The sequence below is a fragment of the Cricetulus griseus genome, chromosome 4, assembly GCF_003668045.3.
Source record: "Cricetulus griseus strain 17A/GY chromosome 4, alternate assembly CriGri-PICRH-1.0, whole genome shotgun sequence".
Taxonomy (NCBI): domain Eukaryota; kingdom Metazoa; phylum Chordata; class Mammalia; order Rodentia; family Cricetidae; genus Cricetulus; species Cricetulus griseus.
The window spans coordinates 188,252,109-188,396,287 of NC_048597.1; the positions used below are offsets into that span (position 1 = coordinate 188,252,109).

At 38.1% G+C, this 144,179-nt stretch overlaps 1 protein-coding gene across 1 annotated transcript; it reads right to left on the bottom strand.

Moving 5' to 3' along the window:
* Nucleotides 1-4,216: 4,216 nt before the first annotated feature.
* On the bottom strand, nucleotides 4,217-105,345 carry Mlip (muscular LMNA interacting protein). Its single transcript, XM_035444225.1, has 13 exons — nucleotides 105,250-105,345; nucleotides 100,743-100,898; nucleotides 98,041-98,433; nucleotides 84,771-86,306; nucleotides 72,081-72,152; nucleotides 49,526-49,591; nucleotides 49,361-49,444; nucleotides 49,178-49,237; nucleotides 43,202-43,246; nucleotides 36,302-36,346; nucleotides 24,373-24,501; nucleotides 6,376-6,576; nucleotides 4,217-4,282 (listed from the first exon to the last, which is right to left on the bottom strand). The coding sequence occupies exons 1-13, from the start codon at nucleotides 105,343-105,345 to the stop codon at nucleotides 4,217-4,219; spliced, it is 2,949 nt and encodes a 982-aa protein (XP_035300116.1).
* Nucleotides 105,346-144,179: the final 38,834 nt, after the last annotated feature.

Below are 144,179 nucleotides of genomic sequence, written 5' to 3' on the forward strand. Positions count from 1 at the left end.
TCATAAAGTTTAGAGGTTGATGATGAGCTGAGCCTGTGAATAAAGGGAGATGCTCGTTTAAAGCCCAGTCACCTGAGTTTGACTCCTGAAAGTTGTATAAAGAAGGAAGGGGAGAAATAATATCACAAAGTTGTCCTCTGACTTCCACTTTCATGTCATAGCCCTCACTCCAACGCACATATGTCATGTATACACAAAATAACATTTGTTTTAATTTTCAAATACAAATGAAGTTTACTTGTGGCTTCTAGTGGCCAAAGCACAGTTACAGAGGAATGAAGGACAGGTGGGGCAAGTATGATGATGGCGCTGAGATAGCCTTAGAGTTTCTTGTTTCTGTATACAGATAACAAGGTGCTCTGGAGCCAGAGAAGTAGCTGACAGAAATCCTATGAGGCTATGTCACACAGGTAAACTGGAAGGACAAGGCAAGTTACCATACCACTTTTGGTCCAATGCCCTAAAAAAAATGGGAAACCTCCTCAGAATATTCCAGAATCTACATACAGCAAGAGAAAATCAAATGGCCACACCACTACTTCTTTGTCTGTGTTTATTCTCGCACTAAGGAATCCCAAGAGCTGGCAAGTAGATGCAGCCTTTAACAAAGGAGTTGTCTTCTGTTTACTAAAATAATCCTAAACATATTGGCAGACTGTAAGTTGATTCAGATTTAGTATTTGCTTAAAACAGAAATAACAGTGGTTATTCTAGCATCTGAGGTTCACAGTGAAGTAAATAGACTATGATGAGATTATTCATCATTAACACACATTTACTTCATGCCTATCCTATGGGAAACAGGTCAAAGTGTATCACATTGTAGATGAACAAGAAACGGTCAAAAAAGACACATGTCAATCTATAATGACACAGGAGGTGCTTTGCACAGACAAGGATTGTAGAGATTGAAAAGGGAAATGATCACTTTAAATGCTGCATGAAGAAACTTCACTGAAAAGAAGGCATAATTGGTCTGACTCAAAATATACAAATGTTCATACCCATAAGGGAAAACCTAGATAATTTTATAAGAGGAGAGCCTGTGTGGAACTGGAATTATAAGGGATGCTGATGGCATGCCTAGAGGAAAATGAGTATATCATTTCAAATAAAGTAGACTGGCAAGGCAGAACAGTGTAAAATAATGCTACTGCACAGCCAAAGAAGATCCCATTCTAAATGGGAAATTACTAGCTACAAAGGCAATGTGAAAGAAAGATGGATTATGATAGATGAATCCAGCTTTCAGTCTGAGGACTTCCAGAATTACGATATTAATGACAGAAGTAAGGAAATCCATACAAACTAGTTTCCAATAAAATACATGAGTGTGAAATGCCAATTTGATTTTCCAAGCTATATTTCTGCTGCTATGATTAAACAAACAAATAAATAAATAATATACAAACCATGACCAAGGAAACTTGTAGAAGGAAGGGTTTATTTGGGTTTATAGTTCCAGAGGGATAGGAGTCCACCACCATCACAGCTGGAAAGAGTGGCACCAGGCAGAAATAGCAACTGGAGCTGCAGGCTGAGAGCCCATACCTTGAACCACATGCAGGAAGCAGAGAGCACACTGGAATGGTAGGAGTCTTTGAATTCCCAAAGCCCACACCAGTGACCTGATTCCTGCAGCAATGCCACACCTCCTAAACCAAACAGTGGCAAAACCTAGGACCAAGTATTCAGGCATCTGCACCTACAGGAGACATTGTCATTCAAACTACCACAGGAGGGGAGTAATAAGCAAGCAGCTAGAGGTGAGAAACTCGATATCAGTGCAGAAGTAAGAATTGGAAATGTGGGTTTCATATCCACCAACACTGTGATAATTACTAAAATCTATGAGTGACCAGATACCTGAATTTCAACAAGTAGACGTTAGACAGTATCGTTGTACATCATGCCTATAGATTATACTCCCAGCTACTCAGGAAGCAGAAAATAGGAGGACCATAAGGTAATACCTAGACTGAGCAACTTAGCAAGACACTCTCTCAAAATAAAGTAAAATAATGGCTTGGGGTGTAGCTAAGGGGTAGAAAAATTCCTAGTATACACAAAATCCTTCACAATGAAGGTTCCATCACAATGAAGAGAAGCAATCACTACAGAGGGATAAAAGGGACAGAGGCCTGGAGAGCTTTCACCACCAACCAAATTGTCTTTGTTAGAACAATTTCAGTTCAGTGGGAGGAGCAAAATCAGAATGTTTACAAGAACAGTTTAGTCATAGCTGGACATGGAGACAATGACTACTGCCCACCATGAGAGCAAAAAATGAAGGAAACGAAGGGAGAGAGGGGAAAGGAGAGACAGAGGGAGGGAGGGAGGAGGGAGGAGGGAGGGAGGGAGAGGAGGGAGGGAGGGAGGGAGGGAAATTGCTAGATTTACAGTATCATGAAGGGAATAGATAGAGAAGTGGACAAGTGTTCCTGTGTTGTTGTGTTGTGTTGTGTTTTTGTTTGAGTTTCCTTTGTACTACAAGGAAACAGCCAGTGAAGAAAAGATGAATGAAGACACAAGAGAGCAAGGAAAATGGTAGTTCAAAGGTCTGGTCATATAACATCTGCATCTGCATGATTCTTTTTGTGTTTCCGCTCCTTTGTTATATATTAATATACTTTAGTCCTGATTCTTACAGGCTCTAATAAACTGGATACTGTTATAATTCTCATGATCTCCTGAGCAAATTGGGAGCAGGGGAAGAGGGGGTAGAGAGCTAGGAGAATGAGAAGGGGAGAAGAGGAGGGATGCAGAGGACATGAGGGAGCAGAAAGGTTGAGTAAGGGGAAAAATAGATGATAACAAGAATGGGGATACCATAATAGAGGGAGACATTTTTGGTTTACAGAGAAATCAGGCACTAGGGAAATGTGTGAAGATCTACAAAGATGATGCCAGCTAGCAATCTAAGCAACAGAGGAGAGGCTACCTTAAATGCACTCCCCTGATAATGAGATTGATGACTAACTTATATGCCATCCTATAGCCTTGATCCAGCAGCTGGTGGAAGTAGAAGCAGACACTCACAGCTAATCACTGAACTGAACTGGAACCCAGATGCAGAGAAGGACGAGTAAAGAGCAAAGGGGTCCAGACCAGGCTGGTGAAACCCACAGAAACAGCTGACCATGCCGAGTTGTTGGTGGCGCATGCCTTTAATCCCAGCACTCAGGAGGCAGAAGCAGGCAGATCTCTGTGAGTTCGAGACCAGCCTGGTCTACAAGAGCTAGTTCCAGGACAGCCTCTAAAGCCACAGAGAAACCCTATCTCGAAAAAACAAGAAAGAAAGAAAGAAAGAGAGAGAGAGAGAGAGAGAGAGAGAGAGAGAGAGAGAGAAAGAAAGAAAGAAAGAAAGAAAGAAAGAAAGAAAGAAAGAAAGAAAGAAAGAGCTGACCTGAACATCAGGGAACTCTTGCTCCCCAGACTGATAACTGGAATACCAGCATGGGACTGATCCAGACCCCAGGAACACGGGTTTCTGTGAGGAAACCTCAGAAATCTACGGGACCTCCTGTAGACGTTCAGTACTTATCCCTAGCATAGGTGTGGACTTTGGGAGCCCATTCCATATAGAGAAACACTCCCTGAGCCAAGACACACGGGGGTGGGCATAGGCCCTATCCCAAAGGATACAATAGACCCTGATGACACCCTATGGAAGGCTTCACCATCCAGGGGGAGCAGAAAGGATATGTGATAGATAGGATTTTAGTTGGGGGGGGGTGGTAGGGGAGGAAAGGAGGGAGAACAGAACTGGGATTGTCATGTAAAACAATCCTGTTTCTAATTCAAATTAAAAAAAAGTTGGAAAAGAAAGAAGAAAAAACAGGGAAAAAAGATGAGGAATCAAGCATGCAGAGGATGAATTACTCACTAAGTATCGCTTTCTGGAATGGGTGGAATCAAGTAATAAATTCAAATAGTCTAAGCAGAAGTAATATGCCCTTACCCACAAGTTTATAGTTTTTCATGATAATGGGAGGAACTGAAAGGTATGACTTTCCTTTTATCAGAGCCAAAAATAAAGGAAGATGGATAAGCAGTTCAAAACAAGATGAAATCATCATATGATGGACTCTAATTAGAAGGCAAAAAAAAAGGGAAGGGACTAGGGTCAGAGTTTAAGATACAGAGTTTGGTGAAAATTTAGAATAATGCACTGCAAGTTCAACAAAAGAAGGACGGCCTGTTGAAGCCTGCAGTCTTAGTAGATGAGAAACTCTGCAATCTGAACAATCAAGTCAAATTCAGCATGCACTTCCAGGTAGTTCTTCAGAAGAAAGAGTGGGAAGATTTGGCTGTAGGCAAAGGTGTAAAGTCAAAGTTGAGAGTAACATTAGCATGTTAGGACAAAGTTCACTTACATGTCAGATTGTGTTTTACAACTCCAGGCAATATTGGTATTAGTGGAATATTAACCCACAACTATGACATATTTCTAAACATATCCATAAAATTTAGTAATTAATACATTTTAATAGGAGAAATGGGAATATATGACAAATCAATTAAATCTTCTTCTGACAAATCCTGTCTTACTACAAGATAAGTTTTATTAGTATTTTGGATATGAGTGGGTTTTGTTCAATATAAATGAATTTTAGACTTTGAAAGACAAAATCTATTCATGAAGATTGTCTAGTTCATAAGCTTTTACCTATCCAATTTCTCTTCTGAAATAGGTCATCATATGTGGCCTGTGCTGATACCAACATCATAGAGTCAAGTGACCCTTCCATTGTTAACTGGCTACTACAGGCAAGTCTACAATACCTGAATTGTTCATTGTTTTTCACAGTCTGGATAAGCAAAGCTAAACTAGGAATGCAACGCTAGATCTTATATTGTTGAACAGTTAGTTCCATAAAGATATCAAAAGATGAAGCTGCTCAATATAATTGATACCTATAAAATATAACCATAACCTATCATGCATGATAATTTATAATAGTAACATATTATATCACAAATAACTTTCATAACAACTTATTTTTTCATAGGCATTTCAAATTTAGGCATTTCAAATTAAATCGTTTTAAGATTCTTCCTTCCATGGTACATACTTCTTTTTATCAAACACCAAGAGTAAGACACATCTAAAATCAATAAAATGTTGTTAGTAGGAAATTGATCCTATGAAAGTTGTTTAAGACTGATTGTTTATTCATCATAGCTGACATAAGATATAAAAAGCTAATTCTTCTTTATACACCCATGCCCACTTTTCAGATGATTATGTTTAATGTATGTTATCAATATTATTTCTTTTTTATTTCTTTTTTTTGAGACAGAGTTTGTCTGTGTAGCTTTGGAGCCTGTCTTGGCACTAGACCTGACTGTCCTGGAACTCACTCTAGTAGACCAGGCTGCCCTTGAACTCACAGAGATCTGCCTGCTTCTGCCTCCCAAGTGCTGGAATTACAGGCTACATTCCAGCTACAGCCACTTCCAGGCTACATTATTTCTTTTAAAAATGAATAAAATCTCAAGGTCCAAGGAATTTTGTCCTGCCATCTCCTCTGAGATGCCTTTGTTTTTATTTTTAATGGCAGGGATGCATCTTATTGGCCATGGGCAAATTTTAGATAAATGCTTTTAAGTAAGATTTTTAAATGTAAATTATTCATTTAATTGAAGGTCAAGTTTTGTTTTAGGGAATTTTGGGGGTCTTGGAGTCTGTATTAGATAACCAGGTGGCTATGAAAACACTCAAATGGGAAAGGGCACCTAATCAAAGGCCACACAGTGGGGCTGTGTATTGCTAACAAGTCACATGAATGCACTCCAATGACAATCATAAACATGTTAAGATACATATAACACATCACATATATACACATACACCCAGCTGCTGAACACTTTGTGATTTACATATATATATATATGCAAATGGGCATATTATATAAGAAAATATCAATATTATTTTACAGATACCTGAAGTAATTTTGAGTATTTCTTTGCTCACTGTCTGCAGCTATGTTTCCTCAACAAGCCATTGCAATTAATTAAACTTTTAAAGATATTGAAACACGATTAGAACATAAATTAATAACATGACCATATAGAGTTCTAGAAACTTCCTTTACATTTCCATATTGGGGTTAGATCATGAAATAATGAGGAACATAGAGCAGGAATAGACTTAAAAGAAAACACATGTCTATCATTTCTCAAAGTTGGTTGTTACCTACTTAAAGTAATACAACTCAATCCTAGTTTTAATAGTCTAATAAACTTAAATGTTAAAAAAATAAGCATTTAGAGCTTTTATCTAGACTTTGCCACTATATATAGGTTTTAGAAGCTAAGTACCCTAATGTTTCATAGCAAAGAACAATTCGAATTTGGGCAAAATATTCTCACCTTATTGTATGTGTCCTGACTAAGGAAAGTGGGGGATTTCTCCTGTTCATCCCTCAGTGAGAAGGAGGACAAATGACTGAAGGGTCCTGGGGTAAGACAGTCAGCATGAGACAGGGTCTGTGGATGCAGCAGGGTCTTAGGGTAGAGTTTAGATTGATATAAAGGATGGAGAGAGACAGGCCTGTGAGGGATGGCCATACCCTAGGAAGAAAAGGCACAGGAGAGGTTAGTGTATGAAAGTCAGGCACACCATGACTTACCTATGAGAGATGTGTTAGAACCTTGCAAAAACAAGAAGAGTAGTCCTTACAAGGCCTCCCTCACAAAATATTTGTTTTCATAGTGAATATGCTGTCTCTTTGAATAATATTTTCTGCCCTGCCCCCAGTCTCTTCCAGCAAGCAAAACAGGGCCTAGCAACATATCTCCTGAAGATGCTGTTTTTCACTCCTGAAAGGACTTAGAGGAGAAATGTATGGGGAAGAAGAGAACTATCCTTAGCTGGCTGCCCAGGTCCAGCAAATAGGAGGCCGCAGTGGAAGTTTTTAACTCAGAAACACAACTGATGAAGTATAGACTTTGCCAGAGCAATGGGAAGGAATTAATTTGTGAGCAGAAGCACAGAAGCTCCAGGTGTATTAGTTTATCCAAATGAGCTGAGCACAAATAAAGGGCCAGTTAGAAGTGTCTAAAATGAATGAAGACCATGACCAATTTGAAGCCTTGTTGTTTTGGATCATCTTGGATTGAGCCTGGCAGTTCAGCAAACTGCTGGCTGTAGAGAAGGCCTCATTAGCATGGATTGTTAATATAGAAGAGGGATGAAGGCAAGAGCTTGAAGGAGTAGGCAGCTAAATGAGAACATGAATGATGCAAATGGAGCAAGCAATCAACAAAGGTTAGAAAGAGCCAACATGTGTATATGACATGTAGTCATACAAACAAAGGACTAATATTTATGGATACATATAAAAGTTTTTATGTTTCTGAAATCTTCTGTGTCAGAAGATAAATTGATTCTCCTACAAGAAAACCCTCTAAGACATTTAGTGTATGACAAGCAACCTATTTTCTCATCTTTCTGACCTCAGACTCAAACAAAGAGAGACGATGGTAAATACTTAATGCATTAATATCGAATCATATAGGAAGATGGTATTTCTTGTAACTTCAATGATATATTTTATACTATGCTTCATAAGTAACGAGCTAGGTTTTTGTGTTTGGAACAAATTTAGTATAAAATAATACATATGGATCAAAATCCCATCTGGCTAGCAGGTAAACCCAAATTGCAACACATTAAAATTAATATTTTATGTTCATTTCCTTCATTTTAAGCAATGTATTTTTAAGTCTTTGATAGATCTTTAAACCAGTAAATGAAATATGTCAATTACAAGAGGAACGTGGCTGTTTATTCGTTCCTGAGTCAATTGAGTCTTTTAGAACATCTAGGAATACTACCTAAAGTGTCAACTCACCCAACAGTAATGAATCTGGCTCCTTTCTTCCAGTTAGTACACATTTTCTTTCTCTCTTTGGTTGGTTAATTTGGCCAGTACTTGTCAAAAGTACTCATGCTTGTAAGCAACTTAAATGAAACATGTATAATTTCTCTACTATAGTATTCTATCATTTAAATTGAAATGTATTCTAATTTTAACTAATTTCTCAGTGACATAGTTATTACTTTGTTAACAAGCAATTGCATTATGTAGTGTCAAAGAGAATTAATGGAAAACTGAGTATCAAGAGCAAACTTATCTGTGTCAGAACAGGGCAATGCCCCTGTAGATAGTTGAGGAAGCTTGGCAAAAGGTGGCCTAGCAGTCTGTTGTCTACAGACTACTAGATTTCTTGGAAGGCAAAGTACCAGTTCTCTGAATGTCAGGAGTCAAGTTGAGATCCATGAGAAGTCATGCAGCCACAAGACTCAGAAATCAAATAGGGTCACTGGTCTGTGTGTTTTCTACATCTGCTTCATTGTGGTCAATCTCTGGCCTAAAGAGTGGGCCAATCTGCTCTGCACACTTCTGTGCTATCAGGTGGTGTCCTCAGCTTGTCTAGATAGCCAAGCAAAAGGAAAAGGCATAATTTGATCACTATGGACAAATCCTGGGAGGCTGACTACTGCCAAGCTGACTTGGGCAATTGGCAATATGGAGGTGAGGGGATGGAAAGATGATTGACAGATTACAATATTTAACACTGAGACACTTCTTCAGGCTCTGAGACTTGTGGTACCAAAACAAACCAGACTGGTAGACCTTGAGACTGTATCATGTATATTATTCTTCATTTAATTGCCAAGACTTCACTCTATTCTCTAAAGAGTCCTTTGTTTTGATTTTATGAAGCTCTTTGTTTCATTGACATCTGGAAATATTAGTGTTTGCAGGGAGTTTTCCTCCTAGACAATAGCTCCTCTAAATTTTTGTTTAATTTCGGGTTTAGTGGTTTTGTTAATTTTGCTGTGCTGTGTTTTGCATTGAAGGTTCTCTTCACATATCTGGGTATCTAATGGCTGTTGATGTCTTTGGAGTCTGGTGCAGAGCTTCTTACAGATCCTGAGCTCACACACTGACATTTTAGTTCACTGCCCAGAATATGAAATTCTCAAAAATATGAAATTCTCAAGAATATGAAAATCTCAAGAATATGAAAATCTCAAGAATTTTTGGGTTCTCTTCTTTGGATTGGTCAGATTGCTCACTGGGAACTTTCCAACTCACCAGGCTAAAGGCCAAAGGAACAATTACAGCAGATAAAACAGGCTGGGCTATAATATTCTGAGAAGCAGTTGGAGAAAAGAAAGATGGGTACCAACCTGAATTACAAGGCTTCAGGCTGTGCCATTCCCTGGAAAACCCAGATACCCTGTGTTGTGCCAGTGGTCCCTTCAGTCTGAAACCCAATCTTCCTCTAAGCCAAGGTAGAATGCCAGCCACTGAGAAACAGGGGCTTAGGGGTAGATAAATAACTGACAGTTTCCTTATGTTAACTGCTGTTCTTTTCTCTCCTGTGGGAGGTTATCATCGGGCACATCTAAATCTTCAGCCTGTTGAGAGCTCTAGGCAGGGATGGAATCAAGGCTTGGATATCTAAGTACCCAGCTCAGAATTTAGTTTCTAACTCTGTTTTATCAGTTTCACAGCATCAAGATGTTATACCTCTAATGTTATGCTCTCCAATGTCCTCTTCTTTTCCTTGCATTTATGAGCTCTATCATAAATATATATATACAGAGTAAATTTTTAAAAGGTATTGGTGGGGAGCAAATTTAGAGGTGGTATTCAATCCTCCATCCTCTTCCAAATCACCTAAGAGGTTTTTGTTTGATGAAAGGAACCCCTAGAAGTCTACAGAGCCAAGTTCTATTTCCTTCTTGCATGTCTAGAATGAGTCCTACCTGTTGGATTGCAGTTTGCTTTCATGTACTACTGAATTCCATATAGGCAAAAGCGAGATGTTTACATGACTGCGCATAACTGCATGTGAATTGTTTCATTTCTGTCCCTGTTGGGTGATGATGACAAGGCCATTCTGCCTACATGAAATTTTAGTCGATATTCTTATGAAGATAGCCCACAGCTGTCTGCAGCATCCCTGCTGACTCCCCTGTGCTTTTAAGAGCACATGGTACCACTTTTCTTGCTTCTCTTTTGGTTGTGGGTTTGGTGGACTATTCCAGGAAATTTTCCATATCTGTTATAAATTGTATGTCTCCCTTGGATTCACCTCTGAATAAGGTGAAGAGTGTTGAATTTCTACTGGCTTCTGTGTTGTTAGCTATTTCCATGTCCTCTTTTTATTTTGTATCTTCTATCTTCTCCCATTTTACCAATCTTCTAGCAAACAGCTTTATATAACTTTCAAAGAATACATTGCATGCTTGTTTTATCCACAGTTTTCCCAGTTTTAGATATCTAATCTCAATTTTAACTCCATTCTCTTGATTTCTATATGCAGCAGATAAGCTAATGATTTTCTTCCTAAGTAATATTTTCTTTAATTTTTTTCCTCTGGTTTTTGCTTTGTTGTTGCTATTGTTGGATTTTCCAAGGTGAATACTCAACTATCTTCTATTCTCTTTCTTTTCTTCATTAAGCATATTGATAGTAATAAAATTTTTCTCAAAAAATTATTTTAACAACCTCTAGAGCAGTCTAATAAAAAACAATTGCTTTAAGATTTCAGTATGTTTTCTTAGCTAGGCATTAAACGTTTTTTACTATATTCTATTTTGTTATTTAAAAACATACTTTGGTATTATTGTAAAGTGACCTATCGTTATTTAAAACATCAAAACACAGAACAATCTGAAAAGACAAAATTAAAAAACTTCTCTCAATCCTATGAACCCAGATATAGTCTTCTAACATCACTTTTAGGATGCCAAAGAGCATATTGCCTGGTTTCAAAATAAACAACAAAGGTATAATAAACAAATACAGTGATAACAGTGTAAAAGGAGATGCACAGGGCAGTGAAATAGAGTAGAAAGCCCAAAGTTAAATCCATCATGACCCTTCATAAAAATGTCAAAGCATAAAGGGAAGAAACCAGATAGCCACATGTTGGAGAATGAAATTGGACCCTTAGATCATCTACAAAAATTAATTCAAATAAATGTTCTGAAAAAAACATAATGAAAATTATTTTGACATTGATTTATGCAATGACTTCTTTGGATATATACCCATCAACTGATAAATAGAAGAAAATGTGGTATGTACATAGCATAAAGCACTATCCATTATTTTAAAATTGGAATCCTGTTATTTGTGACAGAGACGTTTTTTGGCTAGTGAAAAAGTCAGACACTATCAGGTACTGAGTGACCCCACTAATATAATGTGCAATCTGGAAGAGTTAGTTGACTTAGTAAAAACAAAGAGTAGAATGATTATCAACAAAGGAAGGAGAGAAGGTTGGCTGGGCAATGAGAAATGTTGATTGATGGGCACAGTTGGAGAGGAACAAGAAGTTCTGCTGTAATATAGAATGACCGGAGTCAGCAGTTAGATACATGTAAGATGCTGGCCAAACTGTATATAGCCTCACTTAAGCAAATTAAATGAGTTGTGGAGTTCTAACATATACAACATTTCCATAACCGGAAATCCTGCACTATATTTGAAAGTGCTGAGAGGATGAATCCAAAGTATTCTTAAAAAAATAGCAATAATAACAAGTATTAAGGGTTATATATGGAGCAATGGATATGCTACTTTGTATGAGACTATTTTAAAATCTATTAAAATACCAAAACATCAAATTGCATACCTTAAATATATATGATTTTACTTGACTTGTTATTTATAAATCAATAAAAGTGGGTATAAAGAAGAAAATATAAAATTATTTTGAGTTTCCTCCTTAGTTACAAATCCAGTGCAAACAATGTTTTGTCTCCCTTGACTTTGGTTGTGAGATTACAGAATTCAAAATCTACGTATTAGATATAATTGAGAGCATAAGTGTTTGTGTTTACCATTTGCTCTGTCATAAGCTGGAAAATAATTTAAAATGCTTTGCCAGTATTGTTTTCTCTTGTGATCAAACTTTGCATACAGATATCAAATTTAGCATTTAGATACTCTGATTACATTTTCCTTTTAAGTTTTATCCTTTAGCATTAGGAGAAAATATTGGCTTACTTAAGGTAATATTGCCCATTCTGAAGGTGTATGTGCAGGAGCATACAGATGCCAGAGGTGGACTTTATGACATCTTCCTCAATTGAATCTACATCTTGTCTAATTATTATTATTATTATTATTATTATTATTATTATTATTATTATTATTATTATTAAGTACAGGGGTTCTTGCTGAGCCTGGAGCACATCCTATTGGCTAGACTGATTGTGAGCAGCAAATCCCTGAGAGCCATGGGCCCATGCTGCCACAGCTACCTTCCTGCTGGGGATCTGAACTCAAAACCTCAAACTTGGGCAGGAAGTACCATACCCATTGCACCATCTGATTCTTCTATGCCATTGTGGCTTAACAGTGGTTCTTAATATAACTGCACTTTCTTACCACAATCTTCTTTAAGTATATTCAACATGCTTCATATCTTTCCACAAACATTGCTTTTATTATTAAGGTTGTTTACTTTAGCCCGTGTTTTTCACTAGTATTCCCTTAAGGTTCAGGAATGTCACTTTTTGTTATGTTTCAGATTAAGAGCATACATATGATAAGATGAAGATGTTTTAAAATGTATATTCTGATTTAGACCCATAATCAAACTCAGTATAGTTGAATTCCTCATTACTCATTTTCCCCAAAATCTCCAAGGTTGATTCCTATGTGTTTTCTAAGTGTTTGATTACAAAGATTTCCATTATTCATTCCACATTTCTATATTACAATTATTACAGCAAGAAAAATATAGACTTACTCTTTACTAAATTAGATTGTTAACATTTTTTTTCCTTTAAGGAGAATGTTATTTACATTGACAATTCCTTTAAATGTGATACATTTTAAGCATGCTGTCTTCAAACAATACTGACAATTTCATAGGCCTTACATGCCGTGTTCCCAAATCGGTGTCTTATTATGATGCTATATTATTAGTTACAATGCAAGACAAAATTATACACTTAGGGCAAGGTGCACCCACAGAGGATGTAGATAAATGTTTATATTTCAAACGATTCGTATAATTAAAAACTGGCCTACCTGTCAAATTCAATGTGTTAAATTTCTATTTATGGTTAATAAGCTTATATTGCACATAGCTATTTCTAGTTTGTGCTTATATCAGTAGTAGTTTATTTCATCTAGACTATTGGGGAGTTTGTTTTATCTTAAAGAAAGGAATCTATTTTATGAAAATTATTTTAATTAAAATGTTAAAATGGCAAATATAGGAATAACTCATATGGAATATAATTAGCTGCAACAGGATTAAGAAAAAAATACTGTGTCCACCTGGACAGACCTATCATCCCACGAAGCTTCACCTTTGAGTTCCAACCTTTGAGTTCCAACCATTTAGAACTCAGTCTACAAGGAAGAATGAACAAAGCCCAAACCTTTCTACTTTAGGTAGAAGCTGCAGACACATTGTTCAGAAGGGGCAGTGCCTGGATGCTGCAGGCTCTGCACACCTATGTATTCCAAGACTTGACCTTGCCATAATCATGTGAAAGCAACCTTGACAAGACACAGGCAAGTGGGAGCAGCTGGCTTCTAATAAACTTGTTTATGAAGACACCCTTGGGCCAGATTTTGCCCCAGGCCATGGTTTCAAACTCCTTTTCCAGTTTATTATTAGAGTATATTAATAACCTCTCATATCTCCCCCACATCCTGTCTCACGCTAGTGAATTAGCTTGTGCTCAGCATGCCACTGTGGAAATCAGTTTTCTAAATGCTCTGAAGGGATTGCCGTTTCCCTCCACTTCAGTATTCGGCATGTGATTCTTCAAGCTCTAGTTTTTAAAGGACAAAAGTCATACGTGTTCTTATTAGTAAAATAGGAGTGTAGCTCTTTCTGGTAAAATGTTCCAAACCTCTTCTTGCTCTCTTCATAATTGCCCTCTTCAATGCAAAATTACTTTTTAAAATTTCCCCAAACTTTAAGCCTTATTTAAGTTTGATTACTGAAAAGGAGAAAATTATTTTCTTGGTTTTGGTACGGTACACTGCAAAACTTCAAGAAGACATGGGAGTATGAAGCAATAATCTCCTGCTCATCAGATAAAAATTAGCAGACAAATATGTGGTAAGTAAATTGATTTGGCTCGGCCTAATTGACAGAGACATCAGAAAATTAATGTCACAGTCCTGTCTGGGGCACTGGCTACTCTAGAAAAAGGTTACCTTCTCCCCAACCATTAAGCTCTTAACTTCAAAAGCTACTTCCATTGCAATAAAGGGACATTTTAAGGCACTTTGGGCTCTTCTCATTAAAGACTGCAGATCTCAGACTCTTTTGTTCTTTTCCTAGCATTTTAAAAGTTACCTCCTTTCCTGTGGTTTGGAAGTGACTGTGAAAATCCACTGTCTCTGCATTAATGCTGTCCCTTCATGCTGAGTGTTATATATACAGTAGAGGCCAACTGTGTGACCCAGGGCAGTGGGCAGGGTCCTGAAGCCCCAACTCCATGCTCTAGGCATCTGCCAGGCTTTTCTTAAACAGTAAACTGTATTAGCAACTGTTTAAAATCAAATCATAAGATTTAGCTTCTCTTTTAATTTAAGGCAACACCAGCTAAAGTTGAGAACAGCTATATTATATTCTGGAAGAATGAATCTGTTATCCAGAATAAATTTGCTACTTTACAGATAACCATCACAAAACCCTCAATATTATGAAACATATTCTTGCTGGCTGCACAATATGAAGATCAGTATAGTAAACTAGGCTTCCTAACTCTGAATGTGAGGCATTATGTTGGCTTCACAGACCTCAATTTTGATGAAGCCATGTGCATTTTATAAAAAGACATATTTAAACTAACACATCTATTTTGAAAATTGATGTGAACCAAAAAATATATATGAATATGAGAAGCAAGAAAAAAATTAGCATAATCTCTCTCTCTCTCTCTCTCTCTCTCTCTCTCTCTCTCTCTCTCTCTCTCTCTCTCTCTCTCCCTCCATATATATACACTAACTTTCAAGATATACATTGGGTCACAGTATTTAAAGTGCATGGTGTCTGATAGGTAACTTCTTTAGAAAACTTCTGTGATTCCCTCAATATGGAAAGGAGATACACTCAGTGTCTTCTCAACAAGAAGTCAATCTCCTTCTTCCAAAACTACAATGATTTTTAAACAGACAATCTGTTTAAGTTTATACCTCCAAAGGGTCCAGAACCCATTGACCACAGTCATTTCCTTTACTATGGCAACCTTATTCATAAGAACCAAGATATGGAGGCAGCTGAAGAGCCTGTCAGTGAGGAGTAGACACAGAAAATTTGAAATGAAGGCAATGAAATATCATGCATCGTTAACAAAGGAAACCTTGCCATTCTCAACAGCATGGATGAATTTAAAAAAAAACATTATTTCAAGTGAAATAAATCAATCAGAAAAGGATAAATATTGCATAACATACATATAAAATAAAAAACAGCCAAATTCACAGAAAGACAGAGCAGAATAATGTTGTTCAAGGTACGTAGTGGGGAGGGGTTAGGAAGATGATGGACAATTGGTGATGCTGTTTAGGGAAGTTCAGGAGGTGTGGTTTTGCTAGAGGAAAATGTCATGTGCTGTGGCAGTTTTGAGAATTTTCTTAGCTTCACTATGCTTCTGATTAACTCTGTCTTTCTGCTTCATGGTTGCTGTAGACATTATCTCTCTTCTTCCCATGCCCATGCCCAAAGCTGGTTGCCATCCCTCCCCAACGTAACAAACTCTTATCCCTTTGGAACCGTAAGCTAAAATAAATTCTTCCTTAAGTTGCCTTTTGTCATGCTGCTTTGGCACAGCAACAGAAAAGTAACTAGCACAAGTACTGATGGGAAAAGAAGACAGCAATACCACCTATCAGGGACCACAACAGCCCTCAGCTGGGTGGGGCCACTTGCCAGGCAACAGTATTTCCAAGTTTGTTCTAACTGCTACTCAAGGAGGCTGTAGATGAACTTCAACTTAATGCTCAGGTAGTAATAGTAAGGCATACCAGCATATGAAAGAATTAGTCGTTTGTTTGCTTGCTTGCTTGCTTTCACAGTACATTTCGAGAGCCCATAGTAGAGGTAATATTTGAGATACAAAATATTCAGGGTTTCAAATATCTAGGACACTGGACATGAAAATTCTGTAAGAAAACATGATACATCCGAGCATCATTGTGCAGTTCTAGGCCACAAAGCAAGTCTTACCAAACACAAATGAGTTGAAATAATTTCATATAGTTTATAAGATTATAACTATATTAATAAAGTTAAAAATCAATGTCAAGAAAAATTACAGAAGCTACATAAATACACTAAGAATGAACAGAACATTCTTGATCAGAACAGAAACTAATGAGAGTTTAAAAAATATTATATAGGCAACTTTTGGTCATTGCAAACAAAGAAGTGTCAATATTTCACCTTTAGAAGGAGACTTCGCCTTCCTGTAGTGTTGAATCCCCTGTTTATCCAATTCCAATTAATTAGCCCTAGAAACATAGACATCCAGGCAACACCAAACAAACTCAGCAGGTTGTATTTATGTGTTTATTAGTGTGTGTGTGTGTGTGTGTGTGTGTGTGTGTGTGTGTGTACAAAAACAATGGATAAAGAGGCTGTGAATTCGGGTGTGGTGGACATGGGAGGGGTGGGAAAGAGAACAAGGAGAGGTAAGTAATATATTTTGATTAAATAAAAACAATAAATTAAAATATAGATTCAATCAAGTAGTTGATTCTTTGAAAAACCTAAAAGTATTGACAAATTCCTAGCAAAAACTAGTCAAAAGCAAAAGCGAAATGACATAATTAATGAGATTAAAAATATGAGTATTGTGGATTTCAATGTGATACAGTAAATCTACATGAAGTACTTTGAACACTTATAAAAATTTAGACAATCTAGAAGAAATGGAGAAAGTCTCAGACACATATGGCCTACCAGTATCAAATCAAGACATGCAAACAGCTTAAACAAATCCACAGCAATCAATGAGATGGAGGTGAACATGAAAAGCATCCTGAGGTCTTCACTTCCACCTTCTACTGCACCTTTGAAGAAGAGCCAATACCAATGCTCCACAGAGTGGTGCACAAAGTCAGAAGAGAAGGAATATTACCTAATTCATTCTACAAATCAACATTACCCTAATACTAAAATTGGAAAAGAAAATGAGAAAAAAAGATTATAGACCAATTTCTCTGATGTGAAATAAGATTGCTTCTAATTTAAATAAAATTATAAATAAAAAAATTAAAATTAATGGTTCAATATCAAAAAATCTCAATAAAATTTTTACAAACCAAATTTTGAGAATACAAAATATGGTACATTTACACAATGTAGTACTACTCAGTGGTAGAAAACAATGCAAATGGATGGATCTAGAAAAACCATCCTGAGTTGGGTAACCCAGGCATAGAAAGCCAAACCTGGTATGTACTCATTCATAGGTAGATATTAGACATAAAGCAAAGGATAACCAGCCTACAGACCACAACCCCAGAGAAGCCAGGAAACTAGGAGGACCCTAAGTGAGACATACATGGATCCCCCAGGAAGAGGAAATAGAAAAGATCTCCCATGGGAGCATGAAGGTGGCAATAGTATTGTAAAAAATAGCAATAATGCCAAAAGTTATCCAGCTACACATTAAAAGCAAACCCCATCAAAGCCCAAACAAGCTTTACATACTCAGAAACAAAACAATCCTACATTCACACAGAAGTTTAAAAATCCTTGTAAAACCAAGGCAATCCAAGCAGGAAAAGCAATAATCACAGTATCAAACAGCTAATTTCAAATTATATTATTGCCACAGTGGCATAAAACCAATCTATAAACCACCAGAATACAAGAGAGTAGACATAAACCCACACAACTACCTAAGTTTTATGTATATTTCTGTCTGCCTGCCTGCCTGCCTGCCTGTCTGTCTCTATGTGCATATGTATGGTGCACCAGTGTGTATATGCATGCATCATCTTTAAGAGTTGTCCACCTTCTCTACTGAGACAGAGGTTCTCATTGACCAGGAACTCACCCATTAAGTTAGGCTAGCTAACCAGTGATTCCCAGGAAACATGTCTGTCCCCACAGTCCCTGCTGATGGGTGTAGCTTCTGACATTACTAGGAGACACAACTTCAGAGAAAGCTCCCTGATCCTCTGGCACGTCCCACATTTTTAATGGTCATCTGAAAATTCTCCCAGTGAAGTTTTGGACAGGAACGGTGCAGGCAAAAATGGAAATAAGCATAAGCATTATCTTGTCTTAAACCAGGAGGCATAACTATCCCAAAGACTTGTGATCATAACATTCAAAAGTCATTTTCAATCAAGGTGGTTCAGTCTCTTCTGTCATAAGTGACAGTAAAGCATGATGAACCTTTGGCTCTAGTGCTATACATAGGCTACCTTGACTCCAAGTTCAAGGAGACCTTTTGTCATAGAGATTCTTTTGAAGAGACCTGGAAGAATGCATCTTCCCCTACTGACCAGGCAAGTTCTCTACTGCTCTAACTTGTAAACAGCATCCATTTGATACAGCTGTCTTCTGTTTTGAAGTTTTGTAGTTGAATACTTTTAGGAACAAAATGAAAATGTATTTCAACAAGGCCCTTATTTAAAACTAGATTGCACTTTCTATGAGAGATCCTAACTATGGCAATGGACAAGCCATTTGAGTAACGATGCAGGAGCATCTTGGGTTACACAAATTTCAGGACCCATCTTTGTAAAGCTTTCACAAAGATATTCTTCCCCCATTGAATGAGGATTTATCAGTTACTGCATCCTCACCAATTAATTATTCCTTAGTAACTAAGGCCTTGTACTATGACAACAGAAGTCAGACTTCTTAATGCATTTACTTAAAAACAAAACAAAACAAAACAAAAATCTCTTAGAGATTTTTACCCCTGCATACATCAGGTAAAGTGGGACAAAAAAGAAGCAACATAAATGCTGGAAACAAAAACTACAATGCTTCAGTTCTGATTTTACAATTTTGACGTGAAAACAAGATCAAGAGAAATTTAATGTCAAATAAGGAGTAATAAAAGCTTAAATATGAAGTGAGCTTATCTGATTATATCCTGGAGGAGAAATATTATTATTTTGAAGGGACATGTTTTAAAACAAATACAAGTGAGCAAATTAGTTAGGTTATGATAAATTATCTATTAACCAGCATATTCATGATAAATTATTTCATATATATTGAAGAGAGAAAAGGAGGGAGGGAAGGCAGGATGGAAGAAGAAGCAACATTCACAAAGATATAGCATGATTTGAGAAAAGCTAAATCTTATGGGTTAAACCTTCCAAAATGAATGTAACACTACGAAAAGTTTCTGTTTCTCACTCCTTAAAACAGTCTCTGTCGTTTTAGTCATTTCTACATCTAAAAAGGTCTGTGTACCTGAAAATATGAGTCAAACTTCATCACCCTTTGACTGTCTTTGATGACAGAAGACACTGAACCATGCTGAAAATGACTTTTGGAAAAGTGGTAATTTATGGCATTCTGTATAAAAGGAGGCATTGTTCACCTTACCTGTGACAAAGATATTTGCCTGTCATTTCACCTGGGTGGAGCCAGGAGAGCAGGTGGAGGTCACAGTTAATATATAACTTGGTGGATAATTAAATAGAAACCTGAAGATTGTTCACATCAATATCAAATTTGGATATCAAACAGAAAGAAATGGGGAGGGAGGGAAAACAAGTTGAATATTTAAAAATATCAGGGACAAGAAAAGGAATGAGAAGAATACAAAGAGGATATTTCCCCATGATGATCCTTTTATGTTTCTGTGAGTGCTAATGAAGAAATTCTCTAAAGCAGTGGTTTTCAACCTTCCTTCCAACCTTCCTAAATGCTGTGACCCTTTAATACAGGTTCGTCATGTTGTGATAACAACCAACCATAAAATTGTTTTCATTGCTAATTCATAACTGCAATTTTCCTGCTGTTATGAGTCATAATGTAAATATCTGATACAAGACCTCTGGGAAAGGATCAGTCAACCCTAAAGAGGTTGCGACTGACAGGTTGCGAATCACTGTTCAAAAACTCTCATTTTAACCAAAACATATCCTTTTCTCTACTGAAACACATCAGAAGAAAAATGAGATGGAAAGGGCATACATACTAGGAAACATCCTTTTTCATAAAGAAAAAGAAGATGTCTCTGGAGAAGTCAAGTCAAGCATTGGAGTCTCACTTTGTTTCAGTCCAGACCTTCAAGCTTGGCTCTCTAAGGCTTTACCTTGGGAATAACGTGTATAACGTCAGGAACTGACTCCTGGAATGCAGTTGTAGAGAGGGAGGAGGGGTGAGCAAAGCAGTCAAGACCGTGCTGGAAAAACCTAACAGAACCAGCTGACCTGACCTAGTGAGAGCTCAAGGATCCTAGTCATAAAGCTGGGGAACCAGCATTGGACTGAACCAAAACCTCTGAATGTGGGTGCCAGTTAGGAGGCCTGGGCAGGCTATGGGACCTCTAACAGTGGAACCAGTATTTATCCCTAATGCACAAATGGACTTTGGGAGCCCATTCCCTATGGAGGGATACTGTTTCAGCCCAGTTACACGGAGGAGGGCCTAGGCCCTCCCTCAAATATTGTGACAGAAATTTCTGATTTCCCCATGGAAGGCGTCACCATCCTTGGGGAGCGGGTAGGGATGACTTGGGGGGTTGCTATGGGGCATGGGAGGATAGGGGGACAGGGAACTGGAGTGCGGATTGGTATGTAAAATGATTATTTCTAAATTTAAAAAGAAAAAAAATAAAAAGGACTACCCTCCCAAAAAAATAAGAGCATTGGCATTATTAATATAAAGAAAAATATTAAACTGAAAATACTTGGTGACGAAATTACCTTTATCTAAGTAGATTGGATCCATGATCAGCAAGTCATTGTTTGTTTTGTCATGTTACAAATCAACAAAACAAACTTAACACTATTCTGTCTCAGATCTCTGCACCCGGGGCACGCTCACTAACCCAATCTGTTGCAGTAATTATTTCTAGTTGTGCCTTTAGTCATCAGTAAAGATATTCTTCAAAATGCACGGTCATCATTGTAAGTCCATGTGAATCCAAATATTTTGGGTAGAATGTGAAGGTGTTTTGCAATAATTTAAAAGGATCATAAATTGATACAATAATACACTTAGAGTCAATTTCAGAAAAACTTAAGTTTCATTCAAAAGAGTTCTGGCTTTTTGTTGTTGTTTTGTTTTATTTAATCCATCTAACGCCGAATGATACTGTCTGCCCTAGGACATTTTGCTGTAAAAACCATTAAATAAAAAGTCTCAATTACTAGATTTTGCATTAGTCTCAGACTTTGCTTTTAGCCCTAAGAGGCTATTTCCAGACAATTTTTTCAGCTCCTAATCTGTTCAATAGTCTGCCCAGCTGTATCATTTGAGCCTCGATAAACACATCTCTGCTTAGTCCCATCATCTTTAGCATCTGACACTTTGTAGCAGCATTTTGAAATCATATTTTATGGCAGTGAACCTGCTAGGGAAAATTTATGAACTTAACCATCCCATCCAACATCTCCTGTCATGTGGAACTGCCCCTAGTACAAGAGAGATTAGTGGGTGTGAGCTGCTTCAATTTGGCCAGCTGCCTGCCTACAGAATTTTCTATTACATGGGCGAATGAGATTAACCAAGTTTGGAAACATTTGATTTGTTCTATGGCAGACTGAGAGAGCAGGAGTGAGTGGAGCTGAACGTGAATGTCTTCAGATGAAGTTCTAGTGAGGTAGCAATGCCAGCACCATGAGTCACTGATACTCACTGATTTTTTAAGTGGACATAACAATGTACATTTGTGAGCCAACTTTGCAATGTGCTTCATTGTAGATTCTAGACACAAAGATTATAAATAGTGTTCAACATATAGAAAGCAGTTGAGCAAATGTGCTTTTCCTGGCTGTGCAGCGGCCCCAGGATTCTATACAACCAACAAATGAAGCCAGGAGAGCTTTGAAATTCACATGCAAATAGAATGCTAGATTTCTCTCAATTCTTAACATTCTGTGGTATCCTACTAGGTCAGATGTCCTACCCTCAAACAAGGATACATGAAAGAATTAATTAAAGAAAATATAATCACAATTATGCCTGTAGTACACAAATATTTGAAAAACAAACATTTCCATCCAATTGTCTGGAAATACTCAGGTCTAAGTTGTAACAAAAACAAAACTTTAGACTGGTATATCCACAAAAGAATGATGAAAAAAGAAAATGACAGCTCTTTTTAATGATTAGAATCTCCTGAACTATAAATGGAATTCATCATTCCACAAGACAATGAAGGTGATAAATTACAGACAAATTAACCTGATATGCTACAAGGGAGCTTGCTTGAAGAAAAATTGTTTCAAGACTATATAAATAGTAAAAATCTTTATTTTAGATCAGTTAATCAAATTTTGAGGAATATAATTTGCATGGATAATAATATGTGAAGTTTATTTTAACATATTATAGTTAAAATATGTAGTCCATTTCTGTATAAATTCTATATTATAGTCTAATAACCTTTCTATATGAATTCCTAATCCAAAACATCATATTAGTCTTCAAAACTGTTAGTGTTGTACAAACAATAGGTATTTTATATGTGTTTTATTGACAAAGAAATTTCTATAATGCATAGCATTAACCATAATAAATTACATACCAATAAAATTTCTCCCCAAAATGAAAGTAGACTGCCTCTAAACCTCTCTATAGGTTCAAACTCACAAGGTGAACATTAATAACTGGAAAATGTTTTAATATGAAATCTCACTGTGCTGTCCAGTCTGACCTTGAACTCATGCATCTGGAGGTCCTACCACCTCAGCCTTTCAGCTAGACACTCTTCAGCCATCTCCATCTCATTATATGAATAAAATCAATGGTTATCCGTGAAAAAAGTATATATGATGTCTCTTTTCAATGCTACACAAAGACTTAAAAGCCATTCAGGGCTAATCAATCATTAAAACCAACCGAAATCTTGGAGTTTAAAGGCTTTGATCCTCATATCTTACCGTACATATGAAGAAGCTGAAACTGAAGGAAAACAATTTTTCCAGGCTCATGGAGATCACACATGGCACATGAAACATTCCTTACATCTCACAAATACAAATGTAATTTAACATTTTAAGAATCTTGCTAACTAGCCGGGCATTGGTGGCACACACCTTTAATCCCAGAACTCGGGAGGCAGAGACAGGTGGATCTCTGCGAGTTCGAGACCAGCCTGGTCTACAAGAGCTAGTTATCTTGCTAGCTGTCACTTTTAAATTAAATGTTTAAACAAGATGTTATACTTATGTTCTTTTATAAATCTATTTATTCTAGGTTATAAAATGTAATGATTGAATCCAGCATTTTTCATTTTACGCTTATCCACTTAATATTTAAGATTTTAAAAAATGTACAGCCCATGCCTATTGGTTGCATTTTGTAAGGCAAATAGAGATGTACAACACCTCTTTGGTGGTAAAATGAAGTTTTGTGTAGATTTGAGAGATTGAACTTATTTTTATTCATGTACAGGAGTGGTTGGCTTGCAACATGTAAGTGCACCGTGTGCATGAAGTACTCTAGGAAGCCATAAGGAAGCATCAGATCCCCAGAAATACAGCTACAGATAGTTGTGAGCACCTTGTGTGGGTGCTGGCAACTGACCCTGGGTCCTCAGCAGCAGCAATGGGTGCTCTTCACTACTGAGCCATCTTTCTAGGCCCTGAAGGTTTATATTATGTGTATGCACATTGCCATGTTTTCCATTATTATAGAAAGTCCCTACTGAGAGTTTCCTTTCGCCCTTCTCCAGCATTCAGTACATGGAATGGAATGCAAATAGGGCATGCAATCTCTATAAACAGCAGTGAAATGACTTGAGCCCTATACATTAGTACCCTCTAGCTAGAAGAATTGCATCACCTCCCAAATCTACTTTATAAATATGAATCTGGACAATGGGATTTTTGTCAACTCTAGCAAATCTAAAATATAATATATTTTTCAAAGATAAGATGTCTCAGAAATAATAATCCAGTACCATGTGGCTATCCACAACATGCTCTTGAGGTCTTTCAATGAATAGTGTAAGTTCCCACACAGTACCTCCCCTGGGTAGAAGATAGTGTTTTCTTTTAGAAAAAAACTTTGAGATACTTCAAAATACCACCCTTTAATAATAAAGAATTTCTATGTGTATACAAAATGACCTTTTCCATTATCAGGGATAGAACCTCTTAAACATATTTTCTTACACAAATATTATAATACAAAATACTTTCTTATATGTATACTCACCTGATCAGAGAACAGGCCACTGTTGTCTTCAAGGTATTTACTGAAGGGATTAGGTTCATAAACTTCTTCCTCCTTTCTCAGTAATAGTTTGGATTTTACAGGTACTGGGCGAATTACTCCAGGCTTAGTCTTCATGAAGGAGATATGTTTTTAAAATAGAGGGAGAAGAAAACACTATTAAAATGAGTAAATATAATTATTGTTGTTCCCCAAATGTTTTCACAAAATTTTTCTTTTGAAATTTGAAGTAATTTAAAATAATGGATAAAACAGTTTAGAAATTATATTGTTTTAACAATGCAGCTAAACTTAAATATCAATGTAATTGTCAACCAATTATAATCAATTATTTCATTGATATAAGTAGCAACTAAGTCATAAAGATCTCCTATCACAATAAAATTGTAACACCACACCAATCATGTTCCTCTACTCTTTTTTAGTAAATGTTTTTGGTTTTCTTTTTTCTGTTTTATTTTACTTTTTTTTTTTTGAGTGCCTGTTCTCTCAACATACAGTGTAGGTGTAGAGGACCTTGGAAAGTCCACCCATACTATGTATAAACCACACTCATATTATATATGGCTGAACTATGTCTAGATGGAAAATAGAATGTAATAGAGAGATCTCAATTACCTGATATTGTTTTGTGTCTATGCTGGAGTTGTAACATGCCCTAATTTAATTTAAACGGCCAAACTACTGAAATGGAGAAGCTGTACGAAGCCACTGCCCAAAGAGTGAACGCTAAAGCATTCCTGGGGCAGCTGAGCTTCCTGCCCCTTCATTCCCTAGGACTATCCTTTCCTTGTACACTGGGTTCCATCTGATGGACTTTGTACCAGAATAGCCTTAACAAATACATCAGTCACTGGGAACTCATAAAATTGTAGTCAATGACAATACAAGAGGGGGTTTCTTTCACTTGGGGCAATTTCTAAATGTTTCACAAAGTGTAAAGTCTTGTCACACTGTCAAATATCACAAAATGATTGATATGTTTTGAAATCGTGCCAAGTAAAAATCCAATAAAAATAAATTGTGCCACTCTTTGAGCATTTCTCTGCAGTCATTCTTCTACACCCCATTCCTACTGGAAAACTGTAAATTAGCCCTGCCTAGTCAAACCTGGTGTTCACAAGCTAAGCCTTAAGACACCACATCTATCTCTCGGCTCCATGAAGCACTTGATGTATTTTGAGTCTTGAGTAAATGATGCTCTCTAATACTTTTTCCAGTTGCTATTTCCCTGGTTGTTTTCCATGTACACGCCAAGTGGGGAACTACAGATTGAGAAAGTGTTTTCTTTCTCCAGGCTGAGAAATAGCTCTGATTTAAGAAACTGATTTATCTTCCAGAGAGAGAAAAAATGAGCCAGAAGTATCTAGTTATTTAAATAGTATGAGAACAGTATTCCCCAAGTGAACAGCGTAAGAACACCACTCAGGCAGTCTCCAATTCTACTGCCTGGTGTCGGGGCCATAACGCTGTGTTATACGCATGCCCTTCCTTTCCATGAGATGTCCTGCTAATTTCTCTTTCCTTCTTCTCCTATACCTATACTTTCTTCATGAAATTAATATAGGAAATCAAAACAACCTTGCAGGTACTCGCATCAACCTGGAACTTCAGGAGTTGAAGCCAGGTGTCAGCCTGCAGAGAGGAGAACACTGTCTAGCAGAATTGGATAGGGTAGAGTATCTCTGTGCCAGAGAAACACAGCTGTCTCGTTTCCTGTATTGCAAGCAGATGTTTTGAGTTACATTGGCATAGAGCCCATCTGACTTGTAAGTACCTTCTAGGATGAGACCAGAAAAGAGACTGTCTGTGGCCAGTGAGATGGGTCAGAGAGTAAAGGAGGTTGCTGTTTAGCCAGACAATCTGAATTCAATCCCCAAAACACACATGATAGACGTTAACAACTGACTCCCATCAGTTGTCCTCTGTTCTCTGCAGTACATACCAAACACACACACACACACACACACACACACACACACACACACACACACACACACAAACTAAAATTTTAAAATAATTTAAAAATAGAAAAAAAGGAAGGAAACTTTGCAAGGTGTGAAATCTTAAGTGAAATACATTTGCTATCAGAGGTCAGTTGCCTCACGTTGCTTCTCTGCCAAGTTTCTGTTCCTTACTTTCTGTGTGCCTTCTGGATATGGTGCCCTTCTAACATCTAGATGATTCCCTGAGCCTTATTTTCTGTTTCCTCTGTGCTGTAAAGTTTTTCCACTTTTCATTACATTATTATTAAAAACTGAGGACCAGGCGTTGGTGGCGTACGTCTTTGATCCCAGCACTCGGGAGGCAGAGGCAGGTGGATCTCTGTGAGTTCGAGGCCAGCTTGGTCTCCAGAGAGAGTGCCAGGATAGGCTCCAAAGCTACACAAAGAAACCCTGTCTCAAGAAACCAAAAAACAACAACAACAACAACTGAATCTCAGACTTTGTCTATCTAAAGTATCTGAGTCATTCCCATTCTTCATTGCTAAATTGGTTTTCACAGATTGCTCTTTCTTAAATTGTGAATTGCCTCTTTCTTTGTTTTTAATTTTGCTTTTGTGCCATGAAATAATTTCATAGCCATGAGTGCAAACCAGAGGGAGGGGGAAAACAGGCAGAGATTGTCTTTGGTAGTGTTCATGGTCCCTATCATATGACCTTTATCATAGCTTCCAACCTTTCTCAGTATTGGTCAGTTTAAAATTCTAATCAAGTTGAGGGTGGCCCCATGCCTCCTTCTTTTGTTCTACACACTTCACAGCCAGTTTCAAAGCCTTGTGGGCCGTTTGGGGAGCTAAAGAACACCTCCTTCTGTTAGACACCCTGATTCCATGGCGCATCTACACGATAGCACTATGGTTATACACTGACTTTCCACAAACACTGTAAGTGCTTTCAAGACAGAAAGTCAGAAGTCTTTTGTTTAATATGTAAACCACGATCCAAATCTAGGTCAGATGGTCCAATGATCAAGTTTGTGATTTTCATTGACCCTGTACCTTGGAGATAGAGAGAGGGAAACTTAAAGCCTTTTTAAAACACCTGCTTTCCCATAACATCAAACTAATAGTGAAATCTTTGCATTTAAATTTATTTAATCTCTTCATTTATACTGCCAACCTACTTTTGAACCATCTTTGCATTGTTCTGTGTCATTTTTCTTTTTTTCCCACTAGATCTTCTAAATATTCCTGAAACATGAAATCCTAAGTTTTCCAGTTCTGCTGTGTGTGTGTGTGTGTGTGTGTGTGTGTGCACTCTCCTCATTCTACACACACACACACACACACACACACACACACACACACACACTTACCCACCTCTCAATGAGTCTGAAATTTTCACTCTCTAGATCTGATTAACAACCCATTCCCAAAGCATGATAGCAGGATAAATGGATTATCAGGACATACATTTCAATCTTGGAAACTCATGTGATATATCAAGCCCCCTGAAGTGTTACAATTCTAATCCTTAACTATGTCCTTTCATAATGGGTAGAGTGTCACATTATATTCCTAATGTCCCTGACTCTTCAGGAATGACACCACATATTACCGCATCAGCCTTATTTCAATGTACTCAAATCCATCATCCACATGTAGTTTCAATGTATGCTTTGGAAAGCCTTTAACATTTTTGATGCAGCAAGAGCCAATGTGGACACACAGGAGTCTCTTCCACAATGACTTCCTTTCTGTTCTTCCTAATATGTTATGTCAAATGATCATGTGATTGATACTTTCTCAATATGAAATTACAGCAGAAAGTAAACTAATGGTTCCACCCAAGAAATTTCCTAATGCCTTGCCACTCAGAATAGGGCCCATTGTATACGGAAGTTTCTGTTCCACCTGGTCCTACAGCCATTTAGTCCCAAATAAACACACAGTGGCTTATATTAATTATAAACTGCTTGCCAGGTGGCTCAGGCTTCTTAATGGCTATCTCCCTCTTAATTATTAACCCATTTTTATTCTTCTATGAATCCATCTCCATGTGGTCTTGGTTTACCAAAGAATGCCTGTGGGTCCTATCTTCCCCATAGATCCATGGGGTCTCTCTGAAGACTCTCTGTGTTCCTCGTCCCAGAATCTCCTAGTTGGTCACCCTGCCTGTACATCCTGCCTGTCAATTGGCCAAAACAGCTTTATTCATCAACCAATAAGACAAACATATTCACAGTATACAAAAGGACATCTCCCATCAGCCCATAGACCTGCAGGTGTGAGCATCACCTGGGAAGCTATCACATGGGATAGACCCTAGAGGCATCCTTGATGTATGAACTGTAAACTCTAAAAGATCCCTAGATAATATGTGTGCAAAGTAAAAGCAATAATCATTAGACTAGAGCTTCTTCAAATAAGCTTCTCAGCTGGGGCTGACTTCCCCATTCCAGACACATTTGTTTATGAGGGCCTTTTGTCTCTTGTGGAAGAAGAGCAGGCTGTTCTTACACATTTCAATCTCTGTTTTCACTTTGCTCAAAGTAATCTGTTATCCTTGAACATCAAGCAAGAATTCTCTTGAAGGATTTCCTTAATTTTTGCAAATCTAATTTGCTAAGTCTATGTGCACACAAATATGAAGAAAATTAGATGAATCACATTTGAAGAGTACATAAAAAGTGAGTTACTCTAAGACTGTTACTGCCCAACAACTTAATCCATCCACAGAGGGCCTCTTGTCACATGTAGACCCTATAGAATAACCAGACTAGACAGATAGACACAAATCACCACAGCTATGTCAGAAAATGAGATTCTATAAATTTGTGTCTGGAATAAGTGGAAAAACTGAAAGGAACTTTTCACACAGTTAATGCCCAGAACACAGGAAGAACAGAGTCTCCATATGGAGCATAAGCTGATGCAATGAGCTGACTGAGAAACTCTGAAGATTCCTCTATCTGAGGCTATTAGGGCCTATTCTGTCAAATGAGACCTCTACCAAAACTGTAATGTCTATGGTGATGGATACAACTCCTAACTCAAGATCCACAACCTAGTCAATCAATCCACTAAGTAACTATAGTGTAAGTCACATTGTGTCACTCAATTTCCAAATAATGCCACTCACTTCCTTATCAAATCATGTCAACTGATCTTTCAAAGATTCCTTTGCCATTCTCATTGCAAAGATCTCACAATGCCTGGTCATCGCTGTGTTCAACCAGCTTCTCCCTTTCCACCTTGTCCTCTGCTGCTATACCTCTCACACCTGCACACTCATTCAGGCTCCTTGACTATGACTCTTTGGAAAGTGCCCACTGTGAAACTCCCCAAGCAGTTTTCACTTGCTTTGTATTACATGTGGACTTCCTATCAAGTATATAATCAAACATCACCTTATCAGAGAGGTATTTCCTGATCAGACATGCAAAATGTTCATCTCTATTACCGTGTAACATGTGCCACTATCTGACATATGCATATGTGTTTGTTGTTGTGCTCGATCTACTACAACACAAGCTCTATGAGGACAGAGATCTCTGAAGGCCTGAATTAGATTCCCCAGAATGCACATGAATTGTCATCATGGTTGCCTACACACTTGTAATCCAAGTTAAAGGATGTGGAGACAGGAGGATCCCTGGAGCTTGCTGTCCAACCAGTCCAGCCTAATTAGAGAGCTTAAGGCCAGAGAGAAACCTTATCTCAAAGAAGAGGCTGGCATTCTTGAGAAATACGTCTGTGGTGTCCCATTGGCCTCAATATGCATACACATACACACCACCCCACACATATGTACTCCCTGGCTCAATGTGGGGAGTGGATGAAGTCCTGAGTGAATGTGTATTATTGTCATGAGCATAAACCATGTTAAGGACCATGTTAAGAATACCTGAGGTCCATGGCAAGGGCCTTCCCCAGGTTCAAGTATGGATGTTAAGAGCATGTGCAGAAAATATCAACTGTAGCTTCCTCCTCCACGATGACTATAGCTGTTGACTGTTCCCCTCAGGGCCTCCTACCCAGATTATCTATTGTGCCCCTTCTCCTTCGTTCTGAGATAGTAAATGCACTGAGTTTCCAGGCTGCTACTTGAATGTCTCCATCAGAGTGTATGGCACACTCAATCCCAGGTTTTCTTTATGTGAACCTATCATTTCTTCATTTCCTGTCACCCCAGTCAGGTCAATCCCAAAGCCAGAGCCATGCAAATTATGGTACCTATGCATCTATTAACTAACAAAAAACATGATGATGTCAGCGTTTCTGGAAAATACAAATGAGGAGTGGGGTAGAACTTGGATCCTATCTTACTCTGTTGTTATACTTCTGGGAGGAAAAAGTCTGACAGAAAGAATAGAGTTATGGGAGTTCCTTATCATGATTTCTTGGGGGCATGGGGGTTACTGAAAGACATTAGTTAAGGCTGCTATTTATTTGTGTTTACAATCTATCACACGGAAATTTTTTCTTGAACACTGTTACTATGGCACATAAAATTGGATTTTCTTCAACTTTGAGAACTTATAATCATAATTTTGTGACAACAAGTTGATACTGCCTCTGGCTATACACCAAACTTGGAGATTTACTGCCAGCAATGACCTAGCAAATTCGTTGCCAACATTTTAAAATAATGGCTTCTAAGAGCAACATCTTTCCTAAATTAGTAACATCAACAAATCGGATGATAGGTTGCCTATAGCTACAGTAGTAAATTATAAGGTGAATGGATGGGAAACAAAAAACATAAAAGGGAACCAGTTTTTGTCTACTATCTCACGTTTTCCAATCATAAGATTTACACAACAGCAAAAAGGAATAGTGTGGCAGGTAGCAAACACTGTGAATATTCTAGAACCTCAACTGACTTGATGGATCAAAACATTTTAGTGACCTGATTGTTACTTGTTTCTGTTTGTTTCTGTCTTCTCACCACTCAGGAGTTGATTCCTTCCCATAGAAACTTTGTAGCAAAAAATCTTATAAGAATCCAAACCTATCCACAATATAAAATTGTAGATAAAAGACACATTATCTGTTTTATTTATGTAACAATTCATTCATTCAATCAGTGAATGGTAACTGACTCTGGCCCATTAGCAGTATTATGTACTTGAGTCTAATATTTATGCTCATTTTCCCTTCAAATAAATATCTCAGATCTCAAAATCTTCTAGAATATAATAAACCTCCTGAGAATGAAAAGTGGTTCATTTTTATGCTATGAGGCCACTGAGGTAGCACAGGGTGATTATGGGGGTCTAATGGGATGAGAAGCATGACAGAATTTCGTAAAGAAAAAAAATAAAAGAATTTTGAATTTATATACAATATCAACTGCAAAAAAAACCTAAACAACTTATGAGGATATCTACTTAATGGCTTTGTTTTTTAAGTTTTATAACTACCACAGCCACTGTATAAAACTAAACACAGGGTTTCAATAATTATAAAGCACATCCCGTGATGGCTCAAGAACTGTTTTGTGAAATATACACAATACAGATTGAACTATTTTGATGGAAATGAAAAGACAATGGCATGAGTCACAGCTCAGGAGGCATACATGATGAATGCTGTAGCTCCTAAGTATGCTGTGTCAAGGAAAACTGGTCAAGGAGAAACTGTCTTTGAGCTTAAAGAAGACATCAGTTCTACACAAAAGCCTTTCTAAACAACAGGGACTTAAGGGCCCTCAGGAAGCTGAGTCATGCCCAGTAAAGCAGGGTACAACAGCTGGCACTCGGAACCAGAGACAAAGTAACTGCCTGCTTAAGGCTCTTCTTTATTCTGTTCCAGTAAGCTGCCTTTGCTTTTACTTCTATGGGGCCATGTGGTTTATTTCCTAAACCTCTTATGGCCTCCGCTGCAGATTCAGCAGTCCATCCTGAACAACATTGAATGCTTTGCAATGACATAGAATTCTAAGAGCAAAAGAGCCAGCTGTCATCTAACCCAGGTTCCCCTCATAAAATAAAAACAAATAAACAAACAGAGCTTACCCATCTTGCCCAAACTCAACTGTTTCTCAAGCAGAGAAAAGAGGACAAACCCATCTTTGTTAATATTGAGATGGTCCAGTTCCAGAATTAGGAGAGCTTCATCAAAGCTTCAAATTGAGATCCAGCATTTCTGGTTTCCTCTTGTTCCTTTTGATATGCTACAGGAAGCACTAACTAGTTGGCTGCAGTGTCCCTGTTCCCCCTACTCCATCTGCCCTCATCCTGTCTACACTTCTTCATTAAGTCATCATATTTAACGGACAATCCAAGATTTCAGGATGAACCAGACCATGGTGGTCAATGGAGATAACAGCTCTCCAGAGACCTATTTCCCAATTCACTCAACAAAGGTTTCTTTTTTTAAGATTTTATTTGTTTATTTGTATACAACATTCTGCTTCCATGTATATCTGCACACCAGAAGAGGGCACCAGATCTCATAACGGATGGTTGTGAGCCACCATGTGGTTGCTGGGAATTGAACTCAGGACCTCTGGAGGAGCAGTCGGTGCTCTTAACCGCTGAGCCATCTCTCCAGCCCCTCAACAAAGGTTTCTTAAGCCTCCTGAACTACTAAAAATCAATAACAATGATACCTTTTGAAAACCATACAGAACAAGGATAAATATTAATGCTATGATCTTAGATGATCGAATTAAATTCTTGCAGCTTCCACTTCACTACCTATAAAAATGACTTCTCATGTCTTTTGATAATCTAGGGCTTTGGAGTATAATATCTTCATTTTCTACAGGACCATACCAAAAATAGCTTCTGTTTCTATATAAATCCCATAAAAATCCCTTCAGGCTGGTACAGTACTTATTACAACCTCCACTTAGAATGGGAGATTCCTTTCCAGTTGTTAACTATTGTGTTGGTGGTTAATAGAGGAGAGGCTAATATTAGTTTCTCAAATTCAGTATTATGTTATTTGGCCTGTAGAAAAAAAAAAAAAAAACAATGGAAACAACATAGATAGCATGTATGTGTGGGCACACACAACACACACATATGCGTACACACACACACACACACACACACACACACACACACACACACAAACACACACTGCTTGTGTTTTAAGTGCTATGGAATAGACATGAGTCTTGTGGATGATAGACAAGTACTTCACCATTGAGCTAGTTCCTAAATCCAGAATGCAAATATTTTAGGAACTGAAGTCATGACCTTTGGAGATGAATACTTGTAATGACAACAAGTAAGTAGATAGGCCACCTTGAAAATTTTTAAAGCATGAAATGACTTTATCACTCAAAAATCAAATCTCTACACTTGAGATTGATATTAAACTTGTGCCAGTATGACAACTTGTCATATATTTTCACTTAAATAACCTTACAATATTTCTGTCCTATAGTTGAGTCAAATTATTTTCATAATAACTGCTTATTTTATTCCTAAGTGATAGATTTATTTATATAATTTAACCCTAATGTTTATTATTTTCTAAGAATCATTATGTGCTAGACACAATACATGTATACACATACAGACAGATATATATATGCAATTACATGTTATATCCCCAATACATATACATTATAAACATATAAATATTAACTCATATATGTATATTAATATACTGATTTTGTGTTTCAAAATTGTTCCTATGTACTCCCATTTTCTGAATGGAATCCCGAGAGTGTTGATCATGGAATAAGATGGTAACATTTTCATATTAATGAAAAACTTGAAAAACTTATAACCATAAGTAATTTCACTGAAAAAGAAGATACTATATGTATATATTTCTTTTTTGGCTTAACCTGTTTTGAGTAATCTTAAATACGGGATAAATGTCATAAGGAGAAATCAAAGTGATTTGACTGAATAATTTTTTTAACTTGGGAATGTTTTATTGGGGTAAAGGAAGGGAGTGGGGAAAGGAAAGAAAGAGAGGAGAGAGGGGGAGGAAGGAAGGAAGGAAGGAAGGAAGGAAGGAAGGAAGGAAGGAAGGAAGGAAGGAAAAGAACTGATTGCCTCTTCAGAGGAACAGCAGGGAGAGTGAGAAGGAGTTTGCTGGCAGTTTGTCTCGCTCTCCCATTTTTCTCCATTTTTATTTAAATTAGAAACAAGATTATTTTACATGTCACTTCCTCTCTCTCCTCCCCCCCCAACTAACACCTTACCTATCCCATACCCTTTCTGCTCCCCAGGGAGGGTGAGGCCTTCCATAGGGGGTCTTCAAAGTCTGTCATATCCTTTGGGATGGGGCCTAGGCCCTCCCCCATGTGTCTAAATTCAGGGAGTATCTCTCTATGTGGAATGGGTTCCCAAAGCCCATTGCTATGCTAGGGATAAGTACTGATCTACTACAAAAGACCCCACAGATTTCTGAGGCCTCCTCATTGACACCCATATTCATGCGGTCTTGATCAGTCCCATGCTGGTTTCCCAGCTATCAGTCTGGAGACCAAGATTTCCCCCTTATTCAGGTCAGCTGTTTCTGTGGGTTTCACCAGCCTTGTCTTGACCCCTTTGCTCATCACTCCTCCTTCTCTGCAACTGGAGTCCAGTTCAGTTCAGTGTTTAGCTGTGGGTGTCTGCTTCTACTTCCACCAGCTGTTAGATGAAGGCTATAGGATGACATTATAAGTTAGTCATCAATGTCATTATCAGGGGAGGGCATTTAAGGTAGCCTCTCCTCTGATGCTTAGATTGTTAGTTGGTGTCATCCTTGTAGATCTCCAGACATTTCCCTAGTGCCTGATTTCTCTTTAAACCTATAATGGCTCTCTCTATTATGATATCTCTTATCTTGCTCTCCTCTATTCTTCCCCCAACTCAACCTTCCTACTCCCTCATGTCCTCCTCACCCCTCCTCTTCTCCCCTTCTCATTTTCCTAGCTCCCTCTCCCCTCTCCCATGCTCCCAATTTGCTCAGGAGATCTTGTCCCTTTCTCCTTCTCTGGGGAACCATGTATGTCTCTCTTATGTCATTCCAATACTTGTATGATTTGCTTGATAGTAAAATCTTCGTAAAAGCACCTATGTCTCAGAAAGAATCACAAATTAAAACTTAGTTAAGACATGCTTTGGAATTCTTAAAGAACTGGACTAAATTAAATGCAAAGACATTCTCATTAAGTCAAAGCAATATTTTTCTTTCTTCTAGAGAACACAAACACAGAAATGCAGGATATTTTAATAGATTTTTAAAGTGGGTTTTATTTTATTTATAAATGTGTGTATTTTATGTATTCATTTGAAATGGAATTTTTAATAGCATGTATGTAGCTTACAAATCCACAAGCATGTTTTTTATCAATCAACACCTAAAATATATCTTTTGTATGCTAGGGTGAATGCATTTCCACATGAGCATGGCCAAACCACTCTTGACATCCAAACATTGGAAGAAACAAATGGAATTATTTTAAAAATGAAAAACACTGTAATATTTCCTGAACTAAAGTAGGAACTAGTCAACTTTATAATGTAATTGCCATGTTTGTTTCCATAGTTACCACTTCATTCACTGTGTCTCTAAGCACTGGTTCTATCCTGGTGGCGCAGGTGTATGACTGAAGATTCTGGTAGTCCTGTTGAATTTACAAAGGAGACACTCTCCTTCATCCCTTCACATCCAGAAGTCACCCATATTATCTGTTTTGATCTCCTTGGAGTATTTTTGGATCCCTCTCATGAAGAACTGATCTCCTTTGTAAATTCAAATCGAATTTTCTTCTGACTCAATTCAATCACTTGTAACATCACTGCTCACAGTTCGGGGTAGTTTTGGTCTAAAAATTTCCTTATGCACTAGTCGCCTAAAAAGCAGCCATCACATGGCTTTACTAAAACATCAGTAATTTTTATTAGATAAGCTAGCAAACTTATTATCTCTTCCCTTTCTTTCAGCTGAAGTTGTCTTGAGAAATAAGAATATTCAAAGGAGGTAAATAACTTAGAACAAGATACATACCAGTTGACTCTCAGATGCTGTAGAGGATGACAATAAAAGATTTGCCTGAAAATGTAAATATGATGGATGTTAGTGAAATTAAAGCATTACACCAAGAAATGATTCTTCTGAGCAATGTGGCACACAACCTCTGTTTTAGCTTACATAGTAGGGTACATGCTGTTTTTCTTTTAGCTCCCATAGTAGGGTGCATGCTGTTTTTCTTTTTGTCTTAATAGTATAAGCACTACCACATGATACCAGCGATTCTTCAAGGTTCGATAGTATCCTCTGTTTGTTCAATCCATATTTCATTTAAACATGAATTGTTGTTGATATTTTATCTTTACTTACACCAAAATAAAAAAAATGCAGTTTTTCTCAAAACAGATTCATATTAGGAGAATAATGTAACAGGACTCCCAGGAGTTGGGAATGGAAATAATTTACTTCCAAAATTCTTTAGAGAGCTTGTTGACATTATCTCTTGGTCATTGGTTCCTGTATTTCACTCCTTTTGTCAGGTAGCCAGATCTTTACAACTAGCTAGTATTTTACACTTTTCTTAGTAATATAATATACTTCAAAGTGCCATGCCTGGAGGCTAGGGATGATAGGGGTGGGCCCAGCAGAGGAAAGATAAAAGATGATGCTAAAGGAAGGCTACAATTAAACCTCATTCAGGCTGAAAGTATGAGTCACCAACTTCACTGTCTAGGGCTATAGTTACAAATCACATGTTCTTCAAGATGACTAAAGTCTAATTTTAAAATTCTTATCACATACAAAAAATATAATTTGGTAGGGAGATATATATTATGTTGATCTATTTTATCAAAGTTTTATAGTGTATGCACAGATGAGACATCACACCATTTTCCATGAATATAAAGTATTTGTCAATTAAAGATAAGTATAAATATTTATAAAATGGTAGAGCACATTTTCAGTTAAGTTACATTCTAACATCAAAGAAATACTGTTGTTTATCTTTTTGGTTGGTAGGTTGTATTTTAGGGTGTGCTGTTTGTTTTATAGGGTCTCACTACAACACAAAGTAGGCTCAACCTCATGACCTTCCTGCCTCAGCCTCTAAATGCTGACAATAGATGTGCAATCATTCCTTTCTTACAATTGGGTTATATAGGAACTAAAAGAGTGAAGACTACAAAGTGAAGATGTGAATGTCTGAAAGACAAACAACTATAGAGGGCCCCAGCTATGCTAGCCAGCTTTGCAGAAACTAATTTTGCTTTCCAAAGACATAATACCAAAACCACAAAGTGCCACCAGCCCCTTGTTGCTGTCTAGAGCTCCATTTCCCTGGAACCCATGTTGGAGAAACTTTAAAATTGTATCTTCTCATGAATATGAGACATAGAACTTATTCTGTCCTCTCCATTCTAGTGGAACAGAACCTGGTTGTAATTTCTATTCCTCCCTCAGCCCTTTTCATACACAAACACACTGCTGAAGCCCATTCGAACAGGAGGAAGGATACATGAAAGTGATTGGTGGAGTGCCATTTCTTGCTCTCTTGTGTACAACTGTTCTGCAACTCCCCAATCTCTGTCCTTGCCCTCTGGAAGCAGATCGGGACCCCGAGTGAGATTTTAGTCTCTCTTTCTCCTAAAATATATGCCTGGTACTGAGCAGCACCTGAGTCATTCCAAGCATAGCAACACCTCCAAGCATAGCAACAAGAATATGAGAGCTGCATAAATGAGAGAAGATGACCTTTATTTGAATATCCATGTATAAAGTGGAAAATATTCTTAGTAAGGTTTGACACATTTTTCAATATATTGTGATATTTAGGAATCAATATTCTCCCACTGTAATGACATTTTTCTGTCCCTTGAGCTCATTAAAATGAGATTTTACCTATAAACTATCATATATTTAATAAGGCTGTACCATTTTTTATGGAACTTAAAAGTAATTCATGAAATGTGAAAAGTTCATGAAATAAGTAACTATCAAATAGAATGCTACTCCAAAACCAAGGCTTTCTGACAAATTCATTCAAAACACAAATATTCCATTTTCTAAGATTGAATTTTACTAGGAATGCATGCTGTGATTTTAAAATTACATGAAAGAAGTAGATTTATAAGGTGGCAGTTCTTAAAAATAATAAAGGCAAATGCAAAGCAGCAAAAATTTTCTTCCAAATCCGAGACATTGAATGGAAACAGAAACAGCGTTTTAATATAAAACTTATTATTTCACACAGAGGAAAGAAACTGTCCCAGAATGAAGGCTGGGATGCATCTCAGTGGTAGAGCCATGGTCTGCCATGTAAAAGTGCCAGGCTTCAATTCCCAGCACTAGAAGAAGAGGGGGTGGCACTGACCTCATAGGACTCGTGGATGGTTTAAATGAGCTAGCTAAAATTTGTTTGCTGCTAGCTATTATTGTGCATTTTGTATCTGTTTAAGTTTAATTAAATATTTTTGATAAACTGATCTATTCCATCACACAAAATACCTAACACTACATTTCAATATGTTGTTATCCCTATTTTGTTTCTACTACATTTAAGAGTATCTCAGCTAAATTACTTCACAATAGCCTTTAATTCAGGCATACCTTGGCAGAAGCAAACTAAAACTATAATTAATCTAAACAAATGCAAGTATCATTGATCCAGACTGATCCTAAAACAGACTTAAAACAATAGTAAGACATTTAGTTTTAAAAAAAAGGAACATTATTGTCTACTGATCTTGCTGCTGTAATTTAAGGAAAACATTGCATGAGAGAAAGACACCATGTGACAGGGTTCAAGCACAGGGATTTTTTTTTAGTAGGGAAATGGATCATAAAAGAGGGGAAGGGGAGGGGGAAACTGGCCTCTGGGGACAGAAGTAGCAAGATAGAGGGACAGAGAGAGGGAGGAGGGATGGAGGGATGGAGGTACAGACAGAGAGAGGGAGACAAAGAAAGAGACAGAGAGAAGGATGGGAGGTGGGCAGGACCCTTTTGAAAGGGAACATAGTGAATGTGCACAGGTGGTGCTCTTAATGTCTGCAGCTGAGGGTGTATCCTGTCAGAACCTCAAAGACAGGCCAGTACAGACGCCTCAATACTAACACTCATGCCTTCCCTCCCTCCATCCCTTTTTCGTATTTCCTTCCTTTCTTCTTCCCTCCCCTCTGTCCCTTCCTCCCTTCTCCTCCTCTTGTTCTCCACCATTGTCTTTCTCTCTTTCTGAGAAGGAAACCTTCCATACAAGACCTACACAGAATAATTATTCATAAAACCCTTACTATTTAGTTAACCTATTACAATCATCACAGGAAAATTGGAAATCCCATGAGCATATTAACATGCTGATACACCAGAAAGTCCCTACTCTGTCTCTTTTAATATCATTCCGGTCTCTGGCCATTTCTCCCCTCTCTGTGTAAGAAAGGGGGTAGCTCATTTGATATTTAGTTACTTTTGTGGCCTCTATTGACATTTACATCTCAGAAGTGAGGACCCTGTCACTTTGTTCCCTTCACTCACCCAGGTGACCCCTCAATGACTTGTACATGTAGATGTTCAATAAATATTTGTCAAGTCAATGAAGAAAAGTGGACACCAGACTTAGGAAATACTAACTAGTTTTTCCACTACTAATGATCCCTGGATTATATTTGAAACTTGGGATTTAGTATGCTTGGTGCTAACTTACTCAGAATATCCTCAAGTGCAATGCAGTTCTTTTCTTGACTTTAATCCTTTCCTTATTCTGTCACCTCTGTGGTACACCTCTGTGGAATAGTGTGTAGTGATAATCTTGCTTGTCCAAATAAAGTTTGTTTGAAGATCAGAGAATGGATCTTGCCACTAGCTAACCATAGAAATCTGGAGGTTTGTACAGACAGACAGAAAGTGAGATGGTTTGACTGAACATATAAGCAGGAAGAAACAGGAACTCGCTCTCTTTTCCACTGAGAAGCTAAGGAGATAAAAGTGGCTTTAGCTTGCTCCTTGATCTCTCAACATTTTCCTGTATATATGACTCTGTGTTTTTATTATTTAGACCATTAGGAACTCTATTTACACTGGTGAACTGAATGGCCCCTGCTTTTGAAGAGAATCTTGGATTCTCTTCAAAAGTTAATGAAACCTGGAGTCTCCACATATGGGAAAGTGCCTAATTTCTCCAGGTGAGTGAAGTACTAAACTGTTAGCCTACAGACTTCTCAAAGTTCCTCTGACAGGACATGGGGGGATTAAAATGAGAAATTAATAAAATAAAAATTATTCAAAATTTGTACTTCAATAAAACATCATGTATTTCATCCATTACACTAGAATTTAAAAATGAATTATTGCTTTGTTCATTTTTTTAAAAAATCAGAATATATTGCATTTAAGACAGATGGTTGACATAAGAGAATAGCCTAAATATAAACTAAACTTCTGTCCTAAAATTATGTTATTTTCTACTCAGAGTAAATGCATCAGCTGCCACTTAGTAATTACAGTAACCGCAGCTATGTGTTGGTAAGTGTGAGTTGTCTATATGTTGACACCAAAAAACTGGTTTTATCTGCCATTATAAGATGCCCTCTTCCAAAAGACATATCTTACAAAGACACGGACTTATTTGAGATGCCACATACAATTCAAATGTTATGTCTAACAGAAAGTAAAAGGCAGAGCTTCTTGCTCAAGAAACAAACTTTAATTAAGGTCAAGAATCTTAGTAGAATCAAAGTTTGTTTGTTTTAATCTAATTCTGAATTTGTTCAATGAATCACAGTTAACTTAAAATGACTCAACTGCTCCCACAAGCTATGGGATAAAAAAAAAGCCTCCTTTAATTAGGTATAATAATAAAGAAACTTTTAATAATTGATGTGAAAACCTGAAGACCCTAGGCCTTACCTGTACCCCCACCAGGCATGGCAAGCCACTGATAACCTTAGCACTCAAGAGATGGTATCCTGGATTCAGCTGGCTACCTACACTAGCTAAAGTGTCAAACTCCCAGTTCAGGTGGAAGTCCCTGATTTGGTAAATTAATGGAAAGTCATTGAGGAAATTCTTGATGTCAGCCTCTCGTCTCCATATCCACACAAGTGCAGGTATTGAAGACACATACAGACACAAAAGTGCATAAACAAATGAATTCAAATTTAAAAAAAAATTAAAATAATGGATGGAGGTTAAAGCAGCCCCTCTGTAACTATTATTGGTGCTATTACATTGTGATACCTCCCCCTGGCGGGTTAGCTATTTGTGAAACTTCAGCCAATTGATAAAAATGGTTAGTTAGAAAAAGATGTTAGGTGCTTTTTCTTGGGACTAGTCCTTATGATGACAGAACACGTAAGTCACACCACAAAAAGAATATAAAGCTATTTCTAAATAGTGCTCTTTCTGCCCGACAAAAAAAAAAAATCAAGGAACCTCCTCAATCATGGGGCTTCTAGTCTTCTAACACTAGATAGGCACAAGAGAAGGGAAGAGATATGGATAAATGCAAAAACAAAGGGAAAGGAAAGAAAGGGACTATGATTTGTGAATAACCCCAGTGTGTTGAGACTGCTCTAAAGGCTTTTCACATAAGGACTATACTATATAAACCTTAAATTCATCAAATGTGAATGCTATCACTATCCCCTATCTTATGGATGAAAATGGAGGCATGGTAAAACAAAGTAAGTGACCTTCCTCAGAAGCAACACTTCCCACTAGGGTCTAGTCTACCAAAGTCTCAAGTCCCTCAGCACATTCCTCCAGAGGACTTCCAATAATAATGGAAACTGACAGAAAACGCATCCAGGAAATGCTCTGAACCATGTTCCTGCCACATCCCGTAAACATCATTTCCCGAATATGATAAAATTTAATAATTTCACCAAGCCATTGTTTGCCTTGGAGAGATCCAAATGAAGGCAGAAAGGTGTGAAGTGTGATGATGGCATGGGCACACAATACACATCCAATAACTATTTATCGTTGATAATGATGAAAAGTACAGATTAGAAAAAAACAGCTTGTGCTGTAAAAAGGAGTAGTTTAATGGTTATTTTAGACTAAATGTTCGATACTTGCTAGGAAACTGTCTCATTTATAGTAGAATATGTTTGTGCAGAAGCACATGAGGACCGCAATCATGACATAATGGAGATAAGTGGGGAAGGCTCTGTGTGCATAACATGCTAAGTCAGACCAAAACCATTAGAATTAAGCATGTGAGTTTATATCTGCATATTTGTTAGTGTAGTGTTCTTCTTTAAGACTTATTTATCTATATACGTAAGTTTGCATGTAAGTATGTGCTCCATGTGAGTGCTAGTTGCCTGCCAGGGACCAAAAACAAAAACAAAAACAAACAAACAAAAAATCTGTTCCTTTGGAACTAGAGTCACAGCCAGTTGTGAGGTATCATGTGGGTGCTGGAAACTCACCTGGGCTCTGTGCAGAGCAGTCAGTGCTCTCCTCCCCTAATGTATCTCTCTAGTTCCCTGGTTTAGTTTTTCTTATAAGCAGACACTGAACTACTTGATAATTTAAACACAAAAAAGCAACGAATTGATCATTCAATTAAACTGATGATTCCTTTGGATGCAGACTAACCCTGATGTGTCAAGCACATGCAGTGCTTATAAAAGTGAAGGCATCTAAGCTTTGATAATTGGAGGTGCAAAGGTCAAGTGATACAGTTCTGCTTTGTTTAGCTAAACAGATTAAATAATAACTCATTTAAGAAGGAATTCGGTTGATAAGGGTACTTGATGCTGTATATATCTAATATGATCCAATTTCCTATGCCTGGGTCAATCATAACATCTTACCCCTTTCCATTTATAAAAAAGTGAATAAATTCCATTATAATTGCTAAAGAACTGACTTTCCTTTAAAATACATGCAGGCCTCTATTAAAAGAGTAACAAACACAGTTAGAAAGATACTTACATATTTGGTTTCTCGACCAGCTGCTCTTGGATGCTTTGCAGGAGTCTACATGAAAATAAAAATAATTATGTATCTCAATAATTGGTGAATAATGAAAGGTTTAGAATTTAAGAATGCATCTTTTCCTCTACTGAGACTTTTCCAACCATGAGTCTGACTGATCTACACAAAATACCATTTATCTTTGAAATTTGTTCTATTCATTTAATTCTCTTCACAAGAATCGCTCATCAAAACTCTGGCAATTTCCTCTTATTTATTGATAATGTTAGCCAGGAGTTCTATAGCTCCTCATCACATTTCTTCTATAGTTTTGGCTGTCTCAGAATTCACTATAAATTTCTGTTCTATCTGTTCTTTGTGCTCCTTACACCCAAAGACATTCATCCCATTTCAATCATTCACTTTGAAGACCAAAACCAACTTTACTTCCAAGAATTACATGAAAGCTCTCTTAAATTTCAACTTCAAATGCCCTTCTCTCAAAATTCTATCTCTTTCTTTACCCATACCTTCATGTCTCTAATACCTCTGCCATCAACTATACTACAATGGGATATCTCAATTATTTACCCTCATTAACTTTATTCTAGTTCTATTGCCTCTTAGCTTATACCTATTTCGTGATCTTGTGTTTAATATTTCCATTTCTCATCCCTCCCTATCTTTGTGCAACATATTTGCTTGTAACACAAGAAAAGAAGACCTACATTGTCTCTCTGAACATCTTATCTCCGTACTTGTACCTGAGAAGTAAAATGTTTCTGTGGAAACTCTCAACCACAACTTTATTTAATGTTAAATAAATGGCCATCAACTTCACCTGTGCCCACTCCATTTGCCTTGGCAATACCCCAACATTGTTCTCTTGGGTCTGCTTTTTGAAGTTAGAACAAGATTTTCCAGGAACAGATTAGAGTCTGAAGAGTGAACCAAAAGACTCTACTTGCTCTTAATGATGGCTAGTTTTGGTTGTTAACTCAACGTGTTGTGGAATCAGATAACTAATTATAATAAGTGGTAGCATATTTGGGGCATTCATGGCATAATAGAGGCTACCAGGGCTCAATGTAGAGTAGAGAGTTCCAGGGGAGGACAGACCATGACAGTGTTGAAAGGCCTGATAATAAAGCATCTTATAAGGACTTTGACTTATATTCTGGGGGGAAATGTGTAGGTTTTAGGTAAGAGTCATAAAGAAATACTTTGACAGTATCTCTGCATAGTATGTTTAGAACAGAGTAGAGTGAGGTACCATCATAACAGTGATGCTACTGTGCTGGTTAGAAAAACATGACCATTGTTTAGTAACACAGAAGCTATGAAACAATCACATTCCACAGGTGTTTTGAAACTACAGTGAAAAAGACGTGTTGAACATGATATAAAGAGAAAAACTTCATGCAAAGCTTGTGGACTAAAGTCAATGAAAGAATACTATTAACAATATAGAAAACTGGTGGGTGTGATCACTTGAGAGAAAAAAGTCTTTGACTACATCTTTATCTGCATTGAGATTGAAAGATTTTGTAAATCTGATGTGTAACAAAGACTAAATAGATAGGAATCTAAAACTGGAAAAAAAATACTGGCCTAGAGGCATGCATTTGAAGCTGTCAGCATGTATATGATTTTTGCAAGGCTGGGTAACAATACTAAAAGAATGAGAAACCCAGGGACTGATAACTATGCATCACTCACGTTGATCAGTTGGAAAAGGCAGATGAGAAAGCAAAGGAATAATAATGCAGAGAAGGAATTGGGAGAATATGGTGCTTTTTTATTTTAAACTTACCACTGAAAGGCATTTATTGTGAAATTAGAACATCATCAAGAAATTCTTCGTTTTCTCAGTCCCAACATAACTATCCTTACATCTGGACTTCTGTCTTCTATTTTCTACTATATATAGTGGAAGCCATTCTCTCTTACTTATCAAAGAATATTGCAATGTAACACATAGCTTAAAAACAACAGGTCTTTAATTTTCTCGGTGCTAGAGTGTGGGGAGAATTACATAGGTTCATTGTATAATAAAGTCCTGTTTTCTCATTCACAAATTGAAAATTCCTGTTTCCTCACGTGGTAGAAGAGGTAAGAAGTTTCTCTTTGATATTTTTCATAATCCCATCAATTAAGACTCAGTCCCCATGACCTAATCACACTTTAAAAGCCCCATGTTACAATACCACATCAGTGATTACTTCCATTTATTAATTCCTGGAGGAGGGAGTCAGACAATAACACACTCCCTTTTTAATCAAAGTCTGATTCTAGATGGAATATTTTCTGCAGCAAGCCTATTCTTTTGTATAACCAGCACCTTACATTCACCTAACACAAGACTCACGAGTACAATAGTGTGATGTTATCATTCCAAGCCTTAAAAATCAAACAAAATTGTCTTCCTTGACTCCATTAGTAACCAATTTCTTTGTCTTTTTTTCAAAATAATGGCAGGTGTTATTTTACTCTACAGTTTTTGACTGCAGGCATTTAGATATTTTGTCTCTGCTGTCTTACAATCATTTGCAACTTCAGGGATAAGGCAAGCTAAGGAGTACAGCTGGGGAGTAAACTGTGTCACCATGTTCCTTTGTGATGGCTGAAAAAAAGTAAGCTGCTTTTTACATGGTCACACAGCCTGACAGCTTCTGCTATTCCTCAGTGATGACAAACAGGACAGTGACTACAAAAGAGCTGTGAGCAGGGGAGGAGGATGAGGCTCAGGGTTCCCACTGTGCAGGACTTTTGCAATGAGGAGCATATGCATTCTGAGGTAGACATTCCTCTTACTCTGAAAATAATGAGGAAATCTTGAGAACACTGATAAATCCTAGTACTGCTATTCTAGGTATCAGATGCACCTATAGAAAAAATATCTACAAAATTTAGGGGAGAAGTCTAAAGACTTTAGATGAAAGGTCATAGACAGTAACAGTAAGAGATACATAAGATGAAAAAGCACTACTAGACACCTATAAGAAAAATTAGTAATGCCATATAGAGTCAAATTGAAACTGGTCACTCTCTAGCAGTAACAAATATCATGAGGACAAAATATTTTATAAGTATGACAGAATCTAAACAGACAGAAGTCAGAGAAAAAACCCATCATCTTATTTTTTAGTAAAAAAAAAATTTTTTTGAATTACAATATTGATTGATTGACAGATAATGTCACTGAGGTCAAAGGACAACTTGCAGGAGCCAGTTCTCTCCTAGTATATGTGTCCAGCAAACAGAACTAAGGCTATCAGACTTGTGGGACAGTGTCTTTCCTTACTGAGCCATCTTTTCAGCCCAGGAACTATGCTTAAATGAAAGAAAAATGAGGATTTTTATCATAGATGAAGTTTACAAAATATACACAAATATATTCAGTTGAAACAATTATCTGCACAAAGACAAAACCAGTAAAAGTATGGATACATGGTAATGAAGGATCTAAATAAAGAAGAAATTAAAAAGTATATACATAAAGATTAGAATACATATCTAAAATATTCTAACAAATAATATGTGTATTGGCTTAATTTTAAAAAATAAAATATGAAAAGTACTTATATAATATTGAAAAAGGTATTTATGGGCTTTACAGATCAATCTCCTTAATGTGTGTGTGCAACCACAAAAATAAGAAAAGGTAAAATTTCAGTTTTAAAATAGTAAATGTCAAATTACCAAAAGGATAACAGAAATTAAACAAAATACCAAAAAGGACAAAAAGATCTAAATTGAAAATATTAATCAATATTAACGGAAGTCAGTACTGGTACAACAAATATTACAATATCTGTAAGTGGTTTAAATTCCCAAATAAACTGAATTTTACAATGATTAGAAAGTGATATGTGGAAATGTGTGAGCCTAAAGAAAACTGGGCAAAGTTATACAAAAAGACAAAAGATAAAAATATAGAAGACACATGTAGGAAAGCCTATTTTAAAAATTATGAATATAAGGTTACTTTATCACATTAAAAAAACTATGCTCAAAAAGATTACATTCTACCAAAGTTATAAAATTTTATATTTGAGACATATAACTATAACCATAAGCAATATAGTTTCAAGATACACAAGTCAAATCTAATAAAAATCTCTTCTAGATTTAATGTTTTCCTCCCTCTTGGTAGAAAAAAACAATTCTAGTCTTGTAAACACTCTAAAAGCTTTCATGATAGCACATTTCTCTAATTCTCTGATTCGCCTCTTAACATAACCTTTTTACTATGTTTGACTGGCTCCACCTCTACCAACCTGTAATGTTTTGTTCCTTGGAATTCTGTACAGGTTCTCTCATGTGATGTTCACATCTCTCCCACTAGCTACAGACTCAATGATCCATTCATACCATTCAAATTCAAACACTATCTAAATTACCACACTCTCTACGTTCCATTATGCTGTGTCTGTTTCCCTACCATAGGCCCTGGGTAGAGATGTAGGGTTCATTTATGACTCCTCTCTTTTATTACTCATATCTGAATTGTTATCAAGCCCCAAATCATTTGCTCATCTATGGCTCCTTTGAACCCACCTTTCCAGTTCACTATCAGTAACTGTACTCCCTACCTCCTCAGAAGCCTCTTTCCCACAGCCAGAATGACCATTTTTGCAACCTTCTATTTTCCTTGAGATCCAAATTGCATACCATGACATATATATTCTCAAACTAATTTTACACTGTTCATCCCTGGTTCACTAAACTTCAAATACACTGACTTTTTCAACATTTTCACAAAAATAAATCATGTTGCCTCAGGAAATTCATACATTCCTATTCCTTTGCCTGGAGATATTATTACTGGTCTTTCTAACCCCATTTTACATGCAGATCTCACAGTAAATTCTATCCTCTTCTTCCATAACTGTAGTAAGCTCCTTAGGATTTCCACCTGGGTTATCTTTAACTTTCTAGTGACTCAGAGCTGAGCCCATAGTGGGTACATAATAAATACTTGAAGGAAAGGAAATTCTCAACACACACACACACACACACACACGCACGCACGCACGCACGCACGCACGCACGCACGCACACAGACAAAATAAAAAAATTTATTTCTGAAGTAGGGTGGTAGCCAGATTACTTTTGAAACTCCCAACATCATAACAGCAAGAACAATATATGATCTCATTAGTTATTCAAGATATTTGTCCATAATGTTGCAACTGAAAATGAATAGTACTCTTTTAAGTCATGATAATCTGTACATTTAAAACCTGCTTCAGATACACAATGTCCCATGGTACACAGTTCATGCTGAAAGCATTTATATTCATTGAAAGAGAGAAAACAAAGCTAATAATGATAAAAAATATTGGTACCCATAAAGAAAAAAACAAAATACATCTTGAAATTGCGATGAATAGAGCTACATTAAGCAATAGAAGGTAATAAAACTGGGGAAATATATACTTTGTCATAGCAAATAGAAACAGTTACATTATGAAAAAGAAACAATATACAGAATAACTCTGACAGGCTAAGGTCTCCAAAGTTCTGCTTCTTTAAGTCACAGAACAGTGAAATCAGTTCAGTCAGAAAGAACTGAATTAACACCCATATGAAAGCTACAAGAGTGTTGCTTTAGTAAACTTCATATCCCAATTCTACACTTTTAAGTAAATGTAAATTACATTAATAATGGAGCTGTGGTTCAAGATTAATATAAGCTACAAACTTGACTTGTAAATCCACAAAATGCCAACATCCAAAAACCTGAAACATTGGTTTTCACACAAGTTGAAACTGATCCACAGCTAAAAACTAACTTTACAGTGCAGACTAAGTTATGTGTATGCATGTAAACAAACAGAAGTAAAAGTCAACCCAACAATTTGCTATGTGCACCTGGTTACTAGCTATTGAGTTGTTTTCTCCTTTTACTACTGAGCCTTGACTCACAGTTTGAAATCATCTATGTGGGAAATTGAATGGTGCAGTAAGCCATAATAAATATATACATACTTTGCTTGTTTCAGAACCCAGCGTTTTCTGTGGGGGCCGTGAAGGAGAACCAGAAGAATGCTGGAAAAGAAAAGAACAAAAGGAAAGAGAAGAACAAGCCCATGAGGCATCGTGGCTAGACAGAGGGAAATAAAGCAAAGCAAAGCAAAGGTTTGAATAGCACATTCTACTCTACAGCATTACCATAGACAAGGAGTCCTGCAAGACCTTATCAATGGTAGCACAGAGCTCTTCAGTTTGCTGCCTGAGCTGTGCAGGGAAATAGAACTGGAAGAATTGAAACCAGGAACGGGGTTAGCATTGAGTCTGGGGATTGCATACGAAAGCAGGGCAAGCCGAAGTCATTACCTCCACTGGTAGGTCTAACACGTTGGCCTTGGAGTTGCTTTCAGTCCTGGCTGGTTCATCTAGTGCCTAGTGATAAATGAAACAGTTCTCATATGAGGTTTCTCATTGATTCCAGTACTGTGGTGCTATCCTTACAAAGAAGTCCTGTAAATAAGTCTCAATGTTTCTAAGGAAAAAACTAATTAAATCATTTGGTAAACTATTCTCAGACATGAAGACACCTTTCACATCTGTCCAGTGTCTGCTTTGAAATCAGTGTCTGTAACATAAGGTGTAGTATTGATAAATGCTGGAATCTGTATTTTTTTACATCTGTTCTTTATTTTCTACTTTGCTTTTGCTTAATTTTTAAATTTTAACTGATTTAATGTGGCTTGTTTCTTATTCATCTTAACAACAGCTTGAGCCCATGTTAGTTAGCTACAACATCTGCAAAGCCTTGGAGTTGTTGCTATGAATTTATATTTTCCTTTGAATATGAATGGCATTACTCTGTTTCTTTGAATGCCTAAAAATTATGAACTAGAGGCAATAGTATATGTAAAAAAGACTCATAATTCTGTTATGAGCCCATAAATACTATTTTCATTTAGTTTTAAAATTTTTAACATTTTATTTACTTAATTGGTGTATGCCATGATGCATATGTGGAAATCAGGGGACTAATTCTCTACTACCATGGATGTTCCAATGAGAGCTAATAGTCTTGGTAGCAGGTTCTTTTGCTTCCTGAGCCATCTATCAGCCCTTCCTTTAGTTTTTGTCTTTAAACTCTGTCTCCCTGATACTGAGTAGCAGCCAAAGTCTCTAATCAGCTATTGCATACTATGTTTGGTATAAGTGATACCCAGAGTTTGTGAAGCAACACTTGGAGGTCTCCTTTGTGGAAACTTCCAGTATCTCCCCTCCCCTTAAATTCCAGCTTTTGTGTGACATCACATGTTTTTCTTTTTTTTTAATCAACAAGGCTTTAGTTTTTGCTATGTTTTAACTACTCTATAGTGAGTAAATAATGGTCAGTCTTGAAAGAAAATAAATACAACTTAGAGGCTAATCAAATATAATTTTCTTCTTTTGAGTAGTGACTCCACTGTAATTTCTGTCTATTATTCTAGTAACTTCATACCATCCTGTATGTTTTTGTGATGCAAGTCTGACCTCAAACTTGCTATATAGCCAAAAGATGACTTTGAACTCCTGATCTTCCTTCTTCTACCTCCCAAGTGCTAGGATTATAGACATGGGCCACCATGCTGCCTACTTTATCTGCTACTAGAGATTGAAGCCAGGACTTTGTGAAAGCTTGGCAAGTACTGTATCAGCTAAGCTATATCTACACCAAGAAGAATATTTTTAATATTTCATCTTGAGTTTATTTGCGATCTGTAAGATAACTGCCCCGATGTAGGATATCCCTCCATTTTTCAGAAGCAATGAGACAAGATAATTTTATATTTTAAGCTCACAAATTCCTTAACATGTATACTTTACAAATTCAAATTTCAAACCCACTGAAAAATAGCATTCTGGTTACTTTTTATCTACCCTAAACAAATATTATTGTCATTTCTTTTTTGTAAATAATTTTTCTCATCCATCATGTACTAGAGAATACAACATTTTAAAAAAAAATCTTATCTTTTTAACAGTGAGGGCACTTTCTGTTTCTGCCTTTCCTAGCCTTGTCTTTCCCTACTCTTGACTGCTTGACAATTCTTAGTTGTCAGTTCAACACCTTCAGCAGAGCATCAGAATCCAAATGAACAACAGTATTTGACAACTTGAAGATTCCTCTTAAATTTTAGTTATCAAATTATTTCCTCAGTTGAAGCACGTGGAATTGTCAGTATTCAATTGAAAATTACATAGGAAGATGGTAATGTCATAAGGTTGAAGCTGTTTCTATATATTTTATAATTTCTTTGAAAAATTTTTTCTCCATTTTTATTTAAATTAGAAACAAGATTGTTTTACATGTCAATCCCAGTTGCCTCTCCCTCCTCTCCTCCCCCGAAGCCCACTAACACTCTACCTATTCCATACCCTTTCTGCTCCCCAGGGAGAGTGAGGCCTTCCATGGGGGATCTTCAAAGTCTGTCATATCATTTGGAGCAGGGCCTAGACCCTCCCTGTGGGTCTAGGCTGAGAGAGTGGAGTAGGCTCCCAAAGTCCAAACGTGTATTAGGAATAAATACTTATCAACTACCAGAAGCCCCATAGATTGCTGTGACCTCCAATCTGACATCCTCGTTCAGGGGGTCTGGAACAGTCCTATGCTGGCTTCCCAGCTATCAGTCTGGGGTCCATGAGCAACCCTTGTTCAGGTCAGCTATTTCTGTGAGTTTCTCCAGCCTGGTCATGACCCCTTTGCTCATCACTCCTCCCTCTCTGCAACTGGATTCCATAGTTCAGCTCAGTGTTCAGCTGTGGGTGTCTGCATCTGCTTCCATCAGCTACTGGATGAAGACTCTAGGATGGCATATAATGTAGTCATCAATCTCATTATTGGAGACGGGCATTTATGGTAGCCTCTCAACTATTGCTTAGATTGTTAGTTGGGGTCAAACTGGTAGATCTCTGGACATTTCCCTAGTTTGAGAATTCTCTTTAAACCTATAATGACAACCTCTATTATGGTATCTCTTCACTTGCTCACTTCTATTCTTCCCCTGACTAAATCTTCTTGCTCTCTCATGTCCTCCTCTCTCCTCTTCTCCCCTTCTCTTTATTCTAGCTCCCTCTCTCTTCCCCCATGCTCCCAATTATCTCAGGAGATCTTGTCCCTTTCCCCTTCTCTGGAGGACCATGTATGTCTCTCTTAGGGTCCTCCTTGTTTCCTAGCTTCGCTGGTGGTGTGGATTTTAGGCTGGTAATCCTTTGCTCTATGTCTTAAATCCATATATGAGTGAGTACATACTATTTTTGTCTTTTTGTGACTGGGTTACCTCACTCAGGATGGTTTTTCTAGTTCCATCCATTTGCCTGTGAATTTAAGATTCCATTGTTTTGTTTTGTTTTTTCCCACTGAGTAGTAATCCATTGTGTAAATGTACCACATTTTCTCTCTATCCATTCTTCAGTTGAGGGGCATCTAGGTTGCTTCCAGGTTCTGGCTATTACAAATAGTGCTACTATGAATATGGTTGAACAGATATCCTTGTTTTATGAATGTACATCTTTGGGGTATATGCCTAGGAGTAGAATTTTTGTATCTTATGGTAGACTTACTCCCATTTTCCTGAGGAACTGCCATACTGATTTCCAAAGTAGCTATATGAGTTGGCACTCCCACCAGCAGTGGAGGAGTGTTCCCTTTTCTCCACATCCTCTCCAGCATAAGCTGTCATAGGTGTTTTTTAGCCATTCTGACAGGAGTAAGATGGTATCTCAGAGTTGTTTTGGTTTGCATTTCCTAACAGCAAAAGGATGTTGAGCACTTTCTTATGTGTCTTTCAGACATTTTAGATTCCTCCATTGAGAATTCTCTATTTAGTTCTGTACCCCACTTTTTAATTGGATTAGTGGGTGTTTTGGAAAAGCTTGATTTCTATGACTCAGGTGTGTCTTTAGCAACATGATCATATCTTCAAGTTCTAGAGAGTAACCAGCAGCATTTGCAATAGTCATTAATATTTGGAGGTCTTTGGAACCTCAGTGACAAAGAGCTAGCTCAATTGGATTTTTTGTTAGCCTGTGCTATCTACTAGAGTACAATTGTGCTGCTAAAAGGGAGATTCCATTTTAAATCGTTTTATGTATGTATACAAAATCTTCTGTAGTATGTTGCCATATGACTTTTTTTTAAGTATTCGGTGTTATTTCTGTCTCTCAGTATTCTCTCCTCTACTCTACCCTTTCTTCTTCTTTAACCTTTCCTATTTCATAATCTGTTTTTACCCTTTATACTTATTTATCTTTCAAATATTTTATAGATGACTATCGGTCTTTTGATACAGGCGATTTTTCAAGATATCTAGTCCTAATCCACTTTTGATATTTGACAATTTAACATCATTAAAGTCGTTCAAAAATATGTGGAATGAGTTTTAAGGCAATTATAAAAGGTTATAAAATATGATTAGTGAAGTAATTAGAACAAACCTCTGATCTCTTTAGGCAGTAGCTTTCAATAGAAAAATGATCACCTACATATATATGTCCTGGTAGGTTTGTAGACAGACAAATAAGACAGTTCTCTACTGGAAAGGATTGAATAGCGTGTAGAATAACAAGCCACCCTGTCTTCTCATCTGCATTCATATCCTAGTTCCTACCTTTAACTGTTATCCTGATGCTCACATATCCTGACTACAAAGTGTCATACCAGCCATGGAACCACAGGACTCATTGCTCATCAGAATCTGCTTTTTTTTTTAGCAGATCAAGGAATTACACAGATCTAAAATGACCAGTCTTCACTAGCAGGCACCATGTCTGATAGAATTAGGACATGAGAATGGAATATGCTTCTAAGAGTTCAGACAAAGGAACATGAAAGACAAAGTTCATCATTTCTTAATTTTAATAAGTTACTTTTTAATTTGGGGGATTCTAGTATAACTAGAATCTTCTATTTACTCTCTTCAAACCCTCCTGACACCCACCCTTGTCCTCTTTCAAATTCATGACCTCTTTTTTTCAATAATTGCTGTTACATGCATATATGTATGTATAAACATGCTCTTTAATACAACCTGCTCAGTTTTATCATGTTACATTTCTGTGTGTTTCCAAGGCTGACCATTTGGTATTGGATAACCAATTGTTGGGCTCTTCTTTGGGGAAGACAGCTTCTCCCACTCTCAGCAGTCCTTACATAGGAAAATGTTATCTGAAAATTTTTGTTTTCTAGCCTTACTTCTTTGTATTACAAAATAAAATTCAGAAAACCATTTATAAATGAGTCACCTTTATAGTAATTATTCTTTTGCTTTTTTCTTTTATGTTCAAAAATTATGATTAGTTGTGATAATGGTGAAAAGGGAGTAGAAAATTTCATAAAAACTAATTCAGAGAGTTTAATTTTCCCTGACAAGGTGTTTCTCATCTGCTTTTCACCCTGTAGGTAATAGAGAGCTCCCTTCTATGATGTTAGAAGATAGCAGAGTACATAATGTCTGTACTTGACAGATACAGCCACATATAGTGCTTTACATATAGTGTGCATGGTCACAGACAGCCACAGTTCAGCAGAGGACGCCATAAAATAAAATGAAGCATTACACTCAAGTCTTTCATTGCTGAAGGACTGTAAAGGGAGCCTTCATGGTACTGAGAGGATGAAGTGTCACATGATTCCACAGAGATGTATGATTCAACTATTGAAATAAGCCCACTGGAACTGAAAGCTGCTTCTAAGGAAAGCATGAATAGCATCTGGTCTTTGGGGAAGGGGGATTATCTGGCTAGTGGACCACTCTACGGATGTAGAGGAAAGGTAAGTTATAGTTGTAAACAGAAGGATCTCCCAATTTACTAGATGTTAAGCCACATATAACATTGAATTTATTGGGGGTTTTAGACTAAACATGATATTCAGTATGGTAATAGTTACAGAGAAAAGAGGTACAAGAAATTATATCCAAATTTTGTATAGAAGGCTAAACACAGCAGGAAAACTGTTTAATGGCACCCTTCACCTTCCCAGCAATGTTTTTCCATGCACTTCTTACTGTCACTCTTTATCCACAAAGCATCACTTGTGTTCCTTGAACTTTGTATCTTTTATATTTTGTGGTATTGGCTTTCTCTAAATTTCAGTTCACATAGAGAATTATTCTTCATTGTAAAGATCCAAATGTCTTCTCTTGACATCACTGCAATTTATTCATTCCCTGGTTAAGAATACATTTTGCATACTGATGGTCTTAGACATTAATCTTGTGTACCCTGTGTAGCTTGCAAACTTCGTTGTATCCTGGCAACAGCTGTAATAACCCAGCAATTGCCATTATATTCTGTTTCTGATAAGGGTATAAAAAGTCTGATTGGTTTCAATAAAATATCCATAAGTTAAAAAAAGACTACTGAATCATGAGATGATGGCTCAGCAGTTAAGTGCTTGCCACTCATGTATGAGAACTAGATCCAGATCCCCAGGAACCCATATAAATGAAGGGTGAGCTTAGAGGTCCTCCTGTATTTCCAGCTCTAGCAGATGGAGATAGGGAACTCACAAAACAAACTCTCTAGCAAGACTAGTAATACTAAAGACCTCTGAATTTGATTGAGAAACTTTGCCTCAATGAATTAAGGTGGAAAGGCAACAGCAAGCAATTACAACATCAACCTTGGGCCTCCTGATGTGCACATGTGCACACACACACACACACACACACACACACACACACACACACACACACACACACACACACTAGAACTAAAAGTGACTATTGTATCATGAGTTTTTTTTTTTTCCAATTGGGTCTTTTTTCCATTGGGGTCAAGGGATTAGTAAAGCTATTTAGAATAGATTAAGGAAGAATAAACTGAGGAAGAAAGAGAATTAAATAGATAAATATATCACATAAATAATATTATAGTTCTTGGTAAAACACTATGGAGAAGTGATTTAAACTGAGTGTTTTAACAAACAAATAATTGTGTTAAATATTACTATTCAACTCCTTTGCCATTAATTTGTGATCAATATTCATGAGATGACATTTTTAGCCCAAACCAAATGAAGTCAATAGTTTGGTCTGTGGAAAATTACCACGGGTGAACATAATTCTTACACTACTTGAAATATTGAACTATGCCCAATGAATGTCAAAATGATATCCGAAAGCTACAAAAGATAATGAGCATTGGGAAGAAAGGCTGTGACTTTGGAATGGTTTCATTGCCCACTCTATGTTAAATAGAAGGGTATATGGGGCAAAGTGTCCTTAAATTTTATTAAATTTATTTCTTAATTGACTATGATGAGTAGTTTGTCAAATACATCATCTTGACTCACTGTAATACCTATAAAATGTAGCTTTTATTCTGTGATACATTTTATTTAAATATATTTAAGCCTCCATTAGCAAAAGCCAAAAGCATGGAGAAATATACAACCCGGGTTTCTTTGAAGATCTGGGACCATTCAAAGTACATTCCTTTCATATGACATGTTTATTAACTATGAGATCTGAGGAGCTCTCTCTCTTACTTCTTGATTTAAGTTCTGGAATATTTAGAGGATTTCATGCCTGCTCCTCCCACACAGAACATAGTTAACACTTTCCTTTTTGTTGTTTTGTTTGCTTTTTTAGGTTTTACAAACTTGTTACCAGTCTCAAACTCATTCCATCCAGGCTTCCTTGCAGGAGGATTCAGCAATCAATTCAGCAGTCCAATCAATACTACCTGTACAACAACCAATCTCTAAGCTTCTTCCAGGAATTCCCAGCCTGCCTCCTACTGACAGGACCCTCCCACACTACATCCACCTTTCCACCTAGCCAGATCCTACATGTCCTTCTCTAGTGTTTTGCCAGGTTAGTCTGCCTAATCCTTCCTTCCATGCACCCTCACAAATCCCAGATCTACTCCCAAACTCCAGACTTGGATCTGATGCATATCATATACATCAACCCAGTCTCTTGTGTCCACCTGACCTCATTCCACCTAAGCCAAATCCATATCCATATATAATGACCTGTATATCCTCTCTTTGGCCCCAAACTGCTGTCCACATCAGACACAGAATAACAAAACAAGCCCATCTGCCCAGACGTCATCACAAAAATTTAAAAAGTAGGGAAGAGCCAGACAGAATTATGGGTGTGGAAATCAGGAATCACTAGACTCTGAATAAATGAAGTGAAGTTTATTTGGGGAAAAGAACTTACACAGAAAACAAGTGACAGTCACAGGCTCCAGCTCCAAGGATGCAGACCCTGCCTCCCTGATGCTCTCCGTGACCCAAAGGGGCTTCTGAGCCCCAATCCTTTTTCTTTTAACTGGTCATGTCCATACATGAGACCACACCCAAAAGAGCATGGTCAATGTTACAGGTGGGAAGGTGACTATCACTACACCGTATCTTCCCTCCAACCAAAACAGTCTCTCCAACCCCACTAGCTTGCCCATGTAAATTACCTAGATGAAACCCAGGACACGGAATTTAAAACAACAATCATAAATTTTACAAAAGAATTTTATAAATTTTATAAAAGAATTCAAAGAGTTGAAAGATAAAAACAGCTCAATATACTTAAGGAGTTTAAAAATAGAAAGCACCTGACTGGTACACAGTAAAACACAAATGTGGCTGATGGAAATGCCATCCAAAAGCCAAAGATTATACATTCCATTCAGCAGCATATGGAAGTTTCTCTAAAACAGACCACACCTTACTAGAACAACAACAACAAAAGCATAGCAAATTCAGAAAGAATTTGAAATATTGAAATAACTAAGTGTATCTGATCTGACCATAAATCAGTAAAACTAAAGATCAACAGCAAACAAACCTCTAGTAAATACAGACTCAGAAAGATTAAATAACTCATTGTTGAATGATGTGTATGTCAAGAAACAATTCAAGAAAGAAATAAAAAAAAATTTCCTAGAACTAAGTGAAAAGGAAACCATAACACAGAAAAAACCCTCTGAGACACAGTGAAAGTTGTCCTGTGGGAGGTATTTATATCTCTAAGTACCTTCATTAAAAAGTCAGAAAGACTTAAAATAAATAACTTAATGATGCAACTCAAAATTTTGAAAAAACATGGACATACCAAATCCAAACTCAACTGACAGAAATAAATAATAAAAATCAGACCAAAAATCAATAAAGGTAAAGAAAACAATGCAAAAAACTAATTAAGTATAAGAGCTGGTTCTTTGAGAAGATGTGATTGACAAACCCTTGGCACAGCTAACCAAAATAAAAAGAGAAACCAAATAAAACAGAATAAAAAATGCATAGAAAACATTTTAGCATATGCCAAAGGATAATTTAGAATATCATAAGGGAATACTTTTAATGCTTGTATTCCATTGAGTTGGAAAACATAAAATAAATGGAAGAATTACTATATTAAGCCAAACTACCAATATTAAACTATGAAGTCAATAAATCTTTTAAAATTTTATTTATCCTTTTAAATTTCATTTTACATTCCAACAACAATTCTCCATCCCACCCCTCCTCCCACTCCACCTCACCTCTCCCGAAGCCCACCCCTGGTCCACTCCTCCTCATGGGCAAGGACTCCCACAAGGAATCAACAAAGTCTGGCATAATAGGTTGGGGTAGGGACAAGCCACCCCTCCCTGCATTAAGGCTGAGCATGACATCCCAGATCATGTACCAGGTTTGTATCCTGGTCCTGTCAGTGGCCCCTCAGACAGTTCAAGCTTCACAACTGTCTCCCACATATGGAGGGCCTAGTTCAGTCCCTATAGTCTACACAGCTGTCAGTCTGGAGTTCTTGAGCTTCCACAAGTTTGGTTCAGCTGTCTCTGTAGATTTCTCCATCATGATCTTGACTTCCCTTGCTCATATATTCCCTACTCCCTCTCTTTGACTGGATGCCTGGTGCTTGCTTGTGGACTCTGTGTCTGGTTCCATCAATTACTGATGAAGGCTCTATGATGATAGTTGGGGTATTCACCAATCTGATTACAGGGGTCCTCCTTGTGAATTCTTGTGTGTTACCCTAGCACCAGGTTTCTCCCTAACCCCATAGTGGCTCTCTCTATGAAGATATCCCTTTTATTGCTCTTTCACTGCATCCCTCCCCACATCAACCCTCCAATTCCTTCATGTTCTTATCCCCCGCTCCTCCCCCCTACCACCCTTCTGCCCCCAGTTTACCAAGAAGATCTGGTCTAATTTCCTTTCCCATGGCAATCCATGTGTTCCTCTTAGGGTTCTCCTTGTTATCCAGCTTCTCTGGAGCTGTGGATTGTAGTCTGGTGTTCCTTTTGTTTACATCTAATATCCACTTATGAGGGAATACATACCTTGTTTGTCTTTCTGAATCTGGGTTACCTCACTCAGGATGGTTTTTTCTAGTTCCATCCATTTGCCTGCAAATTTCATGAGGTCATTCTTTTTTACAGCTGAGTTGTACTCTATTGTGTAAATATATCACACTTTGCCAGGCGTTGGTGGCACACGCCACTAATTCCAGCACTCAGGAGGCAGAGGCAGGCAGATCTCTGTGAGTTCAAGGCCAGCCTGGTCTCCAGAATGAGTGCCAGGATAGGTTCCAAATCTACACAGAAAAACCCTATACCAATATATATATATTGGTTTTTCTTATCCATTCTTCAGTTAAGAGGCATCTATGTTGTTTCCAGGTTCTGGCTATTACAAATAATGTTACTATGAATATTGTTGAGCAAATGTCTTTGTGGTATGATTGAGCATCCTTTGGGTATAGGTATATGCCCAAGAGTAGTATTGCTGGGACTTGAGATACATTGATTCCCAATTTTCTTAGAAACCACCATATTGATTTCAAAAATGGTGATACAAGTTTGCACTCCCACCAGAAGGGGAAGAGTGTTTCCCTTATTCTACATCTTATCCAACATAAATGTCCTGGTATTTTTTATCTTAGTCATTCTGGCAGGTGTAAGATAGTATCTCAGAATCATTTTGATTTGCATGTCCCTGGTGATTAAGGATATTGAGCACTTCCTTAAATGTCTTTTGACCATTTGAGACTGCTCTGTTGAGACTTCTCTGTTTATCTCTATACCCCATTTTTCAATTGGGTTATTTTTTATTTTGATGTCTAGTTTCTTGAGTTCTTTATAAATTTTGGAGATTACCCCTCTGTCAGATGTGGGGTTGGTGAAGAGCTTTTCCCACTCTGTAGGCTGTTGTTTTGTCTTCATGGCAGTGTCCTTTGCCTTACAGAAGCTTTTCAGTTTCACAGAGTCCTATTTATTGATTGTTGCTTTCAGGGTCTGTGCTACTGGTGTTATATTTAGGAAATGGTCTCCTGTGCCAATGCATTCAAGTCTACTCCTCACTTTCTCTTCTATCAGGTTCAATGTAGCTTGATTTACATTGATGTCCTTGATCCACCTGAATTTCAGTTTTGTGCATGGTGATAGATATAGATCTATTTGCAATCTTCTACATATTGACATCCAGTTATGTGAGCACCATTTGTTAAAGATGTTTCCCTTTTTCCACTGTACCACTTTGACTTCTTTGTCAAAAATCAGGTGGTCATATATGTGTGGATTAATGTCAGAGTCTTTGATTCAATTCCATTGATCTGCCTGTCTGTTTTTATGACAACACCAGGCTGTTTTTATTACTATAGCTCTATAGTAGAGCTTGAAGTCAGAGATGGTGATGCCTCTGGAAGTTCCCTTATTGTACAGGATTTTTTTCACTTATTCTGGGTTTTAGTTTCATATGAAGTTGAACATTGCTTTTTCAAGGTCTTGGGAAGAATTGTGTTGAGATTTTTGATGGGGATTGCATTGAATGTGTAGATTTCTTTTGGTATGATTGCCATTTTTATTATATTGATCCTGCCTATCCAAGAGCATGGGAGATCTTTCCATTTTCTGATATCTTCTTCAATTTCTTTTTTTATTTTATAGGCACTCATATTTACATATCAATCCCCCAATTCCCTCACCCTCCTATCCTCCTATGTTCCCCCCAATCTCACCAACCCACCCCTTACCTCCTCCCCAGGGACGGTGAGGCCCTCCACAGGGGACCATCAAAGTCCATCATATCCTTTTCGGGAGGGCCTAGGCCCTCCTTGCTGTATCTGGGCTGCAATAGTATCCCTCCACAGGGAATGGGCTCCCAAAGTCCATTTGTGCTCTAGGGATAAAGACTGGCTCCACTGTTAGAGACCCCATAGACTGTCTTGGCCTCCTAGCTGACATCCACATGTAGAGGGCTTGATTTGGTCCAATGCTGGTTCCCAGTTTTACGACTAGGGTCTCCATGCGCTCACTAGGTCAGGTCAACTGTTTCTGCGGGTTTCTCTAGCACTGTCTTGGCTCCTTTGTTCATCCCTCCTCCCTCTCCGAAAGTTGATTCCAGGAGTATTATTGTTCAGTGCTTAACTGTGGGTGCCTGTTTCTGCTTCCATCAGCTCCAGGATGAAGGAGCTCTCAGGTGGCAGGCAGATGGCCTCAATTTCTTTTTTAAGGACTTAAAGTTCTTCACATACAGGTGATCACTTGTTTGATTGGAATTACCACAAGATATTTTATATTTGTGGATACTGTAAATGGTGATGTTTCTCTGATTTCTTTCTCAGCCCACATAATCTGTATATAAGAGGACTACTGACTTTTTTTAGTTAATCTTGTATCCTACCACATTACTGAAGGTGTTTATCAGTTGTAGGAATTCTTGGGTAGAATGTTTGGAATAACTTATGTGCACTATCATATATCATAATGACAGTTTGACTTCCTTCCTTTCATCTCCTTTTGTTGTCTTATGACTCTGGCTAGAACTTCAAATGCTATATTGAAGAGATATGGGGAGAGTGGACAGCCTTGTCTTGTTCCTGATTTTAGTAGAATCGTTTTGTGTTTCTCTCTGTTTAATTTGATGTTGGTTATCAGTTTGCTGATAATTGCTTTTATTCTCTTTAGGTATTTTCCTTGTATTCCTGATATCTCCAAGACCTTTATCATGAAGGGATATTGGATTTTATCAAAGGCTTTTTCAGCATCTAATGAGATGATCATGTGGATTTTTATTTCTTTCAGTTTGCTTATATGGTGGATTACATTGACAGGTTTCCATACATTGAACCAAGCATGCACCTTTGGGATGAAGCCTTCTTGATCATGGTGAATGACTTTTTTGACGTGTTCTTATATTCAGTTTGCCAGTATTTTATTGAGTGTTTTTGCATCAATGTTCATGAGGGAGATTGGTCTGTCATTCTCTTTCTTTGTTGCATCTTTGTGTGGTTTGGGTATCAGAGTTACTGTAGCCTCATAAAAGGAGTTTAGCAATGTCCCTTCTATTTCTATTGTGTGGAACAATTCGAGGAGTATTGGAGTTAGCTCTTCTTTGAAATTCTGGTAGAATTTTTCACTGAGGTCATCTGGTCCTAGGCTTTTTTTTTGGGGGGGGGGACTTTTAATGACTGCTTCCATTTCCTTAGGAGTTATAGGCCTATTTAAATTGTTTATCTGGTCTTGATTTAATTTTGGTATTCCATTTCTTTTAATTTTCCAATTTTGTGGAGTACAGGTTTTTGAAGTATGATCTGATGATTCTCTAGATTTCCTCAATGTCTATTGTTATGTCTCCCTTTTTGTACTGATTTTGTTAATTTGACTATTCTTTCTCTGCCTTTTGGTTAGTTTGGATAAGGGTTTGTCTATCTTGTTGATTTACTCAATTCTTTCTATTGTTCTTTTTGTTTCAATTGTATTGATTTCAACCCTCAGTTTGATTATTTCCTGGCATCTACTCCTCCTGGGTGAGTGGAAGTCAACAAATCTTAATGGACCAATAAAAAACAAGAAAAATAAAATATAATAAAAGTCTTCTAAAATGCTTTATTAAAACTAAAACAATGGAGTCACATGAAATTCTCCCAGACTTCCCAAAAAGATTCATTGTCAATCCTTTTTAAACTATTTTTAAAAATAAATAAAACAGAAAGAGTACTCTCAGATTCTTGCTTTGTAGCCTGTATTACTCTTATCCAAAACAGGAAAAGATACAACATAAAGAAAACTACAGGCCAGTATTCCTGCTGAACATAGATATAAAATTACTCAGATAATACTAAAAAGTCAAATACAAACACATATGAAAAGGATTGTCCACCATGACTGTGTTGGCTTTATAGCTAATATGCAAGGATGGTTCATCATATGCAAGTCAATAAATATAATAAACTATATAGTATACAGACTTAAAGAGAAAAATCACATGATCCTCTCAGTAAATTCAGAAAAACTTTTATAAAATCCAATATGGTTTCATAGCAAAAGTCCTAGAGACTAGGACTAGTGAGAACATACCTCACCATAATGTAAGCTATATATGAGAAACACATAGCCATTATCATCCAAAATAGAGAAAAATTTGAAGCAATTTTACTAAAATTAGTAAGGAGATGGGCTGTCCACTAATCCCACTCCCTTTCAAATGTTGTGTTCAAATGACTAGCTGGAATAATAAGGCAAAAGAAGGAAATTAAAGGTATACTAATAGGGAAGAAAAAGTTAAACTAGGCTTATTTGCAGGTGATACAATATAGTACATGAGAGATACCAAAACTTGTACCAGAAACTTCTAGTACTGATAAACAAATTCAACAACGTGGCAGGATGCAGAACCAGATTGCACAAACTAATAGCTTTTCTATCTAACATCAAGAAACATACAGAGAAGGAGCATGGACACACTCTCATTTCAGTAGCCCAAAGACAATGAAAATGTCTAGTGGTAAACCTAACCAAGGAGGTGAAAGACCCCTGCAATGTAACTTTAAGCCTCTGAAGAGAGAAACAGGGAAAGACATCAGAAAATGGAAAGATGTTCCATGTTCATGGATTGGCAGAATTAATGTTGTGAAAATAACCTTTCTACCAAAAGCCATTTACAGATTCCATACAATCCCAACCAAAATCCTCAATTCAATCACAGAATTGGAAAAAAATTATTCTAAAATTCAAGTGGACCCATAAATGCCCTCAGATAGGCAAAGCAATATTGAGCAAAAAGAACAATACTGGAGATATTTTTCCATTCCAGATATCAAGATAAAGATATTAGAGATAAAAAATATGGTACTGGCACAAAAATAGATATAAGCCAATAGAACAAAATTGAAGGCTCAAACACGATTACATATAACTTCAGCCATTTAATATTTACCTAAGATGCTAAAACATATATACTTCAACAAATAGTGCAGAGAAAAGTTCAATCAATCAAATAAAGAGAAAGTCTACAGACTGGGAGAAAATCTTTGCCAGTTTTATACCTGACAGATGATTAATAAACAGAATATGAAAAGAACTCAAGAAAGCAAAGAAAACCAAAAGTGACTAAAATATATCTCAAGATATGTTCATTATATTAGGTAATTCCACATCAAAACAATTTTTGAGATTTTGTCTAACCCTACAGCAAAGATGAACCAAAGAACCAACTTCAGATGCTGAAGAAGTTATATGGAAAAGAGTATCCCTGTTCCCTTTTGGGAAGAATGCAACTGACCCTGCCACTATGGAAATCAATGTGAGGAATCCTTAAAAGTTAAAAATGAATCTACCATATCCAAACTATATCACTCATTGGTATAAGCCAAAGGACTCAACATCCTACTTCATAATTACTTGCCCATCAATGTTCAAGATTGCTCTATTCACAATAACTAGGAAATGGAAATAACCTAAATGTCTTTCAACTGATGACTGGATAATTAAAATGTGGTACATTTACACAATGAAACATGATTAGGCTGTAAAAAAAAATTAAGGAACTTTCAGGTAAATGAATAGAACTAGAAAGGGTCATAGTGAGTGAGACAACCCAAGCCCAGAATGAAGGTGTCACTTGCTTTCTATCATCTGGGGTTCCTATTTCCGCATCAGCAGATGTGAGAATATAATCTGGAGTAACTGCAAAACCCAGTAAAGTTACAAGAGACCATTTCGTGGGTGTGAAAGGGGGGAAGCAACAGTGTGGTGATATCGTGTTTGTAGTCTAACAAATAAAGCTTGCATGAAGATCATAGGGCAAAGCTAACCACTAGTTAGTCATAGAGGTCTGGAGGTCTGTACAGACAGACAGGAAGTGATATGGCTGAGTGGAGAGAGGAGTGTAAGGTAGGAGGAGACAGGAGCTCAGCCCTTTTTTGGTCTGAAGATTTTGTATACGTAAGAACTCTAGTGGCTGGCTGCTCTGCTTCTCTGATCTTTCAGCATTTGCCTCTATATCTGGCTCTGGGTTTTATTATTAATACCAATTAGAACTAATGCTATACAACAAAGAGGAGACCAGCTGGGTATAAGTGATCTAAAGGGAGAAATAGGAAAAACAGAGTGACTCTTATTAGTAATAAGGGAGAGATAAAGAAGGAAGGAGGAGGAGAAAGTAACAGTAAGGACATCTAAAAAATTATAAAGAATTATACTGTTAACTATCTAGCTAAAATATTGAAAATACACATAAGTTGTTATGTAAATATACATATGATTTAAATGAAATTTTCCCATCTGGGTTGGCAATGCTCCCCCAACAGCCATAGACTATCTAACAAAAAGCCCACCAGACATAAGAATCCCTGTTTCGAGTTTTGGTCACAGTTGTCCAAGGGGCTCCCAAAACATTATAGGCCATTGCTATTGCCTTTGTTTATCCCCACAGATGGAAGGTAAGTCTCTATTGCCTAACATACCACGTACTTTGGACACAGCAATCAAAGGACATGAGCTGGATTTGGCCTCAAAATTCCTTCCTGAGGATTAGCTTTCTTCATACCAGAAGGCTCCTTGCAAGCTTCCAAAGAAGGGAAGCAATCAATAGTCCTACCCCGCGGTGGCACTTATGAACCACAACAATATCCAGTATGGCATAATAACCTTAAGGGTATAGTAGTGGCATGTATACCTTGGTAGTGACAAACAGCTCTCTAATTTGACTTAACACCTAAGAGGATAATGCCTGGCACTAGAAATCTAGCCAACTACCCAGGGCTAGAAAACTCATGGATCTTGGGGAAGAACCTACGACTTACTGCCACTTTTCTAAGACAGAATAATCCCTGTCTACATTATAAATATTTATCCTTACATCCACAGATAAGTGTAGTTCTTGCTCTTCATCAAGGATAATTCCTTTGCAAAAGACAAAGCATTACAGAAAACCACAATGAATCAAAACCCAGAGTTGTGGAAGCTAGTCCTGACTGATACATCTATAACACAATTCCTGCACCTAAGACTCAGGGATCTGTGCAAAAGAAAGGAGCAGGTGACTGTAAGAGCCAGAGTTTTTGGTGATATTGTGTCTTCTACAAATGACATTTTACCAACATGGCTGCTTAAACAGGATCCTTAAAAAAGGATGATACCAATAGGCATGCAAACCTAAAAGCTCATGAGGCTTGACCTTAGGCAAAGAATTGCAGGTAACACCACATTATACTTCCTAAAAACATGTACATAAAGGTAACATTGCTTGAACTAAGCAGGTGTGTGTGTGTGTGCGTGCGTGCCTGCGTGTGTGCGTGCGTGTGTGTGTGTGTGTGTGTGTGTGTGTGTGTGTGTGTGTGTGTGTGTGTATGTGTGTGTGTGTGAACAATATTTTAGAAAGAGACCATGAATTTGTATGAGAAGGGGTAGATGATGTAATTACAATATAGTTTCTTTAAATAATGAAACCAACAGATAAATAACTGGTATTCTTAAGTGCTCTAAAAGAAATGTATGCATGATTGACAACCACTTGGATATATAAACAGTTAGTCCAAATTTGAATTCTGGACATCTCTTCATTGATTTAAAAAAAACAGGAAATCAAACAATGTCTCTGTAGTAAATGTCCTGTCATAAATTAACAGCAAGATTATTTTTTGAACCACAGAACTCTTAAAAACATTCGCTAAAGAATTAAATTTGATCAGGTTGCAGTTAGTATTCCATACATTAAAATGTAAACATACAAGGTAAGGTAAATTGGTTTGGCAATGGGATAAACCAAATTTCTGCCTTTGTATTGTCATACCATGTTTTCATTGTGATCTTCAGAAGAGCTATCTTGTACCCTTCTGCTATGGTTTAAAAAAAATCTTTTAGTTTTATATTTGAGCAACTATTTCTATACGTTTACTTCATTTATATAAAATTGAACTGCTCTGGAACCTAGCAAAGACACAAACTTTTATAAATTAAATGTATCTTTAAAATGGAAGGTAGTAATAACATTTATTGGGAAAACGGTATCTAACACTAGATAAAGATGTTATCCTTATAGATGCTTAGAAGGTCAGGGATAGACAATATGAGCTATCTTCAAGGGACAAAAAGTATCTTTCTGTAGAAAAATATCATTCTTTTATAGCACAATAAACTACTTATAAATTTACTTCACATATCTATGTGTGCCTTTCTTAATCCCTTAAAGCAATTTCATAGTAAAAGTTATGATTTATTAATAGGAATAATGCAACAATTTTACTTTAAAGTTGTCCTTATTGCTGTCAGACTTGAATGATAAAGAAAATTTGGAAATATCTCAAACACTTCGTGAAATAGACAACAGCACATATTGTGACTAAAGTTAATGTCTATAATGAAGTCACTTGTCTAGGGACCTCATTTTTAACCAAATCTATGGAGGGTGGCAGATACCTTGGTATCCCATGTTCGTATGTCTGGGAGAAAATGATTATTGACAGATGCTTAAACCAAATATGCTGGTTATCTCATTAAAATATGATGTCTTATGTTTATCTCTTCCCATTAAACCATGGCAAATGATTGAGCTAAAAATATTTCCTTCTAAATGCTTACAGGAAAAATGTTAGAGATAGAATAAGGTATAAGTTTAAGTTTTGATGTAGACAAGTTAAGAAACCTTATGTTGCCTGCCAACAAAAATACATCCTTTCAAAAATGAAGAAAAATAGGTTTCATTCAGAAGTAATAGAGCTGAAACTAATCCCATAATTTACTGATAGCTTAACATCTCATTTCAAAAGATGGCTGAGTTCTAATTTCTGAAAATCTTGTTTTTAAAAATAAGTTTATTTTCCAAAAATAATTCTACTTTCTAATTATACAGTATGCCAGGCATAAAAATCTACTGTGCGTATAATTTATCTTGAGGCAGGGTTAACTGCTGAAGCGTGTAAGACTTGAGTTATATATGTGAGCTCTATTGTCAAGGCAACCCACAGCATAGCTCCCAAACAAGTGTTGTAATGACTCTCCCAGATCAGCCTTCCAGTTGTATTCTATGTGACAACAAAGAAAATGAGACAAACTTCCCTGATTAAAAATATTCCATTCTGTAAGCTTCATATATGTATATATTTTAATTGAAATCTCCCTGTACAGAGACTAATGTTCATCCCAGAAGTTATAGATTGCCAAATAAAAAGGTCCCAGGTGTAGAATACTTTCCCTTGAGTTGTTAGTCACAGGAGTGCCAGAGACCACCAAAACAATGCAGACTACTGCAATTTCTCTTGGTCACCCTCCAGAACTTTAAGGTAAGACCCGGTTGCTCATCCCCCATCCCTTCCCAGGGGGGAAGGAGGAGTGGATGCGGGGATGGGCTGAGGGGGAAGGCAAAAGGGGGCAGGAGGAGCAGTGGGAAGAAAAACTGGTTGGAATACAAAATTTAGAAAATGAGCCTAATTTTTAAAAAACAGGGGGAAAAAGAAGACTCTATTGCTAAAGGTGCTATCCACTTTGGTCACAGGATATAAATAAATCAAGTTGATACTAAAAAGGAAGTTTCCTCCCTGCTGAATAGCTTTTACAATACTGGACAGTGCTGTATAGGCTGGTGATATTGTACGAATAAACCCTAGAGGTCACTGGTGACATATTTTTTAAAATGTAGAATTATAAATGATCTGAAAATGAAAAGCCATTCTCATCTAATTAATGACATTTGAGTAGCACAAATATCTATGGTCTAGGACAATTTACCTTGGCTCAATGAGTATGTTAGTGTTTATACAATAATCTACTCTTCCTTAGAGAAGCAGTATTTTAGATCATGTATCATAACATTACATCCTATTGTAAAAAATATAATACTAATTTTCTTATATAATTTTATATTTAAAAGAGATATCTTGATAGAGGGAGCCATTATAGGGTTAGGGAGAAACCTGGTGTCAGGGAAATCCCCAGGAATCCACAAGGATGACCCCAGCTAAGACTCCTAGCAATAGTGGACAGGGTGCTGGAACTGGCCTTCCCCTATAATCAGATTGGGGACTACCCTAATTGTCAACAGAGAATCTACATCCAGTAACTGATGGGAGCAGATGCACTGATCCACAGCCAAGCACTGGGCTGAGCCCCTGGAGTTCAGTTGAAGGGAGGGAGAAGGGGTCATAAGAGCAGAGGAGGTCAAGATCATGCTTGGGAAATCCGCAGAGACAGATGGTAACTGGAGCAAGTGGAGCTCATGGACTCTTGGATAGACAGCTGTGGAAACTGCATAGGACCAAACTAAGTCATCTGAATTTGGGTGACAGTTATATGGCTTGATCTGTTGAGGAGGTTCCCTGGCAGTGGGACCAGGACTTATCCTGGGTGCATGAACTGGCTTTTTATTGTCTATTCTCTATTCTTGCTCAGCCTTGATAGAGTGGGGAGGAGGGGCTTTGTCCTGTCTCAACTTAGTATGCCAGTTTTTGATTCCCCAAGGGTGCCTTACCCCCTCTGAGTAGTGTATAAAGGGTGGGATGAAGGGGAGGTAGGGGGCGTGTGGGAGAAGGGGAAGGGGAATATGTAAAATAAAAAACTAAACAAAAGATCTTTTCTACAAATAAATAAAATAAAAACACAAGGTATGTCTCATACGAACTGCACAGACTGAATATGCATCAATATGCCCACACACCTTCGTGAAATAGTTTTGTGATAAAAACTGGAAGTTAAACTAATGAATTGTCATCTTTCATGTCCAACAGATTATAACCTCTATGAAATAGCTCATTAGTAGAAAAGAAACCTAGAAAGTCAGAGGTTCTGAAAGAAATATGACTTGGAGCCACATCTCACAGAGTTCCAAGAAGTATTATTAACTATCAGTTTTCTACCTAGAAAATAACATAGTAGCATACAGCCCCTCACTACCCAGAGGAGTATGTAGGGAGACACTGTAGCCCCACCTCCTAGTAGCCCGGACAGGTGTGCCGGGACACGCCCGTGAGGGCGTGGTCAGGGAGGTCTAAAGGTGATGCAAGAAGGATTCTTAAGGGATGGCGGACATGTGGATAGTCTCTCTCTCTCTCTCTCTCTCTCTCTCTCTCTCTCTCTCTCTCTCTCTCTCTCTCTCTCTCTCTCTCTCTCTCTCTCTGGCCACGCTAGCTTGTGAGCTCTGTGCACGCTTTGGCTTGCACTTGGCTGGTGTTTATCTGAATAAAGGAACCTTAGCCTTACAGACTGCGAGATCTCTTCAGGAGTATGTCTCAGTTAGAGGGTAGAGCAAATGACATGTCTTCTTTGCCTCAATGCCAGGAAGAACATCTCCCATACCTCTGAAGGCAGGTGCTTGTGACCCTACTTCAGAGATGGCCATCTGAAACTAGCAGAGGTTCTATGTCCCTAAACACTGCCCCCAGGACTCACCATGGTGGCCCTAGATGATGAGAAAAGGAGCAAATGAGGAAGAGTTTGTCCAATGTACTTCCAATGCTTTAGTTTTATTTTAACTTTTGTAAAGCTATAAAAGGTGGAAAATCGGGAGGGAGCTAGAGCCCAACTCGCCGATGTTTCTTCAGCAGATGACCATCCAGATCAATGCACTTGTACATACAGAACACGGACTTTAGACCACATGTGGATAGTTTGGAGTCATTAACAGAGACATGAGCTGATGTTGACCTTAGAATGCTAAACATTTCCCACAGTGCTCCTACTATTTAAACATCATACAAAGGCTTCATTTTCTGGATCATGCTAAGAGATAAGAATGAAGATTCATAAGCATGTATATCAAAATACCACCTGGGTGACAAACAATTAATGCTTGACAAATTATAGTAACAGTATTTGAAACACTATCATTAACCATGTTTTTTTTAAAAAAAAAGTAGGCTTAATGCAAAAACTACTAAATAAATAAATCACCATAAAATAATATATGACATCTAAAATTTCCCACAATTGGTAAATAATTTCATTTTGATTCTGATGTGATTCCTCATGTGATTTCACTTGCAAATATGTGATTAGCTTATTAAAGTATATATAATCCTATCATTTTATAACTGGTGATGCTTAAAAGCAAAGCAAAAGTACCTAGATCCATATGGAAGCTGTTCTTTTTATTCATTAGGAGTGATCTCCAATCTCCTTACTACTCAGAAGGGAGTAGGGTGTAGGGCCAGTGGTTGGCAGGAATAGATGAAGAGTTTTAGCTGGTGGGAGAATCTGCATTGTTACAGCAGACACTCAGTATTATATCTGGGTATACACATAAATGGTAATGGAGGCTGGTATTAAACAAATCTTGACCAGTCAATGACTAAGGTAGACAGCTGTACACATAACCTCATGGCACCTTGACTTTGATTTATGCAAACAGAGGAAGAAATGCTTAAACATAACAAATTTTAATTTTCCAACGAAGGGGGAAATCTAGTGAAGTCTGAATCAAACCTCCAAGTCTTCTTGAGAGCAGAAAGACATCTCTGAGAGCATACTCAAACCTTAATGAGGAAAAGGATATCTGCTATTATGCTAAATAAGATGCTTTTGTCACAGTATCCTAAGAAAGAGCAGTTTTGGTTTTTTCATAAAAGAACTGGAAAACATACATTTTTTCCATTAGAAATCCTGTACACATACAAAACTAATACTAAAAACATAAAACTCACTCTGCTTAAAAGCCAACACTGACCTTCTGTTCCAAGAGCAATGTGTTTGTAGGGATTGCTGCAAAAGCCTTGTAGCTTGACTTGGTCTTGTATTGCTAGAACGGGTAACCAGAAAGCAAGAGTGGAGATGAAAAGGGAGAAGAACATGACATAACTGTAAGCAGTTCTAGCAAGTTAAGTGACACATTATCAGGTAAAGAAAGGGGTTATTCTCCACAACTTGTTTTTGAAAAGAAATTAGTCCATCACATTAATATTTTGTTAGATTGTTAAGAAACACACAATAACATGTTAGCCTAGAGATCCTGAACATACTACTCAGTTTTATAACTTAAAATATCCATTCCTACAAATTTATATATGAATTACTGCATTATATCAGAGAAGTACAATTCTACAAATGACTTAGGAGTTCTGTTGGATTATCAGGCAAATATTTTTCTTTCTATATAGCCATCATTGGTAAATATGTCAACAAATTTAATTGAGCTCTTGATACATATTTGCATCATTCATAAAAACAAAGATTATACCACACAAAATTTAGCAGCAGTTTCAGGTTGGCTTAGGTTGAACTTTTTTAGGCAAGGTCTCTCTACATAGCCTAAAATAGGCTTGACCTCCATATGTAGCCCAAGCTGGCCTGAAATTCATGATCTTCCTGCTTCTGCCTCCCAAGTGGTGGAAATGTTGGATAGACCTCTACACCTAGCTAACAGCAGTTTTTAACACAGCAATTTGGACAATAACTAAATAATATCAGAAAGTTAACACCATAATTGAAATGAAGCCCAATCTCCTGGTCCTAATCTCATTTTTCATTCTATGAATATTTCTGCTTTCTATTGCAGCTACGTTAACAAAGGAAATTAAAAACATCCTGAGTTTAAAGTCAAACAGAGCTGTGTGAGTTTTTTGGGAGAGTTGAAGATTAATGAAGCTGTAGAAATTGGGATAAGATACAAATCCATTATTAAAAGCCCTGGTTTAGTGTTATTCTAGTTCTTGAGTTGATTAGCTAAATTTAAGAGTCCTATTATATAACCAATTCCCTGCCTGAGGCAACTTCCCCAGTGGCTCACAGCCATGAGGGAAATGGCATAGCACTCCAAGCTGCCTTAGTTCCTTGAAGAGCAAATGAAAATGTTAACCAATGAAAACTGGGATTGTCAAAAATAAAATCTAAGGGGAAATAGAATATATAATTACAGAGAGGTGAAAGACTAGAGTGGGGTATTAAATGGAAAGGGGGTGGAAGAAATGGTAAGTGAGGGAATATTGAAGGGGCAGTTAGCACTAAGGGCCATATTAAACCTCTCTATGTGAGAAAGAAATCTAAGTCTAGTAAGAAAATAATGAAGAGACACTGCCCCAACTAGACATCTTTATCACAAAGTTAGACCTCCAGTGTCAGAAATGAGTTAAATCTGGTTGAGTCACTGGCCAAAGGGACCCTATGGGAAGCCCCAAACATTGCAGGCTAATGTCACAGCTATTGCTTGCTCTCTTCAAACTTATAGTTTATGACATCCTATTGCTTACGTATCTACTTGAATACAAAATATCTGATTTGTTGCCTACCTAGTGACTCCACTCTTACTGACTACCATTCATGGTACTGGAAAGTATTCTGCCCACTACCAAGGGAGAAAGGTAACCATCAACTCAGTTACAAACCCTATGAAATACAATGGTGACCTGCCCACAAGATATACTGATTCAATAATGGCAAAAACATTGTGGGAGTAACCAATCATTGTTTGGATTTAAGGCCATTTCCATGAAAAGTAGCCCATGCCTAGTGTTGGCCGTGGTCCTAAAGGAAAAACAAATACTACTGTTCTGCCAAAGAAACATAGCAATAAAATGACTCCCAGTGACATTCTGCTTAGTGGTTCACTCATCCATCATCAGAGATGCTACCACTTGCAATAGATGGGAACCAATACTGAGGCCTACAACGAGACAACAGGCAGAGAATAAGATTTTAGAATACTCAGACCTAAGTGGTATGTCTTCAAACCCCTCCTCTCAAGGCTCAGGAAACTATATGGAAGAGAAAGTGGAAAGATTCTAAAAGCTAGATGGAAGGATGACTCCAAGGAAACAGCATACTCCAGACACAACAGAACTGCTATACATATAAACTCAAAGAACCTATGGAAACATGTTCAGGGCCTTCACAAATTCAAGATAGACAGGGTTACAAGGCTGAGAGGGGGAAGTCAACATAGGATCCAAACCCTAACCCAGAAGCTATCTGCAATTGAGACTTACAAAGAGTGTTTTCTCCAATGGACTGTCACTGGGTATATTAAACAAACTTTAGAGTAGGACCCATGCCCATCAGTAGATGACAAACACAAAATAAAGCCAATGGTACTTTTGTAAACGTTTTGTCTCAAATCTCTTTGTTTAGGCATTTTTTGTCTTATCAGTCATTTGCTTGTATATTATGGTTTCCAATTTTGAGTTTGTGGGATTTGTTTCTAGTGGAGTTTTTTGTTTGTTTGGTTGGTTGGTTATCTAGTTTTTTGTTTGCCTACTTGTTTTTTAAAGAAAGAGAGAAAGGTTGTAGAGTTGAGTGAGCAGGGAGATGGAGAGGACCTAAGCAGAGTTGAAAGAGGGGAAAAGTGTGATCAAAACAAACTATATTAAAATTTTTTCAATTAAAAACAAAAAAACTTGAATTTTATGGATGTAATTAAAATAAACTTGGTTAAACTTGTATGATGAGGCTGAGTCTGGCACATCCATTTCCCTAAGAAGAGGCTTGGGAGAATGAATGTTTTAGTGGTATAGAGGAAGAATAGTAGTGCACAGCTGGAAGCCAAAAGCACTCTCTCTTCTTTTTGTTCTGTTGTTTTCTTTCTTTTTTTCTGTTTTTTATATTAGATATAGTGAAATTAGCAACCCAAAGCCAAGGTGTCAGAAGGTCACTGTAGCCTGTCTATCACAACTCTCACTTACACATTCTCACATGCAAATACATGCACACACAAACTCATGTCTATTCATGCATATAGCCATCCTCTCCTGCAAACATAAAAACAAACTCAACAACACACAGGGAGAGACCTCTGAATCTGAACACTTCCCTCATCAGGGAATAGACTCTGCTTATTTACCTGCTACTTTCTCTTCTCCAAATGCCTCTTTGTTTTAAGAAGCAGCAGCTTTTCAGTCTTCTGTAAGCCTCCCAGCTTTCCTGCATTCTGTACTTTCATCTCCTCCATGCATGAGAAACAATTCCTGGAGGACACCTGAGGTCACTTACAGTCCTAGCATCTACATTATCCTGAAATGCTGTAGGATACATAATGCTAGACAATAATGTGTCTGGGTAAGGATTTAGAAGGAAATGTAATTTCTTTATGAATATTTACATAAATTTATAGAGACCCTGCAGCTGAAGACTCGTCAGGAAAATCTGCAATCAAAAGATTTTATCCTAGACTTGAGTATTATTTCTATCCAATTTCATCTTAAAGAATTATGTTCTCATTTTAAATTGTGAAGGTAGAAATTTTTGTATTTCATGAGACATTTTTGTTAGATGTGTTATCTTTATCATTATCCAATACAAACATCAAAGATGGAAAGCTCTTATTATGTTCTCTCAATGTGGTAGACATTGGAACACCCTGTCACAATTCTGGATATAAAATTCAACTAATGAATTCACTCAACAAATACCTATTGAGTATCTATGCAGTGACATACAGTGCTCCTCTAAGGCATGTGACTTTCTCAGATTTTCAGCCTGAAAAATAATGCTTGTGGTGGTTTGAAATAAAATGACCCCAAAGGGAGTGCCATTTTTAGGAGGTATGGCCTTACTGGAGTAAATATGGTCTTGTTGGAGGAAGTGTGTCACTGTAGAAGTGGGTTTTGAGGTGCCATATATGCTCCAGTCATTCTCAGTGAGACAGACTACTTCCTGTTGCCTTTGGGTCAAGATGTAAGAAGTCTCTGCTCCTTCTCCAGCATCATATGTACTTGCATGCTGCCTTGCTCCCCACCATGATGATAATGGACTAAACCTCTAAAATATAAGCAAGCCACCCCAATTCAATGTTTTCCTTTATAAGAGCTGCCATGGTCATGATGTCACTTCACAACAACAGAAACTCTACCTAAGACAATGTTTATTCTCATAAAAGATGCTTTCTGAATTCAGCATCTTTCCTCTGAGTTTCCTTGTTATTGTTAGATTTGAATATGTAGTTCTTTGTTCTAATTTGGAATGTATTTCTTCCCAGCATTCCAAAGCTTCCAGGTGCTATGCAAAACTCATTTGTTTCCTTCTTTGGTATAATCTGAACTGTTCTAGAGAAGACCATTTGAATAACTTAAGTTACAAGAATCACAATCAGTAGGGCCAGAGACATGGTTTAGTGGGTTAAGTGACTGCATGTCTCACAGGATCTGTGTTTGATCCCCAGAACCCACATAAAGGTTGAAGGAGAGAACTAACTCCACAAATCTGTCCTCCAACCTCTACCCACTTTCACCTGGACACTCACACATCATGTACACACACACACACACACACACACACACACACACACACACACACACACACACACAAGCACACCTACACAATTTTTTAAAAAAACATTAAGGAAAAGAATCACCTTCAGCTTCCCATAGATAGCAGAAATGAAAAACCAGGTCTAAGCAGCTTTCTGAATCTTGCCAACAGTGGGATGCTACCCACTGTAGATCTCTCATTTGCAATTTGTTTTCAGTGAAGCACCAAGAAATAGTTCTTAAGTATATATCACACCACGTAAAGCAATATTAGATATAGAAAAGAAAACAGATTTTATACTTGTTTGCAGATCTAATCTTTTTTTTTTTTTTTTTTTTTTGGTTTTTCAAGACAGGGTTTCCCTGTATAGCTTTGGAGAAGATCCTGGAACTAGCTCTTGTAGACCAGGCTGGTCTCGAACTCACAGAGATCCACCTGCCTCTGCCTCCCAAGTGCTTGGACTAAAGGCATGCACCACCACCGCCCAGCTGTAGATCTAAACTTACTAATGCTGGTTGTGAGGTTAATGGTAACAAGAACACATCTTATCCCTACAAAAACCCTTCCCCAACCAGTACTGTGCTTCCCATGGCCAGTGCCTCCAGTTCTACCACAGAATCTAATCAGAAAGTCCAACAAAATCTCAAGATAACTAGGTAAAATGTCTTAAGGACTGGATTTCTGGCATATCTTCAGAAGCAGAAGAACCCCTGATTAGCAACAGCACGGGCTCCTTAGTGCGAATTCTCATTGCAACAATGACTGCCTTCTTTAGATCTATGAGCTTGAAGAGAGTTTGAATGAACTCTCACTTCTTGATTGTCCAGGATGACACCAAAATTGCTAGTCATTATCTCGGTGATGGAAGATCTGAGATGAAAGATCAACCCTACCTGAGAGCCAACTCATAGAAGATTAACCAGGTACCCATCCCCTTATTTCTGGAGTGGTTGGGCAACACCATCTATGATTCTGATAGCCAAATAGCCAGGAATGGTGGGCCTGTTAAGCACAGAACCTGGACCATGACAGACCTGGCAAGGTGAACTTGGCTTCACATCCTCAATAAGCCAATCAAACAAACAAATAGTAGTGAAACAGAGAATGATTTGTTCAATGTTGTCATATTAGGAAGGGAACAAAGACACCCAGTGCTACTGAAGCCCATCTTTCGGGGGCTTGACATGAAGTTCAAACTTAAGCAAATGAGAAGTAGTATATACATAAAGAAGCAGTCCTGGTCCAGATGTAGCCTGCCCATCACTGCTTGAACTCTAGTCTCCCTGCAAGTTTTCCCAGAGACAAATTTTTCCTCTGGCTGACACTAGATCTTTTCTTTCTCTCAGAATTATATTCCTGGGAAATTTCCAAATTGTTATGATCCCCTGTTTTAATCTTCTGATAGCCAAGTGGAGGGGCACACACATCTAGACTATCTGCATTGCTGCCAGGATGTTACTGTCAGGTGGAACTGTGGAAACTAATTTATCCCTGTGCCTAACAGAACACCAGGAGAAATAGCCACTAATAAGATTTGTCTGCACACCTCTCTTCATAGAAACTCCACCCATATCTGATTTATCCTCTGTGTTTTGGACATCCCAAACACATAAAACTTAGTTCATTAGAATATTTTCCCATCCCTATTTATCTGCTAGGTCTTTTAGAACAGAGATTTTATAATATTTCTCCATTTACTTTATCTTACACTTATTATCAGCTTAGTGTGAAACAAATGTGCAGCATATATTTTCTGGTATACCTATCAGGCTAAAATGTTAACTGAAGATTACAATACAATTTGAAGGACATGAAAAAGCACAAGTTCTTCACCTGTCGTTCCAGCCCTAGACAAACTTGGTTACTGAGAATCCCTCTTTCCCCATCTAAACACATCCCTGGCGCTTCCAACTTGCTAAAGTTCTGAAGTTATCTTCCTCCTTGTTTGCTTGTTGCCTTGTTTGAGATACAGTATTATTCTACAGTCCTGCCAAGCCTAGAAATTCCTTTGTAGACCAGATTGGCCTGGGAGTTACAGAGATCAGCCTGCTTCCTCCTTCAGAGCCATTGCTGGGATTAAAGGTGTACACCACCATGCTCAGCCTCGCCTTTCTGCTTTCTGTTTGGATCCCCTGCATCCATGTAAGAAGTCAGGTGTGAATACACAACCATGCAAACCCCAGCACTAGGGGTGGGGAGGCCATTTACAGGCCTATTCTGAAGACTATCTGGCCAGCCAGTGTAGTCAAAATGGCAATCTCAAAGTTCATTGAAAACCCTAGACAAAATGTATGGTATAGAGGCACCTGAGGAAGATATCACCATATCAACATCTGACTTCCTTCCAGATGTAGCTCACAGATACACATACAAATGAGTACATCATACACATGCATACATACACACACACAAATTGAATAACACACATACACACATGAGTACATCACACAAGAACATACATACATACATACATACATACATACATACAAATTACATCACACATATACACTCAAGATTACATCACACACACACACACACACATACACACACACACACACACACACACACACACACACACACACGTCAAAAAGAAAAATAAAAAGTCTCATCTTGAATTAAACTGAGCAACTCCTGAATTAAAAAGCAAACACTCAACTAGGGTGAAAAAAGAAGCTTTTGTTAACTACTCACACCTGAGTGTGATACAGCACTAAGAACAATAAAGGGTCCAGCTGGAGAAAAGAAAAAGAAACGGGACACAATACTGGTCAGTACTGAGATGGAAGTGACAGGAATAAGGATGGAATTATGAGGTGTCATTAGTCCCCTACAAGCACAGGAAACTTATTAAAGGTGTTAAATAAAAAACAGTCACAGCCAATGATAAAAATAGGAAGTCACAAAAAAATCTAGTAGCTTAACATTTCATTTAGTAGTTCTCATGTTTGCTGAAAATTATACAACTTACAAAATCTATACAAGCATCTTTGCCTTCACTTCTATGGCTTGACAAAAAGTTACATAGACAGTTACAATAACCTTCTGAGATTTTTTTCACTTCATTGTTTATCCTTGTATATTCCATTCTTTATACACCAGTCAGGATTCCGTCACCTAGCAAAACCTTCCCAGAATGTGAAAGTAATAACCTGTAGTGAAAACACTACACAATCCAGACACAACACTTGAAAGAACTGAGTTACAACTGGAAGCTTCCTCTTTGAGAACTGACTCTAAATGCAATGGAAGCTGCCAATGGAGAAAAGCAATTAATAGACCCACCCAACTTTATGGGCTACAAATCTCACTGATGACTGACCAGCCAAGAGAGATATCTCTAATGGTACAATAGTGGCACTTTCATACAGGGAGTAACCAGCAGCTATCTAAATAGACACAAGGCATTCATTCAAGAGAGAGAATCCATGCCTGGTATTGCAAACTTCACCAACTACCCTTGCATCCTAGACCCTAGAGGAAAACCTACTACTGCCATTTTCTTAAACGAATAAAATTTCTAAATTTACTCTATGTATCCTTATACCCACCAATAAGTGTAGCTCTCACCACTCATCAAAAAAGGTACTTTCGTACAGGTGGAAGCTATTACAGAGATCTACAACTAGTCAAATACAGAATATACGTTACCATGGGGTTCTCAACCACAATTGCCATATCTGCAATGCAAACCCTACATCTTAAGTCTCAGGGAACATTGATGAAGAGGGAGAGGAAAGATTGTAAGAGCCAAAGGATGGGGATGCCTGCTGTTAAACAGTGTCTTCTTGACGTGGCAGGGAAGTCATTCCCATGAAATTTCAGCAATATGGTTGTCTAAATACCTTTCAGCATGACAACATAGATGGGGAAAATATCAGAAGCTTACACCTCTAGATGAAGAACTACAGCCAATCAGAAGTTATTGAGAGAAGGACAGTCTGTTTTCTTGAGAAATTAGGCCTGTGATAGGTATAAACCCAAGTATTCAGCCCTAAACCCATCTACACACAAACACTCATAAGATACTTAATAAGATGTAGTTAAGTAGACAGGGAGGTGGTGGGAGAAACATAGGAAGAGTTGTAGAGGACAGGAGATGTAAAATCAATGTAAATACTGCACTTGTATGAAATTAAAAATATATCTTCAGTAACTTCAATAAAAAGAAAACCTCCAACAGATTCATATCTTCCTCAAAGTAAAAATCATCAGAGGCCTCAGAGTAGAATCTGGCTTCAGGTCCCCCTTCCTCTAATGGCAGCATCCTTTTGCTCACTACACGCCTCAACACCTGCTCTGAATCTGTTTCTTCTTCCTATCAAGTACCCTTTGGCCTCAGGGATTTTCCTCATCGAACATCTCCTGCATAATAACTTCTCAAACAAATTCAGCAATCCGACACAAACCAGAGACACTGCCCCTTTCTGTACTGACCTTACTAGGCTGTGTTCTTCCTCATACCATTCCTGACCCTCTAAGAAGATACTTGACTTTCAATTTGGGAAATAGATAGTTTCTCTTCCACCACAGAATGTAATCTTTCTCAGAGGAGGTAATTTTGCATTTTTTAAACTTACTGTCATGTTTATGGCTGAGGGGAGCATATTAAATGAACAGTACATGCTTATTGAATGGGTCACCCTGATTAATTTTTTTAGCTCATGTTTCCTATCACTCATCTCTAAAATTGTATTTGGTTCTACAAAAAAATTGGGAAAGGCACATCCTTTATGTGGCACCAAGTTTTCGACATAACAAAATTGGAAATGTTTTTATGCCTTAAAGGAATGAGAGTTTAATAAATAGGACACTGGCTATGAAGTCTCATGAAGCAGTAAAAGCTTCCGACTGATACTGTAAACAAGCTGAGTCCAAATAGCTTTAAGCCAAACCATTGGAAGCACTCATTTGGAAGAAATTTGAAACCATTTTCAGTGAGTACTGGATTATATGGGCTTTTGATATAATAGTCTCTCCAACTCTATATGAAATACCATGGCAGCTCACTAGGAGGGAAAAAATCAAACTATTTTAAAAATGACAACCAATTATATCTGGCACAAAAACACAATCTTGGGGGAATGTTGTACCCCCATCTTTCCCAAAGGGGAAAGGTGTCTCAAACAATATAGAAGTTGATCAGAAAATAGTCTTTGCAATACTCAAAGAGCTGCCCATCCTATCCAGAGCCATGAACATACTATTCTATGGACATAAAAACAGACTATTTTAAAAGTATATCTGAATTTAGCATGTCAATTATACCATATTAATGCAATACAATTATGACAATGGCAAAGGAACTTCAAACATGTTTTCTGTCTGAATCAGCTCAGTACTCTCTAGCCATTGCATTTTATTTTAATATCAAAGGACATTTGGTATGGTCCAGACTTTGAATTGGCTTCCTTTAAGCATTTCTGTTTCAGTCTGTTGGCTACCTGTATTTGAGAACCCCTATCTATTTGGAGCAAAAAGCTTAAATAAATCTGATTACTTTTTTTACTTCAAAAAGAGCACTTTGCTTGGATTGGCACCACCCTAGAAAGAGTGAGGCAAGAAACAACTTGTGAAAGTGAACAAATTCTTTGTTATTTTGGAGTTTTGTCTAGTTTATCCTTGTCTTCTGTAATTTCACCAATTTAAACAAAACAGCCAGAAGAAAAACCAAAATTGGAATACAGTTCACTTTTGATGGTGTCAATCTGAATGAATTTCTATACTAAAGGCATTACTCCCAAGAAGGGTTATTTGTAATAAAAAGTAAGTTAGCTTTCTAACTGTAAATGATAGAAATGCAATAATAAAGAAATAAAAACTAAGATGAAAAGAAAGAGCATGTCACAGAAACACCTTCTTGGCAAAGTCATGAATTTGTGTGTTAAAACATTTTGTCAACCACGGAGTAGGTTACCATTTTGACTGACAGGTAAATAGTCTTTGTTGTTATTTTCATGGTCACCAATTTCAATCAGTATGTCTACCTCTACAGTTTCCTTAACTACTAATCAAGAAAGTTAAACAAATAAAGCTAGTGCTGAAATTCTTCAAAATTGAGAGAAAGAAAACCATGGAAAAGTAGGTCTTCCACTTATGGGCCTTTAATTTATCAAGGACTTTTCAGGCTTAGCCTCATCAAATGCTATCTATATTCGCTTTGGGATAAAACAGGAGCAAAGCACACTGGAGCACAAACAGAAACACTTTGAACAAACTTCTATGATGAAAAAAAACTTTCCACAAAGGATAATGGGTTATTTAAGTGTATGGCAAGTGTGCTGGCTAGTTTTTGTCAACTCAACACAAGCTCGGGTCAACTGGGAAGAAGTCTTAACTGAGAAAATGCCTCCATCACATTGTCCCATGGGCAAGTCTGTAGGGCATTTTATTTTATCAATGATTGCTGTTGGGATGGCCACCCAATGTGCATGGGACCATCTCTAGAAAGGGGGTCTTAGATTGTATAAAAATCAAACTGAATAGCTGGGCATGGTGGTACATGCCTTTAATCCCAGCACTCAAGAGGCAGAGACAGGCAGGTCTCTGTGAGTTCCAGGCCAGCCTGATCTACAGAGTGAGTTCCAGGACAGCCAAAACTGTTACATAGAGAAAGCCTATCTCCAAAAACAAACAAACAAAAATCAAAGTGAGCAACCATGGGAATCATGACAGTAAGCAGCATTCCTCCTGGGTCTCTGACCCAGTGCCTGCCTGATTTTCCTTCATGATGAACTATAAGCTATATCGTGAAATAAACCTTTTCCTCCCCACATTGATTTTGGTTATGGTGTTTTATCACAGCAATTGAAAAGCAAACCAGAACATCAAGAAAGCACTGGAGAATGATTCTCAGAAGCAGAGCATGGGGGTGGGTCTGCACTGGGGAGGTTGAAGCAGGAGTCACAAGTTCAAGGCCACATGGTCTGTGTAGGGATACTCTAATTTAAATTTAAAAATAAAAAATAACAAGTCAAAACACTCAGTAAATGATTAGATTGACAATTTTTAGTACATGATACACATATTTCACAACCAAGCATTTAAATTCAAATGTTAACAAGTTTTAAGGTGAATAATTACCTATTAATTCTTTTTAAAATTATCGAATGGACTCTTAGGAAAGCTAGTATTGTAGTAGGCACACAGTGTCTAATGCCTACTTTTTTAGTTGAAATGTATTCCAATTATCAATAACAATATCTTTTGAGTTGCTCTATTTCATTAACCTCACTTTCATTATCTGGTAATAACAGAAATGAACTCACTTTATGTAACACTCAAAAATCTAGAAACCGTAATATTAAAATATATGGAATTTAAAAGTTCCATATACTACTAATGCCAGCACTTTCACAGTTTTATTTTACTTGCTTAACAGCTATCAAATTCTGTGGGTAATAGGATTTATTCCTGAGTCCTTTGAGAATAGATGGGAAGCTGCCATGGCCTAGTATAGAACCACATGTTCCAAAAGGACTGAATTATGATGTCCCTCCTCAAACATTCCTTCCCTCATGTCAATAAATGGCATTTCACACCCGTGCTCAACAGACTACTTCAGAACATTTAAAGGCCAGCATTACTTTTATTTCTGGTTCTTCGTGCTCAGTTTATTCATTCTTCCTATATTGAATAATACTAAATAATAAGGACTTGCAGTAAATTAAATATCTTTGCATATGAAGAAAACTTCTATTCCCTTTGGCCTTAAATGTAGAGAGTAAAATCCAATTTTATTTAGCTTGCAGCATGTGGAGCAATGAAAAGAAAATCAGCCTTGCAGGAAGGAAAGAAGGGTGAAAATCATGACTAAACAAAGGCAAAGGAAATAGAACAATTTCAAACTGGTGTTGGTTATATCATGATCCGAGATCTATGCTATATGTAATATATTAATCAGTCTACTAACTATACTGTCAGTACAAAGTATTTTAATGGATAATGAGAACCTTCTTATTAAGTTACCAAAAATGTAGCATATTTTAAAATGCTATGCTTTTAATTGGAACCAAAGCTGCAGCCGACGCCCAGGAAAAGAATATAACTGTGTGTGTGTATGTTGTGTGTTTGTCCCTGGGGGTCATAGTCATAGGATGAACATAACAATTATCGATTTTTCCTTGAAAAGAAGATTCTTCCATATTTTGAAATAAACATGCAACATGCAAAAAGAAAATACCTTGGGCTTCTTATTTTCAGGGTCTGTTGACGTGGGCAGCGCACAAGGTGAGATCAGCTCCTTGGTTCTTGTTAGAGAGACAGGAAGTGATGGGTTTGGAACAAGTGAGCTGTGGTTGGGTATTGTGCTTTCAGACGGTCCAGTTCTTGAAGGACATGTACCACTGCCACAACTTGGGTACAGTGCTGAAGGACTAGGTTGGAGTACCTGGGTGAGTGAACCCTCAGGAGAAAGACTGGGTTGAAAAGCAGAGCCAGCATGGGAGATGGGAGGAGCAGGAAGAACGGAAGGGCGCAACCCCGGGCCTGAGTGTTGTTGAGAGCAGGCTCTTTTGGATCTGTCTATCAGGTCTGAGAGGGCTGGGGAGGGGTGGAAACATTTCTCTAGAGAGGAAAGGGCAGTGCTCTCATTAACAGGAGATGCAGAGGATAACAAGGTAGAGGGTGGTGTGCAAATATTCCTGTTCTTTTCTGGAACCCTGAAGTCACCATGTTGTCTGCCCTCCGAAGAAGGAAGAGGAGATGAGCTCGGTGCGATTGGAGGGACCTTAGCAAAACCGAATGTGTCCGTCTGTAATTGGGGTAGTGTTGCACTGCTCCTCAGTGTGCCTCGTGGTATTTTCTCTATATCCATAGAAGTATAGCTGCTACTGTCAGGTGCTGGTGCAGATATGGGGTACACCTGAGAAAGTGGGGGAGACTTGGGAATAAAAGGGAGGTGGCAGGATTGGGGTGTCTCTGCAGAAGCCTGGTGTTCTCCTTGCTCTGTAGACCCAGCTGTCAAGGAACAACTTGAGAGAGATTTCTTAGGTGTGGGGGAAGATGGCTTCATTCTTTGATCAAGTGTGAGAGTGGAAGAGGCCAGGGAATTGAGGGAGAAGGTTGGGCAGGATGCAGGGGATAAAGGCCTTTGGTGAGAAGGGTTTGATTTGAGGATAGCAGTGAGGAAAGAGAGCCGAGAGGGTACTGGGGACTTCAGCCCTGACTTTGAAAGATTGCTACTGGATGACATGCGGCTACAGACAGTAGATAAAGAGCCATGGGAAGAGGAGGTAAGAGGTTTGGGACTTGGAGACAGTGAATGCATGACAATGCGGACCGGTATGTAGGAAGGTGAAGGTGACTTCAGAGAAGCACCCGAGGCAGGTGAAGGAGAAGTTCTCAGATCTTCCCTGGGATTAAGAACAGGAGCAGTTGACATTTTCTTCTGTGCTTCGGGTGCCAGCCCGCGTGTGTGACCAGCTACATTTGAACCACATAAACTAGAACCTGGCAGTTGAGTGGAAGGAGAAAATACTAATGACGAAGCACCTCTCCATTCGGAAAGGGGGGAATCGTGAGCAGTAGTGTGGAAATACGTAGCTGTTTCTTCCACCGAGTTCCCTGTGACATCCAGCCTGCGAGTGTGAAACTCCTCTAGCACAGAGGCTCCTCTGACGTTAGCTGGGATGGGTGGTGTTTTCTGATTAGTTGGAGAAACAAAGGAGAAAGCAGGTGGTTTACGAGCAAGCTGCTCAGAGGTAGTGGGAGAAGTTAGCTAGAGGAAAGAAAAATAGATTGAAATAGGACATTACTTACGAAATTATCAAAATATTCTTTTTACTGTGTGCTTATGCCAACAGCCCTTCTTCTAGTTTACATAAAATGAGACATTTTAAGCCTCTATTACTAATGAAGGAGTTTATGATTACTAATGAGACATGGCTTTGAATTTCAAATGAGATATGAAGAGTGAAGTGCTACATTTATTCTCTGAAACAAAAATCAATATAAAATTCGTTTTCACAGTTATATTGTAAAAAAATAATTTATTCAAAATATTTAAAATAGCTGTCCTAATTTGGAATTGTATAATGTGTAAGGATTGAAGTTGTCTTCATTACAAATTTCAAACTTTATTTTGGAAAATGGAATAGATTTTTTTCTACCATTGAAAGAAAATAAACCACAGCTTGATAACGACTAGAATCCTAAATGTTAATATATTTCCATTGCTTAAAATTCAAAAGACTTGGACTACATATTGTGAATCTGCCCAGAATTCAAAGGATGAAGCTCCCAACAGCAACACACAGTAATAAATTGAGAGAGGGAACACCAGGTCTAAAATAGAGAGGGCACTTTAGCTTGTTTCCCCTAATCACTTGGCAGAATGAACATATAACAATAATTTAGCAAACACTTAGCCAATGATTTAGGTTCTTCTGGAACCAATGGGCTCTCTTTCTTATGAAAAGAAGCCAGAGCACTTTAAAATCTATTTGAAACTAGGCGACTGCCAATCCTCCATCAAAAAAGAAGAAAAATGTTAAAACATAATTTTACTTAAGGTAGAGCTAGCCTGTGTAATAGCATGTATATGTATTCTTGCACCATTAAAGTAGTCCAGAACTTAAGACAAATGCTAAAATCATGGCAAAGTTTTAAAACAGAGACTTTAAGATTATTAATTTGATTTTATCAGATTAGAAAATTCAAGTATGCAAGGCCAGTGAACTTGAGAAATATGAGTCATCTAAAATATTAATGAATATTAATATACACAGTGCACTAAGCAAATAGCAGGAAAATGTCTATAAATTTAAACCAGCAAATTATCATTTGTAGATGAAAGACATATTTTAGGATTTTTGTTTCAGATCCATGTGAATAAAATTTCTAACAGACCCACTGTAAGGAGCTTCATGACATGTAGTCTCAAGCCCTAAAAACACTTAAATCTAACAAATTCAAACATTTTATTTCAAACCCCTTAGCCTCTGAGCAAACACACCTCAAATATTCCTTTTATAAATATAAAGACTAGCAAGTAATTTTGCCACATAAATAATATTTGAAATCATTGACAGAGTCCAGAATATCAAAACATCACTGAAAATGAAAAATCAAACAGAACCCAATCAAACTGAGAAAGCTTAATCATTCCCATGCAGTTTATCTTGGAATAATGTGTTTATGCAACTGATGCATATTGTTGGGGAGGATATTTAAATGCAAACATCACTGACTGGGCAACACAATTCCACTGTTACTAAAAGATGACAACATTTTATTTGAAGTTCTACAATAATTTGTAGTTGGAGTTACATTTAATGTTAAAAAAAAACATTCTTTCAAGAGTTCCTATTCTTCCTGTGTGTGTGTGTGTGTGTGTGTGTGTGTGTGTGTGTGTGTGTGTGTGTGTACTGTGTCTGTGAGAGCACTTTAACCATGAAAAAAGAAAAATGGGAACATTTCAAGTCTCCAGGATGTCACTACATACTGTACCCTACTTAGAAAAGCTATTAGAATTTGCTAGAGATTTTTTTTCCATAAATTACTGATGACTGCCAGGAGAATTCAACTATCTTTCCAGCAATGCTGTTTTCTAAGAACTTCAACATATGCAACAAACTATCAGTTTGTCTTGATTGGTTACTAAATTGCCATCATGTTAAGAACATAGGCTCCTTATTTTTTACATTAGTAAAAGTAAAAAGGTCCCCCTGAAACTTTCTACAGGTCCAAGCCTCTATGTCCCTAACATCCTACTGCATTGTGTGATATTTTTCCTAATAAAATTCAGAATTTTGTCACACAATTAGTGAGAAAATTCTGGAGCACCAATGTTTAATAATATTTATTATGTTGATCTAAATGTAATTGTACTTAATTTTCCAGTTAGAATATTACTATATTTACAATATACCAATTAATAATTTCCAAATGCACTATAATATTATTCTAATTTACACTAACATGTAACTAACTATAGCACTATAATTTTATATACTTTCTAGATACAAGGGATTCATCATTAATTTTAAGAAATTCACAATCCTGAGTCCATATTATTTTCATTCCTTTTATAAAAGAAAGAGGCAAAGACATAAATGAATAATTTCATGGAGAAAGAAGGGAGGGTCACTCACCAAATTCTCAATCAGTAACTTGGAACGGTCCTTCATTTCACCTCTAAACCCATTGCCAACACCAGCAATGGTAAACTGTTTCATTGAAATATACAGTACATTCCTGTAAATCTTTCCCCATTAATAACTACTCTGTGTTCTCAACCATTCCTCTTCTTCTCCCACATTGTTTGAGCATTCCTCTGGTGCTAACTGTGCTTATCCCCAGCACTCTTATTTCCTTGAGCTCTTGACCACATTCTTCCTCCATAGGCATTCTCAAGACACTCTTCTTAAAAGGCTGTCCTAAACTTTTGGATGCAGTTTCAGAACTCTAATGAGAGAAGATGCTTGCAATATGCTACTATCCTAAGGTAGATCAACTTCATCACTGCATTGTCTATCATTGAGGACCTAAATTCTTTAAACAGCGATGCTATTAGAGAGCTGCCTTATAATTCATTTTAGTAAATCTAAAGTTAACTGTGGCTTTACACGTTCACTTTTTCTAATGTGTCAAAGAGATTTGAGAGTGTCTACATCAAAGCTGAAGTGACTGCTCTGTTATCTGAGATGTGAGCATTGCCAGATGCTAGTCCTCCACAACTACACCCTCCCCAGAATCATCACAACCTTGTAGAAAGCACCCAATTGTCCTATCTGCAATCATTATATCATAGAAAGGTGGCCTTCTACATAGTAGCTGGTCCTCTTCTAAGGCATAAATATAAAACCACCAGGACAATTCTTAGCCTTTCTTATCTGAACCAATGAAATAATGTTGTCTGATATTCCTAACTCTAGCTTTAATCCATATAACTCAGCACTGAGTTGAACTTTTAAAATCTTGAGTGAACATCCATACTCAAGACTTCATCAGTGCTAGGGTGAACCAAAAGTGTTCCCTTCATTACATAGCCCTTCTCTTGCTATTCAGTCTCATCTCACTAACTTCTCAATACTTTCCATTTTAGGTTTTGGCAATACTTTTGTCAGTCTTAGCATTTTTGTGAGCCTTGTTAATATTATAGCAAGCTTGGTCTCTAGTCAATTCTCTGGAAAATCTTCACTCTTAATCCCACTGCCATTACATTTCTAACCATTGTCAGCACAAAGTTATGGCAAAACAAAACCTGGCACCACCCTGTCAGAGAATAGGGTCAGTGCATTTGATTTACAACATATCCTGTACAGCAGCACTGTTTGAAAATGGGGCAAGCATCCTGCACCTGTGCAGAGTGGTCCCTTTCTCAATAAACATTTGGCACTGTGGGTGGTTTTCAAGGTCAGTTGTTTCAACTGGACTTCTCTCCACTTTGGAAGAGTTAACTCTTCCAAAGTTAATATTCTCCTCCAACCCTTAAACCCCCCCCCCGATATTTAAAAATCGAATTATCCCTGTGTACTCTAAATCACAGGTGCACTGGCATGCTCTATAAGTATTCAATCTTTTTATGGTTTTACTAACTCTCCAATCCTAACAGAATTATGAAGAGAAATTCAACCTCTTCAAATTTTAACAGTAAGCATCACTGGTGGGTGGTGAAAATGCCAGCAATCTTCTGCTTTTTGCTGGATCCCTTGTCTCAGAACTTAATCTGGGCCAGTGGTATAATAGCAAATCTTCTAAAGGAAACAGTTACTTGGAAAGTTGCTGCACAAGGGCTTGCTTGGGCTCCTCTGTAGAGTCTCAGTCATACCACAATGGGATTATTCTTCTTATTCTGCACTAGGTTGATGTAGTCCTTACCTCCCCAAACAGACAAAATTGCATTCTGACATCAGCAAGTCCGGAAACCATTGTCTGAAATGCCTACAGCATATCCTGTTGGAATTCCCAACTCAACCTGATTTCCATGTAAGCAATTCCTTTGTCTATGGCCACTAGTATAAACTGAGCCATGTGGAGGAAATAACTACAGTTTGTGAAAACTAGGGATTTTTGCGAGCATTTAACAGAGCCTGGGGTCTCCCAATAACTCAGAAAAGCTCTCCTACATTATATCTGCTCTCCCTTGCTACAGAAGCAGAGAGGGAATACTAAAGGAGCAAATCCAAACAGAAAGACAAATGGTGAGAAGGCAGAGGAAAGATCACCAGAGAAAAGTGGTTTAAATGAATAAAACTACATGCTTGTATTTTGTTTTCTATCAACTATAAGGTTGAACATACATAAATGTTTATCACCTACCATGAGAGCCCAGCTACTTGGTTAAGACATTAATCACCTGTCATCCACTCATGCTAGGTTGGACTACCTTTATGTTTCTTGTTTTGCATGCAGTTGGGGTCTTCTAGCTATGATCTTTCTGGGGTTTTTTATGTATACACTCCATACTGCAGAAACTTGTTGGTGGGCCCAAAGCTAGTCCTTCCAAAAGTTAGCAGAATCCAACAAGAAGTTTAATGCTCCAACTTATTTCAAGATTTTCTACATCTAAATTCCTTGGGCTATAAGCAAAATAACAGCAACATCACTAATTATGAGACAGTGACCCAGGGCTATCTTAGCCCTATTAGCCCTATTATAGCTCTCACTCAGCTGTGAATAATCATCAAGAGTTATAGGATGATAATGTCTTTTCCATATATATTTCCCAAGACCATTTGCTTAATCATTCCTGTGATATTTTTTAAGTAGTCTCACTAGTTCAGGAATTGTGTTAGATGGTAGGGTCCAAAAGAGGGAAGAAAAAAGTTTGTCAGCAAACTGTTCTAATGGGATAAAACATGCAAAAACTACTTGGCGCAATGTGCTGGTGTGACTAAGGTGTTCCTTATAAAAACTGAAGCCTGAGAATATTATGGTTTATGAAATGCAAGTACTTACTGACACTTATGATTGGGATACATTCTTAGAAATGCATCACTAACTGACTTCATCATTGTGCAAACACTACAGAGAGCGCAAGTAGAACCTAGACCTCCACATTCATCATTGTGCAATCATTACAGAGAGCACAAGTAGAACCTAGACCTCCACAACAGCACTATACACTATAACTTTGATTCGGACCACAACTGCATGTGCACTTATCATTTACCTAAGTATTATTATATTGCATATTATTGGATCTAACAAATACAGTAATATCCAAATTGACTAGAATTTTGTATTATAACCTTATTTGTTTTACTTTACCCAACTCTTTTGAACTTATTGTCTATATCCTCTCCGCAGTTCTCATACCCAAGCTGTATCCAAATATATAAATCCTCTTGCTCTTTTATGTCTCTTATTATGTGTCCCCAAGCATGTTGCCATCCTAACCTTCTTTTTTTAAGGGATGAAAAGGTTTATTATGATCTCAGAGGTGACGGTCCACCATAGTGGGAAAGACATGGCTGAGTGGCTCAGTTTGTGGCAATGGAACCTTGTCTTTTTACACCTGGTGTCCAGTGCAGAGCCTAGAACATGGTAGTAGGGTTTAGTAAACATTTGGTGAACCATCCCAACCTTCTTAAATAGAGAAGGTCATGTGTTGAGAGCTTACCATAGCTAGACACAGTTACATGGCTCCAAGTTTCTCTCTCTCTCTCTCTCTCTCTCTCTCTCTCTCTCTCTCTCTCTCTCTCTCCCTCTCTGTCTGTCTGTCTGTCTGCCTATTTCTGTTTCTCTATCTGTCTCTCTGTCTCTGTCTCTTTCTGTCTCTCTGTCTCTGCCTCTCCCTGTGTGTCCTTGTGTGTGTATGTATCATTTTATCTAATCTTCTTAAAGAAGTTGATATTACCTTGTTGTTTTGTGAGCCTAACCTTTAATGACTGAACAACTCTCCAGCTCAAAAGTTGATATTCTCACCTAATTATATTATTTTTATTATTATTATTTTGATTTTTTGAGACAGGATTTCTCTGTATTGCTTTGCATCCTGTCCTGGAACTCGCTCTGTAGACTAGGTTGGCTTCAAACTCACAGAGATCTACCTGCCTCTGCCTCCTGAGTGCTGGAATTAAAGGTGTGTGCCACCAATGCCCAGCTCCTCACCTAATTGTATAAATGAAGAAAGTAATCCTGTTTTCAGGTGACTTGCTTAGAGGATCAGGCAAGTAAGGCTCCTATCTCATATCTGTTTCTGTATCTGTACCTCCTAAATAGTGACTTCCATGACTTTACTTCCCATCTATTTCTTAGCTCTATCCACCCTATATACTCACACTCTTCTCACTAAGGTCATTAAATAATCTCCTAATTTTTAGAGTTAAAGGACTTGAAGTGACACACTTCATTGTTCTTGTTTTACATCTCAATTACAAACTTCCTCTTTTGAAAGTCTCTTATGTATAGAGACTGAAAAAATTTTAGACTATTTCATGAATATTTAAATATCTCCTATCTAAATTTTAGTTAAGATTTTTATTCAATTATTTACTTTATTTTCAATAGCATATTTGCTTTTTGTTTACACTTTATTTACTGATTGTACTTACTGACTTATTTTTTTTTAAGTATGTGCTTTCACTTAAACATTCCACTTGGAGGTGGCTTAAAAGAAAATGGCCCCTAAAGGAAGAGGCACTATTAGGAGGTGTAGTTTTGTTGGAGTAGTTGTGGCCCTGTTGGAAGAAGTATGTCACTGTGGAGGGTGGGCTTTGAGGTCTCCTATGCTTAAGCCACTCACAGTGTGACACTAAATTTACTTCCTGTTGCCTGCAGCTCAAGATATAGAACTCTCAGTCCCTTCTCCAACACTACATCCACCTGCATGCCAACATGTCCCACCATGATGATAATGCTGGACTAAACCTCTGAAACCAATTAAATGGTTTATTTTATAGAAGTTACTTTGGTCATGGTGTCTCTTCATAGCAATAGAAACCCTAAGACAGAAGTTGGTAACAGGGACTGGAGTATTGCTGTGATAGGCCTGAACATATTTTTGTTTGGGAATTTGAACTTTGGTACTTTGGATTAGGAGAGTAGTAGGATACTTTAAGAGCAGCTTAAAAAATAATTAATAAATAAATAAATAAATAAATAAATAAATAATGGGTCATCCTAGTAGGGCCATGAAATACAATGGCACCTAGAATGATTTGAATTATGGAGGGCTGACTCAAGAGATTTCTGAGAAGAATTTTAGTATGTTGCATAGAGATGGTTCTTGTGATGTTTTGGTAAAGAATGTAGCTGTTTTTTGTCCTTTTCAAAAATGTCTGCCTGAGACTAAAGTGAACAGTTTTGGATTAATTCCATTGACAGAGGATCTCTGAAAACAGCCTAGTATTGACTCTTTGATATGGTTATGAGTGGTTACTCTTGTGAAGATTTGTAATGAAAAGGAGAAAGTTGAGAAAGTAAAAATACAAAATATACAATTTGAGGAGAAAAGGAACACCGAGAGATAAGTCCTGTCTTCAAGAAGCTAGAAAATGGAATAAAGAGAGTAGTTACCTCAAGCAAGATCCCACCAAGCTAAGTTTCCAACTTGTGAAAAGGAATTAAAGAAAAACCTAGAGCTGGGTGTGGTGGTGCATGACTTTAGTCTCAGCCCTCCAGAGGCAGAGGCAGGCAGATCTCTGAGTTTGAGGCCAGCCCAGCCTATAGATCTAGTTCCAGGAGAGCCAAGCTTAAGCAGTGAAGTAAACCATGGAAAACAGAAAGCTGGTGAAAATTTAACTAGTCAAGGGGGCAATGTCCCAGCCCCAACAAGCAGAAGAACTTAGCAGCTTCAGTTGGCCACCTGGTTCTAGCTTTAGAGTGAAGGATACAATAAAAGGGCAATGTAATTTCCCTCCATGACTAAAGAAAACCACTAAGGCCAAGCATGTCCGAAGTGAATGGAGGCCTACAAAAGCCATTGCATGAAGTTTTGATGGTGCAGCCTGGATAGCCTTGGAGACTCCAAGATGTTTGAGATGCCGCAGTGTAGGAGAGACACTAACAGCATGTAAGCAGCCTAAGAAAGAGAAGTGTGTTGCAGTCCACAAAGATGAAAGGAGTTGGAGATTTGAATCTATTTTGACGTCAGACATGGAGATGTAGACTTTGAAGTTTGCCCAGCTGGTTTTCAGTCTTGCTTTGAACTTTAGACTTTTAAATTAGTTTGAGACTGTTATAGACTAAGGGGACTTTTGAAGTCCGACTGAATGCATTTTTGCATTATGATATGGCTACAGGACTTTGGGAGCAAGGAAGTGGAATCTGGTGGTTCGAAAGAAAATGGTCCCCAAGAGAGCAGTTTTGTTGAAGTGGGTATGACCTTGTTGGAAAAAGTGTGTCACTGTGGGGGTGAGATTTTAGGTTCTCTATGCTCAAGCTACTCACAGTGTGTCACTCAATTCCCGTCCTATTGCCTGTGGATCAAGATGTAGAAATCTTAGCCCTTTCTCCAGCACCATATCTGCCTGCATGCTGCCATGACCCACCACAATTATAATGGACTAAACCTCTGAAACTGTAAGTCACCCCAATTAAAAGTTTTCCTTTATAAGAGTTATCATGGTCATGGTATCTCTTTACAGTAATAGAAAGCCTAACTAGGACACACTTCAAAGAAGATATTTGGGATATATACCAAACCACAAAATTTGTATTAGTATTTTTAGAATATACTAAGTCAATAGGAGACTAAAATGTTTAATAAAAATGAAATCAATATGAGCTGCATCTTTAAGGACTTTACAAACTGTTAAGGAAGATAAGATATTACTAAATAGTAATAATGCATGCTAGACTGTGGCTATTTAAAATTGTGTGCTAAAGAACTATCAGAATTGTATGGAGGAGAGTTACTCTCACTGAGGGCATCTAAACAAATTTCATGAGGTTAGTATCTGAGCAAGGACTTCAGAGATGAAGAGAATGTGAAATTAGCAATATTTGGTTTTTTCCCTATACCTTAGTGAAGCTCACTTTCATACAAAGCACTTCTCTAAAAAATTTAACAAAAATAAGCCTGTATTTCAAGTTATTTTCAATCTAATTAAGAAAAAAAGATCAATTGGTAAAAGTGGAAAGGAATAATCCACCATCAAATAACATCACAAAAACAAAGGAGCACTAATTGGTCTCCAGGAAGTGGTCCAGCTAAGCATCAGTATCAAACACCATGGATGTAGGTTCTGGGAAGATATCATTCAAGAGATTAAAAAAAGAGATCAGCAATGAATGAGTGGGCTGTTTGTACTGAGTGTTATTTCATAAGAGCTAAAGAAAAACAGTGCAAGATATGGCTAGATTAAGAGTCTAGACTATGGAAAGGGCAAAGGCCAGGTGAAGAGTTGAAGCCACTCTTTAGAATACCTTGTTTCTGAATAACAAGTAATGCAAACTTACAGGCAGTTCTATATCTGGGTTCATTTTTCTTTATAAGAAAGACCAGAGATTTGCTTCATTGACTACATTTCTAAATGAAAAAACTAATGATGTTAATATCTAGTAACCAGTCTTGAGATTTATTGTCAAATTTTTACAAACTCCCACTACTATCTTAATTTCTGCTCTGGTCATTTCTTGTTAGTTTACAATGGTGAGTAACAGCTGTCCTTATCTCATCATGATCTACGTCATCACAGGAACTGAAACAGAAAAACAAGTATCAGTTTCCTGACATCAGGATCCAGCACCTCTCTATAGCTTGTAACCATAATCTTTAGCTCCTAAGGAACTAGGTTTGTTCCTACCTTTTGGTTTGGCACTTAGGTAACTTCATCTATCTTCTAGGAAAAAAGTATTCCCAAGTATGAGCTCATCCTATGCTTTGACCTCTCTATATTTGACTACACAAAGCAAAATAAATGACCAGTTCAAGGAATTACATCTACTAACAGAAAAAGAAGAAATAAAATCTCCAAATTTCTTCATAAGAATGCTTCCTTTACATTTATTATGCTACTGCTCTTATCAAAGTGGCCACATTCTATTGTTTTCCCTGGCAACAGAAATCCATGACACTCCTTTTGCTTATCAATTTTCCTGAGGTGATGTCTGAGAAAGTAATGTCTGAGTCTGTGCTGCCTTTGAGAACAGCCTGACTTACATTACTAAAGTACTTTGTTCCAGTACCTCTCTGAGAATAAATTTTTAACAAGTAATGTTTTAGAGACTGGAGAGATTGCTCAGTGGTTAATGGCACTGGCTGTTTCTGCAGAGGACCTGAGTTCAATTTCCAACATTCATATGGAAGCTCACAACAATCTATATAACTCCAGTTCCAGATGATCTGATGCTCTCTCTGGCTTCCAGGGGCAACAGGCATAGTACACAGACACACAGTCAGAAAAAAAAACAAAACACAAAACACCCATACTCATAAAAATTTTTTAAGGATGAAAGGTGTGTGTGTGTGTGTGTGTGTGTGTGTGTGTGTGTGTTATGTTTTATACCTAGATCCACAATAACAATACCCTAGAGAGCATCTTCCATTACAAACAGGCAGTGGAGTATGCCAGATGCTTGAAAGTAATAAAAAATTATAGCATCAGTGAAGGCTAGAGGAATAGACATAAGTGACAACAAATGTGGAACACCTACACTTGCTAAATCAGAATATCACAAAAGACTAATTTGGCAGATAAAAAAGAATGTCCTTTAGTCTACTTTATAATGCTTATAAGGGTGTGTCTAGATAGAACCTAAACAGGATGTCTTAGAACTAGCTCACTCCCCACTGTCAAACAGTGAGATCTCTCCCTGCAGTACCTTCAAAGTCAGCCTCTGTGTCCCTGGTCTTCCAACCACACCTTGCATTTCAGAGGCACCTGGCACTTCAGTTATATTCAGTAGCCAGTCAGCATCAGAATCTTCCTATATCTTCCTTCAAACTCCCTTCCCGTCTCTCTTGCCATCACAGAATGGGCTTTTCCTATGACAATATTGGCTCTCCACCTTAGAAGATGCTTCCATCTCACTGATAAATTTCCAAGTGGGATATGCTTCCCAGCTTCACTGAACTCAGTTCCATCTTAGCATGTTCCAGAACCACACAGACAGGCACTTTCCTTAAGACACACATGGGAAAATCCATTCCTTACATACTCTTATTTCCTGGCCTATCCTTTTATTATTCCTTTATTGGTTTAAAAGTACTGTGTTTACTCCTAAGATATATTTAATGCTTCTTGGATATTTCATGTTTGAAATGTGCTTCTTGATGCTCCCAGTAACCTCCATAATGTCAGCCTTCTCCAAAACTTGCTCAAAAGGAAAATATAATATTTTCCCAAATCTACTCTAGCTAAATGTGTTATATTTTCTGTCCAGTGATTCACAATATAATTTCTAGTCTCATCAACTTCTCTATGCTTATTTATACTGTGATTATTTGTCATCTTGAAATTTGGAGTTCTTAATACAGTTTTGAGAGTTACCTATTCCTTAAACAGGAAAATGAAGATACACACAACAAAAGATAATGAAAATGGCACTCAGATGAAACCTACCTGTCCATGCTTTTGCTGAGGGGCCATCCCATGAGGAATTTCCGGATGTGATGAGGCCTTGAGATCAACCTCACGTACTTTGGGACGTACCACACCAGAAGCCAGACTGGAAGAAATAGCCAAAGACTTGGGCCGGGTAGCTCTGCTGCCTGTTCCTCCTGAGGGACCTTGTTCACTTTGTCTGCTTGTAGCTTCATCTTCCCCATCAGAATCCACAATAAAAACATATTCTGCTTTGAAGAGGTCACCTTGATGCATTCCTTGTGGTTCGTTCCTACCAAATTTTGTTCCTTGTGAATTCCTTCCGCTGACCTCTGAGGGATAAGCCAGTATCCTCTGGTCTCTCTCCTGCTTGCTGTCACAGCTGAAGGTCATATGGTCACTGTACTCAAACTGCAACAAATGTAGGAAGATAAAAAATATTGACATGGGGTGACAAATGCATCTTTTTTGTTAATCTATGCTAAAAAGTTTAACCCACTCATGGAAAGGCTTTTAATGCATTAAAATACCAGGCTTGCCTGAGAGAGATGGCCTGAAAAAAATGCTTCCTTTTACTGGCTCATCTGTTTGTACTGACCCAAGTCCAAAAGACTTAGAGTTCAGGCTTAACATCAACAAGTAAAGCTTACTGCTTCCCAGTAAATCATGAGGAAGGGAGGCAGGAAAGGAACCAGGATGGACGGAGCAAGAAGAATGATCAAAGAAGATATTCACAAAGTAGCTGTCATGTGGATTGGACAAGTTTTAGTAAACTATCACACAACCAGCATATCCTTTATTAACAATGGTGTTGGGGAATCCTATGAAAAAAAATCCCAAAATAAAATAAATTCCTAAACTTTTAAAAGGAAAGGTAGCATTGACACAAAATACATCAATTATCAGAATGAATAATCTAAGCTAATTGGAAGGAGCTCATGAATGAGACTTTATTAAGATACAGGGGCTGGAATGATGTGTGAGTGAGTAAAAAACTTGCTATAGGAGTGTGAAGACTTGATTTCAGATGCCTAGCACCCAGAAAAGAAAAGCTAAGTGGTACACACATGCCTAGAACACCATCACTGTGGTTAAGGGACTTGCTAAGCAGTCAGTCAGCTACTCTAGTCAGCCAGTCGGCTACTCTAGTTAAAACAGTGACCTTGTTTCAAAAGTTGTGGTAGAAAAGCAACCAAGGAAGACACCCAGAGTCCACCTTTGGCCTAGACTCTTGCCGAAATTGACAAAATTTACATGCCCATGTATAAAAATATAGACAAACTTGATATAAAGTGTGGGGTTTTTTTTCAGTACATTATTTCATTTTGAGCTGCCACTTTGAACTGGGAATTTTCAATTTTTCCATACATTTTTTATGAATATTCAGAATGTTTACAAGACCAGAATTCATATAATTTTATCAAGCTATCTAATTTATTTTTCTAACCTAACAGCCATTGACAGATGGTGTTTAGAAGACTCAATGCCAATTCCTTGTTTTGATAACCATTCAATGATTGTCCTCTTTTTTAAAGCAACTTTTCTATAATGCTCAAATTAGTTCAAAAGAAAAACATAAGTCACTAAATACTAACAAGTTCAACTGTAGTAGTCAATTTAACATATGCTAACATATATGTGTTATATGAATAGAGACAGAAGTCAAAAATTGAGTAAGTACAAACAAAAAAAAGAAGAAAAAGCTAGGCGTTGGTGGCACACACCTTTAATCCCAACACTCGGGAGGCAGAGGCAGGCAGATCTCTGTGAGTTCGAGGCCAGCCTGGTCTACCGAGTGAGTTCCAGGATAGTCTCCAAAACAATACAAAGAAACCCTGTCTTCAAAAAAAATTGAGTAAGTACAACTAAATTGAAAAGGTAATTTGTATTCCCAGTCCACACTGTATCCTGATACTGATGCAGTCTAAATGACACTGGTGAAGCTTGTCAGATGTGGCTTTCTCTAATTTTTTTGTTCACCATGACCTCGAGTTTCACCATACATTCTCCCTATCTTTGCTTTCATTGTCTTCTCAATAACTTGTAAGTCCTGTGTGTTGTTATTATCCACTTGGAATATAGTACTAGCCTGATCTTCTTCACAAGCCACCTGAAGTCATTATTACTTTCTTCATTTATAAAATGAGAATATCAACTTTTGAGATGGAGAGATGGTTCAACCATTAAAGGTTAGGCTCGCAAGCAAAACAGCAAGATAATGCCGGCCTTCTTTAAGATGATTAAATGAGATGATACACTCATACTCATGGACACACACAACAGAGAGAGAGAGAGAGAGAGAGAGAGAGAGAGAGAGAGAGAGAGAAGCTGGAAGTGTGGAACTGTGTTTGGCTGGGGTAAGCTCTTGACACATGGCTTTACTTAAGAAGATTGGGGTGGCAACGTGTTTGGGGACACATAATAAGAGACATAAAGCTTTATACATTTGTTCGGATATATATATATATGCATATATATAATACATATTTAAGTATATGCATACATATGGCAATCCTGGAGGTGGAACCCATGTAGCTCAGGTTAAGCTCACACTCCACTATAAAACCCTCAGCCCTCAGAGGCATATTTTAACCATCCTTACATTTCACATCATATTATTTTAAACAGAGGAAATACACATTGACACAAATTTCCAAGTCATTACTATGGATAATTTTAGATTGTCATTCAAAATTTCAAAAGAAGAAAAACAATCCTACCCTATTTACACTTTCTGGACTCTTATCACTTGGTTCCTCAGGAATTTTAACAAGGAATTTGGAAGTGTCAGCCAACTGAATGTGGGTTGGTAGTCTTCTGACAGAGGGGACAAATGTGAAGATCAGAGGTTTGGCTTCAGAATCTCCAGGAGAGACCTATGAAATATGTAAGAAATTAGACTTTCAGCCTTGTCAAGGGTTTTTGGCTTTATTCTTATAGTTCCATATTTATCTCATTCACTTTGATAAGCTGCCTGCTGTCCCATATTGATGCCAATAAAATCTACATAAAAATATTCATAGTGCATGAGAACCCCCTTTAAGATTCCACAGTAAGAAAAGCAGTCTGCACCCCACTCCGGGGCACAACACAAAGCAGCAACCTGAAAACCTATTTCCAGAAGCTCACTGAGTCCCTACTATGTGCAGAGAGGCCATTCCAAACACACAACCTGGTCTGCTTCAAATGTGTCATCTGTCCATGTAGCCCTAAGGTAATAGGCTCAGATTATTGACTTACAACCAATAAGCATGCAAGAAAATTCTAATATGCATTACATTCATGCTAAAGTATGGACTTAAAAGTGAAAGATGCCTATCAGCTCCTACTCGAACGCATATGCCTTCTCATTCACTTATATTTAATTTATTTAAAAGTAACTTCATTAAGTGCTTGCGTTGTGACCCTGGAGGAAAGGATATAATAATGAATAGGAAACAGTCATCAGAGGACTCACAAACAAAAAAGGAGATGCACACAGTGCTAAGGGGCCTGGTTTCCAGATCCCTGAACCCCACGCAATTCCCCACTCCTCATCCCCCACTCCCTTCCCTCATATCAGTTCTCATCCATGCTCTTCAGTCCTTCTGTGATGCTTCTGCTACAGGTGGTACTCATTTATGCACACTGCCTTATCCTTTGCTTATTCAACAAAATCTAATCAACTTCAAGGACTGGCAATTTAACAATGAACGAAAATACCTACTGTTGTAAATTTAACCAGTGAAGGGAGGCAAGCAGTAACAAATAAACGTGCAAAATACATAATATTTCCTAAGTACTATGAAGACTTCCTATCAGGCTTTGTAGAAGCCTATGAACAAGAAAATAGTGGGTCAAACTTGGGTTCATTCTGATGGTGATAATGATAAGAAGATTTTTAGGAAAATATGTAATTGGAGGTGAAGGATGGGAGATAGATAGCAAAGATTTGAAATAAGTATAAAACTTTTTATCTGAATAAGTATAAGAAATGAGAATCCATTCCCTAAAATAAGGAGCCAAATAGTTTTAAGTAGTTTGAGGATAGGGTTCAAAATCAAAGGAGTTGAGAGATGCCTCCGTGGTTAAGAGAGCATACTGCTCTTGCAGAGAGGATCTGAGTTAGAATTCCCAGCTCCCAACCAACTAGAAATCCAGCTCCAGGGGAACCAACACCCTCATCTAGACTCTAAGGCATCAATGCTCACACTTGTACAGACCACACAGGCATATAGATAAATATATACATAATTTTAAAAAAAATTTCTGGATTTGGTGGGAAAATTGAAGATGCTTGAGAATGTCAGGAAAGAGCCACTTAGTCATAATTTGAGGAGGTTGGCAATCTAACCATCCTTGGAGGAAACCAGGCCTCCCTTCCTTCTGTGAAACCATCGTTTGTGTGAGCTGGATGTTCCCATTTTCAGTAGAAAGCCAGGTTCTATCTGATTTCCTACCATGCATCAATTCTGACATTTGTTTGTTTGTTTTTTTAATACATATAGTTACAAGAGAAACTCCCTAAGCATTTGAGTCTTCAGTGTTGGCTGTGCATGTGCTCTATTTTGATCCATTTTAAACTCTATATTTTACTCTTAAAAAAGTAAGAGGGGTTCCCACAAAGCAATAGTATAAAAATTCTGGAGGAATCTGAAGTCTGGGCATTGACCTTAAGTAGATGATCTGAGAAGAAGGGTACAGTGATAGTGGGTGACTTCATACCCCATTCACACCAGTAAACAGGTTTCTAATCCTTCTTTTTGCCTTCCTTCCTTCCTTTCTTTTCTTTGAGAGAAAGTTTATGAAGTTGCATGGGTTGGAAGGGGAATTATCTGGAAGGAGTTGGGGAGGGGAAATAATTAATATGAACAAAAATATAAAATAAACATTTAAAAATATTTGTCATTCGCCCTTAAGATAGCCAAGCCAGAGTACACAAGCAGTAGTTCAACATCAGAAAGTAGTAAGTCACATTTTCCCTATTGGGGAAAAAAAGGTTAGACCCCTTAAAAGGCTAGGAAAAGTCTTAAGCTAATCAATAACACATAATGGTACAGAATTTCTAGATTATCCTAGTGAGGTTTGCCTTCATGTCTAATCTTGTCAGTGACTTTCTAGGATTGAGAGTGATTCAGAGAGGGATCTCCCTGAGGATACTCAGTGGTTGAGCTTCACTATCCATTTGATACGATTTTGAAATCTCTTAGGAGACACAGTGCTGGTGTGACTAGGAGAGTGCCTCTGGAAAGGCTTAACTGATAAGGGAGGATGTGCCTGAATGGAAGCAGCAGCATCCAATGGTCCAAGGTTCCAAACAAAAGGAAAGATAAAAGAAACCAGATCAGCAGCAGCATCCATCTCTTCCTGCTTCCTGAATGAGGGTACTGTTTAGCAGGCTGCCTCACACTCCAGCTGCCATATCTCTGTGAGTCTGTTGAACTACACACCCAAACCACAAGCCAGAATAAACCCTTCCTCTCTTACATTGCTTTTGTGGAATATTTGGCTACAACAATGGGGGGGGAGTAATTTGATAGGACTCAAGAAAGGGGTGACCTTATTTCCAGGTGCTTATACCTGCCCTCATTTTCCCATGAAATGACTTAGTCTACCTGAAGTCTATCCAAAAGAAAATGAATAGTTCTATATGAAGACTTCAGTTCAAATACCCAAGGTTACAAAACCCATAGACACTTAATAAACAGCAAGGAACCATACCTTCTAAAGCATATACAGTGATCAAAACTTACTTCTCCAAAGGCCCTGCTTGAACGATTGTCCGGTTCAACTTACTTCTTTATGGTACAGAATTCTATAAGTGATGCTTCACAACCTATAGACTTTTTAAAAGCTGGAAGCTATAATTTTAGTGAATAAAACAAGAACCAAGTAAAAAGGGAAACAAGCGTATGAAGGAACAAGATGGGTTCTTATCACAGTACCACAGAGGCTTTCTAAAGATGACTTCATGATAAAAAAAAAAAAAAAGGAGGCAACTGGACAGAAGCAAGATGGTTGCCTTCAACTTTATCGTTACATTCTCCCAACAGGAATCTCTGAACCCTAAGTAAAATTTTTTTACCAATGCAGAACACAGTTATGCTTCCTTATTTCAGTTGAACAAATATATGATGTTTCACATATAGATGGATAGATGATAGATAGATGACAAATAGATATATAGATATACATATGTATACATACATACAGGGGATCCTGTAGCCACGCCTGCTTAGGGGCTGGCTACAGGTGTGCCTGACCACACCTCGTGCCCTACATATATAGACATATTATTATGGATATATGTATGATTAAAGGCTTATCTCCCTGAGTTACTACTAAATAGAACTAAATTCAGAGATTAATTCCTGTCCCAGGACATCAGGAAAGGGAAACCCTTTGTTACTTTCAAGAAAGTGCAGCAAAATTAGCATGGGGTTCTTTTCACCATCTTGACCTATCACCTGTATCTTACCAGAAATCTAAGGTTCACTTGAAAAGACACTGCTGAATCTCTTGTTCAGTTGGGGGGTGGAGGGCCAAAGCCATTTACCATCTACTGCATACCGTGTGGCAGATCCGACAGAGCCCAAAAATGAATCACTATGGTGACAAAAAATCATTTTTCCAACAAAGCAGAAGCAGATGCAAGTTAATGGCATTCACTTCTTAATTGCCAATTAACGCTTTCAGCTGCCAATGCCATTTAAACATCTGATGACTGGGAAAGAATTTTAATAATAGACATAAGAACTAAATGGATTAAAATAGTCTTCTAAATTTGGCTTGAACTACCCCAAGTCTGTAAGACTGACCCGTTGTCACCACACTGGCTAGTAATGTGAGAAGCGGTTTTCACCCCTGCCTTACAGGCTGTATGCTCCTCTGCTCGGCTTCAGGCTGTGTGCTTTTGTTTCTCCTATTTCCCCAAAAGTTCTGTCCCCCCTCCCAACCCCATACTGACACCCGCAGCACAGAGGACCACTAGCCTCTTACTAAGATAAGGCATCACAAGCATTCTTCACATTAATTCTATGCCAAGCGTATCCTCAGCGTTTACTTTGCCCAATGAGCAGTTCTGTCTTTATCGGTTGCCGGTTTCTCTAACTGAAGATAACATCTCATTTCGATATACAGACAAATTTATCGGCACCCGGGTAGCTTACCCTCACACCCTCTGGCATATTCCAGGAACGCAGTGCCTTTAAAAGTTACCGAAATCATTAAGCAAAGGCTTCCTTTTACCTTGGGTGTGGTCTCAATGCTCCCCGCTAAGATGCAGGAGGTCATTTGGAAGTAATTGTTCCCGCAGTCACTCAGAAGCCCCTGTTCTGGAAGCATTGATCCATCACATAAGGGAGTGAGCAAACCAAAGACTGAGGTGGGAAGAGAGCCTGTTACTAAAACAACACAGGCACACGCACGCGCGCATACACACACACATACATACACACACATGCACCCACACGAATATGCACACACACACACACACACACACACACACACACACACACACACACACACACACACCACATGCACCCACACGCATATGTATGAGAACACACACACACACACACACACACACACACATATAGGTTGGGGGTGGAATCTAAAAGAAGGCGAAGCAGATTCTTCACTGATTTGGATATTTTTCATCTCCAAAGGATTTGTTTTGACAATTTTTACATTTGGAACTTCACAAGAGGTCACACTGGCTGCTAAAATGGGATCAGTGAAAGTGAAAAATTGCCACCTATGTGTGTTTGCCCTCTTTTCCTTTCATGCATACAGTCCAATTATACATTCCGTGAAAGGAAGGGAAAAAGCCAGATTGTACAGCAATGAGAAGCTGATTGAAGGGCCCTGGCATCTGCCAGTCTCCTTGATCACTTGGCCACACTTGCAGAGAACATTCAGAGGTACAAACACATGCAAACACGGTGTCTAAATAAAGAACTGGAAAACACAGTGATCATTTGGGAAAGTCAATCATTTCAATGACAAGTCCTTGGTGTGTGATCAGCAGTCAATGATATAGGAGCATCCGAGTGACTCAATTTTTGCTGTTAAACAAAAGTAGCTCTAAAATAAAGCTTGTTACCAAACAGTTCTCAAAACAAAATTCCCAACACTGTTTCTGGAAGACAGTGACTGCTGCCCTGACTACTGATAAACAAATCACAAATGTTTCTCATGAGATTGATTGTAGTCATCAGCTTTGAGTATTTCTATTTTCTAAGCATTGATTTTTTTTCCTACAAATCTTTGCTATCTATATTTGTGCATGGGCAGTGAAAGATTGTAGTACGGAAGGAGCCGGGTATATACTGAAAGCCATGCCAAGGAATAAAAGTTTTTATTTCAAGTACAGTTATAGCATTTAACACTTTCAGCATTGTCAAAAGCCTGAATTTATGAAAATCATGAGTGTAATAAATATTCAAAGTGATTGCATTAAGAAGAGGGAAAACTATTGCAAACAACACTAGTACACACCTTGACCTAGACATGGGTTAAATTTCTGAATGTATGTGCTGAAACGTCACTTTTACACTGACATTTATACGTATGGATACACAAGAGGTAATGTGTACCTAATGCCAAAAACTTTCCATTCCTACTAACGATGTAAGTCTGGTATATAAAAACAAAGATACGGTGTGAAGAGGATTCTAAAAAAGGTGCATGCATGTCACTGAACACCACACTATCTGGGGGCCACGTTTAGAACTGCAGCTTCTGTTTGAGGTGGGGTTCTGCAATAGAAGTCTCTGCACCTGCATTTTCAACAAGCTTCTTGGTCTGGCCGTGCCCTCTTGCTGGTGTGCCGTGTCGCTGTTCTGCTTCACTTCCCTGTGTTGCTCTGATAAACACTGTGACCAGAAGCAACTTGGGGAGGAAAAGGTTCATTTGGCATTCACACATCCTGATTATAGTCCACCATGGAGGGAACTCAAAGTAGTCACTATGGGGGAGCACTACTAACTGGCTGGCTTCCAGGCCCATGTTCAATTAAGTTTCTTATGCTTCCCAGGACCACCTGTCCAGGGGTGGCATTTGCTCATAGTGGGTGGGGCCCTGCAGTATCAATACACAATCAAGAAAATGCCACACAGACTTAACTGCAGGACAATGTAATGGAACCATTTCCCCAACTGAAGTTTGTTACTTTCCAGGCAATTCTAGTTTGTGTCAAGTTGATGAAAACTAAGCAGTACGGTGGCATTCTACTGACAGTTCATAAGGTCACGAGATCACAGATGCTTGCAATGAAATAACTGCAATAATTTGGCTATACTAGGAATGAGGAAATGGTGTCCTAATAGATCTAAAGATAACTTATTTAGCAGGTCAAAGGGCTTTAGGGAAGCCCTTGCTGGAGCAGCAAAAGAAGAGAGTGGCATGGGTAGTCACCAAGCATGGGACACAAGTCAGAACATTGGCCAGAGGACCTCAGAGCAGTTCTGAACTTCTCGCCTGTGACATGTGGATAAGTATAGCATTGCCCCATAGAAGATTAGATTCAGCTTGGGGAGTCTTTTGTCAATGATTTCATTTATTCCAAATGAATTTGACAACCCCAATGCTCTTGTCTTATATGTCATTCTACTCTACCTGCTATAGTCTTTTCTTGTTGTCTTCCCCCCAGCATAAAGCAAGGCAATTAGACACAAATTTATAAGAGGAAATGTTTTAGCCTCTGTCTTTAGCTCTAGCCAAAGCCTTCCTTGAAGCACTTGGTAACAGTTAAATTCGCTATTTTCATCTTTTAGCAACTTTTCTCTAATAATTTTCTTTTATTGTTCTATTAAAAAATAATTTCTGCTGTTAAGACTATTTCAGTGCCAGGAGTCATAATTTTTACTTAAAATAAAAACTTAAAAGCCATGCATTGCAGCAACATTTGTCAGCCATCTGGTTAGTTACACATATAGCTTCAAAGAGTACATGAGTTTAGAAAAATTTCTATAGAAACCATTCTCACTTGACCAGCAAATTATGGCCTCTTATCAAAGGGGAAAAAACCTCTAGATACTAATGCTATGATTTACTTGAGGGGAGGAGGATGGTAGAGTGCCACCTACAATTATAGTTGTTTTTCATCTGGTCAAGGGGAACCACCTAGGTTTTCTCCATGAACTATAAGCATTTTATAAATATAAGTTTTCAATGATCTCTCTCTCACCAAGGTAAAAACTACTCTGCTGGGAAATCTTTCTCCAAAAGAAAGTGGGATGTATTGAAGCTCACAACAGACACCTTCAATTCTAAACTCTTTAGCATCTGGCACTGCTTATGGCTGAAGCAGACATTCTTTACCTTTCTTACTAAATATTACTGCAATTCCTCTGAGATGAAAGACTCTTAAGATACTGATTTTAAATAAATAATATAGAATTAATAATCTCTCTTCCTAAGAATTGAGTTGGAGAGAAATAATAGATGAGCCCACTAAAAGTTTGCCAAGACACTTATGACTGAATGGTTTCACCTGCCAAGGCCATTCTGACATCCGTTTCTCTTTTCTTACGCTCTGTGCTTGATCACATGTGCATAGCAGCACTCCCATTCATTTACATCATCACACAATGGAAATATCTCAGTTTTGTTCCCTGTATGCTCCTAGTACCTAAAATACTGCTTGGCACTTCCAAAGTCCAACACATGTTTATTAAATGAGTGATGGTGTGTATTCATGTAGATACAGAGGTTTCTATGTCAAGAACCTCAGTGTCTGCAGAGTAACAGGAGTTACTTTGTATGTTTTTTCACTTTGAAGATACAACACCAAACATGACCTAGGCCAAGTGCCAAGGCTTTTGATGTTTTAAGAGCATAGGGGAGGAATCATCATCAAAGTGGTGTGTGTGAGGAGCCCCGGGCATGGAGAATGATAGGGAGAGCTTCCCTGCTCAAAATCAGAGATCCTTGGCAGCTATGCTCTGACATGCTGGCCAACTCAAACTCTCATCCAGAGACCAGATTTCACTCTACACATAAAATATATACATGCCACTTAGCGAGCTCTATGAGGCTGCTCTTGGTACTCAATGTTTCATCTGTTGTGTGTCTCTTGGGGCATCTAGAGAATTACATTAATGAGACAAGAAAGAAAAATGAGTGTGGGGAAGATTAAAGGCCTTGCTGACCAGCATACATGCAAGGATTTGCATTTGCACCTGCCTGCCAGAAGCCCAGGTCAGGCTGCCTTTGCTCTCCATTCCTGAAGCTTATCTTCGACATGCTCACTTTCAGAGCAGTGATAAGAATGGTGGCAGAACAAGATAAATGACAGCACCATAGCCAGTGAGGATTTTGTCTGTAACATGGTTCCTACCCAGAAGAATTGAGATCAAATGAAAAATGTTAAACCCCTCGTAGTCAAAGTATAACTATCGGCTCATAGGACTATATAGGCCATTTGTAGATGGTACACTTGCATGTTTACACTTGCATGTGTCTGCATGTTTAATCCTAGATATGAATGTAATGCATGTTTTTTGAAGTACGGCTTTAAAGTAGAGGAGAGCTCACCCAAAGATAAAACTTCATTGGCATCAGTAAGATCTCCAAAGCCATTACACACAGCTTTCAATGTAGGATGTACAAGATGGTTAGTTACCAAAGTTCTTAGCAAATAGCATTTATCTCTTCATTTAAAGTAGGGCTGGAGAGATGGTCCTGAGCTTAAGGGAACAGTGGCTGCTCTTCCAGAAGGCCTCCATTCAACTCCCAGCACCCACAGGGTGGCTCACAAACATCTGTTGCACCAGTTCTTATGACCCTGACCCCCTCTTTTGGCCTCAGAAGGCACCAGACATGCATATGATACACAGACACATATACAGGCAAAGCACCTATGTACTTTATAAAATAAAGGATAAATCAAAGGTAGTATGCAATCTCTATATTGATGTTTGATTTCAACAATTTGTTAACTGTGCTAATGGAAACAACAGTGTTCAGAATCAGATTCAAATCCTAAACCAATCTATTACTAACTACTGATCTTTTATGAGTTAGTTAAATTACATGAACTTTAGTTCTTTTACTTATAAAATGATCATTAAAAAGTCTCAAAGCTCATAGGATATCTGTGAACATTAAGTGAGATGACATTTAAGCTCCTAGCAAATATTCTACCCACAGTGGCAACCCAATCAATACAATTTCTTTTTCTTTTTGGAATAAACACATGAAGTTTAGCAGAAACCTCTAATTAATACAAACAACAAATTTGTATGTTTATTATTTACATAAGTTCCTTTCTTCTGTCCTTAATGTTTTTACTAGAGTAGCAAAGTAAATTCTAGGAATCATCATTTACACTGAAATTTTGTTTTGCATGAAGACATGTGCCTTCGTAAAGACTTAGCCAGATACATGTGAATTTGCAGGTAAATCAAGATTCCATAGGATGGTCTTTGTTTTTGGTTTTACTTTATATACAGCAGTTGCCATGCATCTTATAGCCACAATTAGCCAGCATGTTCTTCAAGCCAGAGAAGCATTCTGGGAAACAAAAGTCAGGCAGTGTTCTATAGGGGCAGTCAATGATGACTCTGGGTTATTACTCTGGCCCTGGTGCTCATGCTTAGCAGGTGCTCTTTGTAGCTGAGTGAGTGTATACTGTGTAATTACACCAAAGAAAAGTAAGAAACACTGGTGCTATGTGTCAGAAGTTCAGGTCCAGAAGACATGGGATAAACTCTTGCCCAGGACTCACTAGTCAGTGCAAGTCAGGAGCTGAAGATGTAATTTTAACACCCCTCCACCACTCTCTGGTCACTCGCTAAGCCGCATTAGGGGATAGAAAGTTGCCCACGTCAGGAACAGATGATATTTCAAAGGTGAGATAGCAAGATTTAAAACAAAAGATGACATGAGAAAATGTTTTACTTACTTTTTCAAGGTATATAATGAAGTAATAAAAGTAGTATATAAAAAGATAAAGTTCCAAGCTAGCAGAATAATATTGAATAAAGGTATTTTGTACAAATAAAAGGACTGAAAGAGCAACTGTCTCACCTGGGGAGGGAAAAGGGGGAGAACCTCTATACATTACACTGGCCCACAAGTTAAAACAAAGTGATTATTAAAAATTGATGAGAATGGATCCTTCATTTCAGAAAACAAACCAACTCTTAGGACTTCTCTGCGGATTAAATAAAAATAGATGCAGGGTGTTCCTAAAATGAGCTTTACCCAGTAAGCACTTAGCTGTGGATACCACTTGTTGCTGCTGCTATTCCATATAATACAGAGTTTCCCAATCAACTGGCAAACACTGAAATCATGGTAAAAGCCAAGTCCATGACATAACCAAACATTGGTATTGAATATATTCAAAAGTACTTTTCTTTAAAAACTACTGTTTTGATTTCTCATTACTCCCCTACCAATTTTTATTGATTTTTCTTGCTTTAATATTTATGCCTTTATAGGTCTGTGTATAAAGAGACTTTATCCCTACTTATGATTCCATTAATTGGTAAGACAATGAGGCAAGCCAACTACCTTCAAATCCTCTGATGACTACCAAATTTAATAGACACAGTTTTAAAAGAAACCTTAGCTTTTTTGTTTTTAACTCAGTCATAGTATTTTATTTAAAAAATATATATCTGCAATGTTCATGGTGAAAATATTTTAAGAAGCTCTTACCAGTCTTTTGAAGGTATATTATGGCATTAATCTGGTTGTCCGAGAAGGGCTATGGATGTGGAATAGCAATTTATGAACCTCAGGTTCTAATAGCTGCCCTTGCTGTAACATGCCCAGCTATATACTCCTGGTGGGTTTCTCCTACCAGCATGACTGTGTAGGAGATGAGAGAGCTTTCAAATATGTGGAAATAAGTTCTAGAGGTCCCAGTGACATTCAGTTGAGCAATCTGTAGGCATGAAGGAATTCAAAACACAAAAGAGCACTGTTGTGGTAGAAAGTTGATAAAATGTTGTGTTCTAAAGATAAAAATGCCTTCTTTATTTCCAGAGACATTTACTGTGGTCCAGAATGTATTATTTGAATTGTCTTGATAAGCTTACTCATAAAAATGTAGTATTTTCCAAAATAATTTAAAATTCACTTATATTATTTTTTTAAGACTGATGAAAGACTGATTCAGGAAAAGTAGATCAAAATACATTGCTCTTCAAGACATCTTACTTAAGGGAAGAATAAGTGACCATTAAATACAGTTAATATTTCCTATGAAAATGACCCAATATCAATATATCTTGTGGGAAAATCTACGGGCTTTTTTCCATCCTTTTACAAAAAATAAAACAAAGAAGCCTTTAGCTGGAGACAGCTCAGTGGTAGTCCATAGGCCTCACTAGACCCTGAGGTCAACATCCTACACCAAAAAAAGAAAGGCAAGCAGAGAAACAACAGCAAAAATTGCATTCATTTTCCTAGAGTCATACGCAAGAATTCAGCAGTCAACTCTGTCACTGAAGAACAGTGTGACCTTGGACAGGTTACTGTCTCACTACTCATCATTCCCACCCACAACACAGAAATGGCCAGAGAAGTGATGTCACAGGGCTGCATCCCAATGCAAGCAAGCCCTCGGAATGCTGATCCACAGCATTCCTTTCTTATTCTCTCTCTCTTGTCAACTGTTATTAGCATTATAGTTGTCATACATGTTTCAACAGATCATTTGCTCCAACTGTCGACACTCTAATGAAATCAATATAGAATCTTCTACTAATCAAACCATTGACTTTTTTCTGCTTTTGTAAAACTCTGTGCTGTGGATATTTTAACTCCTTTCTTCTTCAGAAATCTTTCTCTTGGACCTGACTGACATTTCCTCTTCAGTTTTCTTCCAATGACTCTGCTGGGACCCTTCCACCTAGAGACAATGTGAACATTCCACCCACCTTCTTCCATCTTTGGAGTTCTTTCCTCCTTGACTTTGTATGTACTTTTCTCATGGTTCCAACACTTAAAAGAGCTGGATGAATCTCACAATTCACTGTTACTTCCATATCTGACTTGACTCTAGGTTTTCCTACGTAATATTTCACCTATGGACCTTAAAATGAACACTGTAATGCAAGTGGAAGCCAGAAAGGCATGAGTTTTCTACAAGGGCATGAGTTTTGTGATCCTGATCAATTTTCTTCACTTTTCAAAACCTCCATTTCTTTATCTGCTATAATAGGATATTCATAAAAATGATGTCATAAGCTCTGTCAAATACAATGACAGAGAAAAAGTGTTCTGTCATACATGGTACATGAGAAACAGGTCATACATCTTAGATGATTAGTAATGATCTCCTATGGGACACAACTACAATCTTTTGACATTCAACACACATATAATTTCTCTATAATTTCAAGGAATATATTGTTGCCACCTTCCAGTTTAAAACACAATGTTTTAACCTTTATGTTTCCATCATATGAAACAGTAGATTATGTTTAAGGTGCAATTTTAAAGCAAATGTTTTAAGATGTGAATGTCACTGCATCCTCTAAAGGGCTCTGTGGCCAAGTTATAAGCACTGAGACATGATTAGAAGCAAGCTTTATTAAAATGACATAGTATGCCTGCTTTTATCTCACCCTGCACCCTAGCATCTTGAATTTGGTTGCAGTGACTACAAGTCCAACAGAGTTTTTAGGTCCTAAGGACAGGACTTCACTCTAGAGATCACAGAATGGTGATGAATAGGTGAGCAGAAAGAAACCACAAAGGATCTCAGAACTGACTGTGCCAGAACTTTAATCATTTATGTGATAGAGAAAGTAAACCCTTTTCCTGGTGTTTTCTCTGTTGTCTACACACAAAGCAAATCGGAAGTTAGTTAACAATAGTTTGATTTCCAATTGCTGCCTACTGTGCAGCCTTGTGTCCAGCCAGGATAGTCTTCTCATAATAGCTTCACTGTGTTCTTTGGCTGTCTCTGCTTTATTATCTTGGCCCTTCTAACACTTTCCTATCTCATTCTACCAAAAAAATTCACGTATGTGTGGAGACCACTCATATTTTTTAACTGATTAAACATCTTCCACACATGTGAATGCATGGAGCATGCATATTCTGTTCCACCTCACAAGTAATCCACAGAGGATCACCTTGTCTCTCGAATTGCTTCATAACAGGGAATGCAAGAGACAAACCCAAGACATGTTCAGGATGCCAGCTACTTTTGAGGAGTAAATAAATGCAGGTAGAGGATGGGGTACAGTACTTATTTTTGTATTACTGTAACCCAAAGGCCCAAGCAACCAAGTTAAAGGAAGCACATGGTGCCAAATTTCAGAGAACATAGCCTCTGGCCCCTTGCCCCATGCACATAGGCAGAACATCATGATGATAGAAGCTAATGGCAGAGAGTTGTCCACTTCATGGGAAATAGGAAACACACAAGAATTAACCTGAGCAAGACCTAGTCCCTGGAGACTTCCTACTTTTCACTGTTTCCAATAATGCCATTATGTTCAGAATAAAGCAATAGATAGTTCTATTCATTAAGCAAGAGCCCTTATGATCTAATCCTCTCTTCAAATATCTTCATGAACATATTTCCAGAACCCCAAAGATGCACTTCACTAATCTCCTAGTGGGTTTTAATCCAATCAAGTAGACAGTTAAGATTAACTATCACAAGGGGACAGAAACAGAGTCAGACAAAGGAAAAAATGAATTGAAATGATCTATCAAAGCCTGGGCTAACTGAGCAGGGAACTTGTATTGGTTCAGCAGCAAGGTCCTTATCAAAGAATGAGCAATGATCCATGTCTTTGTGACCACTATAGTATCTATACTCACTTCCAAAATATTAATTTTAATATGAAGCCTACATATGGTCTATTCTTGCTAAATATTTGCAGAACCCTTCATTTTCATTTCTTCTATAACTAACCTAAGAAATATGATCTGTATCAAGTTCAGGAAATTAATTCCCTTGCACCACAACAAAGGTATTCAAAATTTCCTTTTTAAGAAGAAAAAAACTGTCTTCTACTCCCAGCAATGGATAATCAGAGCATAAAAGTTAAGACACTTGCTGCTCAGACATGTTTTGTGTGTTTTGTTTTGGGTCAGGTAAGACTAAATGATGGCCTCCACCATGCTAGATGTTACTAGGGCCTCCAGACATGCTCCATCTGAAGGGCAGAAACAAGACAATACTGCTCATTTGTATGTCATTCATCTTGCAACAATAGTGCAAACTCATTAAGAGAGAACTTTGACCAAGACCCTATTTGAGGCATCCACTCTGCTTTTTTGGAGGTTGCTATAGGTCTCAAAGTTTTTAGTAAGTTTTGTAAATCTTTTTCTCACTTTGGTTAAAGTGTAGAAAATAACTATGTTAAAAAGTAGACAGATTTACTATACCCATCTTTCCATACCAGTTATTCTATCTACATCTTTTTCATTGTATTCTAGTTACAAGAGCTGGAATAGAATTTCAGAAAGGAGGAAAACTCAAAATGAATGCAGTTCTGACTGATCACTGCAAAGTAACACATCAACACAGTGTTTGAAGAAGTGCCAGGGATACATACTAAATATTCTGATTCATCCTACTATAAAGGTAGCAAAAATAAATGAAAAGGTAGTCTGGGAATGCAATAAGACCCACATTGTTCTCATTTTTTCCATGTCTGACTGTGAGTAAAACAAGTGTCTGTGTCCCCATGATGTGTCTTTGGTGACCCATGTGTTTATTTTAGCCTAAAGATAAGCAAGATTGAGCCATTACAAGGTGAGTTCATTTCATGTGCCTGCTGCTGTCTTCCCTATCTCTGTCTACCCACTGTTGCCCAGAATATATCTTTATGGTAATTGATCCACTTTAAGAATCACCCCCATCTGTTCTCCACTACAAAGATAGCTACTTCAAGAGATATTTCCCTCTGCCAGTTGGTGGAGGAGGGTGGTGCTAATGGAGGCTGACATGTGATCTACAGAGAAGTCACCTCAGCGTTCTTTCCATATGTAATTCACCATTGGCATGTTTTGGAAGTGTTTGTGTTTGGATGATGTTGTCCTCATCCCCCTGAGTCAGGCAGCTTTGTCGGAAAGTCAAACTTCAAATATGACAAACGGCTCTGATCATTTCAGGGTGTTTCTGCTGCTAGGGAAACCACTTTAAAAGGAGAGGCAGATTTCTTTGTGAATTTATAACTGAGGGAAGAAATGGATGCTAAGTTTCCTGGTGAATCTAATTTACTTTAAGACACGTTCAGAGTCCATGGGTGGCAGAAATGAAGGATATATTTTTAGGCCATAGACATAGCACAAGTTATCAGTTAATAAGAACTCTTATTAGTGTAGGACAAAAACTCTTTCTTTCTTTGGATCTTTGGAGATGTGTTTTTTAAAACTCCAAAAAGCAAGGCAAACATTTCCTGGAAGAGTATCAGGGTTGACGAAAATGTCTACAACTCACCATCAAGCCTCACATAGATGATAGGATCGGAAGGAGCTGCAAAAGTGAAAATGCTCCACAGGCATTTTCAAGGGAGCTGTCCAGCATGAAAAAAATATAGAGAGACAATGAGATTAGAGGCTTCAGTATGCAGATGTTCAAAGAAGTAGGCCAAAGTAGCCTCCAAAATAGCTCCCAACACTCAGTGACTAGGCCTTAAACATGGAGACCTCTTCTATCTCGCAGCTCTTTTCAGATCCTCAGAAGGAATTCTGATAACAAGCCAAAGGAAGACAATTAAGTGTATATTACCTAGTCAATATAGGAAGTTGCTTCTATAAAAAGACAAAATAATTCAAAACTGGTAATCCAAGAAATAAATTACTTTCATTTATATTTTTGTTATTACCGTCAAAACTATCATTATTAATGCCACCATAATGTATTAGGATCATGACTAATATCACCATTATCATGTTGTTGTCTAAGTCACCATTGTCGTTGTGTAATAGCAGCTCCTTTTCTTTTTATGTTTCTGTGTGCTAGAACTTATAAATACCTCATTAAATGATTCTCAGGTATTGGCAAATGTTTCTGTGTTGGGTCAAGTAGTGAACATTCTATGAACCATGCTGTCTCCATCAAAATGACTCATCTCATTGTAAGGAAAACACAGCCATAGAAAGCATTCTAATAAACATGTTTTAACTAGAATGCAGAATAGACCAAATTCATTAGAAAATATTTGAATAGGATCTATTTTTAAGGCTATTCCAGAGTTCTATTAGAACATGCATTCTTTGCATGTGGTCATTAAGTTTGAAAATTACTGGAGCAGATGATCTGAGAATTCTTAGAAGCATTGAGATTTGGTATCTCTATGCCCCCCGCCCCCGCACTGTAATGAAACCACTCAGTCCATACACTGAAGTGACAGAGGACAAAGGAACCATACTGCCTGCAAACCTCCTCCATAGATTCATGCTGTACAATTGCTTTGAAAACCATATCCTTCGTTCTGTTACTATAGTAATTCTATGGCAATGGTGTTTGTATTTCTATTGTTGTATTGTTATTTTAAAAATTAGTTATAACACTTCTTTTGTTAATTGAAGGTATGTGTAATTTCATATGTATATATTTAAGTATATTTGGATTGAAAAAAACTATTTAAAAAAGTTCTACAAAACCCAACTATGTTGGACATTGGTGGTATACACCTTTAATCCCAGCACCTGGGAGGCACAGGCAGGTGGATCTCTGTGAGTTTGAGGCCAGCCTTCTTGTCCTTCCTTAAATATGAGTCTCCCAAACCCACAGAAACAGTTGGCCTGAACAAGGGAGAGCACATTGACCCCAGATGCTGTCGGGGAGGCCAGTACAAGACTGATCCAGACCCCTGAACATGGATGTCAATAAGGAGGCCTCTGCACTCCAGGGAGCCTCTGGTGGTGGATTAGTATTTTTCCCTGGTGCAAGAAGGGACTTTGAGAGCCCATCCCACATGAAGGATTACACTCTGGCCCTGGACACATGGGGAAGGGCCCAGGACCAGCACAGGAAGATTTGGTGGACTTTGCAGAGCCCCCGTTGAGGGCCCTACCCTGCCTGGGGAGTGGTGTGTGGATGGGGTGGTGATGGGGAATGTACTGTGTATGTTTATCTTATTGGTTGTTAAATAAAATACTGCTTGGCCAATGAGACAACAAGTAGATGGGACCTAGGAGTCAAAGAGGATTCTGGGAAATGTAGTAGAGAAGCGCTGATCTGGGCAGGAAGTGACATAGCAAGGATACTCATATTTGAGTGAGGAAAAACTGGAAGTTCCCTCTTTCCCCTTCGACTCCTCCAGCAGCAGGATGTGATCCACCAACAAGGAGGGAAGCCAATAAAGCGTCCGATAAGGTAAGTCTTATAAAATGTATAGATGTATGATAATTGAGACTGAGCTAACAGATGAGAATCCTAGTCATTGGCCAAGCAGTTTTGAACCTAATACAAGTTTCTGTGTATTCATTTGGGCCTAACTCAGGCAGGCAGCTGGCGAAAAGCTTACACATGGTAGTGGGGCTCAGCCACTTTTGGCAGAAAGATTTATCGTAACAGGGTGGGAGATAGGCTGGGGGTGGGGGAGGAGGGATGGAGGTGAGGGAGGGAGAGGGAGAAGGGACTTACATGTGAAACAAGCTTGTTCCCTAACTAGAACTAATAAATAAATTTTTAAAAATAGAATAAAGTAATATAAATAAATAATCCTTGTAAGTATATTAAATACACAAGGAGTCTGTTTCCTGTTAAAAAAAAAAATGAGTCTCCCTGCTATGTCACATCCTGCCTGGATCACCACTTCTTTACTACATTTCCCAGAATCCAGAATCCACCTCAACTCCTATTCCCACATAACTTACTGCCTCATTGACCAAACAGTACTTTATTCAACAATCAATAAGATGAACATACACAGAAGTATATTCCCCATCAGACCACATCAGAAACCAGCTAAAACCCAAGAAGTTGGGCATAGTTGCGAAGGATTTTTTTTTTTCTTTATTGGACTATTTCAAGTGGGAATACTCTAAATCTTGGGCCACACCTCCAATGGCAGCTTACATAAAAGGATAGGAAAGAAGGAAGCTTTTGCTTTCACCTGCTTGTCCTCACTATCACTGGCAAGTTTATATACACTGCTGCTGAGGCATGCCTTCACTAGAACCTACATTTTCAAGATTCCACTGTAGACAGAAGACCAACAGCTCTCCAGGAATCCTCTGAGACTGCAGCAGTATACTAGGGACTGCTGAGACATCATATATATTCACTCTATTAGTTCTATTTCTTTTTTTTCATTCATTTATTTAGCTCATAAGTAAAGTCATGCACAATTATGATACACAATACAGTGTGTTCACAATGGCATGGCTAAATTAAACCAATTAACATGTTATATCACACATATTCATCATTTTTGTTTTGAGAACACTTAAAGTATACTATCTCACAACTTTTAAAATATAGCATATTGTTATCAACCATATTTATCATGCTCTCAGTAGACCTCAAGACATCACAGAGTCCATGCCTCTTGTCCAACTGCAGTTTTATATCCTTAAACCAATCGTTTCCCCATTGTTAAAAACCCACATTGAAGCCTAATAGCCACAATTCTGCTCTCTGTTCCCATAAGTTCATCTTTCTAGGTTACACATAAAATTGAAATTGTGTGACATTTGTCTTCCAGTGTGTCACTTATTTTTTTTGGGGGGGGGGCAAGCATATAACTTTACTACTTACCAAAGATGAAATCAAAAAGCTTCTGTAAGGCAAAGGAGACCGTCAGCAAGACAAAATGGCAGCCCACAGACTGGGAAAATATATTCACCAACCCCACATCTGACAGAGGGCTGATCTCCAAAATATACAAAGAACTCAAGAAGCTAGTCCCCCAAACACCAAACAACCCAATTAAAAAGTGGGGTACAGAACTAAATAGGCAATTCTCAATAGAGGAATCTAAAATGGCTGAAAGACTCATGAGAAAGTGTTCAACATCCTTAGTCAAGAGGGAAATGCAAATCAAAACAACTCTGAGATACCATCTTACTCCAGTCAGAATGGCTAAAATCAAAAATACCAATGACAGTTTATACTGGAGAGGATGCAGAGAAAGAGGAACACTCTTCCACTGCTGGTGGGAGTGCCAACTTGTACAGCCACTGTGGAAATCGACTCCTCAAGAAAATGGGAATCAGTCTACCACAAGATCCAGTAGATCTATTTCTTTAGAGAAGCATAGTACACCAACACGTATAAAAGCAGCACAGAATCTGCCATTTCTTACCTCCATTTGAAGAATATACTCTATGCTGTTAGTAAGTCAATAATTATGATTTGCCTTAAAATTGCACTCAACTAGCATGCAAAACTATCCAGCCAAAAGAACTAGTCCCTTTTCTTTGATTCTGCTTTAGTCTAGAAGCCCTAGAGGAAACACTGCCAGTTGTGCAGAAATGACAGTGATGGTGTGCACAATAAACCAAAAGCAAAGGACAGGAAAGATGGCTAGAGAAGACCCCTTATGAAATTGGGTCCCACTATGTTCTTAGGCATTTGGGTCTAGATACTAATAAAGTCATGTAAAGAAGTTTCAGACTGCTCTTCCTTCCCCCTCCTCCACCAGCCTGACCCCTACCAAGAGTGGACCCACCCAGGCAGGGAGGAGCTCCCTGAGTCTGGAAACACCTCACTCTTCCTCCCCCTCCTCCACTGGCCTGACCCCTACCAAGGTGAGTGTACCCTCTGCTCCTTCCCTACTCCTACCCAACTTCCCTTTCACCCCAGATCTCTCTGGGACTGCGCCTGCTTAGAGTGGACCTACCCAGGTAGGAAAGAGCTCCTTGAGTCTGGAAACACCTCACTCTTCCTTCCCCTTTCTGCCACCATCCAGACCCTTACTAAGTGAGGAGACTACCAGGAGAGGCAAGAACATCCAGAGCTACAGTCATTGAAGTCTTGGCCCACACACAACACAGGGTGACAAGAGGAGCTAGAGAGACCCCACCTGCAGACATGGGAAGACTGAATAAGAAGACACTTAACAACAGAAAGACCAATATGACACCACCAGAATCTAGGGACTCCACACCAGCAAGATCTGAAAAGCCCAACCCAGAGGATGAAGAAGAGATGGACCTAAAAAATTATCTTAGGAAGATGATAGAGACCTTTAAAGAGGAAAGAAAATCCCTTAAAGAAATAAAAGAAAAAACAAGCAAAAAATTACATGAAGTAGAGGAAAATACAAACCAAAAAATTCAAGAAATAAACAAATCTCTTAAAGAATCTAAAGAAAGTCAAGAAAAAACAAACAAACAAGTGAAGGAAGCACTCGAAACAGTTAAAGGCATGAAAGCTGAAATAGAAACAATAAAGGAAACACAGAATGAGGCGATGCTGGAAATAGAAAGGCTGGATAAATAATCAGGAACTAAAGATGTGAGTATAACTGATAGAATTCAAGACATGGAAGAGAGAATCTTAGTTGTTGAAGACTTTCTAGAGGATATACAGTCATTGACCAAAGAAAATCTCAAGTCCAACAAATCCCTAACACGAAATATCCAAAAAATATGGGACACCATGAAAAGGCCAAACCTAAGAATAATAGGTATATAAGAAGGTGAAGAAATACAGCTCAAAGGTTCAGAAAACATATTCAATAAAATCATAGAAGAAAACTTCTGCTACCACAGAAGAATATGCCTATGAAAGTACAAGAAGCTTACAGAACACCAAACAGACTGGACCACAAAAAGAAGTCCCCTCCACACATAATAATCAAAACACCAAACCTACAGAATAAAGAGAAAATATTAAGAGCAGCAAAGGAAAAAGGCCAAGTAATATATAAAGGCAGACCTATCAGAATCACACCCGACTTCTTAATGGAAACTTTGAAAGACAGAAGGTCCCGAATAGATAGATATCCTACAAACACTAAGGGAACATGGATGCCAGTCCAGAATACTGAACCCAACAAAACTTTCAATCACTATAGATGGAGAAAACAAGATATTCCATAGCAAAACCAGACTTAAATAATACATATCCACAAATCCAGCACTACAGAAAGTTCTGGAAGGAAAACTCCAACTCAACAAAGATAACTACACTCACAAACACATAGGCAATAGATAATCCAATTTTACCAAACACGAAAAGAAACAGGAGGGCAAAGTACACACACAATGACACCACCAACAATAAATCCCAAACAAGAAACAACAATCAGTGGACATTAATATCCCTCAGTGTCAATGGTCTTAGCCTGCCCATAAAAAGATACAGGCTAACAGAATGGATAAGAAGACAGAATCCATCCTTCTGCTTTTTACAAGAAACACACCTAAATTTCAAAGAGAGGCATTACCTCAAAGTAAAGGGTTGGGAAAAGATTTTCCAATCAAATGGACCCAAGAAAAAAGCTGGTGTAGCAATCCGAATATCTAACAAAATAGACTTCAAACTAAAATCAATCAAAAGAGATGAAGAAGGGCAGTTTCTCATCACAGAAAAAGTCCATCAAGATGAAGTCTCAATCCTGAACATCTATGACCCAAATACGAAGGCACCCACATTTGTAAAAGAAACATTACTAAAGCTCAAGCCACACATAAAACCACACACACTTATAGTAGGAGGTTCAAACCCACTTTCACCACTAGATAGGACCACCAGGCAGAAACTTAAAAAAGAAACATAGGATCTAACAGAAGTTATGACCGAACTGAGTTTAACAGATATCAATAGAACATTCCATCCAAACACAAAAGAATACACCTTCTTCTCAGCACCACATGGAACCTTCTCTAAAATTGACCACATAGTTGGCAACAAAGCAAACCTCCACAGATACAAAAGAATTGAAATAACCCCCTGTGTCTTATCAGATCACTATGCTTTAAAGTTAGAACTCAACGGCATTACAAATTGCAGAATACATACAAACTCATGGAAATTGAACAACACACAATTGCACCGTTCTTGGATCAAGGGAGAAATAAAAAATGAAATTAAAGACTCCCTAGAATTTAATGAGAATGTAGACACAACATACCCAAACTTATGGGACACTCTGAGAGCAGTGCTAAGAGGAAAGTTCATAGCACTAAGTGCCCACATGAAGAAACTGGAGAATAGCCACACTAGAGAATTGACAGAACAACTGAAAGCTTTAGAACAAAAAGAAGCAAACTCACCACGGAGGAGTAGATGCCAGGAAATAATCAAACTGAGGGTTAAAATCAATGAAGTAGAAACTAGGAAAACATTACAAAGAATCAATGAAACAAAGAGTTGGTTCTTAAAGAAGATCAACAAGATAGACAAACCTCTATTCAAACTAACCAAAAGGCAGAGAGAGAGCACACTAATTAACAAAATCAGAAACAAAAAGGGGATATAACAACGGACAATAAGGAAATCCAGAGAATCATCAGGTCATACTTTGAAAACCTGTACTCCACAAAAATCGAAAATCTAAAAGAAATGGAAAATTTTCTGGGTAGATATCACTTACCAAAATTAAACCAAGAACAGATAAGCAGTTTAAATCGAAATATAACACCTAATGAAATAGAAGAAGTCATCAAAAGCCTCTCAACCAAAAAAAGCCCAGGGTCAGATGGCTTCACTGAAGAATTCTACCAGAAATTAAAACAAGAGCTAATACCAGTACTCCTCAAATTGTTCAACACAATAGAAGTAGAAGGGACATTGCCAAACTCTTTTTACAAGGCTAAAATCACTTTGATACCCAAGCCACACAAAGATACAACTAAAAAAGAGAACTACAGACCAATAACCCTCATGAACATGAAGCAAAAATACTTAACAAAATATTGGCGAATCAAATGCAAGAACACATCAGAAAAATCATCCACTATGATCAAGTAGGCTTCATCCCAGGAATGCAAGGATGGTTCAACATATGAAAATCCATCAATGTAATCCACCATATAAACAAACTGTAAAAGAAAAACCACATGATCATCTCACTAGATGCTGAAAAAGACTTTGACAAAATCCAACATCCCTTCATGATAAAGATCTTGGAGGGAACAGGAATAACAGGAACATATCTAAACATAATAAAAGCAATATACACCAAAGCAACAGCCAACATCAAACTAAATGGAGAGAAACTCAAGGCGATTCCTCTAAAATCAGGAACAAGACAAGGCTGTCCACTCTCTCCATATCTCTTCAATATTGTACTTGAAGTTCCAGCTAGAGCAGTAAGACAAGAAAAGGAGATCAAGGGGTTACAAATTGGATAGGAAGAAGTCAAATTTTCACTATTTGCAGATGATATGATAGTCTACATAAGTGACCTGAAAAACTCCTACAGGAAACTCCTACAGCTGATCAAAGTAGCAGGATACAAAATTAACTCAAAAAAATCAGTAGCCCTACTATATACAGATGATAAATGCAATGAGAAAGAAATCAGAGAAACATCACCCTTCACAATATCCACAAGCAACATAAAATATCTTGGGGTAACTCTAACCAAAAAAGTGAAAGACCTGTACAGTAGGAACTTAGAGTCTTTAAAGAAAGAAATTAAAGAAGATACCAGAAAATGGAAAGATCTCCCATGCACTTGGATAGGTAGGATCAACACAGTAAAAATGGCAGTCTTGCCAAAGTAATCTACAGATTCAACACAATCCCTATCAAAAATCCCAACAAGGTTCTTCACAAACCTTGAAAGAACAATACTCAACTTTATATGGAAAAACAAAAAACCCAGGATAGCCAAAACAACTCTGTACACTAAAGGGTCTTCTGGAGGCATCACCATTCCTGACTTCAAGCTCTATTATAGAGCCATAGTTCTAAAAACAGCTTGGTATTGGCACAAAAAATAGACAGATATACCAAGGGAATCAAGTTGAAAACCCTGATATTAACCCACACACCTATGAACACCTTATTTTTGACAAAGATGCTAAATCTATACAATGGAAAAAAGATAGCATGTTCAACAAATGGTGCTGGCACAACTGGATTCAGACATGCAGAAGATTGCACATAGATCCATATCTGTCACCATGCAAAAAACTTAAGTGCAAATGGATCAAAGATCTCAATGTAAATCCAGCCACATTGAATATTCTAGAAGAGAAAGTAGGAGATACCCTTGAACAAATTGGCAAGGAAGACCGCTTCCTGAACATTACACCAGTAGCACAGACATTGAGATCTGCAATTAATAAATGGGACCTCCTGAAACTGAGAAGCTTCTGTAAGGCAAAGGACACAGTTAGTAAGACAAATCGGCAGCCCACAGAATGGGAAAAGATCTTCACCAACCCGACATCTGACAGAGGACTGATTTCCAAAATATACAATGAACTCAAAGCTAGCCACCAAAACACTAAACAATGAAATTAAAAAGTGGGGTGCAGAACTAAATAAAGAATTCTCAACAGAGGAATCTGAAATGGCTGAAAGACACTTAAGAAAGTGCTCAAAATCCTTAGCCATCAGAGAAATGCAACTCAAAACAACTCTGAGATACCACCTCACACCTGTCAGAATGGCTAAAATCAAAAATACCAATGACAATCTATGCTGGAGAGGATGTGGAGAAAAAGGAATACTCCTCCATTGCTGGTGGGAGAGCAAACTTGTAAGACCACTTTGGAAATCAGTATGGAAGTTTCTCAAAAAAATGGGAATTAGTCTACCTCAAGATCCAGCAATTCCTCTCTTGGGCATATACCCAAATAAAGCACATTCATACAACAAGGACATATGTTCAACCATGTTCATAGCAGCATTGTTTGTAATAGCCAGAACCTGGAAGCAACCTAGATGCCCCTCAACTGAAGAATGGATAGAGAAAATGTGGTACATTTATACAATGGAGTACTACTCAGCAGAAAAAAAGCAATGGAATCTTGAAATTCGCAGGCAAATGGATGGAACTAGAAGAAACCATCCTGAATGAGGTAACCCAGTCATAAAAAGACAAACATGGTATGTACTCACTCATATATGAATTTTAGACACAGAGAAAAGGATTACCAGCCTACAATCCTCTTCACCAAAGGAACTAGGAAACAAGAAGACTCTAAGGGAAAAATACATTGACCCCTGAGAATGGGAAGGGGCAGGATCTCCTGAGCTAATTGGGAGCATGAGGGTAGGGGAGAGGGAGCTGCCAGAATGAGAAGAGGAGAAGAGGAGGGGAGAGGAGGAAATGGAGTAGCAGAAATGTTGAGTTGGGGGAAGAATAGAGGAGAGCAGGATGAGAGATACCATATTAGAGGGAGCCATTATAGGTCCGAGAAGAGATCTGGCACTAGGGAGATTTCCAGAGATCTACAAGGATGACACCAACTGACAATCTAGGCAATGGTGGAGAGAAGAACCTGAATGCCCTTCCCCTATAATGAGATTGATGACTACTTTTTATGCCATCCTAGAGCCCTCATCCAGTGACTGATGGAAGCAGAGGCAGACACCCACAGATATGCACTGAGCTGAACTCTGGAACCTAGTTGCAGAGAGGGAGGAATGAAGATCAAAAGGATCGGTACCAGGCTAGTGAAACCCACAGAAACAGCTGGCCTGAACAAGGGGGAGCACATCTGCTCTCTGGGAGGCCAGCATGGGGACTGATCCAGACCCCTGAACATGGACGTCAATGAGGAGGCCTCTGCACTCTACGGGGCCCCTGGTAGTAGATTAGTATTTTTCCCTGGTGCAAGAAGGGACTTTGAGAGCCCATCCCACTCCTCGGCCTGGACACATGAGGGAGGGCCTAGGCCCAGCCCAGGATGATGTGGTGGACTTTGGGGAGCCCCCATTGAGGGCCCCACCCAGCCTGGGAAATGGAGGATGGATGGGATGGGGGACAGGTGGGAGGTTGGAGGGTTGGGGGGGAGGGAAAGGGAGGAAGGATTGACATGTGAAGCAAGCTTGTTCCTAATTTGAACTAATAAAAAAAAATACCCCAAAAAGAAAAGCTAAAAAACCAAAAAAGAAGAAGAAGAAGAAGAAGAAGAAGAAGAAGAAGAAGAAGAAGAAGAAGAAGAAGAAGAAGAAGAAGAAGAAGAAGAAGAAGAAGTTGCAGACTGACAAGTTATCAATGCTTCACTTGGCTGCCCTTTCTCTTCTGAACACTGTCTTGGTGGATTAGCATTCAAACACACAAGCTCAGATGCTGCTGAGTATGATGGATACAGAAAGGACTCTGAGAACTGAAGAACTAGAAGTCATAAGAGTAGCTAAGTAAAAGAGAGAGAGAGAGAGAGAGAGAGAGAGAGAGAGAGAGAGAGAGAATTACAATAAAAAATTCAAATGTGCTCAACCTTTACATGTTCTGAAACAATAGGTAACAGCTATAACTAAAAAGCTGTACCTGCAGACCTGAGGGCTGGATGATTGCAGGAGTTACACTAGGAGAGGAGGCTGAGCACCTAAAGGCTCCCATTTGGAAGATCCAGTTGGTGCTGGGTCCCCACTGCAGGAGGGGGACAGTTATATTTCGTTGGGTGCAATGTGACCATTTGTCTGGAAGTCAATGGCTTTTTTCTATGCGTTTTTGAAAACATATCTTTCCTCTTCTCCTACAAGCAACATTAACCCTGACAGTCTTCTGTTCACGTTCCTTTAAAATGAAATCTGTTCCCACTCACCATGTTGTCACACATTCAAATGCTGAGTGATTCCTGTCAATAAAGAACAATGCTTGCATTAAGCAAGTGTGTTGATATTCAACAGAAAAAAAATAAAGATGGTGTTCGGTTCAAGGATTAAAGGGGCCTTAGTGATCCAATTTCTTGCTTTATAAGCAATAGAGATTTTATACTACTGAGATTTCCATACCAGTAAGTACTTTAAAAAGCAAAAATAATGTAAATCAATTTTGTAATTCCATGAATTGAATGGGTTCTTAGGAACAAATCACAAAGTATAACACACTATCTACAGAAAACACAGGTATTTTCTGTATGAATTATGATGGCTCAACTTGCACGCATCATCCAAGAGTCTTCTAATCATGGGAGATTTTTCCCCTGTGGTACATTTAGCAATGCCAGGAGACAGTTTGATTTATCAACAAAAAGGGAAGAGTTATGTACCTGGCATTTAGTGGGTTTAAAATAGGCCTATTTTGAGACATCCAATGACACACAGGATAGTCCCCAAAAAAGATATAACTAACCTAAAATTTCAATAATGCTGTGATTTTGAAATATTATAGAACACTATTTCTAACAAACAAAAATAAGAAAAAGAAAGAAAAAAGAAACACATAAAAGTGATTGGAACAATGCAGCAATTTGATTTGTACAAACACATAAGATTAGAATTTGAGGTCTGCTTACGAGTTTCTAGGGCATGGGGACAGAAGCATGTGTTGTGTGGGAATGAGTGTGTGACTCCCTGTGTATCAGACACATGCAAACATGTACACAGAGAGCACCCTGCACACCACTAGTGATTAGTTCTTCATGATAACTGCTTCCCATACAACTGCTGTGTGAGACATGATGACTGCCTTGGGATGAGGACGTAGCTCTGTGGTAGCATATTTTCCTAGCAACTGTGAAGTTTGGGGTTCCATCTTCAGCACCATGGGACAGCTGCAAATGGAAGACTGTCTTGATGATGAAAAGACTGATGTCTGTAGCTATTGCTTTTGTGTTGATGTGGCAAAATAATTCACAAGCAACAGAAGGGAGAGAATGTTTATTTTGGCTCATGGTTCCAGGATGGTAGCCTTGAACCAGGAGCAAATGTTACCATTAAAAGCTGAACCCGGCCTATTGTCACCAGGATAGTGTCACCAGGAGGGGACCAAATTCAAACCAAGAGCCTGTAGGAGACATTCCAGATCTAAATTGCACTATTTTAATGGGCAAGAGAAGCAGTTCTGACTCAAAAGTAAAAGTAAATTGTAAACAGAAAACCAAGACGAAGGTTGACAATCACCCTGTTAATGGAAGCAGAAGGACTGAGTATTTTGGTTTGGTGTTTTATTTTGATTATAGTTTTCTTTTATTAAACATTGTATAGTCATATGCATGGATATGTGTGTGCATGGGAGTGTGGATGAAATTTTTCTCATTCTTGAGAATTTCATACAAATGTACAATGAAATATAGCATATCCACTCCCATTCCCCCTCTCCAACTTTTCCCCAATCCCCCAACATGTCTCCTCTAAAACTCATGCCTTTTTCTTTTGTTTTCTTATAAACCAATCTCCCCACCCCACAGGCCCCCATCTCCTTACTCTCTAGTCCCCCGTCTCCCCTAGACACCATTCCCCACTATCCCCTACACCCTATCAAAGTTCAGGGTCCATCAAAACTGAGGCAGAAGGAATGTAAGAGCTGGAGGCTGGCGAGAGGTGTGAGATGCCATCTTCTGAATCCTTTTTAATCTAGCAGACTCTAAGAGTCACTATCTGTACTGTAGCTATTGTACAGAACACAGCATGTGTATATAATAAATCCTTATGAGAAGCAGATACTGTGTACAGTGCTGTCCTGAGCAGTTTCTGTTTTGTCTTGCATTTTTTGTTTGTTTGTTTATTTTGATTTTTTGAGACAGGGTTTCTCTGTGTAGCTTTGTAGACCAGGCTGGTCTGGAACTCACAGAGATCTACCTGTCTCTGCCTACCAAGTGATAAGACTGAAGGTGCACACCACTACCACGTGGCCGAGCATTTTCTGCTTTAAGGGCTAAAGGAGATTACCACCAAAGGAAAAGTTGAGGCAAAAGTTGAGCTCACACAAGAATCAGATTTTCTGTGATGATTGATGGAGTTTGAGACCACTTACTTGTATTTCTACAACCACAAGAGCACAAGAAATAATGAAGGAGAAAATAAATTTAAAGTGATAGGTCATTCTATCCATTTTACTTTTTCTAAGAATGATGCTTTCAAGTTAGGAACAAGGTTGGTTGTTTGAAAGGATGAAAGTACCATTGGCAAAATGAGTAGGAAAACTGTCTATGGCAGTGCACATATGCACTGGAGTATCTTATTACTGTGAGCAGGTTCCAATAAGGACTGAAGACAAGGCATTGGATTCAGCCCAACATCTTCCAGAGACTATATTGTCAACCTAGTCTTGTTACAGCATTAGAATTTGAGAATATTTAAGTTCCACAGCAGTTCAAACAAGATAGTTTAAGAATATAATGAAGTATGCTCAATGCAAATTTTAAAAAATAAGCACAATATTGGGCTTAATTCAGGCTTGATCAAATTTTTCAAATATATTTGGTATTATGGGAAATTACAGTCTATTTGGGGGATATAGTTTGAGGCTTATTCCTAGGAGACTCAAAAGACCAGGTGGAAGCATTTTGTAGGAGGAACAGTCTCAAAGTCAGAGCTATACTATATTAACTACCCACAAAGAGGCCTATCCTAAATCCCAGGCCATTCCACTCTCCTGGCATTGATCAAAACAAATACATACTCAAACACATCTGCACTTGTTAAAAGAGAAGATGTGGACTTGAATCATACAAAAAGAAATCACTCTGTGGCCTTGAGACACAACATTAATAAGGTAAAATGCAATAACAGATAGTTCAAAATTGAAGGTCAGCCAATATCCTGAACATAGATATTTCAGCCTTGTTGACCTATTATTATGTTTAAGGGACCTTTAGCTTTTAAAATTAAGTTGTGTGATCCAGCATGCCTCTATATGGAAAGTCTCTACAAATTCACTTATATCTTTTAATTCCTTGCTCCTGCAGTCATTCAATGCCTACTAGGGGGGAAAAAGATGGCTTCTGTAAAAATAAAGATGTCTATGTTATATTTTTGCTGTGGCAACACAATTTACATGTTTAAAATCCACCATAATTCACTCTAAAATTTTAATTTCCTGTTTTTGCAGGTTGCTCTCCCCCCATGTAGTCCAATTTCTCCAAACATCTTTTAATATGAAAGAATAGTTTAAAACACTGAGTTATAATCCATAAGAATGAGTGTGCTTATTTGGAAAGATAGAGAAATTCCCATGTGGTAGGTCAGTGTCCTCTGCCATGTCGAGGACTTACAAAGCACTGAAGGATCTACTAAACACTGAAAAGTGGCTTTCTGCCTGAGTCTGAGCACAGAGGATATGCAAGTTGTGATCACTGCGTTCAATGACTTACACAGAGAATCATCTCCCGGCTCTATGTACACATCCATAAAATAGCATCATCTCATTCTTCCATTGTATGAATGCTTTTTTCAATATGCACATACTTCTCCATGAATGCATCATATAAAATATTTATATGAGTGAAAATTATATTGTGGGAATAAAAGTATAAATGTACTTACAAGTTATGAGCCCACTGACATCAGCATAATTTAATTTTTTCAAGAGCAGTAGCTGATTTTTCTGAAATAAATGTTTGGGGTTAATAGTAACTGGAAAAAATTCCCACTAACACTGAGACCCAGTGTATTTCAACACCTTGGAGCAGGCATGCTTTGGGGGACTCATTCTCTGATGCCCCCATAATTAAACGAATGAGCGAGGAGGAAAGGCAATGAGTAACATTGGTTTTAGGGTTCATCACATTGTGATCTCTGTCAACTCTGGCAGCAAGACTGTCTCATCTACCACAGAATCTCATTGTCTTAGTTTGTTTGCTGCTACTATAACAAAATACTACAGATTTGGATAAATTACTGACAACAAATGTTTATCTGACTCAGATGGAAAGGCTGGAAAGACCAACAGATCAAGTGAGGGCCTCTTGCTGTATCATAACACACCAGAAGAAGGGGACCTGGGCAAGACAAGAAAGGCATGAAGGCCAAACCTATCCAACCCCACTTTCACTAGAGTGAGTGATGGGGGATATCATTCTGCATTCGGTGAATATATGTTTCTCTTATTGGTTGATGAATAAAGCTGCTTTGGCCAATGGACAGTCAGGATGGAGCCAGGCAGGAAGTATAGGTGGGGCTGCCAAACTAGGAGAATTCTGGGAAGAGGAGCACAGAGAGTGAGTCATGAAAAGAGACGCCATACAGCTACTAGGAAGATAGGATGCCTGGACATTCTATGTTAAGTCAAAACCACATGGAGATACATAGATTAATAGAAACGGTTAATAATTAAGAAAGAGCTATCTCATTGCACTGAACCAAATCCTCTGAATGTGGGTGCCAGTTAGGAGGCCTGGGCAGGCTATGGGACCTCTAACAATGGAAAGAGTATTTAAAATGGGAGCCCATTCCCTGTGGAGGGATACTATTTCAGCCCAGATACATGGAGGAGGGCCTAGGCCTGCCCCCAAATGATGTGACAGACTTTGATGATACCTCATGGAAGGCCTCGCCACTCTTGGGGAGCAGGTTGGGGGTGACTTGGGGGAGTTAGTAGGGAGCATGGGAGGATGAGAGGGAGAGGGAATTGGGGGGATTGATAGGCAAAATGATTGTTTCTAAGAATTAAAAAAATTTTAAAAAGAAACAAAGAGCTAGCTAATAAGAAGCCTGAGCCATAGGCGAAACAGTTTACAATTAATATAAGCCTCTGTGTGTTTATTTGGGACTAAACGGCTGTGGGACCAGTCGGGACAGAAATTTCCATCTTTACAGATGAGTTAACTCACTGGGATAGTACAGTCATTACAATACAACATAACCACTTCTTAAAGGCTCCACCTTTCATCACTATCAAGACATCAATTAAATTTTAACTTTTAGAGGGGATACACACAGGTACACACCCTGCACATACATACACACACACACACACTTTTCACTCCTTATAGTTTCTTCAGACAAAACAGATTATTTCACCTCAATTCTTAAACCATCTTGCTTAAACTAAATGTGTAAAGTGCAAAATACATTATCCCAAAAATGTTGCCTTTTGTCTTAGAACTAAAGCAAAGAAAATAACCCCATGAGTTTCTCTGCAGGCTCCCAGTGGAAATGCAGCTTCTAAGTGGAGGTGTCCAGCAAGCTCAGCCTATCCAGGTGTTCTCCTTTGCACATGTCCCCCAAGCAGACTTCAGAACATGTAGACAGGCCACTTCCCACTGGGAACAGATTTCCTGACACAGGGTTAGGGTCTCACACAGTAGAGGAATTTGAAAAAAAAAAAAAAAGAATGAATGAATCTTTCCCAAAAGTATCTGAAAATATCTTATAAACTTTTTTTCTTAATTGAGCCTCTAACTGGCAACATCAGCCATGGAAACTCAACATATTTTTTTTTGACTAGTAGTATTGGTATCCCTGCCACAGATGTAAGCATGTGGGCCCTGAATGTGGATTCTCTTACTCCTCTCTGTGTCATCAAAATTGTTAACAACTGCCCCTTAGTGAAGAATCGGGAAAATTCAACAGCTTTTAAAAGTGGTCATCAGTGACCCGCAGTTTCTTGGTCTTTGCCATTATTTTGCCCTCTTTGCCTTCATCATATCTACAAAAGCATCCACCTCCACTGAGTCACGGAGTCATCAGAACGGACTCATTAATAGATAGCCTGAACCCAAGTCTAGTTGCAGTCAATTAGAAACTTCTACTTCCTCTGCAGTTTAAAAACTTAGAGTAATTCTTTGTCATGTTCTTTCCTCACAGGCTCAGAAGTGATAAAGTTCTAGGCTGTAAGGAGGTTGGGCATATTAGTAAGGACCTTCTGAAAACCATTCCTTCCTTCTGTCTTTTCTGTTGCATTCGTTGCCCGAAGTTTATTCAATAAATATTGATTGAGCATTAGCCCAATTCAAGATACTGTGCTAACAGCAATAGGTAACTGTGAGGAATTTCTATATTAAGTTAACTGATATGAAATAACAGACCCAAAATGTGGGCAGCACCACCAACCCACAGGCTGGAGTCCTGGACTGAATAAAAATGAAAAGGGAGTATCAGTGTCCATCTCTTTCTGCTTCCTGAGGACAGATGCAATGTGTTCACCTGCCCCAAGGCTCCTGCTGCCTTCCCCCCCCACACACACACACATGGACTATACTCTCACATGGTGAATTAAAGAAAGCCTGCCTTCCACAAGTTCTTTTGTCAAACATTTTATCCTATCAATACAAAAGGTTATTAAGATGAAACAGAACTAAAATTTTACATATAAACTCATGGCAACTTAATTAAGAAAAGAACATTTTAGAGTTTAATTTGGGATGTGTAAAGTTAGAGGGATGTTTCAGATGTCCAAGAAAAAAAGACTAAATGAGGAGTTGAACATAAGTCTAATATTCAGATAGGAAATATGGAGATATAAAATGGGCAACATACAAGGCGTGTTTATAGCTTGTTGAGATTAAGTTATATTGCATAACTAAGGAATAAAAGTTGTTAGAAAACAATCATATGGGAAGATGAAGGCTGAAAACTATGAAAGTGTCCCCTGAACACTTTCAATAGCTTAGCTTGAAGGATGCAGTATGGGAAGCTGAGCTGTAGAACTTCAGGCTGTGGTGAGATATCTGGGAGAGAACACAGAGTGCCTGGAATGCAGCCTAAAAATTTCCTCTTAGAATTCCAGAGCATCGTGGACTTGTAGGCATCTACATTGAAAAAAAAAACGGGGTGGGGGGAATTTGGTTCACTTATCCAATACCTTCTCAGGGGAAAGAAACTAAAGTCTTTGATCAGAGGCTGGCACTCCAGAAGCATGAATAAGAAAATAGATGTGAATAGATGCTTGTACGAGGGTAAGCACTGGTAGGCAGTTCCTTACACAATGACCTTTTCAAAAGAAAGGATCAACACTTGGCATGTTGAAGGCTTCTCACAGAATACTACAGCTGTGCTTTCAATGCTGTTCAGACTTGCCCTGCTGGTTCTCACTGCTTAATCTCACAGATTGCTTTTGTTTACCTGTATCCTAGCTATAAATGTGAAACCTGCCATCTCGAAATATCCCCCACTGAATTCTGATTTCACCAGAAATAGAAATGATGATCACAATATAATGCTGAACATGAAATTCTAGCTATCATGCACCTACTGTCTCCTGTATGAAAAATATTTCTGAGTGCCTTCTCAGTCAGTCTTCATAGAAACCATGAGCTGAACACTAGCATTATCCACATTTTAAAGGGGAAATTCTGATGCTCAATAATAGTAACTTCACCTTCCCCAAGGTCCTTGCACAAGGCAAATTATAGGCTTGGCACAGTCCAGGTCTTTCAGGTTGTGTAGTACTATGATATTAACCACTGTGGTGCAGGATGTCCAGTGATATTCCTCTCACAGGTGCCAGTGGGCTGGTATCATGAGTAAGTGTTGTAGGATATCTGTACACTGGGTAAAGATATATTGCTGTGATTGGTATAATAAAAAACTGAACAGACAATAGCTAGGCATGAGGTATAAACAGGACTTCTAGGCAGAAAGAGAGGAAATCAGAGGAAGGAGTCAAGTCATGCAAGAGACAGCAGGGAGACACTGAAGAGGCTGGACATACAGTACAGAGTAGAGGTAACTGAGCCATGCAGCAGAACATAGATTAATAGAAACAGGTTCATTTAAGTTATAAAATCAAGTTTGGGAAAAGCTTTCCTAGTTAATAGTAAGTCTCTGGGTCATTATTTACAGGCTGGAGGTCCTGACAAAGAGTTATTATTACAAGTAAGGTGGAGATGTGGCTGTCACTCTTCTGCTCTGTGACTTAGCTGTTCATTTAAGGAACTCTCGTTTGGAGCCATGGTTCACTAAAAAAGAGCAGTGTGCCATGAGTCTGGCTTCTTGTGAGAAGCTGGCTGCAGCCCAGGTACAATGCATTTGAAATCATATATTTAAAAGTTATTGGGTCTTTTAGGAGGCATGTGTTTTGACAAAATATGAACTCATTTGAGAGAAGTCTTTGAAGATTCTCCACAAGGAGACTTCAAGTCTTGACATACATAACTTTTAGACAGAAAATAAATGAGGCATAAAAGAATTTACAGAAATGCTCAGTGTTTGAATATTTGGAGCTTTAGTTCACTATTCAAATGTCCCCTTGATGCTAAGATTAAAACATCTTTACAATAAGTGTCTACACTGGGAGACTTGGGGAGGGGCAAGCTAAGAATCTCTGAAAATACACTGCTCTCTCTTATCTGAAGAACTCAAGGGGGGAGCCTAAATTTGCAAAGCAAAGAATACTTTTCCTTGCCTATTTACACAAACATAAAAGAGATTCCCAGCTATTTATACATGCGCATGTCCCCCTTCTCAAAGACACTGAGAACAATCAAATCACTCCGGGATGCATTCGCAGGGGATTAGATAAATCCTCCTCTGCCCATCTCATCTTGCTTCCATCTAGGTAATGTGACCCTGATGGCAGAGCAATGCCTCCCATAAAAGCTGCAGGAACATTCAGTACCATTTATTATTCCAACAGCAAATGCGGTTCTGTTCCACAGCCAGCACAGCAATGCTCTGCTCCTCTCCGTGCTGGACTGAATTCTTAGTCTTAAAGGGAAGCAACCAGGGAAAAACAGATGATGAAACTTCCTAAATCAAGTCCTAAGCTTCACCTAAAGACTAGAAGAATATCTGGAATACCCAGAAACCAGTTACTAAGATAGGGAAAGGAGGAGGGAGGGAGGGAGGGAGAGAGACAGGGAGGGAGGGAGAGAGGGAGGGAGGGAGGGAGGCAGGGAGGGAGGGAGAGAGGGAGGGAGGGAGGGAGGCAGGGAGGGAGGGAGGGGGGTAAACTGGTTTAAGGAAGGACAAAGGGGAAAAGCAGAAACTTTGGCTTCTGTATTTTATAACCTGAATTCACAACTAAGACTAAGGTAAGAAGTTAGACTTACATTTTTGAAACATTTCAATATCTGGTGATTAAAAACATACTACATTTTCAAGTTCTGAGCTCTTCCAACTTAAAATATAAAAAAGAAAAATTTAGATCTATAATCTTATTTTTAATCTTGAAATGTTACAGCTTAAATACAAAATAACTTTTCAAATTCTTCATGCTCCCTCCTACCCACAACTTACTTACATAAATTCTTTTTCATTTCTCATCACATATAGAATGGCAGTAAAGGGGAGCAATTCCCACATGAAGGCATGCTGGTCCACAGCTACTTAACATCTGTTCTCTGCTGCTGTTCATTATAAACAGCAAACTGTTACTTAAAATATAACTAATGTGACATGAAACAAGATAGAAAAGTACGCAGCTATCACCGATGTCAGAGGTACCACACAGTGATGGTTTAAAGGAATTGCACCAATATCAGGGAACTCACCGTCCAACTTATCAACTCTACAGAGTCTGTCCCATGCCAAACTAGCAGACATCAAGAAAGCAGTGGTTGCAATGACAAGGTCAGTGTCAGGCAACGGTGCTCATTGACAGACACTTAACTGTGTCAGCTGCTGATACTGATGAACTGCAGAGATGACAAAGCAATGTAAAAGTTAACACCCTCCTTCCTCTTGCCTTGACACAACTCTGAACAATGAATCTGCTATTTCCATCCCACCTGAATGTATTAACCTACTCAACCCCTGTAATGTTCTGAGACAAACTCTGCCTGGAACTAGAGAGTTCTGTTGTGGAAGTTAATAAGGAGCAGGCCAGATGGCTCAGTGAACAAAAACATTTGTGATGCAAGACTGATGATGACCTGAGTACAAACCAGGGCTCCCTCAATGAGTCCACTGCATTTCCACTCATTTGTTTGCATAGAAAACCCCTGACTGAATAGTCACTGATACCAAAAGGGCCATACAGTTCTGAAAATCATGGAAGGTTCTGCTTTTTCACTGCCACAAGTGAAGATATGATAATATATCTTCAAAATTAAAATGCTCCTAGTTCTTTGCTGACCCCACATTCTTGGGCTTAGCTCAGGGTGAATAACCAGTGAACCAGCCCATACTGGTGAGCATTCCAGGCCTCCAACCTCCCACACAATCATACTCCCAGAAGATCTGCCCGAGGTTGCATGGCCTACTTACCAGCCCATCCTTGTGAATGCCCCATACTTCCAACTCCAAGACACACCCATTCTCCCAGAAGCCTTGTCCAGGTAGCACACCTTGCATACCACACAATCCAAGCAATCCAGAAGTCACATTTGCATACTTCTTTGATCACCACTTAATTAGAATCTCTCCCAAATCTTTCAATTCAAAGATTATTAACACTGAGGACAGACCTGCCAATTCTTCAGTCCTGATCCTCAATCTACCAATCTTGGGGAAGAACAGAAAAAGAATCAAACTTCCCCTCAATACAATCAGGCTACAGCTACACATCAGGCAACAACAAACAAAAATAGTACATATGCATGGGTTACATCTCCCAAACATAAAAAGTATGAAAGGCCAAGACGTGTGTCATCTCTGAAACACAATAGTCTCATAGAAATAGTCTCCAGTGAAAAGAACCTAGATGAGTCCAAGAATGTAGAATTTAAATGAGCAATCATAAACATGATCAAAAAATTCAGAGTTTATGAAGAAGATAAAAAATTTCTGAGTGAAACCTAAGAATAGACAATATACAGATAAATGAAAATGCAAAGAAAATCTGGACTCTGAAAACTGAATTTAGTAATGAGACAGAAAGAAATACTGAAGAAAGTGCAAGCTGAAGATCAGAGGGAATCAAAACCTCAATAATCCAATTAGAAAAATCAGGAGAAAGGCTTACCAATAGAACAGATCAAGTTGAAATAGAATTTCAAGACTTGAAGATGAGGCCACACAGATACTTGGAACTACAGAGGTAATGTTGGCACCCAAAATCCTAGAGGTCTTGCAGGCTACAAAATCCCCACTGGAGACATCCTACTGGACCTGAAGACTGAGTAGTCACCAGAATGCTGGCCATATAGGCCAGAAGGCTGAAGAGGAAGCAGAAACCAAGGAACAAAATACTCACACAACAAAGACAAACTTAGGAAACAACTCCTAGACCTATAATCACCCCAAACCTGGATGCCTAAACACCAGTGTAAGAACACAATTAACAATAGACAGGGTAATATGTCACCACCAGAGCCCAGCTATCTTACAACAGCAAGGACCTGAACAATCAGGACAGCTGAAGCACAAGAAAATAACTTTAAAACCAACTTTACAAAGATGATAGAGGTACTTAAAGAGGAAATGGAAAAACTTTTAAAAAACTAAGGAAAAGATAAAACTTGGAGGAAATCAACAAATCCTTGAAAGATGCTCCTCAACTGAAGAATGGATAAAGAAAATGTGGTACATTTACACAATGGAGCATTACTCATCTGTTAAGAACAATGACAACAAGAAATTTGCTGGCAAATGGATGGAACTAGAAAAGGAAAAAAAACCATCCTGAGTGAGGTAACCCAGACCCAGAAAGACAAACATGGTATGTACTCACTCACAGGTGGATATTAGCTGTAAAATAAAAGATAACCATGCTACAATCCACAGGATCAAAGAAGCTAAGTAACAAGGAAGGCTCACGTGAATCTCACTGTGAAGGAGAAATAGAATAGGCATCACAGGTGGATAGAGGGAGAGGTCTGGAGGAGGGGCATGGGAATAGGAAGGATTACGTTGGGGAAGATGGAGGGAGAGAATACTGGAAAGGTGACTGGAATCAGGGGCATCTGTGGGATGAGCTAGAAACCTAGAGCAACGGAAACTCCAAGTAACATGAGGGTGACCCTAGCTAAGACTTCTAGTAATGGGAGATGTGGAACCTGAACCAGGCAAGACTTCCAATGGAGTGATTGGGATCCCAACCCAGCCACATAAGCTCTGACATGTGATTTGTTCTGCCTACAAGATATGCTGGGACAAAGGTAGCACGGAAATTATGGGAGTGGCCAATCAATGACTGGTCCAGCTTGAGAGATGTACTATGAGTGAAGCCCACCCCTAACAATACCTGGAGGGCCAGGACCCAGAGGCTGGACAGCCCATAGACATAACATGACTGGCAAAAAAATGAAATGAAAAATAAATCAATAAAATTATTCATAATGATATTCTGCTATACTCCTAGTTAGTTGCCTAGTTCAATTGTCATCGAAGAGGCTTCTCCCAGCAACTGATGGAAACAGATGCAGAGACTCACAGCCAAACAGTAGGCAGACCTCAGGAAATCTTGTGAAAGAGGGAAAGGAAAGATTGTGAGAGCCAGAGAGGCCAAGGACCCCACCTGAAAAAACACAAGAGTCAACTGACCTGGGCTCATTGGGGCTCACAGAGACTGAACTACCAACTAGAGAACTTGCATGAGACTGACATGGGCCCTCTGCACATGTGTTGCAATTGTGTGGCTTGGTCTTTTTGTGGGACTCCTGGCAGAGAGAGCAGGGGCTGTCTCTGACTCTGTTGCCTGTTCTTAGGACCCTTTCCTCCTGCTGTATTGACTCATCCAGCCTTAAAAGGAGAGGAGATGCCTACTCTTGTTGCAATTTGATATCCCATAGCTGGCTGATATACAAGAAGGCCTGCACTTTTCTGAAGGGAAGGGAGCAGAGCTGGGATGAGAGGAAGGAGGTAAAACTGTGACCAGGCTGGGAAAAAAATTAAATGATTAATTAATAAAAAAATGGCTACACACATCTCAGAAACTGTTCTACATCCTTAGCAAACAGAGTGGAAATGCAAATTCCAATTTCATCTGTTGCCCATTAGGATGGCTAAGATCTAGAAAACAGCTGACAGCAAATGGTAGCAAGGATTAAGGATATGGAGAACCATGCATTCATTGTTTGTGAGTTGACAAATTGGTGCAGTCACCATGGAAATCACTGTGGAGAATTCTAAAAATCAAAAAAAAAATTCGATATACATGTGACCCAGGTATATCACTCCCTGATGTATTCTAAAGGACTCAACACCACACTCCAGATATAATTGCTGAGCCACATTCATTACTGCTTTATTCAGAATAGCTAGGAAAGGCAAACAATCTAAATGTTCTACAACCAATGAATGGATAATGAATTGCACAGAGCATGAACTTGGCATAGCCTGCCCTTGAAGGAAGCTCCCAGAGAGGAGAGTAATCCAACAAGGGTTTCTAAAGGAATTCACGTGCTCCAGAGGCCTTGGGGAGAGGAGAGGAGGCAGCAGTTTGACAGGAAAACCAAACAGAATGAAATGGAAAGTCCCTTAGATTGATCAATCTCTTAGGGCACTTCAGAATCACACAACAGTGAGGCAGAACTGGGACAGTCCCCAGGGAAAAAAAATGCTGAAGAGGTCAGAGGGAGGAAGGTTGAGGAGAAAGAGGCACAACCTAACCTTTTATACACAGGAATGATTCTATGAAGGAAATTGTGCCAAGAATTAACCTGGCTCATGGTTTCAAATGCTACTCTCCAAGGCTCCCCAGGTCCTTTTGTCAATACATTCCTGAGAGAGAGAGAGAAATGACATGTTTTATTGTGTAGCTGTATTTACAAGTGAGTATAAAACTGCATCTTTACAGTATGAATATAACCACTTGAAAATTTTAGTGTTTTCATCTTCATTAATGCAAAGGGAAATGATTAGAAAATTAAGACTATATACAGTGAAAGAGCCTCATCTAAAATAATGTGCAAACTGCTAGGATACCCGTGAAAGTGTGGGGACAGACGTCACACTTACCAAACGTCACTTAAGGGAGTAAAAGCAGCAAAAAATAAAATTATAGAATCTAACCATTTTGCATATTCATCATTTTTCTGGGGAAGGGGACCAAAGGGCTCCTGGATCTAGTTAGAACTGTGACAGTCTCAGCTGACTAAGGCCCCTGGAAACATGGAGGGAGGTGTTAAACAACAACTCTGAATAAGAATTGCCAGTGTTCAGGTTGAGAGACAGGAGAGAAAAGAAAGGGTTGCCATAGTCAGGGAAGCCAAGCTCCTGAATGAAATGAGAGCTTGAACAAGCCTCTTGGACTTGAAATAACACAGCAGATGCAAAAGCTCTAGGTAGCAAAAGCTACCTATCTCAGAAGCTTCCAAAAGCCAAAAGAAAACTCAGGACTCAGTTTCTTTGATGGTTCTCTTTGGAGTCCTCCTCAGTGGTTGTCTAGTCAGCTGCACAGAAGGAGTCAAAGTCTGGAGGAACAAGGCACACAGTGACAGGTTAAACCTTGTAAGAGGAACCTGAATAAGGAATGGAGTAAATGGACAATGGAGGGCAACCATTCACAGTCTGACTCTTCCTAAGGATCTTTCCAGTATTCTTCTGGAGTCCTGGGGACTTCCAACAGATGGAGAAAGAAATCAAACCATTAATTTGGAAACTGAAGATAAAGGTGTCCCATCAGAATGTAACACTTTAGACTACATGCTACCTGGGATCAACTCCACTTCCTAGCCATGTTCACATGGCTTGGAAGGCCCTAGGAAGCCATCAAGTCATCCAGTAAGAAGCAGAGGATCTATATATAATTTCTGCATAGGAGAGGAAATGTGTACTTATCATTCTGTGTCTAGCTTGTTTCAGTTGACATTGCGATCTCCAGCTCCATCTGTCTTTATATGCTGACATCATTTCCTTTGGGTAAGTACTTAGTAGTAGCATTGTATCATATAATTTTATTTTTAGAGTTTGAAGGAAACTCAGTGCCATTGTCTTTGGTGGCTGTGATGTATATACTAACAAGATGTATGGAACAGATCCATTTCCCCACCAGCTGTTGTTGGATTTTTGCTTTGTTTATAATAATAATTGCCATTCTAGCCAAGGGACTATCAATTTAGCCTGGATTTGCACTCCATAATGGCTAAAGATCCTGGACATTTTTTCATTTATTTGTTTGTTTATTTTTTGGTTTTTTTGAGACAGGGTTTCTCTGTGTAGCTTTGGAGACTGTCCTGGAACTTACTCTGTAGACCAAGCTGGCCTTGAACTCACATAGATTCCACTGCCTCTACCTCCAAAGTGCAGGGATTAAAGGCGTGTGCCACCACTGCCCATTTTTTCACTTATTGTATTAATTATCCATCTATCTTTTTAGGAAGAATGTTCAGATCATGATCATTTTGATTGGATTACTTATTATTGGCTGTTAAGGTTTTTGTTTTAAGTTTGGTGTGTGTGTGTGTGTGTGTGTGTGTGTGTGTGTGTGTGTGTGTGTGTGTGTGTGTGCCTGAATACATATGGGGTGCATACATGTATAGAGGTCAGTGAAAGTTGGTTCTTTCCTTCCACCATGTGAGTTTCAGGAACTGAATTCAGGTTTCCAGGCTTGACAGCAAGCCCACTTACCTGATAAATCTTCTCACTGGCCCCGGTACCCTCATTTTCATATGTTGAGCCCTTTCACTGGTCCATTCTCTTTATATATTCTAGAAATTAAACCTAACCCATGAGTAACAAGACAGAGATTTTTCTCCCATTCCAATCTTTTTCTGAGCAGTCTTTTGTCTGCTTTGCTGTGGGGAAGTTTTGTATTTTAATGCAATTATATTTACAAATTCTTGCCATTGTTTTCCATATTATTGGGGTCCTATTTAGGACATTCTCACTGGTACCAATATCTTAAAGAATTACCTTTATTTTTTCTAATAGCATCAAATTTGGGGGTCTTTGACTCATCTTTAATTGATTTTTTTATAAGCTATTGATCTAGTTCAGTCTCCTGCATGTGAGTATTTAGTTTTACCACTACCATTGGTGAGCTACTGTCTTTTCTCCAACATATTGTTCTAATCATTTATCAAAATCAGATAGTTGTAGATACATGGATCCTTTATTCCCTCCCATTGGTAAACATTTCAGTAATGTATTTGTCTATTCCTATGGTTCTGTGGTATATTTTGAAGTCAGATGTTTGATATCTCTGGTATTATTCATTTTTCTTAGGATTGCTTTAGTGTTTTACATACCCAGGTAAATTTTAGGCCTTTGTCTGCTTCACTGAAGAATGTCATTGAAATTTGGATGGAGATTCCATAGTCTATTTGGGGTATAAAGGAAATTTTCATAGTTTTAATTATGCTGGTTCTTCAAGGGAGATCTTTCCATTTTCATTGCCCTGTTCAATTTCTTTCTAGATTGTTTTAGGATTTTCATTATAGAAATGATATAGTTTCATTCTATTTTCTTTTGAGTTGATACCTGGGAGGATCAGGGAATATGGTTGTTTTTAGGCAATTGGGAGAAGAATTGTTTTACTAATTTCATTTGGGTACCAATTATGAACCAAGAAAACAAAAGTCATGCAGTGAAAAAAACCAATCCTGTGCTGTCATCACAGCTGCACCCATTAGTGCTGGGATTAAAAGTGTGACCAAGTCCAACCAGCTAAGAAGGTGAACAGGAGCAT

Excerpts from the sequence above, each read along its gene's own strand:
- Mlip (XM_035444225.1), bottom strand. The coding sequence starts at position 105,345 with ATGCTTCCAGAACAGGGGCTTCTGAGTGACTGCGGGAACAATTACTTC. Across the intron at positions 86,307-98,040 it reads CTCAGCAAAAGCATGGACAG|CTAACTTCTCCCACTACCTC; the intron begins GTAGGTTTCATC and ends TCTTTCCTCTAG. Across the intron at positions 4,283-6,375 it reads GTCAGGACACATACAATAAG|AACTACCTGGAAGTGCATGC; the intron begins GTGAGAATATTT and ends TTTCTTCTGAAG.